Source organism: Triturus cristatus, chromosome 7, assembly GCF_964204655.1.
Source record: "Triturus cristatus chromosome 7, aTriCri1.1, whole genome shotgun sequence".
Lineage (NCBI taxonomy): Eukaryota > Metazoa > Chordata > Amphibia > Caudata > Salamandridae > Triturus > Triturus cristatus.
The window spans coordinates 1,844,051,059-1,844,175,333 of record NC_140590.1 but is presented as its reverse complement, the minus strand read 5'-3'; the positions used below and the strand labels follow the sequence as shown (position 1 = coordinate 1,844,175,333).

General features: G+C 44.4%; 1 protein-coding gene across 1 annotated transcript; it reads left to right on the top strand.

Annotated features, from left to right (window-relative positions):
- The first annotated feature begins 11,892 nt into the window (after positions 1-11,892).
- LOC146813402 (olfactory receptor 10J4-like) lies at positions 11,893-120,837 on the top strand. Its single transcript, XM_085614757.1, has 4 exons — positions 11,893-12,018; positions 63,432-63,527; positions 72,081-72,128; positions 120,254-120,837. The coding sequence occupies exon 4, from the start codon at positions 120,256-120,258 to the stop codon at positions 120,835-120,837; it is 582 nt and encodes a 193-aa protein (XP_085470883.1). The 5' UTR covers positions 11,893-12,018; positions 63,432-63,527; positions 72,081-72,128; positions 120,254-120,255.
- The last annotated feature ends 3,438 nt before the right edge of the window (positions 120,838-124,275 follow it).

The window sequence follows — 124,275 nt, the reverse complement described above, 5'->3', positions numbered from 1 at the left end:
ACAAATGTGTGCAAGTTAAGTTGTTGATAGTGTTTGACCACAGTAAGGATTAGTGGAATGTATCCAGGGCCCCAACATTGTGCCAGAGGGGTGTGAACATATGAGAGATATGTTCCTGGTCTGCTGGTCACACAAGAGAGCTCATGTGCTATGAAGAGTTTTAGAATAACCAGCATTCAGTTTCTGCTTTATCAAATTGCTTCAAGCCTGTAAAACATGGGATCTTCTTGTCCTGTCACTAAACTTAGTCCTTTTAACATTTCTTCAACACTTTGTTTATAGTTTCTTCTGGTTTATCTGGATAACAATATCAAGATCTCAGTGTTATTTAGCAGTCTTGACATGGTCATCTAACTTTCAGGACTGAGTTTCCTGGCCACATCTATTCCATATAATCAGGTAATGAGGTTACCTCTTACAAAGCCTGGCAGTCCAGAATATCATTAATTTAAGACCCAGAAGATCTTTTTGCACAACTGCACCAGGTCTCACATGTCTTTTTCCATACATCAAGCCTAGGTTTTAGCAAGGGTATCTGACATTGTGAAAGAAACATCTAATGATGGGAAGTTCAAGCTGCATTGATGGAAGATATATTGCTTTGAAAATTGGAAAATTGACAACAATCTGGGATTAAGTTATTTTAAACCTTTCCTACCAAGGAACTGAAAACAGAAACATTTCTTCTTTTCCGACTCTCAGCAAATACATGGAGAAAAGAGCAATTGTTTGTTGGTTCAGTGAAGGCCCTGCTGATGCCAATGGTGATGTGGTATGCAATGTTACCAGTCATATCACTGAAAAAGCAATTTCTAATGTTATCAATATTCTCAATAGCAAAGATGGGTTAATTATACTGACTAGCTATGGATAGTCTCATAATACAATATTTATGATTGAAAGACTGAAGTACCATGTTCAACAAATATGCACTCTCAATCGATGTAGCGTTCAAGCTATATGTCGGCTGCTAGCAGACTGGTAAATGTTAAGAGCTGTACTTTGAAGATTCAGTAATTTCATTGATTATATCATTGGTGATGTACTTTCTCCTGTGGTGTTTTAAAAATATATAATCTATTACATCTGCGTCTATATGTGCATGTCTTGGTGCATGTGTGTGCATGCATGTGTAGATTATGTGTGGATAGATAATAAAGACTACAACAGCATGGATTGGCAAGAAATTTAGTCCTAGAGATAAAGGAACTGATTCTAAATTATGCTTCATTTACCCATGCCAGGTATTCAGATTCATGGTATATGTAAATGGATTTACTACCACAACAGGAGCCAGTAGGAGATATCACATGACATTCTCAGCAGTATGCCCGGACAACTGTGCCTGGCTGTGCTTTCCAAACAAGATTCTGGGAATGTTTGTGTATTGATTTTTTTTTTTTAAGTACATTGAAGCTGTAAGGAAGTGGGCTATTAATTGAGGTGAATGTGAGTCAACTACAAGGATAAGATCACATTCTTGTCAGGATGATGCACAGTTCTAATTATTCAAACTTGGGCTCAACCCCCTGGTAACAATGGCACATTGCAGACAGGCTTAATTTGGGAAAATGTGTAGTGTTTAGCAGTAACAAAGGAGTTAAAAACCCAAAACGCAACATTATAAAAATAGAGAAAATGACACCAAAATGTAAAAAATCTGATAAGGAAAAACACAGCTGTGAATTTTCAAAGATTTAAAGCAAAAGTACTAAGAAGAAGTAAAGCACTAATTAGTAGTCTCTGCTCATGGTTCACCGAGAATGAAGCATGATTTCAGACTGACTGCAATATAGGCATACACCAAGCGGGCTGCCCAGTGAAAGATTTTACCTTCTGACTTAGTTTCTGAAATGAAAGTCATTAGCATCTAGTGGGACAAGGTTGCAGGCTGTATCCAAAGAAGTCCTCTTAATGACTGTTGAACGAGGTTTCGATGAAGCTGGTTTCTTTGGGAACAGCTAAAAGTTCGAATTTCTCATCAGGCAGATGTTTTTTGCACATTTACCCGGTCAACATTTCTATCTTTGGAGTTAGTTTTTATTAGTTAGATCAAAATACTCCAGCAAAGCTAGCCTGAAAATGTACCCAACAAAGTCCCTTCAGAATCAGACATCTTTGCCGTGAGGTCCTGCTGACTTTCAGGATGTCTTGAAAGTCCAAAAAGGTCCCAACTTTTCAGAGTTTCAAAAGCAGTTCCACTTGTTTATTTTTAAGGCTTCCAGGACAACAGGGAATGCCCTCAGGAGCCAGAGATCACTTCAGTAGAGGCCACCAGCAAGATACAGTCAATTTCCCATTGCTACCGGGCAGCTGGGAACTTCAGGAAAGAGGTGTCTTAAAGCTTGTTATGTCCTGTAGCCACACAGGAGGTCAACAAACTGAGCCTTGGAGTCTACTTCTCAGTTCTCGGGCCATGTTGGAGCACGTCCAAAGCTTCCAGTCCCCCTACAGGCCTCAAGCAGCAAGTTAGGTATTTTTCTCTTCATTCACAGGTCTGGAGAGCATTCTGATGAGCTGTGGGTGAGGTGCCACTTTTATAAGATTCATTAGCCTTAGAATGGGAGTGGCTCCTGGACGCTCCCTAACTAATGAAGAAAAAAGTTAAAAGGCCATACCTTAACAGTTTTGCAGCACATCTTGTTTGCCTTACTGCAAACTATGCTGCAGTGCACTAGTAAATTCCAAGATTGCACCGCTTTTCTCTTCTTGGAGGTGGCTAGGGTGCCAACCAGGGTTGTGTTAATGGAAATGAGAAGTTTCCTCCTCTCTGTTAAGCCAAACTGGTTCTGTGACCAGCTTCTCCTCCCACTGGGCTGGTGCCTGGTGCTAGAAACAAAAGGTACCCCTCACCCAGGTCCTCCTTTCCACATAGCTATGAATGGGCAGGCCTCACCTTACTCCCATTCAAGTTACTGAAGTTCCTGAACCTTTTCCATTGGCCCATCCCGAACGATATGTGTCACATACCACACACCCAGGTCTACCTTCCAAAAGGCCTAAGTCATTGTTTCCCCTCTGGGAGCAGTTAACAATCCTTGATAAGGGGAAGCACGACAGCTAGCTACTGGCATGGTAATGCTAATTAGCTAACTGGAGGTTTTGGCAAAACAAAATTTTACTTTTTAAAAGTTACTTTTCCTAAATATTTAATACATTTCTGATTTCACCATTGAATTGGATTTTTAATATGCAAACCAAACCAAATAGGGCAGAGTTATGACTTTGTTCTGTACTTTGCTTTTTGTCACAGGACAGCTAGACACTCCAGGTCCATAGCCACAATATATTTTTGCATGTACCACTTTTAAATACTAGGCAGCCTTCCTTGTGGGCTAGTAAGTCTACTTAGGGATAACTTATTTAATATATGAAAATAGGGATATTACTGCTCAAAAATTGATACTTTGACAAGGTAGTCTACAATTTTAAAATCAGGAGGAGTCACGCTACACAGGCAATCCTGGAGACATATTTTCTTTGTTTCTTTGTCAACCTCGTGGATGGCACAACATGTACTGTAGTCCACAGGTGACCTTTAACTTGTCCATGCCATTGCTGCATTTCCAGCACCATCAATCCACAAAAAATGGGGGCGACCATGCAAAAATAAATACTTTCTCGCACAGGTGAAGATGTAAATCTTCACCCCTACTTTAATTTTTTTTGTCAATAGGGCTTTTGTGTAACTGAGATATATGTACAAATAAGGAGGTATTCCCACTGTCAGTACACACAGGATGATACTTGCACTCATTTATCTCTACAACCATGTTAGTACCATTTTGGCCTAGTACCCAGCGAAGGCAGTGAGAAGACAAGTTATGGCTATACATGTAAAGGTGCAGAACGGGGTATTAATAAATGGTGAATGTTAACTGCTAGTTGTGATTGCTTTTCCTGTTGAAATTGTTGGTATTTTCATCATATAAAATTTATAATGTCATACTTTTGTACAATTGCTTACATTTTTGGGGTGAATAGTAAATGTGACAGTCATGTATATGAAGGTCTCTCTTTTGAAACTGTGCTTTATAAGTTGTATTCACAAATCTATAGTTTTAGAAAAAATAAAATGATATGTTCCTGTTCATTTCAATGTGCTGTGCACAAAACACCATTTGCAAGACATGTAGTGTGTTTTACAACATATAAGAAAACATAGCTATGAATGGGCAGGCCTCACCTTACTCCCATTCAAGTTACTGAAGTTCCTGAACCTTTTCCATTGGCCCATCCCGAACGATATGTGTCACATACCACACACCCAGGTCTACCTTCCAAAAGGCCTAAGTCATTGTTTCCCCTCTGGGAGCAGTTAACAATCCTTGATAAGGGGAAGCACGACAGCTAGCTACTGGCATGGTAATGCTAATTAGCTAACTGGAGGTTTTGGCAAAACAAAATTTTACTTTTTAAAAGTTACTTTTCCTAAATATTTAATACATTTCTGATTTCACCATTGAATTGGATTTTTAATATGCAAACCAAACCAAATAGGGCAGAGTTATGACTTTGTTCTGTACTTTGCTTTTTGTCACAGGACAGCTAGACACTCCAGGTCCATATTTTTGCATGTACCACTTTTAAATACTAGGCAGCCTTCCTTGTGGGCTAGTAAGTCTACTTAGGGATAACTTATTTAATATATGAAAATAGGGATATTACTGCTCAAAAATTGATACTTTGACAAGGTAGTCTACAATTTTAAAATCAGGAGGAGTCACGCTACACAGGCAATCCTGGAGACATATTTTCTTTGTTTCTTTGTCAACCTCGTGGATGGCACAACATGTACTGTAGTCCACAGGTGACCTTTAACTTGTCCATGCCATTGCTGCATTTCCAGCACCATCAATCCACAAAAAATGGGGGCGACCATGCAAAAATAAATACTTTCTCGCACAGGTGAAGATGTAAATTTTCACCCCTACTTTAATTTTTTTTGTCAATAGGGCTTTTGTGTAACTGAGATATATGTACAAATAAGGAGGTATTCCCACTGTCAGTACACACAGGATGATACTTGCACTCATTTATCTCTACAACCATGTTAGTACCATTTTGGCCTAGTACCCAGCGAAGGCAGTGAGAAGACAAGTTATGGCTATACATGTAAAGGTGCAGAACGGGGTATTAATAAATGGTGAATGTTAACTGCTAGTTGTGATTGCTTTTCCTGTTGAAATTGTTGGTATTTTCATCATATAAAATTTATAATGTCATACTTTTGTACAATTGCTTACATTTTTGGGGTGAATAGTAAATGTGACAGTCATGTATATGAAGGTCTCTCTTTTGAAACGGTGCTTTATAAGTTGTATTCACAAATCTATAGTTTTAGAAAAAATAAAATGATATGTTCCTGTTCATTTCAATGTGCTGTGCACAAAACACCATTTGCAAGACATGTAGTGTGTTTTACAACATATAAGAAAACATAGCTATGAATGGGCAGGCCTCACCTTACTCCCATTCAAGTTACTGAAGTTCCTGAACCTTTTCCATTGGCCCATCCCGAACGATATGTGTCACATACCACACACCCAGGTCTACCTTCCAAAAGGCCTAAGTCATTGTTTCCCCTCTGGGAGCAGTTAACAATCCTTGATAAGGGGAAGCACGACAGCTAGCTACTGGCATGGTAATGCTAATTAGCTAACTGGAGGTTTTGGCAAAACAAAATTTTACTTTTTAAAAGTTACTTTTCCTAAATATTTAATACATTTCTGATTTCACCATTGAATTGGATTTTTAATATGCAAACCAAACCAAATAGGGCAGAGTTATGACTTTGTTCTGTACTTTGCTTTTTGTCACAGGACAGCTAGACACTCCAGGTCCATAGCCACAATATATTTTTGCATGTACCACTTTTAAATACTAGGCAGCCTTCCTTGTGGGCTAGTAAGTCTACTTAGGGATAACTTATTTAATATATGAAAATAGGGATATTACTGCTCAAAAATTGATACTTTGACAAGGTAGTCTACAATTTTAAAATCAGGAGGAGTCACGCTACACAGGCAATCCTGGAGACATATTTTCTTTGTTTCTTTGTCAACCTCGTGGATGGCACAACATGTACTGTAGTCCACAGGTGACCTTTAACTTGTCCATGCCATTGCTGCATTTCCAGCACCATCAATCCACAAAAAATGGGGGCGACCATGCAAAAATAAATACTTTCTCGCACAGGTGAAGATGTAAATCTTCACCCCTACTTTAATTTTTTTTGTCAATAGGGCTTTTGTGTAACTGAGATATATGTACAAATAAGGAGGTATTCCCACTGTCAGTACTCACAGGATGATACTTGCACTCATTTATCTCTACAACCATGTTAGTACCATTTTGGCCTAGTACCCAGCGAAGGCAGTGAGAAGACAAGTTATAGCTATACATGTAAAGGTGCAGAACGGGGTATTAATAAATGGTGAATGTTAACTGCTAGTTGTGATTGCTTTTCCTGTTGAAATTGTTGGTATTTTCATCATATAAAATTTATAATGTCATACTTTTGTACAATTGCTTACATTTTTGGGGTGAATAGTAAATGTGACAGTCATGTATATGAAGGTCTCTCTTTTGAAACTGTGCTTTATAAGTTGTATTCACAAATCTATAGTTTTAGAAAAAATAAAATGATATGTTCCTGTTCATTTCAATGTGCTGTGCACAAAACACCATTTGCAAGACATGTAGTGTGTTTTACAACATATAAGAAAACTATCATGTACACTATAAATCAAGGTAAAAATGGGTGTGTTTGTTATGAGAAAAAAAGGACGCAATATCGGTTGCATGTTGGAAAAACGAGTTCCTCAACAATGACTACTCTAACAACAAGCTCGCTACCACAACCTCGTCTAAACCACGATTTTTTTTACCATGCATTTCTTTACCACGATTTTTCATGGTAAAGGCATGCATGGTAAAAAAAATGCATACCAACTTCTACCCCGATCCCCCCAATACTCCTACCCCCTAAATACTAACCCCATCCACCCACCCCCTAAAAACAAACACGATCCCCCACACCTCCTAAAAATAAACACAACCCCCTGTCAACTAACCCCACCCCTCCCACCCCTGGAAACTAACCACAAACCCGCACCCTTGAAAACTAATCCCAAACCCCCACCCTCTAACAACTAGCCCCAAACCCTGCATCCCCTAAAAACTAACCCCAACCCCTCCACCCCTGAAAACATAACCCAACCGCTCCCACCCCCTCATAACAAACAGCGAACCCCACTCCCCCTAAAAACTAACCCCAACTCCCCACCCCTGAACACTAACCCCAAACCCCCTAAAAACTAACCATGAACCCCCACCCCCTAAAAACAAACAAGATCCCCCACACCCCCTAAAAACTAACACAACCACCTGTAAACTAACCCCAACCGCTCCCACTTCTGAAAAATAACCCCAAACCCCCACCACCTAAAAACGAACCCCAAACCCCATACCCCCTAAAAACAAACACCAACCCCTCCACCCCCTGAAAACTTAACCCAGCCACTCTCACCCCCAAAAACTAACATCGAACCCCACACCCCCTAAAAACTAACCCCAACCCCCAACCCCACCCCTGAAAACTAACCCCAAACCCAACACCCCCTAAAAACTAAACATGAACCCCTCTCACCTGTTCCTGTGCGATGCTCCTCTGAACTCCACCCTGCCCAAACACTAGACAGACCGAGTCGTTGTTCGGGTAAGTCATTGTTCGGCTTGAGTGACTCCGGAACTCATTTTTCCGGAGTCGTGGCAAAGGTCGTTTCCCCCTATACACATCTCGTATCCCATGGACTCCATTACCCACACAGGCCTTTAGTCACATGTTGACTCTTATGGAAGGAAATTTGAATGTGAGAGCTCTGAAAGTACAAGACTCACTACAAGTCACACTTGTATGTTCAGTAATTTATACTGAAAACATTAACTCATTAATACAGCTACCTTAAACCTTTAATCCTTTAACCTTTAATGTAGCGCCAGGACACCTCTGGGCAACAGTACGCTTTATAAATGTGAAATAAATAAATCCTGTCCTACCGTGTCCAGGCACAGCCTTCAGCTTGCTAACAGAAAACAAGCACAGCACAGTAGAGAAGATGGAAGCAGAGATAAGAGAATAGCATTTGTTGCTTTTAACAAATGTAAAGATCAAAGAGTAAAGCCACTGTAAAGGCACCCACAGAAGACATTCATTTTAAATTAAAGAGACAACTTTTTAAATCAGAGGGACCCTTTACATGTCTTATAGAGGGGCTTGTGGACATTGTGTGTTCATTTAAAACAATGTATTTATAAACAAAAGTCATTACAAAAATTAATCACTTTGGTAAAAGACTGTGGGATTCATTTATTTCACTTTAAATGTACGAAATCTGTTTTATAAATCATAAACGCATAGCAAATATAGAAGTATATATGCTATAAGTTGATGTTTGACCCGGTGATATTCTGATTTAAATAAAATATATTCATTCTCCCATTGATGATTGCATGATAGTTTGCGTATGCTAGTTTATACTACCTCATACAAAGGGTGGCAGACAATAATGTTTACATCCAAGCTTTGTGTTGGGAACAGTTATTTCTGCAAATGAGTTTGGATGCTGAGGACTTTACCGCTCAAAGTCATTTTAAAGTTCAAGTGAATGCACTGATTAAATTACCCCTGCTATACATTATAGGGATATTGCAGGTCACGAGGAGTTCTATGAACATATAGACGATCGAGGCCGAAGACTGTGTTCCTTTATAAGGTCATGGAACTTTGAGTGGAATCCACAAATGGAATGCACGAGTGAATGCACGAGTGGAAGGCACGAGTTAATGCACGAGTGAATGCACGAGTGAATGCACGAGTGAATGCAGGAGTGGAATGCTCTTGTAGCATAATCACTGACCAAGATCAGTGCAGACAGCCAACCTATGGGAGAACTGCAGTCGACTAGGTTATCAGCCAGATAGAAAAGCATGAATGGCTTTTCAGGTCCTTAAAATGGGAACAGGAGCACGCTTGAACCAAACAAAACCTTAGCAACATTTAGGTCCATACTTACTAGGCCTTTGTGTGGCCCTTGCGTCGTGCAGGTGACGCAGGGCATTGCAAAGATGAATGTGTGATTTACAAAGCCTCGCAAGGCTTGATTTCTGTGGCCTTGCATGGGCTTGTAAACAAAAGTAACGCAACACTGCAGCTTGCACTAGCTTGTGTTACATTTCTTAGTGGTAGGCATTCCTCGAGTGTAGCAAGGGCTTTCCAGTACATCCACCCAAGGATCTCACGCTATTCATGATTTACTAAGTTGTATAAAGATGGAATTGTGTAAAATCTGTATACGTACCACAGAGCAGCATAACAAGGAGAAATATGTTTATTTCTCCTCATTACTTCCTCTGTCTGTGTGTAGTCCATTCTACGTCACAATTAGAAAGAGGAAAATGCCTCGTAGGATTGTTTTTATGCAGGAAGGTGTGCCTGTAATGCAATTTAAACAACACAAGAGCAACCCATATGTCCCTCTGAACTGGGTAATTTGCACTAAGCAATAACAACGTTCACAGTGAACTTATTTTAATTAAACAATTAGTCGATAAGGAGTACAAATTTATATACTCATAACTGATTCAATCCAAAAGCAGGGAGAAAAAAACTACCATAGATTTAGACCTATGATAATGGGCTCTCCAAGTGCCATAGACTGTAGCTTTAGTGGAGCTAAAAATCCTCTAGCATCTCAATGAGGCTGTACTAAATTGTGTTAATCTCCTGACAAAATGCCCTACTGAATTGACACGTCTGTCTATATTGTTTATATTAGGCTGAATTGAAGAGATTTAATCCCACCCATACCCTGTTTCGATCAGTGGTTCAACGTAGAATATTGTGGAGATACGAGACTTACATTGGTAAGCGAATCAGTAACCTACGTCCATATAATTAAATGAGACGGATGGTTCTAAATTACTACTGGCACATAAAACATTTAAATTTTTAGTCCCCAGATAACTGTCCTGAAGAGACCCCCTACCCAACGTGGGTTGAAACGTCGTCGACACAAACCAAGAGAGAGCAACAAAGAATTATGTTATTGTTAAATGCCTCTCATTGTTTTTAAGACCTTTTTCCCTATTTCACTTATTCTTCACCTTAAAGGCTATGATCACTTCACTGGGCTCTTTCTTTCACTTCCTATCCGTGTGCCTGTAGCATCAATAATCTGTGATGAAATAATTTTTGTGAGTAAATTGCTAATCATAAAATAAATTATATTTACTTCGGCTGAAGTAAACAATTCTCAAGGTTACTGAAGTAATTTTTCAATTGATTTGAAATGTTTTTTTTTTTTTCTCCCTGCTTTTGGATTGAATCAGTTATGAGTATATAAATTTGTACTCCTTATCGACTAATTGTTTAATTAAAATAAGTTCCCTGTGAACGTTGTTATTGCTTACTGCTTGTAATGCAGGCACCGCTCCAGCACGGAGCAAGGATGCCTTCGTTGGTGCCAGGCAGCTGTAAGTGCACCAGCACTCGGAGATACTTGAAGAGCACAAGTTCTTGGAAATACAGCGCTCTTTAGCTCTCTCCCATTCATGCAACGCAGCGCAGTGCACCAACTGGCCTTGCTGCACTGCGCTTTGTGAATTCTTAATATTTACATATCACCATTGGCATAGCTGGGTGAGTTCTACAGCCATATGGTCTGATTCAGAAAGGCCTTTACAAGCATGTGTAGCAGTATTCCTCTAGTGCATCCCAACCCACTAAGTGCAATTTACATCGTTATTGGTTTAAACTACAGCTACACCTGTCCTAATAATTTGCAGAATTGTCTGCTGAGAGTGTAAACATCTCTGCATACATAATCCAAAGATTTAGGTCTGAAAAGGCCAAAAAATGAGAGATATCTACTACCAAGTGGTGGGAAGAATGGAAAATTAAGGAAGGATACTTGGTAGGGGCTTGCAAATACAAAAATAAACCAAGTGCATGTCAGTTGCAATTCACTCAGGTCACACCCACATCTATTTTATTAGTATTATACCCAGACATGCCCAAATCTACCCCAACAAAGGCTGAGACTAAGTCACACACCACACATGGCCACTCACATGTACTGCAAGGGAAGCAAATAGAAATCAATGGAAGCAGCAGATAACACTACCAGCACAAATTCCCACACGGAAAAATAAAAGGAATAAAAGACATATAATTGTATGCAATGCGCTCATCCAGACAAACCAGTAAAAACAAATCCAAAAATAAAAAACAATATTAATATAAACAATGGTGATTTAACTGTTTAAATTTCAGACACCTATGCATATCACATTATACAAATGTAAAGATATCAGATGTTCACATTAAAAAAATTACACATATTACAAATAGGTGCATTGATAATAAATGTTTAAAACACAGCATTTCACATCAAAGCCTACAGTACACACAGTTGAAAATGCATCATAACACACACACACACACACACACACACACACACGCACGCGCACACACACACCCACACACACACACACACACACACACACACTATCCACTAAAACTTTGTTAGCACAGCGTGGAGGAGCTTACCAGTGCAGCAGCACCCACCCCTGCTAAAAGACTGTATTAAACAAATGAAGCAGCCGTTCTGCTCAATGGAGTCTTACTTTTATTTTTGTCTTGTGGCAAAAATTAATTTTGTGAGTGGTTCCAGGAGAGCGAGGCAGAGAGGACCATAGAGCCCCGCCCAGCCCCTCAAGCACTCCCTTCAGCTGCGGTTGCTCCTCATTGGAGCTTCTGTTCTGACAACTTTGAATGACGCCATCTAGCGGTTGCTAAAGCTGCACGGATGTGCGGTGGTTCCCGGACCTCGGGGGCGGCAGAGGGCTGCGGAGCAGGCTCTGCTCTCCAGTGCAAGCTTTGCCAAGGCTGTCACATGGATTCATGGAACAGCACGCGCTGTGCGAGGGAGCAGTATGAATTGTACCGTCAGCAAGGTAAGACAAACAGCATTTCAGCATCTGGTCTACACACGTTCCTTCCGCAAACATCTTTAAAATTATGACTGCACACCGAGCTCCTTTCTTTTCTACAGCGGATCACTCGGGAGAGAGTAAAAAAATCTATAAAGGGCAAAAATATCAGGCTCTAAATCAAAGTTTAACAGCAGAAACTGAGTGAAAAAGTGTGCAAAGCTGCAAACAACGAGACGTATTTCTCTCCCGCGCCTGCTGCCGAGAGACGGGGTTCAGACTCAGAGACTGCAGCTTCAGGCGAGGGGACCACCAGGGCTGCTAAGAGACACCCCATCTGGCGAGCGTGTTTACTGGTGCGGGTTCAATGTCAAGTTGCAGATGCAGGGCATTTCTCACTGGCAGGTTTGATCAGCTGCTATGGGAAAATATCATATTTTTTTCTCTGTGAGAACACGACCGAAGCTTTCAAGACAGGGAGCGAGAGTGAATCTAAGCGCAGTTGGTATCTGGTTAGCATGGGATTTGGGAATAGAATAACCCTGGATGCCTGAGAACAACCACTAGACAGTGACAAGGGATTCAGAGGTAGGTGTGGCTAAGAAGGGCTTAGCAAGAAGCCACCCTGCATGTTTCTTCTCGTAGGATCTTTGTAACCGGGGAAGAGCACAGCGTGGGGATGGCGAGTGGAACTCCGCGGAATTTCACGAAGTTTTTATTTAACTCCGCGGAGTCCGACCACCCCTGACATCCACTTAATGATCTAAACTTTAGAATTTCAACTCTCTAAACTTCTATACCCTATATTTCTTTTGTTATCAGAGCATAGAAAAGCATCCTTTTACAATACTATTTGATTACAAACCAAGTGCGTCAGTTCTAGTTGTGTTAGTTACTCTTATCAGTTGGTAGCAGTAAACATAATTGGGCTTACATGTCACAGTATTTCATTGATTATTTAATTAAAATATAGAATACTGTTATTGAAACATACCAATATATTTAAATTGTCCTATATGTTCAGAACACCTCATCTCTGTGCAATATATAGAGTTCTTTCTGATAATCTTTTCACATACCGAAAGACACTCCTCATGTCCTAATAAAATGAGAACAGTCAAAGCTACTAAAGAATCTACAGAAATTCAAAAAATCGAAACTCTTATGTGTGAGAAGCCTTTTGTATGCCAGATGTGAAAAATTATAGCACTGGGATAAACATTATTTTGCTCAAAGGATGAATGATTTTGATACACTATACCTGTATCATAGTACACCTCTGAAAGATAATTTTGCATGTGTAGAAAAATGTTATACATCATGGTAGGGTGTGTAGAGACTGCCATGTTTTGTATATTGTGTACAGCAGGCATTTGATCCAACGAAAATAGTAAGAATTAACCCACATAGAGTCTCTCCTTTGTCTTTGTCTACTTCAAACATCCATAGCCCTTTCAAATAAATCATATATCCTGATTTCTGAAAGTGAAAGTGTAGTTTAGACAAGGCTAGTGGGCTGGCAGTAGCCCTTTAAGAGTTGTTACTTCTGATAATATGTGTATGTTCCTGCCTTTGTTAGATAGCTTGCTTGGTTCAGCTCTCAGTCAGGTGATAATTTGACGGAATATGTGAAGGCATGAATTTAGGGGTCTGGAACCTCCGTTTAATTTCAGAAAATTATGTCTTAATCTCTCCACCAAAGACATTTCCTAACCCCTTAATACTGATATTGACTAATGTCCATTGCCCTTCAATGAATGTGTGAACTGCAAAGTTAAGATTTCATCAAAGAGAAGTTGCTCAAAACATTCCTACCTTCCCATGTGTGCCAGTAGTCTGCTGAAAAAAATAAATTTTGTTCAAGATCCTAAAGATGATTTTATATGATCTTTATGTTATTGGCATGCAGAGTTTGAAAGAAAAAATGTACTCCGTCTATTCTGTATCATGCTGAGAAGAGGAGCTATTTTTTTTATATTACACCCACATGAGGATTGAAGTGCAGCAATATTTTGTAAGCAGGAGCAGCCGAGCTACACATGGTACATAAAGTGCTACATGACAATAAATAAACACCCAATAATTTAAAACAGATTTGACCAGTGAGTTTCAACTAGCTATTCCATTGGAGTATTAAAAAAAAACATTGGGTTTCATACAGCAATATTGAGAAGCAGTAAAATTATACATAATAGGTAAAGTACTACGTGCCAATAAATAATACAAAGCAACCTGAAACAAATTGAACCAGTGACTTCCATCTGAACACATCATTAAATAAATAATTTAAATAATTCAAACTTCATATACGGTACAGTAAAATGCTATGTGGCCAAAAATAAGGGGCAGATTTATGACGACTGGCGCATCCCTGCATGTAAGCAGGGATGCGCCAGTTATTATGCGCCACAGCTGCGCCACCATGGATGCGCCGCATTTATAATGCGGCGCACCATGGGGCAAAAACGGCACAGATGCGTGACGCATCTGTGCCGAAAAGTGGCGCATTGCTGGAGTTGCGTCGCAAGCGCGACGCAGCTCCAGCAATGATCTGGGGGGCCCTATCTGTACAATGCTGCGTCAATCCTTACGCCTGCTTCAAGCAGGCGCAGGGTTTTGATGCAGCATGGGCCTAAAAGTGACTGAGTGAAATCTTGTAGATTTCACTCAGCCACTTTTAGGAGGCGTTCCTGCGCCGGAACGCCCCCACCTGCCCTGGAACACCTACATTTGGCGCAGGGCTTTACAACGTGACGCATCTGGGAGATGCGTCACGTTTGTAAATGCCCCGCACCATGGCGCAGGATTTGCGCCGCTGCTGCGTCACAAAAGTGACGCAACGGCGGCGCAAAAGTGCCGCAAGTGCAACATAAATCTGCCCCTTAATATTTATTCACCTTTAACATGTTGAACCAATGGAAGACATATCATCTCCTATAAACAGCTGAGTTAGATTTTTTTTAGATCTAGGTAGACTGACATATAGCCTTAGTCCACCCACAGCTGATGCTACAGATTCTAGCTCAGCTCAGAGCACTACAACCCAGTTTGTGACTGGGTACCATATCTTTTCACCCAAGCTTTTAAATTTGTATACGCTGACCTCCATATTGTAAATAGACATGAACCTTTTCTTCTACAATACAAACATTGGGGGCTCAGGTTTCAGCCAATATAAGGAGATACATAATTGTGCTACTGCCGTGGCCATGAATTTCAGGTACCTTTCTTTCTGACCTATGATATTAAATCCTGAGCTGTCTACCAATTGTAAAAGCATTGTTACCCAAGTGAAGCTAAATAAATTTGCGATAACATGGTTTAAAAAAAACCTCAATTCCTTTAATAAAAGGAAGTCGCGTAGGACATGAGTAGAACATGTGCACAATCTCTGCTTCATCAGCTCCGCATTGTTTGAATTTTCATCAAATAAATGGTCCCCATTTAGACATTTTAGTGGGAGTAAAGCACAAATTAGAAGCGGTCTTAAGAAAACAGGCTTTTTAAATTTTCTGTTGATAAACTTTTTTCTCAGATTTCTAAAGACTCCTGACAACATATTGTTGGTCTATCTAGCCTTGTGCTCCACTTAGAATCTTGAGCATGTAGATCATCTCCTGGTATCTCAACCAATAGATCATATATGACCCCTACCTTATAGCTATGTCTAGCTGCCTCAATGATAGGGATCTTCTCTATTACATTTCATACATTTTTCTTTCAAAAAGAATATCCCTAATCTGAAGAAATTTAAAAAAATCCCTCTTTGGCAAGTCAAACTTCTCCTGCAGTTCTGCAAATGAGCATAGCTGGGTGTCGTTATAAAAATCTCCTATTGCATCAATACCTTTCGATTTCCACCTTTCCGTCACTAAGAGGGATATGTCCAAGGAAGTTGAGGAGAGAGGCATTAGCCTTCCTGGATTAACGCCTCTCTCCTCCTCTTCTGAAACGCAAGGCTGAACCATATTTACAAGAATGTGGTGCAGACTTGCATTTCCCCCTGTGATGGCGCTAAGTATAGCAACTTAGCGCCAACACAAGGGTGTCTGCGTGCGGGGGAGATTTGTTTGTGTAGGAAGGTGTCCCTTAATGCACATTAACAATCCTAGAAATGCCATTCTGTCACTTTCAAGCTTGCTGCTTCATGCAGCACACATGAAAGTGAGAAAATTGCATTTTTTTTTAAAAAGTTTGTTTATGTACAGGAAGGAACACCTCCTGTACATAAACAAACAATGGCATTTTGCTTTTTCCATGTGTGCTGCACAATAAGGCACACACGGAAAAAGCAAAAACGAGGAGAAATAATGTATTTCACCTCGTTTTGCCATCTTAAGACCAGTTTTTGCCTGGTCTTAAGTAAAGGCGCCGCTTCCTATTTACGCCACCATTGTACACCCACCGCAACTCCCAATGCCCACCCCTTTCACGCTATCTAAAGCGTGAAAGGGGGCCTTATGTGCAAAGCAGCTTTAAGTGTACATAATGGGCAGCCCCTTTCGCCACCACAACGTTACTATTGGTGACGTTGTGGTGGCAATAGGGGCTTGTAAATATGCCCCTAAGTCTTGAAAAATAGTAGGTAGTAGGGCTGTTTAGGAATCGCCATTCGCCGCTTTAGCTGAGACCATATTTTGTGGGCGGCTCTTAATACCATGAATCTAGTCTTCTTGTAATAGCTTGGCTCTAATGTTCTCACTTCAATCCCAAGCTCTATTTCATATATAGTTGGATATTCTATGGCGCCACTCCCCCTTGTTTCTCCAGTCAATAAAATCCCCATTTATCGAATCAAACATTGAAACAAAACTCTGAGCACATGCGCATATATAGTCCAAAATAAAGTACTTCGGCAATCTTCAGATTCATCCAATCTTGTCTTTCCTCAGGGCTGTAAAACAAAATCTTCATTCTTAACACAGTTTGTGTCTATGTCCTACACAATATGTTGTCACTATTAAAACCATAATGAACTTCTCCCTATCAGTGGCAACGTCTGTGCGGTTTCAGTTACAGTAAAGTCTGACTTATGCCTCCCGATTGCGGTCCTGCGTCTCCAGGTTAATATTGTGTTGAAATCATATTTATAGAAGTCCACAGGTTTCGAAAATAAGCAGTGTCCTTAAAATTAAATAAATGTCATTAACCTCTCAGATAAAGGAATTCAGTTTTACATGTTAAATTTTACTTTCTTATAAAACCCAATTCAAATGTAGGTTCCAGAGATTTAGCCTCCTTAGTCCCTCACGCAGAAACTCAGTCCCTTGATGACCATTGTGCTGGATATCTCTTTCTGAAAAATCAATGTATGACATATAATATAGGATATGTTTGTATAGGGTTTTCTTAGTAACATTTCTACACCAACTCAGTAAGTGTATCATTGTGATCTGGAGCCGCACCATGAAACTATGTAAATTATTTTAGTAGAAATTGCCACTATTTTAATGTTCAAAAGTGCTTTTCTTAACCCACAAATCCCCTACAGAATATAAAATGCTTCTAATACCATTCCATTTCAGAATCTGCAAATCTGCTGTGATTTTTGTATTTCACAGTTCATGGCAAACACCTTGTCTCAGAAGGCCCTCGAGGTACCTTGGACTTCATCAGTGCAAAGCTACTAAATCACCTCTCATACATTGTCTTCCGTGTGCCCCATCACATTAATTGGGCAGTTACCTAAATGAGCTTAGGGAAAATGTCAGAAACATCTTCAATGTTTCTAAATCAATCACAGTTCTTAAAAAAAAGTATAAACCTTAATATGTATATTACTGTGCATGTGGATTTATATACCTTTCTTTTTAATAAATGTTTTAAGATGTATATGTTTTACGGGTTTTTGTAGTTTGAAATAAACAGATTGATGAGAGAGAATTTTCTATTTCACAGTCACCTCTTTGGATTCGTGCATATATGTAAATTCATGTTTCTGTGCATCTAACTCTATACACTGCAAGTGTGCTATGAAGTAATTAGAAACTTTTCAGAGAAGAGTAAAAGTGTTAGTTTCCAAAGGGAGGAACCCGAAGTAGGGAATCATTGTATAAAATTGAGAGTGGCTAGGGAGTAATCAAGGAGTGCTTCGAGGAGGTCAATTCAAGTCTCCAGGGACACCCCACTGAGAGGAAGTCAGCAAGGAGGTACATTGATTCCCAAAGAAATATGTATGCACACAAATGAAGTACTCCTCAAATCCCAGGCTGCACAAAGTTACTTCTATCCAGTATTGAGCTTACAAACCACACACAGGCCACACCATGCAAGTGCAGACACAACACCCAAAGCTAAAAGGGTTTCCCTTCCACAGCAGTAAAACAAATGGCAATTTAGCGGAGAGATGAAGTGTAAGAACTGTTGTCATAACTAATGTTTAGACACCTATCTTCACTTCAGTCCATCATAGTGACTTATTGTATGGCATATTACATGGCAGATAGCCACTCAGGTTTAGGGGCAAAGTCAGTACCATAGACCAGGTGTTCCACTTCAGCTCGATTTGCTGGAAGTAGTTGTCCTGACCTGGGAACACCTTTATGTTGCCTTCATATACCTATGAGGGTGGCCTTTGACCTGGTTACAAGGGAGATCCTTTGGAGGGTGCTGGAGACATATGGCATCCCAGGCAATCTTTTAAGGACCCTAAAGATCTTGCATTCAGAAACATATGCCAAGGTGACATGGAATGCAGGAGAGGACCTCACACCCAGGATTCTAATAAATTCGGGTGTCAGGCAGGGTTGTGTGCTAGCCCCCACGCTCTTAAACCTTTACAATAATAGAGTGGTAGATAGACTATCACACTGCAAGCATGATGCCCCCAAATTCTCATGTTTGCTGATAACATGCTTCTTATGTCCTGAACCCCGCATGGCCTGAAGGCACAATGGCACATTTTTTTCCTGAAAGCGATCTGGAAATAAACCAGACAGAGCCAACATTTATGACTCTAAACCCACACCGCTCTTTCAGAGGCAGGCTAAACATAGAGGAGGTACCCTTGGATCAAGAAAAACCTTTGACTATCTCGGCGTAAGGCTGGCTGACAACATGTCCTGGGCCCCACAAATGGGAAAGGTACAACCACTGTGACTCAGAGAGCATCAGGCATAGGAAGAAAACATAAAGCTACTTCCAGTGGAGCAGTATCATTAGCCCTCGAGGTTGATAGGGCTACAGCAGCATCTGAGGCTATATGGTGCTGCACTTTGGGGTTGCCCTGATACGTCTATGCTCACTTATATGGAAAACCAGTTCATCAGGTAATTCTTTCTCCTACCCGCAAGCACCCCCATTTTACAGATTTTGCACTGTAGAGAATCAACGAGGTCATCCTTTTAAAACAAACACAAGGAGATGATGGACGGAGTGCTGAAACTTTTCAGACACTTACCCCAGTCACAGATCTGGGTTGAATCCATCATAGTTCTTTATCTCACTTCGCCACCCCAGTTTATACCCAGCCATATGCAAATCATAATTGACCCTGCCACTCATCGGAACAGTCCAGCCCAAATTGCCCAGCTAGGTCTTCCCTTGACTGGACACAAGCATCCTGGGACCAGTTTAGTGGTAGCACCCCTCATCAGCCAGGCTAGCTTGAATCCAGTGGCAAAGTGAGCAAGGGAGCCACGTCTGGGCATACCCTGCCAACTCAGGGTGAACAAAGCAAACACAAGGAGATGATGTATGGAGGCCTTACACTTTTCAGACATTCACCCCAAGTCACAGATCTGGGTTGAATCCATCATAGTTCTTTAGCTCACTTTGCCACCCCAGTTTAGTCCCAGCCATATGTAAATAAGTCTTGACCCTGGTCCTCATGGGAACAGTCCAGCCCTATCTGCCAAGCCAGGTCTTCCCTGGACCTTAAACAATCATCCTGGGACCGGTTTTGGGGTAACACCCCTCATTAGCCAGGCTAGCTTGAATCCAGAGGAAAAGTGAGCAAGGGACTCACGTTTGGGCATACCCTACCAACTTAGGGCAAACAAAGCAAACACAAGAAGATAATGGATGGAGTTCTGAAACTTTTCAGACACCCACCCCCAGTCACACATCTGGGTTGAATCCATCATTTTTTAAGCTCCCTTCACCAACCCAGGACAGACCCAGACATATGCAAATCTGTCTTGACCCTGTTCCTCATGGGAACAGTCCAGCCCGAACTGCCAAGCCAGGTCTTCCCTGGACTGGAAACAAGCATCCTGGAACCGTTTTTGGGGTAACACCCCTCATCAGCCAGGCTAGCTTGAATCCAGTGGCAAAGTGAGCAAGGGACCCATGTCTGGGCATACCATGCCAACTTAGGGCAAACTAAGCACACACAAGGAGATGATAGTAGGAGTGCTGAAACTTTTCTGGCACTCATCCCCAGTCACACATCTGGGTTGAATGCAAATCAATATTGACCCTGTTCCTTATGGGAACAGTCCAGCATGAACTGCCAAGCCAGACCCCTCATCAGTCAGGCTAGCCTGAATCCAGTGGCAAAGTGAGAAAGGAACCCACACCTGGGCATACCTTGCCAACTTAGGGCGAACAAAACCAACACAAGGAGATAATGGATGAGGAGCTAAAACGTTTCAGACACTCACCCCCAGTCACAGATCTGGGTTGAATCCATCATCATTCTTTAGCTCACTTCACCATCTCAAGGCAGACACAGACATGTGCAAATCAGTCTTGACCCTGTTCTTCATGGGAACAGTTCAGACCGAACTTCCAAGCCAGGTCTTCCCTGGACCAGAAACAAGCATCTTGGGACCAGTTTTTGGGTAATACCCCTCATCAGCCAGGCTTGCTGAATCCAGTGGCAAAGTAAGCAAGATACCCACATCTGGGCATACCCTGCCAACTTAGGGCGAACTAAGCAAACACAAGGAGATGATGGACGGAGTGCTGAATATTTTCAGACACTCCCTCCTAGTCACAGATCTGGGTTGAATCCATCATTTCTCTTTAGCTCACTTTGCCACCCCAGTTCAGAGCCAGCCATATGCAAAACTCCTGAATTATTGGGTGTGCCTCTGGACGACACTCGATTTGGAGCCTTGTAGGAAGACACTGGCAGCAATAGTCAACATTGATAAAGGACCCTGAATACCATGGTTGAAGAAAATAAAAACACTGTGCGAGTTGGGTAAGTTGGAACAGGTCTGGCACTCCCCTACCCAAATGCAAAAAGGCATTTATGAAACTGAAGCAAGCCTAATGGGACTCGAAGCTGGAAGAAATGTGGAAAGAGCAAAACCTGGGGAGTATCTCTGAGAAATTCCTCCCCCACAAAGGATTTTTTGGCTTTGAACTTTACTTGGATAGGATTAAGTCACTCCAAGCGAAAGGCCTGTCGTTAAAATTTAGGACTGGTGTTCTGCAGCTTAAGTCATTTACATGTAGATGGGTCAAAAGTGGTGCAGAACCTCTTTACTGTCATTTCTGTCTACAGTTGGTGGAGCCAGCAGACCACTTCCTTTTCTTTTGCCCAACCTATGTCTTGCCCCAGTGAAAATGAACCAGCCCGATCTGCAAGTTTATGGGTATGGCACATTGCTGGGAGGATACTTAGGAATGAAACACAGGAGCAAATCCTGTTTGCAGTCTCTCGGTTTCTATTGTGGGCTTGGAGAATTAGATCACTCAAGTTCCTTGTGACAAATTAAAAAGTTTACACCATGGCTGCACAGAGAGTGATCACATTGAAAGAGAATATATTTTGCCCCCCAAAGGCTTGACCTATGGAAAGTAGTGTTTTATTTATGTCCTCCTTCATCTTGCTATTAGTTATTCCTGTCTAAAATTGGTCACTTTATGGGAAATGTCACAGCCTCAGAGGATCAACGCACTTTATTATAAAAATGTAGGATTTTAAAAATAAATTATAATCTATTAAATAAGTGTTCTGTGCTGTTCAGCCTGTGGTTCCGTGAATTCTGAATCTGCATTATAAATATCATGGTTCCGTTACGACTTTGGTAACAGCGAACCGTAACTAGTGAGTTCGGCTAGTACGCGTGTTTTCGTCACATTACACCAATGGATTCACTGCGTATTTAGGGTTTTTTGTTCCGAACCCTGGGTTCCATTTTGCGCATGGTAGCCATTTTGTGGTTGCCCTCACATATGCCGATGACTGTGGTCAAACGAGTCTTTTTGGACAGGCGCACCTTAGCTCGAGTTTGTGCTGACTCCTACATGATTTGAGTGAACTGACCTCGTTGCCTGAGGCCGACCCTGCCAAACCAATTCCTGCCCGCTAGCTGATCTTGATTAAAGGGTCAGAGCACGGGACCTCGTAAAGTTTTATTGCACACAAACATGCCTCATCCTACTTCTATCTGTTTTCTGTTTCTTCTTTTATGGTCCGTTTACGATATGGGTTGTGGTCTCTTTATTATGGGTTTGTCCGGCTTGTCTAAAGAAGAATGCTGTGATTGTTCAATGATTGATCATTGGCCGGACAACTGAGAAGAGGGTTTTACCGTCATGCGATACCTTTGATATGGTTACATGTGATTGGACAAATTGTAAAAGAATGGGTGTTTGTCTGAAATGTGATGTATTTGGTATAAAAAGGGATGACTTGCTTTGTAAATTTGAGCAGTCTCCTGAGAACTCATACCGTGATGACTTCTAGGACTTCTGTTACTGGCTGCAGCCAATAAATTCGATCTCTGACGCCACCAAGAAGTATCCTGTGTCTCTGTATTCTAAGACAGGTGAACCCGAAGACTTTGGGCGTGCCCCTGGCACCGCTGGGTTCTAAAAACCCGGTTCTTCAATTGGCGCCCAACGCAGTGCGACATCAAGCGGTACCGGTCCAAGCCCAAGGATCGTGAGGAACTTCGTGAGGAAACTCTGGAGGAGGGCCCCCACTTCAGCGACCCCTGCATGTCGAAAACGTGGACCGAAGGTCTTTTCCACGAGGTTTCCCCCTTCTGACAGCTACGTAAGGACCGCTGCCCTGACTGTCGCCCTGTCTTGGACCACCCCTTTTTGTGAAACTTTGTAAGGCGAGACAATCGACGGGTCTTCTGGGTGGCGTAGCAGACAACTTGGTTAAGTATAAGTGGGTCGCTCCCACTAATTTGTTTGGTTCTTAGTTTTACTTGGTCCTTAGTTTGATCGGTTCTTGGTTTTGCTTGGTTCTTAGTTTGGTTTTTAGTTTGTTTGGTCCTTAGTTTTGATTTGAAAATTGCAATTTCCAAAGCCGAGGGTCTCGTATATTTACGAGTGTATCGGTAGAGATAGCCCCTTGAAGTTTGAAGCTCGATTAGTGAGCGAAGATGCCTAATCGTAGCAAATTTGGTACTTGGTTTTGTTGTGGTTATAACAGGAAGTTCCGATTGGAGGACTCGTGTCCGATACCTCCAGTTGGAACTCCGACTTATGAGCTCTATTCTAAACACGGCATGGGCCCCATTACGTTCAATGAAGTATGGGTCCGCTACACTAGGAAAGATGGTGTCTTACGATGGCCCCAAAATGGTAGTATTGATACAGAGATTTTAGATAATTTGGAAGCGAAATTATTTAGGAAGAAAGCCCGGCCGGCAATGTTCGACTCCTTCCGCCTTTGGCGCAAAGAAGCCAGACAACGAGAGATAAAACAAGCTAAAAGAGATAAGAGAGAAAAGGGTGTATCGATAATGCAAGCTGCTAGGCAGTTTAAAGAAGATGAAGAAGATAAAGCGATTGAGGTGTCAAATAGGCAACATCATATGGCTATTGATAATAGTTATCCAGTTTTGTCACCCCCTCCTGTGAATCCTGTTAAGGATCCCGAAAAGGATCCATTAATGTCTTATTTGTTAAAGTCACCTCCCCCTTATGTGCAAGGTGCTACTGCACCGATGTTACCCCTTGTTGTACAACAGGTTGCTGGTCAGCCTTTAGTTTCTCCGCAACCCCCTGTGCCTGTTCCACAGTTGGTTCAAGTTCCTCCGGCACCCCCTCTTCCTGGGTTGCCTACTTTACCTTTGCCTGCCTTGACTCAGACTGCTTTGCCCCTCGCTCCTGTCCCTTCGACTTCTTCCACTTCTGCTTCTTTTTCTTTGCCATCACAAGGTACCTTTTCCCATGTTCTTATGACTGCTTCCCCTTCTGTTCGTCGGCGAGTAGCTGACACTGTTGCTAATTTCTTAACTCCTCTATTTGGGTCGCTAGTCACGACCCCCGTTTCTGATGACAGACAGAGACGTAGTCAGCTCCCTGGTTCTGTGGAGCGTGGAGTGTTGGATTTGTTGGCTCGTAGGTGGGTTACGAAAGTTTCTAGGTATGATGCGAGAGTGGTTTTGAATACGTTCCTACGGTGGAAAGAGCCGACGCAGCGGTATGTTTTTGATATGATGTGTACTTTGCTTCGGGAACAATGGGAAGATGGTGAATTGGAGTTGGCTCCTGTTGGATTGCTTGATATTCAGAGTGAGTTCGCTAAAGGGACGATAGTGGGAGCTGGTGTCGAAGATGCGGTAGTGACAATTCTTACATATAGGTCTGCACTTTCTCCCCAGCCATTGTTTGAGCCTGATCCCTCAGTTAGGAAGAAGGTACGACAATATCCAATGAGATGGGTTCCTCCAGTTTGGAGAGAGGGAGACGCAAACGCTAATCCACCTATTTTGGCTCATTTCCAACGAGTTTGGATACATGTCCCTTGGAAGAGAGCTGAGGTTTTGGCTCTTAAACAAACCTTACCCGACCCCCGCAAGAATCCCGCGAGGTATTATAAGGAGTTGTCCCAGACAGTCGACGCATGCATTATGAATCTAGCTGATGTGGATATGTTATTGGGTAATGTAGTTCCCCAACCGTTGTGGGCGAAGATTCGCCATGAGGATCATGCGGTAGAATTAGGTGACACATGAGTGAATATTGCAGCTGCAGATGCTAGACAGGTAGGAGGAGCTAAACCTGAGCCTCTAATTGCGGATTTACCCGGTAGAATTATTAATATGATGAAAGCGATGATGCCAGCGTTACGAGTGAATTGGGACAAGTTGACAGCATGTAAGCAGAAGAAGGACGAAAGCGTGTCTGATTTCTTCACTAGGTTTGAAGAGACTTTAATAGATCATAGCAGTTAAGATATGAGTACGGAAGGTGGCCAGAGACTGATTGTAGATAAGTTTGTCTTTAATTTACTTCCCGAACTGTGTAATAAGTTGAAAGATTCCGAGAGTTCTTGGGCTGTCTCTTCGTCGGCCCAGATATTGGCGACTGCACAGTACTACGAGAATAGGGATAAGGATGAGAAAGATAGATTAGAGAAAAAGACAAAAGACTTAAAAACGAAGGTTCTTCTGCAGCAGGCGTATCCGCCTCGCTTGAATCAGCAAGAATCACAGCAACATCTACAGTTTCAGCAACCTCCATCGTTTCAGAGACCGTCACAGAAACCTGAGTATTTTCTTCCAAGACCGCCTTTGGGTCTGAATCAGTGCGCGTATTGTAGAGAGGAAGGTCATTATAAGAATGAGTGCCCTGTTTTACGACAACGTGCGAGCGGTATGTTGGCTCCAAGAGGTCGTGGTAGTTTCCAGCAGGTGTCTAGGGGTAGAGGACGTGGCGTGTTTCCTCAGAACGAACGTTCTTTTCCCCCACAGACGTCTATGAATTATTTTGATCAGCAGAACGTACAGACTGGCAGATCTCCGCAATATTATGTTGACGATTACTATGTTGAGAGTGAGAGTACTGGCTATAATGATTGCTAGGACAGCCAAGGACAAAGAGAGGGAGTAGTGTCAGTTCCAGTATACCAGGATGGACCTTATGTTGCAGTGGTCACATCGGGTGTGGTAGAGCCTTTTCTTTTGGATACTGGTGCAGCGAAGAGTTCTATCATGCACTCTAAACTCCCTGGCGCACCTTTGTCTGGCTTAACGAATGTTTCAGTGGGATTTTCTGGCACCCCAGTTCGTAATCCAGTTTCTAGTTCCTTGTCTCTTTCTATTGGGCCTTGTGAATTGGAAGCACCCCTTATTTTAACGACAGGTTGTGGTGAGAATTTGTTGGGTCTGGATTTGTTAAAGAGACTGCATGCGACATTGTATTGTTCTCCTTCAGGAGTACACCTTACATTGGGTAAGAGAGTGATCGCTCCGATGTATCTGTCTAAAGATCAGCTTCCACTGGAATTGCGTTGTCTCCCTGATACTCTTTGGGCTACTGGTCCTAATGATGTGGGTCTTTTGGGGATTCCACCATATGTTGTGATGCTCAAATCGAATGTTAGATTGCCACGTATTCCCCAATATCGGATTTCGAGTGATGGTGAAAGAGCGCTTTTAGCGATCATCTATGATTTAATTGAGAAAGGTGTGATCGAAGAGACGAGAGGTAACGTGTGTAACAGTCCTGTTCTGCCTGTCTTGAAGCGTACTGATTCTTCTCAGCAGCCTGAGTATCGGTTTGTGATTGACCTTCGAGAGGTTAATAAGATTGTTGTGCCCCAGTTTCCTGTTGTTCGGGACATTACTGCTTTGTTGACTTTGATTCCTGCTTCAGCTGCCTGGTTCTCCGTCATAGACTTGAAGAATGCTTTCTTTAGTATTCCAATAGCCGAAGAAAGTAGAGATATTTTTGGCTTCTCTTTAGGAGGACGAAGCTTCCAGTTTAAGCGGGCTCCTCAAGGCTATTGCGAAAGTCCGTCCATCTATAGTCAGGCTTTGAAAACTCAGCTTGATACTTTTGTGTTGCCTACGGGTGCTGCTCTTATTCAGTATGTTGACGATCTGTTAGTGGCTGCTGATGATAAGGAAACTTCTAAAGAAACTACTCTTTCATTGTTGCAACATTTGTCTGATTTGCATCATAAAGTGTCACCTTCAAAGTTACAGTACTGTCGCCAAGAAGTGACCTACTTAGGTCATCTCTTGTCGAAGGAGGGAAGAAGGTTGACCCCAGAACGAATCCGAGCGATTGCTCAAATGACTGTGCCTAGTACGCAGAGAGAGGTACGCGCTTTCTTGGGTATCACGTCGTACTGTAGACAGTGGATTCCGAATTTTTCCTTGTTGGCAAAACCTTTGTTGGCTTTGACTTGTAAGGATACACCGAATCCTCTTCCCTGGTCTGACGATTGTCATAAAAGTTTTTCTGAATTGCGTGACGCGTTGTGTTCTGCTCCGGTGTTGGGTACTCCTGACTACAGTAAGCCTTTTACACTCTACGTTCATGAGAGAGAGGGTTGTGCATTGTCAGTTTTGATGCAACAGTTTGGTGAGAAGCAGCGTCCATGTGCGTATTTCTCGTCGACTTGGATCCGGTAGCTAGAGCGTTGCCGAGTTGCTTGAGAGCTACAGCAGCAGTACTATCCATCCTGGTGATTGGATCCTGGTGAAGAATTTCCAGAGGACTAAGAACGATCAGCCCCGTTGGACGGGCCCTCACCAGGTGTTGTTGTCTACAAGGACATCTGTAAAGGTCTTCGGAAAAAGAAATTGGATCCACAGCGTACACTGTAAGAGGGTACCTTTACCTCTGCCGTACGACCAGTGGATCCGCGAAGGCATCGCAGACACCAAAATTGAGAGATTGCCGAAATTCACACCGTTTAGCGACGCTGAGTTGGTATGGTCAAGGTCTGAGAAAGGAAATGACGATGTCTTGCAAGCAGCTGTGCCTTCACCTTTAAGATTGCACACCACTGAACCTGAACTGTTGTTTCGAAGTCAGACAGAGCCCGGTAAAAGTCGTTATAACCTGCGGTATAGAGACAATGGACTAATAAAGAACAAATAATTCCTTTCGTTTTGAGAACAGCACTCTCTCAGCCAAGAAACTGTTTTGATCTATTTTTTTTTCCTTTTTCGAACCACCATCCGGGTTCAGCTGTAAGGTCGCGGTGTAAAGACTTGGGATTGCAGCCGTGTAGACACAAGGTCGATGGTTCTGGTTGGTCCTAGGGCGTTCCCTGGACTGACAGACGCACTCCTTAGCAGAAGAAAACCAACTGCCGTGAACATCACGGTGAGAGGATGGAGTTTTTTTGAGATCAAGAGAGCTGTTGAGAAAACGAACTTTAAGATGAAACTATGCAGGATAATGCATCTCAAATGTTTTCCGATTACATGTATTCTGATGTTTCTTAGCATGACGTTAGCTTTGGTGGGTTGGATTGTTTTTTCTACCCAATTGACTTCGGCACCCACTTCCCAACCTACGTCTTTTCCTATTACTACTTCTTTGCATTCTTTTCATATCTTACCCGAACACGAGCAGATTAGATGGTCAGAATTTGTAAATAACTCATTTGTACAGCTTCTGCATCAACATCAGTTGGTGGTGAACATCACTAATTGTTGGGTGTGTGGTCTTATGCCACATACTACGGATCGAGGTATTCCCTATCTGGTTCTGCCGTTTAGTCAGAATGGGTCTCTATGGGCTTTCCAGACAATGTTCATTTATGCTATCGAAGTCTATCCCCTGCGTTCCATAAGAGATAACTCGAGTAATAAAGCCTTGGTGAAGGGAATTGCGAATATGAGTAGGGATATCAATACGTATAGGACTATTCCCAAGGACGAGTTACTAGCTTATGTTGGCTGGAACGCGACTGGATACAGTGTTAGCCTGAGTGAAAAGCAGAGACGAAAGAGGTCACCTCCGATTTGGATCGTACCCCACCGAGGTCATTTTTGTCTGCAAGGTATTGGCAGGAATCCGAAAGCTCAGTTAGGGAAGAGTGTTTGTACTCAGACGTATGTTTTTACGTCTCAGTCTTCCCCGCCGTATTTGGCAGCCAAGGGTACGTATTTTGTTTGTTACAACAGAGCATATACATGGTTGCCCCCTGATTTTTCGGGAACGTGTTATGTTGGATATTTGTTGCCTCCTACGTATACTGTTGCCGCAGATTACCACAAGCCGAGAGTTGTTAGGGGTGTCTTCGATCAGGAAGATACAGCTGGACAAGAAGTAGGAGACTTCTTTAAGGGTTTCCTACCGTTTTGGGGACCTATGGCTAACAGTAGGAGCTTGCGGCAACTGACGAGAGTGGTTGAATCCACCATAAACGATACTGCCGGTGCCCTTAGTGTTTGACAGCTGAGCTTCAAGCGGATCGCCTTATGATGTTGCAGAATCGAGTTGCTGCGTTTTCATTCCAGATAATGCTCCAACAGTATACGAGGCCATCTCCAGGCTACATAAGATCTCCTAGTCAATACATACGGACGGAGGAGATTGGTCATTAACTGGATGGTTTTGGGGACTGTTATCGGCTTGGGGATGAAAGATTTTGACGATCATTGGTGTGGCTTTAGCGATTCTTTTCTTGTGTTGTCTCTGTGTACAGTGTGGTCCTGCCATATGTGGCCTTTGTGCTACTACATGTGTTAGGAGACTGCCTGTCTTGAGAAAGGTACAGAGAGATAAGATGATGCTTCAACAGCACCTTGATGATTTGATGAATATCGACATCGATTCAGATGCAGACTGAGATTGCCTATGTAAGGGCAAAAGGAGGGTCTGAGGTTCCGAGAATTCTGAATCTGCGTTATAAATATCATGGTTCCGTTACGACTTTGGTAACAGCGAACCGTAACTAGTGAGTTCGGCTAGTACGCGTGTTTTCGTCACATTACACCAATAGATTCACTGCGTATTTAGGGTTTTTCGTTCCGAACCCTGGGTTCCATTTTGCGCATGATAGCCATTTTGTGGTTGCCCTCACATAGGCCGATGACTGTGGTCAAACGAGTCTTTTTGGACAGGCGCACCTTAGCTCGAGTTTGTGCTGACTCCTACATGACTTCGTTGCCTGAGGCCGACCCTGCCAAACCAGTTCCTGCCCGCTAGCTGATCTTGATTAAAGGGTCAGAGCACGGGACCTCGTAAAGTTTTATTGTACACAAACATGCCTCATCCTACTTCTATCTGTTTTCTGTTTCTTCTTTTATGGTCCGTTTACGATATGGGTTGTGGTCTCTTTATTATGGGTTTGTCCGGCTTGTCTAAAGAAGAATGCTGTGATTGTTCAATGATTGATTATTGGCCGGACAACTGAGAAGAGGGTTTTACCGTCATGCGATACCTTTGATATGGTTACATGTGATTGGACAAATTGTAAAAGCATGGGTGTTTGTCTGAAATGTGATGTATTTGGTATAAAAAGGGATGACTTGCTTTGTAAATTTGAGCAGTCTCCTGAGAACTCATACCGTGATGACTTCTAGGACTTCTGTTACTGGCTGCAGCCAATAAATTCGATCTCTGACGCCACCAAGAAGTATCCTGTGTCTCTGTATTCTAAGACAGGGGAACCCGAAGACTTTGGGCGTGCCCCTGGAGCCGCTGGGTTCTAAAAACCCGGTTCTTCAAGCCTATCGTCTTAGCCTTCTTAAAACGAGACTAAGAACCTAGCACCGTTCTAAGAGGGCTTGGCAATTCTCTTGTAATTTACAAGGCATTCCTGTCCTAGAGCACATTATTGTGCAATTAGAACTTGTTAATTAGATGCATACTGTTTTGTTTGCAATATTTACGACCATCAATTTTTGATATTAGGCCTAATTCATGTGGCTGTATCCATAAAGATTGCCTATCTCAGTTGACTAGTATCGAGATATTTGATGTGGTTGAACAACACTGGGGCATATCATCAACAAACGGCAATAGTTATCGCTAAGCGCACTTAGTGCTAGGATAATTATTGCCGGCTATCGCTTGTTTTTATCGCAAAGATAGCGCGCTATCAGCGACGCTTATCTCCAGAGCGATTAAAATAACCAAATTAGGAATGTCAACTGAGCAGGCTATGCATCTGAGGAATAACTATTAACACATAAAAATTAATGGCGCAAATATGAACCTGGCTCATTTGAAATAGCTCAGTATATGAGAACTTACAAACAATAGTCTAAATAAATGTACACACAGGCTTTACAAGCAGAAAGAAATCACAGTGAAAGTCTTTCACCAGGATGTTAATCCTAAAACCTGTTTGATATCTTCACTAACAGAGAGCCTAATGTATTTCATTAATTTAGTGGACAAAACCCCATCATTTATATTTAGAAAGTCTTCATTCAGTAAACCACTCTCTGGATCAGAGTGATTATGCGACTGATGGAGTTATCAGTCCTATTGAAAAATGAACATTTGAATCAGTTTTAATGTCGCAGGAGGCATTTTGTAATACCCTGGGATTGGAGGGATTGAGACTTTTGAGGAAAAAGATACCTCCAACCCAGCATTGACATTATTTATGAGTGAACATTATGTAAAACAGAAATTTCCCTAAAAAGCACAGGGCTGCTTTTTCATGTTGACTATGAAGGAGAAAATTGAATGGAAGCCCACAAAGCCTCTCACCAAGATTTCCAAAGGGGAATCTGTCCCAAAATTAGTTATCCGTCGGTGTTGGTAACTGATCAGTGATTTTGGACTGCTATTTCCGTCTTAATCCATTAATGCATTGCACTATGAATAGGCCTGGGCGGACAACCACGCTACGCTCGCGTAGTTTGCGCTACTTTGCGCTTCGCGAATTGCACGTAGCACAGTGCAAAAGCACGTAGCGGAGTTGGCATTTTTTGCTTGCTCGTGGTCCTCAACGTCAAGTTAGCGACCGCGAGCGAGCAAAATGACATCCCGGTGAGACCTTTTCCTCGTTCGCAATCAGCAACATCAATTTGCCGATCGAGAGCGTGGAAAATAAACCTCCCGGCGAGATTCTCAATGCGGGGAGGTCAGGTTTCTCATTGTGAGTGGTTGCGTATGCTCGCAACCACTCGCGATGAGAAACTACCAGTCCACGTTGAGAAAGCTGCAGAAAACGACCGCTTGCACTGTGCGAGATGCCGTTTGCAATGATTGCACAATGCGGACAAGCATCCGGCACTGTGCAATCATTGCGAACAGTGCACTTCGCGTAGCTACGCGTAGCGCTACTACTCGAACTACGCCCGGGTTTACTATGAATCAACAAAAAGAAGGGGATGCTCTTTCACGCTGCCTCCTATCTATATTTTGGAATGAGCTGTAAACTATATAGTCAATTACAATATGTTTCTATCCATGTAATCATAGGTTGTAAAATGTTGAAGGACAGTTTAATGTTGGGGGCTTTTTGATGTCTATAATATTGAAATTAATATGTTCAAGGGGTATAATGAACTGGTTGGACTTTCAGATCATGATGCTTGATTGCTGCCTCTTTATGCACAGATATCTGAAGTAACTGCCAGCGGACCTCTACCATGTTGCCATTTTTAGAAGTTCTGATTACATTTGTATCTGTTTAGCCTGATTTATTGAATACCTACAACCTAACAATTGCCCACCATCTGTGTAATGTCCAGCTCACGTCTCAAAGGGGTATCCTAGCGGTTAGTTGAAGATGCTCTCTTACTAATATCATCGTAGATTGTGGAAACACTGAAGTTACAAGGGCATGCACAGAACTCCTGAGACACACCGTCTCAACAGCTGGTGCTTCTGTTACTTGTGACCAACCCTTCACTGGTGGAGGCCACAGCATCTATTGCATAGTGCTTGCTGCACATCCTGCCAACTGAAACCTTGCAGAGGACCATAATATTACAAAACGCATCTTAGAATCCAGCCAACCTAAATCTTAACTAGAGATTCTGCACTGCCTGCAATATACTGAACAATTAAACACACCCATAAGTATTACAAATTCACACAATAACAATCTGTGTGATTTGCCCATTTGAAACATACAAACTTATTCATCATCTCATCTTCACCTCTGTGTGTCCTGAGGTCCTACCAAGCACATACACAAAAATGATGCCTCATTGATGGGACATTTGATCATGCTTCTGATAACTGGATCCCACTGAGGTGTGATCTAGCACTCCTCGGAGTTGGCGTGCAAGAATCATGTGACTTGATGTTTGTTGAACAAGATCACATTGTGGCATGTTATACCTCAAACCTGGGCTCCACCTACACCCAGGTCTATAGGCCATGGCAATACACATGGACTTTGGTGCCTACTTGAGGAACTGTCTGGTTGACTCTTTTCATCCAGAGTCCCCACTTTATGAGGTTAACCAAGAGCATTTAGCATTTTTGCATTAGAGTATGCCTTTTATGGTCCACCACTTTGAAAAGAAACATAGCAAGTTGTAGTGCAACAGCCAGAGGCACTGCCCTTATTCTGGAATGACAATGATACAATTCACATATTTTGGTCCATGTGAAGTCTATCAGTAACAATGTCCTTTAAATATGAGATGTAGGTGTAAGAAGAGAGCAGGATGGGCTATCCTTTCAAGTGTCAATAACATCCACCTGGATCCTACTTCTAGCCATCCACCTGTCTGTACACAGTGGCTGGGAAGCACGGTGAAAGGGTTGTAAACTTTGTGGTTGAAGACACAGAGATTGTTGGGTGGTCTTCTGTACGTATGCACACAGGGGATGGCAGCTGGACAGCAAGGATCTCCTGAAAGTGTACTGTAGAGGGGAGTACAACCAGGAAGGGCAGGGAGCAAAGAATGTGCAGCCAGGACATATGTTGATCATTGGCACTATAGGCGAGGGACCTGCTGAGGAGTCCCACGCAGCTCAGGAGCAAAGGCTGGTCCTGCCACACCGCAATGCAGAGGACAGTCTCAGTAGTGACCTGCACTGATCTATATGCTTACCTAGTGTCATGTGATCAGCATCACTGGAGTGAGTAAAAAAAGTTTATTGTTTGGTTAATTGGAACCTTTACAATTTCCATATAAAAAAGCGGCATAGCAGTAGAGTTCATATTCTAAAACAGATTTTAAAAAAACACATCATAAAACTTTCATAGATTGTGTTTAACATAAGTGGAGCAGTTATCAGTAATTGTTGGGACGGACCCGTGAGTTAAAACACGAAGCTCGGTTCTCGGTGAGAGGGAGTCTGTTCAGTGATCGATTGATTTGTAAACAGCGACGATGATAAGTTACTGTTGACTATCCTGCTTGAGCGTGTATCAACCGGCTGAGGGGCGACCTGAAAATATGATTTTCAGTGTAATGTGACACTTTAAGAGGCATTTGGATACAGAGATAAAGCATTCTGGTTACTTGACAACAGAGCTTTTGCCCCTGCCGCTTCCATGAATTGAACAAAGCGACATGCTAGCTGAACGTCTCCACCTCTGAGGCATGCCTTCTAAGCTTGTCTACAGGTTCTTATCCCCTTACTTACAAAGAGTGGCTTCAGTAACTGTCGCCGTTCCGCCTGTAGATCCCTGCAGATACACAATAGGTGTAATAGACTTTTGTTGGCATCCTCACATAAGCGGCATATTGTCTGACCCGGGGTCGTTTCCAAATGGGAAGATGCGGTAATGATGGTAAAATGCCCAATTGGGAATGAAAGTATTTTTCTTTCTTCCTCCTATTAAAACTCATGCCTAGGTATGGTTGTGGAGAGGACTTATCGTAGCTGTCAACAACAAACCATCCGTGGGCTCTTTCTGTGAGTGTTGCCTTATCTTCTACTAGAGATAGTCTTTTCACTGTTGTTTACAATTTGTTTAAAACAATGGAGTCCCTGAGGCTGCCCAGAGTTCCTCAAGTCTCAGATGATCTATTGAGGCTGTCAAATAGCTCCATGCTGTGCGCTCCCTCTATAGGTGTATTTCGTTCAATAAATGGGAGTTCAGTGCACCTGCTTCAGCTTTTTTTATCCTGTACCAGCTCTTCGCGTAGGCTCCTTTGCGGGCTATTTGTTGGCTTTGCAGGCCGAATTCTAGCCTTATTTGGGCTGGCGAAACGTACTTTGGTAAGTTAAATATCATCCTGGATGCTCTTGAGAAAGTGCTGTCTAAAGTAACTGCACTTTGCCCTCAGGCACTCTCTCCCGTAAGTGACTGTCCGGATGAGTTTTGCTTGCCAGACTTGTAGCAGTGAGATAAGGCTAAGGCCGGGAGTTTTATGTTTGATCGATTTTATAGCTACCGCAAAGGAGATACCTCTTCTTTTGATTGCCTCTTTTTATAAGTTGACAGTCCCTTGATTATTCATCATCACTCCTAAGTACTTGTATGGGTCAACTTCTTCAATTGATGAGTCTGCAATGTGCCAGCAATAGTTAGAGGTTTCCTTCTTTGGATGTATCCTCATAACCTTTGTTTTATCTTGGTTGATGGTTAAGCCATTGAATGCTGAATATTGACAAGTTGCGTCTAGTAAGAGTTGAAGGATGATAGGGGTCCGACTGACCAGTACGAGGTTGTCTGCATACAGGATGTTGGAGAGTAGTAGCCCTTCCACCTTAAGAGCCTGAGAATTGCAAATGTCCAAATCTGACAAAAGGTCAGACATAAACAAGTTGAAGAGTGTCGGCACCAGGACGCACCCCTGTTTAAGCCCCATGCTTGTTGGGATTTTCCTGGACAGGAACTTTCCATGTCCTAGCTTGACTTGGACCAATCTGTTTGTATGAAGCAATATTAACTGGTTTAGGAGAGCGGATGGTTTTTTCTGTTCCTTGAGTTTGTGCTTCTGTCGATTTTATCGAAAGCTGACGAGTAGTCGAAACACTTGAATAAAGGATGTTTTGCTAATTTGGCCCCGTCTACCAGTAGGGAGAGTCCAAGTATATTCGTGGTTGTCCCCATGCCCTTGCAGAAGCTCTTTGGTTGATCGGTTTAATTGATTGTTCTTCAGCCCAGGCAATAAATTCTTCCAGAAGGAGGCCATCATAATATTTTGCCTCAATATCAATTAAAGCCACAAGCCTATACCTTTTTGCTGAGTTCTTGTCCCCTTTCTTGTATATTGGGGATATGATACTTAATTACTTACACTGGAGTGTGCAGAATTGTCTTCATTCTTTTGTGGGTAGTGCATGAGGAAACTGATTTGCCTCCAGTTTGCAATTTTTGCTTCATATGGAAATCAAAAATCAGGTAGATAAAATGCCATCTTTACCAAACTTTCAAGCAGCATAGCGCAGTTGGACACCTTTCTGTGCTGCAAGAAAGAGGAAGGGAAGGAATGCACCATATCTATGCACATTCCTGTCCTCTGCTTGCACTGGGAAAGCGGTGGACACCGATGGGTTGAACATATGTAATTTTATGCACACACATCAGTCTGCACCAACCTGTCAAGGGCAATTTATTACCACAAACGCAACGGTTTTAATGCCCAATACTCATGCATATACAAAGAATATTACCTGAAACATGTGCACCGTAGATGTTGTGCTGTAAATACATAATGCAAGGAACACTCGAAAATGTTGCACAATCCAGACCCCTGATAATGCAAACATTTGGAAAATGTTATAATGTTAATAAACACTGTTTGTTCTTTCACATTTGCAAATCAAGGTAGATTGAAGGTACTACATAGTGACAGTAATCACTAAACACTAACTGGCAAAAAGTGTAGCATGTATATCTCCATCACGAATGAGATCTGTGACCATTATTCCCAGATTTGCCTCTGGTCTTTCAGGCAACCACGGTTGCTTCAGCTTGATAATCTGCCATGATTTTGAATCATGGATTGTAATGAGCATCATCACATATGAATGATGCATGACAAAGGCTACATATGTCACAGTCATCTTTGTTCCCACTGGCACTTTTTGAATTTTAGACTAGAGCAATCTAGGAATGGTTCCACACAATGAATTGTTTTGATGTCTAACCTCAATGTGACTCTAGGGAGTCTGGTTGGAGGGAGAGACAGTTGCTCAACAACCACCACAGCTCAGGCGGAAACATCCTTCAGGAGGACCCAAAGTCGAATCATAAATACACAATATAGGTGTAGGTGTAAGAGCACAACCAGCTACCTCTTGTGCCACTGAAACCCTCTTTCTTTCAGAAATCCAAACACTTTCTGAGCACTAAGCTCTCCTGGCTGGGGTCGACAATCAGATAATGCTTTTCAGGTTCTGTCAATTTTGGATTGTGCAATTAGTGCATGGTACTCATACACAGACAACCACAAAAATTGAGGATGGACCTCATTCATTACCTTCAATATGGTCAACATAACTACATGCAATGGCCAAAGGCTCACTATCCCTCCGAAGCGACTCAGCATCCCGAGGGAGCTGGAACAAATCCTGTCAGACATTTGTTTGCTACAGGAGACCCATCTCTTACGGTCTAACCAGAACTGAATGAAATCCAGACACTGCCAGGAACACGGTTATTTCTCAGTTTTAAGGAAAGTTGTGGGTTGGGTGTCTTACTTTCTCCTGACCCTGGTTGCACAGTAATTACAAGAATCAGAAACAAAATGGTGCCTGCCGAGTTGCACTCTCCAGGGGGTGTTCTCTTCATTATATCGATTTATGTTCCTAATTCAGGTCAAAAAATATCTTAAGAGAAATATGGATGCACTTATGGACAGATCCATATGCCCCCTTAAAGCAGAAGGAGATCTAAATTTAGTTATGTATTGTGGTTGTGGGTAAAATGCAGAGTAGATATTGAGGCTCAGCCCTGTGAGGGCAAGAAATGACAAGAGGATTTAGGACTAGTAGACTGTTGAGATTTCTGACAGTACTTACAGCACATTTTTCTCACTAATGAGGGGCAATTTTTGAAAAGCTGGATTGCCTGCTGGTGATTTTCCATATGGGGTAGGAGAATAGTCAGTGTCCACTAACTTTATCGGATCATGGCACACCTATTTGTGGTTTGAGGGTCTCCAGATCCTAGTGGATCAATGAATACTGAATAAAACTACTCAAGGACCTGGTATATGCAATAATACTTCCTCCAATATTAATGACTGTCTTGTGAATAAAACAAGGTAATGCCCTGCATCACGTCAAATTGCTGAAAATTGATTTACTGCCTGGCTTTCTTCACCTGCTTCAGAGGGAGGCGGGGCAGGCAGCCTGTAACAGACAGTTAAGACTTAAATACATCATTTTGTTTAGAGATACGATTGTATATATAAATAAAACAATATATTTAATATTTTTGTGATTAATGTGTATGAATTTCAGAAGGGCACAGCTCTGGAGCCATAATGGAGAAACTGCCCCTATCTACTGCCCTACTTGAAATCAGTCTGGGGCAGTCTACATCATTACAGCTCCTTTGTATTAACCCCGCCTTCCCACTTAACACTCCTACATGATATGACGGACAACCCTGATATCAACTGACTAATCCGCCATTGGCTGGTGACAGCGTTGGCGGTAGTAAAGTTATACACACTACGACATTAGTTACCTGGACATCAAATAAGTGCTAGAACTGCATAAGTTGGCATTCCATGAGAGAACTACCCATGCCCTGAATGATAAGTTGGAGATCTATGAAAGGGTCTGGGGAGCATTGATTTATTCCATTACCTAGGTGGTTTACCCATAACATGACATCACTTTGTTTCCTCCCACTGATTTGTTTCTCCTTGGTCTGCCTGACCGGTCATGGCCACAGACCAGACGTGGCAGTTTGGCTCTTCTCATCTCTTCCGGTGCCATGTGGGGATCACTCCTGCTGATCCTGTTGAGAGGCTTCTCCTGTTACTTGGTATAGATCTTTCACTTTATACTCCAACTATGATCTTGGAAGGACATTGCTCTGCTATGATATGCGGATGACTTCTCCAGTGCTGGGGTGTCTACCATTTCCTTGCCCAGGCACCCACACACTTGAGCTGTCCCTGCTTATGTTTTGTTTTGGGTTGCTTGATCAGTCTTGAGTACTCATCCCATGCTGGGCACTTTACCTAAGCCAGTGCAGAAACCAATAAACTTAGGAATCAGCTTTAACACCAAATTATGTTTCTCTGCCAAAATTAATGCGGTGACCTCAGCAGGTTTTTATGCTGAGGGTTCTCAAGAAAATGTTCCCGTTCATTCGGTTGAGTTACGGAAAACGGTAATGATGGCTCTCATCTTCTCGAAGATGGACTATTGCAATGCCCTCTATTTACGTACCTCCAAACACTTGATAAAAACAAGTATTGGAATAGCCAATAGGTCTCACTTTTGGGACCTTCTAAGTATTTAGTTATGCAGCACAATATCCTTGGTGCAACCACATCAACTGTTGCGTGGCTAAACACTTATTAGGTCCCAAAGGCAAGACCTATTGGCTATGCCAATGCTGGTGTGATTGTGTGTGTGGTTGTGTGTGGTTGTGTGTGTGGTTGTGTGTGGTTGTGTGTGTGTGATTGTGTGTGTGTGTGTGTGTGTGGTTGTGTGTGTGTGTGTGGTTGTTTGTGTGTGTCAGTGTGGTTGTGGGTGTGGGTGCAGTTGTGGGTGCGGGTGCAGTTGTGGGTGTGGCTGTGTGGTTGTGTGTGGTTGTGTGTGTGGTTGTGTGTGTGGTTGTGGGTGTGGTTGTGTGTGTGTGGTTGTGGGTGTGGTTGTGTGTGTGTGTGGTTGTGTGTGTGTGTTTGTGTGTGTGTGGTGTGTGTGGTTGTGTATGTGGTTGTGTGTGTGGTTGTGTGTGTGTGGTGTGTGTGGTTGTGTGTGTGGTTGTGTATGTGTGTGTGTGTGTGTGGTTGTATGTGTGTGGTTGTGTGTGTGGTTGTGTGTGTGTGGTTGTGTGTGTGTGGTTGTATGTGTGGTTGTGTGTGTGTGTGGTTACATGTGTGTGGTTGTGGTTGTGTGTGGGTGTGTGGTTGTGTGGTTGTATGTGTGGTTGTGTGTGTGGTTGTGGTTGTTTGTGTGGTTATGGTTGTGTGTGGTTGTGGTTGTGTGTGTGACAGTAATACTAAAAGCATATCAAAATAAAGAAACACAAACATCGAGTTTGTGGAAAGAGAAAGCACATTGTAAGTCAAACGGGCACAGCAAAGCATTAACACAACAACATGTTCTTTGATGTTCTTTGAACAAGAACATCAAAGGGGCGCCGCGAAAGTGATCGCGGGCGCTTAATGAGCATGATGAGGTTTGCCATATGGTGCCTCTGCTCCTAAGCGCGCGCCCGTGGACATTCACTGTAGCTCTAGGCTGGCCATGGTAGCATTTTTTGAGCCCTCACTAAAATTCTCGCCAGACCAACGCATGCGCTGGGTCAGGCGAGACCTAAAAAACTACAGTCCCTACATAAAGTGGTAGCAAGCATGCTACTGAAGGTTCCCAAGTTTAAAACCATCTCTCATTTAATGTATGGTCTTCACTGGTTGCTAGTAGAGAAGAGGATCTCCTTTATGGCTCTGTGTAATCCACAAGGCCTTATACAGAGCCGTGCTGTCTTTTTTCCAGGATCACTTCTCCTGGTACATTCCCAGCAGGAACCTCAGATCGAGCGCCACACGAATGGTTATGATCTCAAGAATTACCAGAGCAAAATAGGGTGGAAAAATGCTTATGTTCTGTGGTGGGAAGCTATGAAATTACCTGCCTCTTGCTTTTCACTCACAACCCATCTTGCAGCAATTCAGGAAACAGTTGAAGACCTGGTTATTTCTACAATAAGTCACTGAGCGATACAAATGTTATCCATTTAGGCTGCTAGCCATCTTTATTTTTGATCTGTCTAGTGCTAAGACACCTTGAGGTATTGCGTGCTTTAAAAAAATATTTCATTCATTCATTCATGCTGGGTTATGCTTTGGTATATTTAGTTGTGTCTCTATGCTATAATCGCTCACCAAGGGGTAGGATACCTGATTACGTATGATTGTATTCTATGTTGGTCTTACTGCTCTTGGGTTGCATTTCTTATTTGTTATTTGGGGGAAGTGCCTGCTTAAGGACTAGTGGGCTCATAATTCCTTTTCTCTCCATTTAATTTCCCTATTCCATTGTCAACTATATAAGCCTTCCTGCATTTACCCCATCATTCTATTCAACCCTGTCCCCACCGCCGGACTGGGAACCGAAACCGGCCAGGGGAGTGCTAGATGAAAACACCACTCCAGTCTCACTGCTGAAGCTTTTTTTGTTACAGTGAGCCAATATTGCATCTATGCTGCAAAACCAGCCTCTGGAAACAAAAACAGCCTCACAGAGGACCAAAACCGTCCCCCACTCTGGCGGCCCACAGAGGAAACGCCCAGTGTCCGCTACGGCCAGTCCAACCTTCTCCCTCTCCATCCTTCTCTTCCTCTCTGATGTCTTAGCTTTTTTTTCCTAATAATGGTGGGGGATATGACTGAACTGCTTTCTTTCTTTCTTGATGTAAAATGCATTCTTTTTGCTCCCCCCACCTGCCTAGCATTATTCTCTAATGTTGCCTCTTGTTCAACTAAAATTAATAAATAAATGATGCAAAAAAACTACTGCTAAACGATGCCTACACGCTGCCGCAGAAGTGCTGGAACAATTGTCAGAATGCATGTGCTTCCATCTATGTTATATTACAGAAGTCATAGGAACTGTGAAAAACTCAAGACTGAGAAGCAGCAGTGGTGCCTTTTGGAGCACACTATCACACATATATTACTACAGCGTGGCGTATCATTTACAGACAGCACATTTTCCATTGAAATGGCAGCAACATTTGCACTGATATGCAGCTTTACTGCTAATGCTACACAGCACACAAATAATAATGTGGGGAAATCAGGTTTCAGAAAATATTTATCATTTGCACATCACCAAGTAAAGTGTCTAGATATGTTATGATCCTATTAACATCTTTGTTTTCATCACACTTCAGAATTACAAAAAATGTGATTTAAAATCTTTTTTTTGTACAGTTCATTTACAGTAATATAAAAGTAGTTGTGTGTGTGCCTCCCCGCATTTGTGCCTCGTTGCCCGGCTGCCGCCGCGTGGCCACACCCCCTCCTTCGAGCGGCGTGGTCCGCTTCTCTCCCTGTGCCCCTGCTGTCTGATTGCTTAGAATTGTTTGTATAGTTGTATTTTTGCCTTCTGTATCTCGTGGTTTTTCTGCCTGCGACTAGCCTTCGCCTTCCCTCCCGGCACCCCGCTTCCCGCCACCGCCGCTAACCCCGCCCCTTTTTCCCTTCTGTACCCTCCCCGCTCCCGCCTCCCAGCTGCTCCGCCCCCCCGCGCACTTGGCCATATATGGCGACCGTGCGACGCAGGTGAGTGTGACCTAGTTCTAGGACACCCCCGCGCCGCACGGCCACCAGCTGCTGCGTGTGCCTCCCCGCATTTGTGCCTCGTTGCCCGGCTGCCGCCGCGTGGCCACGCCCCCTCCTTCGAGCGGCGTGGTCCGCTTCTCTCCCTGTGCCCCTGCTGTCTGATTGCTTAGAATTGTTTGTATAGTTGTATTTTTGCCTTCTGTATCTCGTGTTTTTTCTGCCTGCGACTAGCCTTCGCCTTCCCTCCCCGCTCCCCGCTTCCCGCCACCGCTTCTAACCCCGCCCCTTTTTCCCTTCTGTACCCTCCCCGCTCCCGCCTCCCAGCTGCTCCGCCCCCCCGCGCACTTGGCCATATATGGCGACCATGCGACACAGGTGAGTGTGACCTAGTTCTAGGACACCCCCACGCCGCACGGCCACCAGCTGCTGCGTGTGCCTCCCCGCATTCGTGCCTCGTTGCCCGGCTGCCGCCGCGTGGCCACGCCCCCTCCTTCGAGCGGCGTGGTCCGCTTCTCTCCCTGTGCCCCTGCTGTCTGATTGCTTAGAATTGTTTGTATAGTTGTATTTTTGCCTTCTGTATCTCGTGTTTTTTCTGCCTGCGACTAGCCTTCGCCTTCCCTCCCCGCTCCCCGCTTCCCGCCACCGCCGCTAACCCCGCCCCTTTTTCCCTTCTGTACCCTCCCCGCTCCCGCCTCCCAGCTGCTCCGTCCCCCGCGCACTTCGCCATATATGGCGACCGTGCGAACGCGCAGCAGTCACGCGCAGCGGGCGCGCCGAAGGCGCGCCAAAGGTAAGCCCGTCTGCGCCCGTCCGCGCCTGGACCGCGCCCAGTGCCAGGACCCCTGGCCCACGAGGACCCCGGCCGACCCGCCTGACGTACACCGCCGCCACCCTCATCGCACTCAACACCGGCCGATTCCCAGGATGCTACCGAGCCACACCACGACGCACCCACGGACCCTTCAGCTGCCACGCCTGCAAGTTCACCTGCATCCGGACCTGCCTCGCACCAGCACCCGCCAAGTCGAACACCAGCAGCACCCACCTCAAGTGCATCCTGCTCAACACCCGCTCCGTCCACAGACACGCCATCGAACTCTGGAACCTCCTCGACACCACAGCTCCAGACGTTGCCTTCCTCACGGAGACCTGGATGAACGCCTCTTCAGCTCCCGACATCGCCATCCCAGAGGGCTACAAGATCACCCGGAGGGATCGCACCGCCAACCAGATGGGAGGAGGCATCGCCATCATCCACAGGAACACCATCCGTCTCACGACCAGCACCGACAACACCCTGACCACCGCCGAACACCTGCATTTCCAGATCCACACCGACCCGAAGACCACCCTCAGAGGCACCCTGATCTACCGACCTCCGGGACCACGCACCCAATTCAGCGAGGACATCGCCGACTTCGTCAGCCCGCATGCCCTCCCCTCCGCTGACTACATCCTCCTGGGGGACCTCAACTTCCACCTGGAGAACAACAACGACCGCAACACCAGCACCCTGCTCGACAACCTCGCCAATCTTGAACTCAAGCAGCTGGTGTCCACCCCCACCTACCTCGCCGGACACACACTCGACGCAGTCTTCTCATCCAGCACAGACATCGACTTCAGCCACGCCACAGAGCTTCAATGGACGGACCACAGCTGCGTCCACTTCACCTTCAAAAGAACGACGACCCACCACCACCAGCAACAGGCTGCCCGCAGAAGCTGGAACAAGATCACAGCCGACCAGCTCGCCACCTCCCTGAGCCAGCACCCTCCTGCCAGCTCAGCGAACCCCAGCCAGGCCGCCGACAACCTCACGAAGTGGATCAGCAACTGCGCGGACGAGCTCGCCCCGCTGAGGACCCCGCCCAGCAGACCCGGCAGCAAGAAAGCCCCATGGTTCACCGACGAACTCAAGAGCTCCAAGAAGAACTGCCGAGCCCTCGAGAAAGTCTGGAGAAGGGAACCAACACCGGACAACAGGACCACCTTCAAGCTTGCCACCCGGAAGCACCACCAGCTGATCCGCGCCGCCAAGAAAACTGCATTCAAGGACCGGCTGGACAACAACGCACACAACTGCAAGGAACTCTTCAACATCGTGAAAGAGCTATCCAACCCCAGCGCAGGAAACAACGACATCACCCCATCGCAAGACCTCTGCAACTCCCTCGCCTCATAATTCCACAACAAGATCGCGGACATACACAACAGCTTCAACAACCAACCAACGCACACCACGACCGAACAACCACCCCCCACCACCACCCTCCACGCCTGGACTCCGATCAGCACCGAAGACACCATCCGCACGATGAACACCATCCACTCCGGATCGCCGACCGACCCCTGCCCTCACCACGTCTTCAACAAGGCCGACGCTGTCATCGCACCCCACCTGCGAGACATCATCAACACATCCTTCGACACCGCCACCTTCCCTGAGAGCTGGAAGCACGCAGAACTCAGCGCTCTACTCAAGAAACCCACAGCGGACCCCACCGAACTCAAGAATTACCGCCCCATCTCGCTCCTCCCGTTTCCAGCCAAAGTCATCGAGAAGACCGTCAACAAGCAGCTGGCCGCCTTCCTTGAGACGAATGGATCCCTCGACCCCTCACAGTCTGGCTTCCGAGCCAACCACAGCACCGAGACCGCCCTCATCGCCGCCACCGATGACATCCGAGCCCTGATGGACAATGGAGAAACAGCGGCCCTCATCCTCCTAGACCTCTCCGCGGCATTCGACACTGTCTGCCACCGCACCCTAGTACAGCGCCTCAGCAACGTCAGAATCCAGGAGAAGGCTCTGGAATGGATCATCTCCTTCCTCGACGGAAGAACACAGAGAGTCCGCCTACCACCGTACAAGTCAGAGGCCACCGAAGTCATCTGCGGCGTCCCTCAAGGATCCTCGCTGAGCCCCACCCTCTTCAACGTCTACATGAGCCCCCTCGCGGCCATCGCACGCCAACACAACTTCAGCATAATCTCCTATGCCGACGACACCCAGCTGATCCTCTCCCTGACCAACGACCCCGCCGCCGCCAGAGCCAACCTGCACGAAGGGATGAAAGAGGTAGCCGAGTGGATGACGACCAGCCGCCTGAAACTGAACTCAGACAAGACGGAGGTCCTCATCCTGGGCTCTTCACCCTCCGCCTGGGACGACTCCTGGTGGCCTCCCGCCCTGGGCACCGCACCCAAACCGACAGACCACGCATGCAACCTGGGCTTCATCCTGGACTCCTCCCTCTCCATGACCAGGCAAGTCAACAACATCTCCTCGGCGTGCTTCAACATCCTACGCATGCTACGGAAGATCTTCTGGTGGATCCCCACCGAGACCAGGAAGACCGTCACCCAGGCCCTCGTCACTAGTCGACTGGACTACGGCAACGCCCTCTACGCCGGTACCACCGCCAAGCTCCAGAAGAGACTCCAGCGGATCCAGAACGCCTCAGCCAGACTCATCCTCGACATCCCACGAACCAGCCACATCTCCGGACATCTGAGAGACCTACATTGGCTCCCCGTCAACAAAAGAATCACCTTCCGCCTCCTCACCCACGCACACAAAGCCCTACACGACCAAGGCCCGAGCTACCTCAACAACCGAATCAACTTCTACGCTCCCAAACGCCACCACCGATCAGCCAACCACGCCCTCGCCGCCGTCCCCCGCATCCGAAGAGCGACTACAGGAGGAAGGTCCTTCTCCTACCTGGCCGCCAAGACCTGGAACTCCCTCCCGACCGACCTGCGCCTGACCCAAGACCACCTCTCCTTCAGGAAGAAGCTGAAGACCTGGCTGTTCGAGCAGTAGCGGCACCCCCCTCCCCCCAGCGCCTTGAGACCCTACGGGTAAGTAGTGCGCTCTATAAATGTCTTTGATTGATTGATTGATTGATTGATTGATTGTGTTAGAAACACTGACACCTTAAAGGCCTTTCTTTCGCACTGCCTGTACCCCAACATGATTGTCATATTGTTCACTTTACAAAATTCTTTAACTTTGTACTCAGAAAAAGAAACATAAACATCAATGAACATGTTAAGAATAAGCAGCAAATTGTTTGGAGGCAGCCACACATTTGAACTGTCTTTGAACTCATAGCAAATGTGACAGGATAAAAAACAGAAAAGGCATCTTTCCGATCTTTATTTTGGGGGGTGCTTGCAGCACCTCCTGCATCCCTACTCCAGCGCCTATGAGCTGCCAGCACAAACCTAGTGTATAGTATAAACTATGCACAAGTGGATGCAGGCTTGACGCATCATGGCATGGCTTTATTTAATGCCCGCTTCCAGCATTGATATCCAACGAGGTGCATTATCTTGAGCTCACCCAGAGAACACAGAGTGGAGGTCAGCGCAGTACTTAGCGGGGAGGGCAGGTGACAAAGGTGTTCCAAGCTAAACCTTGATGGTGCCAAACAGAGAGGGAAGCAAAAATAATTGTTAATTTGTAAACATGAGTTCAAATGAATAAAACATTGGGTCTGAATGCTCTTTGATTCATGAAAGTGCATATGGTTGAACTGTCAAATGTATGAACATGCTGAACATAATGACCAGCTCCTGTATGACAAACCCTGTTCTGCAAATACAGTTGTTCAGACATGTTTTACATTGGGGTTCTATTTTATCATGTAAAAATGCCTTGAATCATTCTTTCTTTGTGAAGTTAATTAGGGTGATATTAATAGTTTAGTATATTGCATATGTTATGTTGAATAATAGATTAATATCAAAGAAAAGGGAGATGATGAGATTAACGGTCTAGTATACACTCTCCTCAAACAAAGAAAATGTAATATCAGTATACTGTTCCAAGGTCTAGTAGCATCAGAGAAATTATCCCTAGCTGTATGCATGTCCCAAGAGAAGAATGTGCTTGAAAGAGCAGTTGCCCTCACTCACCCAAAGGTGACATGCTTCATAATTGGGCGATGCTCCCTGCCATGCCGGCGCTGCAATGCCTGACGGACCCCACGAGAGGGCTCTTTGTAGGAGATCTTTTAATCAATATGCCAATAGAGACCTTAGGGCAAAGAATGGTGTGTCCTATAAAAATAAGAAGATTGGTAAATGGTGTGAGAATACAATCAAGTAACAACCAGATGCCGCCAGAAATAGCTAGTCGCTTAAAGGCCAGCGAGAGTTCTCGGACCACGTCTTCCCCAGTTTCCCTTTTGACTATGGCCCAATATTATGAGCGACAAGAACAGGAAGCAAAAGGCAGGGAAGATAAGAAGGTTAAAGATTTAAAGACAAAAGTTATGTTGGCTCAAGTATATGGTCAACCATTTAGGGGAGGTGGAAGAGGAGGACGTGCAATGTATACACCTGACTGACCCCTCTCCCTCGAGCAAATTTGTCTCCTGATCAGTGTGCTGATTGTAAAGAGACTGGGCATTGGCGTTCTGAGTGCCCTCTTTTGTGAGGTCAGCAGTATCAGCGGGGGAAGGGAAGTATGAGGGGACGCCCAGAGAATTGAGGAAACCGGGGAGGTACAGGAGCTCGTCCCAGGTTTGAGGCAGTTGAACAAGGACCAAATTACTCTAATACTTTTGATAGACGAAATCAATATCAAATGTCTGATTATTCTGCTGATGCCCTTGCAGATTCTGATTATGCATAGGGATGCCTAGGATGGGGTAAGGAACCGGTTGAGGTGCCAGTAGATCAAATGGGTCCTTAGTTTGACGCAAATGTATTGGGATCTACTGATCAGTTTCTGATTGATACAGGAGCTACCTGTAGTGCTCTGTCTAAAAAATTGGTTCCTAGGGCTCCCCTGTCCGGCACGATGATAACATCGATAGGATTCGATAGAACACCTACACCTAGCCCACTTTCGCAGCCACTTGAATTCAGACTTGACAAATTTACTGCAGCATGTCAATTTTTGTTTTCCCCTAACAGGCCAGACAACATTGTGGGTATCGACATGCTTAAATATTTTCGTGCTACAATTCGTTGTTCTCAGGAAGGTGTGCGTGTTATTTTGAATGACAATTATCCAATGGTTGAGAGATCTTGTCTTATCAATGAGGATGTCGCTCTGGCATCCTTACCTAGTACTTTGTGGGCTAGATCAGATACTGATGTGGGTCAAATGGTTATTTCACCTGTACATATTCAAGTAAAGGAGGGTGTTTCATTGCCTCGACTGCCCCAATACAAAATATCCCGAGAAGGTGAAGAAGCATTAGCACACATTGTTCAGGATTTGAAGTGGGGGTAGTGGAAGAAGTCCTGTATAATACTTGCAATAGCCCTATCCTTCCTATTTTGAAAAACAACACTGACACTAAAATTTACAGATTCATTATTGATTTTCAAGAGGTTAATAAAATTGTAGTGCCCCAATATCCAGTGGTTTCTGATATCACTACACTTCTCACTATGGTCCCTCCTACTGCCACTACATTTTCGGTGATGGATTTGAAGAATGCCTTCTTCTTGATACCCATTCACCCTGACAAGACGTTATCTGTTTGGGTTCACCCTGAAAAAGAGATCCTTCTGGTTCTGCAGAGCTCCACAGGGCTATACAATGAGTCCTAGCATTTATTGTCAGGCATTAAAAAGGCAGCTTGATTCCTTTCCTGTACCGAAAGTGGTGGCCCTTATCCAATACGACGACGACATCTTGTTAGCTGCAGAGACTCCTGAGCAGTGTGAAGAAGGAACACTGTTATTGTTATAATTTCTTGCCTCCCATAATCACAAAGTCTCACGAAAGAAATTGCAATATTGTAGACAGCAGGTTACCTTTTTAGGTTACCTCCTGTCTAAGGAGGGACGTGCACTCACACCAGACCGCATTCAGACCATTTTAGACACTCCTGTGCCCCGTACTCAGAAGGATGTCCGTGCACTGATTGGCCTCACTCCTTTTTGTAGGCAAGGGATCCCCAGTTTTTCACACATTATTAAACCTTTGTTGGCCATTTTGAGTAAAGACACTCCGATGCCCCTCCCATGGACTACTGAATGTCAGAGTGCCTTCCAACAGTTACACCAAGCTCTTTGCTCTGCACCAGTATTAGGTACTCCAGACTACACTATGACTTTCACACTCTACGTATACCAAAGGGAAGGTTGTACCCTCTCGGTTTTAACACAGACGCACAGTGATAAACAAAGTCCTTGTGCATATTTCTCAGCTGTCCTTGACCCAGTCGCCCGTGCGCTGCCTGGATGTTTCCGAGCGGTGGCAGCAACGGCTCTATCTATAGGTCAGAGTGAAGGAATAGTTTTGTCACATAAACTGCTTGTGTTAGTACCCCTCTCAGTTGATGCTTTGCTAAATCAAATGAAAACACAGCATTTGACTAGTGCTCGCTTGACAGGATATGAATGAACACTTTTGGCCCCTCATACCACATTGAAAAGATGTTTGACCTTAAACCCTGCTACACTATTGCCATTTCCAGTTACTCAGTCTCAGTCGCAAGAGTTACATGATTGTATATTCCTCACTGAAGAGCAAACAATGTGCCGCATGGACCTACAAGATACACCTCTCTCTAGTGTTGACGGGGAGTTATGGCTTGATGGCTCGTGTTTGAAGTTGACTGATGGCACTACAACTGTTGCTTATGCGATTACAACACTTCAGACAGTAGTTGAAACAGCTCGCATCCCACAGAAGTCGGCCCAAGCGGCCAAACTGATTGCTCTGACAAGAGCTTGTGAGCTTAGTACAGACTTACTTGTTAACATTTTTACCGATAGCCAGTATGCTTTTGGGGTGGCACACAATTTTGGTCGCTCTTGGAAAGAAAGGGGCTTCCTCACCTCACATGGGACACAGATAGTGCATGGAGAATGAATGCATAATCTTCTTACTGCCCTAACCTATCCTAAGAAAGTGGCAATTGTTAAGTGTAGTGCACACAAGAAAGTGACTGATAAAATAGGAGCAGGTAATGCCTTGCGGATCACACAGCCCGTGAGACAGCAATGCAGTGAAGTACCACATTCATGTATGTGGTGAAGTCACAAGCTGAACGTTGGCATGATGCCAGGCAAGAGGTGCTGGGCATGCAACAATCTTCCTCTGCTGATGAACTAGACCAATGGTTTAAGGAGGGAGCACTGGATGATGGGGGCTGCTGGAGGAATAAAGATATGACCAAATGAAAGTAACCCACAGCCTACTTATACCCCATGATTCACATGGCACATGGGCCGGCACATGCTGTTGCATCCTTAATGGCAAAACAACTTATGCAAGTTTGGGATCATCCTGATATTGCCGGCAGTGCTAAAAAGATAGTCCATCTTGTCTGGTCTGTCTTCAGTATAATCCTGGAAAGGGAACACAAACTCCAACTTCACCTTTTGTGGTCCTGCAAATGGTCTACATTCAGTTTGAATGCTGTAATTACTTAAAATATGTCCTAGTGGTGGTTTGTGCCCTCAGTAAATCGGTGGAGGCATATGCTATGAAGGATAATACAGCCCTCACGACAGCGAAAGTTCTCCCAAAGGAGTTCTTCCCTCGATTTGGCATTTGTCGAGTCTTATGGAGTGACAACGGACCTCATTTCATTGGGCAACTTGTCAAATATGTCATGAAAGGGTTGGGGATTAAGCAGAAATCTCATGCCACTTTTCATCCACAATCATCAGGCTTGGTGGAGCATTACAACTCCACCCTGAAATTGAAATTGGCTAAAATACAGGCTTCCACGTCTTTGAAATGGCCTGATGCACTGCCCCTAGCTTTGCTTTCTATTAGATTGATACCACATCCTTGATCTGGCCTTACACCGCATGAAATAGTCTTTTGGAGACCCATGAATATCTGGGGGATCCCTAAGCCTCGTCCTATACATGATGTACCCCATGTGTTGATGAGTGACTATTTGTCCCACTTAACTGACAGCTTGAATTCTATTAATCAGCAGATACGGGAAGCTCTTCCAGACAGGCCGCAGGGTGAGGGCCATGATCTGCGGCCTGGCAACTTTGTGCTCACGAAATCGTTTTAACAGACCAATTCCCCGGCACCTTGGTGGTACAGACCAGAACAGGTCCTCCTGGCTATCAGAACTGCAGTGCGAGTGACCAACCCGAATAACTGAGTGCATGCCACCAATTGTCAAAAGGTTCTGTATGCCCTCGTGAGCCCAGCTGCGTTGACAGAACACCACGACATCCTGGTCACCGAGAAAGGACGAGCTGCGTCACCTGAAGGACCTGTGGAAGTCTTCCTGGACCATATGATCCCTGGTGCATCTAGATATCTACCTTGATCCAGGAAGAAAGACACTTCATTGCTGAAAGAGACTGTTTGAGCCACTGTACTTGGTGGTTAAAGACTGACTACAAAGGGGGGTAGCCTTTTAGTGATTACTCGTCTCAACGTTAGTGAAGAAACCAACGCCTGCCCAGGACCCTAGGGCACCATCTGTTCTGCTGTTTGCCGATGCGATGAACATGCCTGAGGAGAAGAAATCGAATACTGCAAAAACGTGTAGTAAATGTACACTGTACGTTATTGGACTAACTTTGACTGCTGTCATCATTGGTGTGATAATGTGGGTTGTGGAGGAAGTAGCTCCGGCTAGAAACTTATTGACTGCTACCACTCCTGTCCCCACTTCACTCTTCCCTATCATGAAAAGAAGCATTGAATGTTGTATCTCAATAACATTTTCATACAAATGTTACATCATACTTGTAGGAAGGTGGAATCTGACTACATGGTTGCCCCCATTTTTTCCTGGTGTTTTGATGGTTTTTGACTTAGTTTGGCTGGGAACCTGCTATTCAGGCCCCCAGCCTAACTGCTACCTCTCTAAATTGATTGCATGTATTTTAGGTACACCACAGATTGGATCCTGAGGTACCCTTGTGAGTCCCTAGTATATGGTATACTATGCACCCAGGGCATAGTTACCCCAGAGGCCTACCAGGGGCTGAAGCATGTATTATGCCACCCCTGGGAAGCCCTCCAAAATTACACCATAGGTCTGCTACTGCAGCCTGGGTAAGGTGGTGCATGCACCCCTTACTGAGGTATAGGTTCACTACACCTCCCCTATCACTGCACATACAAACCTATCAGTCACCCCCATGGCAGGCCTTAACTATCCTGAAGGCAGGGTGCTTGGTTATATGTGAGAGGGTACCCAGACATGAGCTGAGCCCCTCTGCATCCTTCGGAATCTCTTCTCCGGGTTTGTCAGTGGTGCAGCCTGACCATATACTCTAAATTGCATTATATCTTAAACGGTTAATGCTAACTTTGGACTGGCTGCACGGAAACATGTCGTGTTTGGTGTCAAACACCTTGGAATCATACCCCCACATCAGTTCTTGATGTGAGGATATGATCCTACCCTTCTAGAGGGAGAGACATGGCAGTACTGGAATACACAATACAAACCTAAAAGAGCCCTGGCATCACAAAATGGATGCTGCAGCCACAGACACAAGTCTGGACTCCTGCTGCTGACCGAAACTCTGGCAGGGGAGGCCTGGACAATAGGTTTCCTGTCATAGGGATGTGTAACCACCTCCCAGACAGGATGATGTGCATTGGGGCTGGGTGGGAGCACTCTCAGAGTGCTTTGAATTCCTGCACTGGGGGCACATTTGGTGTCCCTGTGCATAGTCCAGCTCAAACCGGTTCAGGGGCTTCCAGACCCTGCTCTTGCACCAAACTGGACAAATGAAATGGGTGTAGCCACCCCTCTTTCCAAAGCTTCCCATAGGTGGGTCCCCAGAGCTAGTCCAACCCCTTCCTTATGTATAAGTAAGGAACCTTTGTAACCAGAACTTTAGATATCCCTGGACGAAACTCTGAAGCTGAATCCTAGAACTTTGACGCTCTACTAAAGACTAGAGGACTGAAGAAATCTCCCTTGGGGTCATGGAGTGACTCCACTGCTTAGCAGGCACCAACAAAGCATTTTGCTGGTCTGCATTTCCGAAGCTCCCGCCGCACTCCGAAGTATTTGCAGCCCAGGAAGAGGATTTCCGGACATCTCAGAGGCCGACCCAATTCCCGAGCAAAGCTTAGACCCACAGCCCTCGTGAGTAGCGTGGAACCAGAACTCCTGGTCACCAGGCACTTTTGCAAGTGCATTGACTCGACGTATCTTGAAGTCGTGCTTGGGGTTACTTGTAGCCCCCACCTCGACCAGAGAATCCACTGAAGATTGTCGGCCTAGTCACCCCGAGTGATCCGTGGGCCGCCATTTTGTGTTTCCTCTCGAGGTCCCTTCGCGATCCCTGGTCCATCGACTGGTGGGTCCCTGTGAAGGTAACTTTGATTTTCTTTGGGCTTCTCTGGTTGCTCCAGATGTGCCCTGACTCACAACCAAGTGGTAAGTCCCTCAGACCCGAAGCATCTTTCTCCTTTCTGCGTGGGTTGCTGTTGCCAAGCCTTGTTGTGTCCAATCCGGGCACCGACACTGCAGCACTCGACATCCTTTGTGGGACAGCTTGACTCCAGCTCCTGGTCATCCTCGACACCTTCTGGTCCTCGTGGCTGAAGAGTCAAGCTTCACCTTCTTCACCTGAAACACCCGACATCGGTGGGTATTCGCCAATTGTCTTCCTGGTCACTGGCAAGTGACCCAGACTCTGTCCCTTCTGCTTTCAGGTTCTTCCCATCTTCGATCCAGGCTTGGATCTCTTCGGACACTTCGCATCTTCCCGGCAGCAGCACTTCTTTGCCAGCTCCCATTGAAATCGACGATGCAACCCAACACCATTTGACACCTATGTACCCAGCTTCCCTGGGTGAGGTAGCACAAGTACTCCGGTGCTCCCGTGGGTGTTGACCCTAGAACTTCCTAAGTCCCAAAGGGTTTGGTCCTGACTCATTTCTAAGTGTCCCTAATCTTTAAAAATCTAACCACGACTTTCCCTATAGAAGCTAACGGGAGCTCGCGGCTGTGTTCTCACACTGCACATGGCCCCGTGGGTCCCCTGTGTCACAGCTTGGGTGGTTCCTTGGGGTCCCAGCCATTCTACAGGCTCTAGGCAATGTGTCTAGTTAAGTTGTGGTTCTTATCCCACTATTTTAGCATATGGTTTGGCTCGCCCCTAGGGCCTGACGTGTATTTGTGCTATTTTACTGTCATATTTGAAGTGTAACTTATGTGTTTTGAACTCTAGCCTCATACAGAGACTAGGAGGGTGTGTTCAGAAATAAATACATATATTTTATATATATACCTGGTGTGGTTGTCTTTCATTTAGCCATTCAAGAGATTATAGACTGGTAAAACAAGCTGCTTTACATTCCTTCAAGACTTAGCCTGAAGGCTGCTCTCCATAGCTACCACTAGGATAGCTTTCAATAAAGATTGTCTTTAACCTATCATCAATCAGGGGTTGTTTGGACTGATACAGGGTGCCCACTATAATTAGTGGACAGCACATACCAGGCCAACTTCTCACAATACTCACAATGCTACGAACACTACCAACTACTGGGTATGTGGGATGATGCCAGCCCATCAGAAGAAGGGAGGAACGCCTTTCATTCCCTTGCCATTCTCGCATAATGGCTCCTGAAGAGCCTAGTTTGCACTGTTGTGGGCCTCTAAAATCGCTAATATTACTCTAGCTGATGTAGGAGGACTTAATGTGAAACTCAATAAGGTTTGGTACCCCAATGAGGAAGGGGACCCACAAGACAAAGGAACTGTATGGGAAATGGAGGAGTATCGCAAAGGAAATTCCTCCACACGCTATGTTTTCCTCAACACTCAAACGGCCAAGGCTAACGGGCCTCCTGTTATCGTTGTTATTTGAGCACGAGCACATCTTTGTGTGAGCAGTATTGGCAGTATCCCAGTGGGAAAAAGTGACTGTACTACAGTATTGAATATTACTGGAACGAACAATAGCAGTTTTCTATCCTCACACAACACTTATTTCATTTTCGGAAGTAAAGGCTACTATCATCTACAAAGTGGATGGTCTGTAATATGCTATGTGTCCTTCTTGCTTCCTCCTGTGTTCTTAGCACCTGCATTTTATCATAAAGATCAAAAACTGTTTAATGATATTTCCTTGAACCGATTCAAAAGAACTATAAATAATGATGAAGTGGATCTAACTGACACTGCATTACAGCAATATGTTGACTTGAATTTGGGACTCTTTTTCTTTGTTGGTGCGGCTTTAAATAGCAGGAGAATTATATGCTTGACCCGTGTAGTGGAAGCTGTGACTAATCAGAAGATCTCCAAATTACAAGAATAGTGACTTTGCAAAATAGAAGGGTGCTAGATGTTATTTTAGCTGATCATGGTGGAGCATGTCGCATTATCGGTAGTAGCTGCTGTGTATTTATACCTGATCAAGCCCCTTCTGTTTATGATGCCATTTCCAAAATGCATAAAATAGCCACTGAGATATATCATATTCAGGAACATGGACTTGGACTGGATGGTTCTGGAACATATTTTCTGTATGGGGTCAGAAAATATTATCGGCCTTATTCATAATTATTGCAATTCTCTTCTCTTGTTGCTTATGTATTCATTGTGGGCCAATGCATTGTTCCCTCTGTATTTCCACTTGTACTACTTGTACCATCTAAAACAAATGTCCAAAATGCAAATGCCCGTTTAGCAATAGAACAAGACGTCTGTGATATGATGTTAATTGACGTACATGATATTTATCGTACCCCTTTAAAAGCATAAGAAAATTCCTTAGCTTATGCTAAAAGGGCCGTCTGTGGAAATGTGTAATATTTTACGTTAGCATAAGCAACAGCCATTTTGGCTGTGGCGTCCATTTTGTTAGCTTCGTAATTCTTTCATCCTCTGCTGTGTGGCCTTTTCACTCTGCTTGTGTCATCAACTCTAGTTGACCTCTCCTGACATGGATAAAGCAATGTACGAGCTGTGGAGCGGTTTGTAGCTGCCAGTGCACCTGGTCTTAGATGTTAACTGCTGACCATTTATTGCTGTCGTAAAAGTTTCTGCTCCCCCGCCCAACTTGCTGACCGAGCGGTCATCCTTCTGTCCTTGTTTGCCAATAGCTATTTCTGTGTTTAAACTCTTTGTTTCCATTTCTGTTCACATGCTTACATTGCAACAAAACTGTATAAAATGTTGGTGGTTTGTGAATTCAGTGTGCCTCCTCCTGCAACACTCAAGAGTGTTGTATAGACGTGGTCCCGCTCATGAGTGATTAATAAACTTGTTATTTATTCCGACTCCAGTGCCGATCTCTATTTTGTTGGTCTTCGGACCGTGGGCGAGAGGGTGACCCTGCACCAGTGTGCTCACTTTTAGGCACATTTCCACAGTTTTGCAGGGCTGTATAATGGCCCCTCTTCTGTTTTTATTCCATATTAGGTCCTTAGATCAAGCCCTGGGATTATGTAGCCACGATACCCCCAGAATTGCCTCCCGTCCATTCTCAGTTCTCTTATATGCAGACAACGTGGTTCTAATTTCACAAACAGCAATCTGCCTCCAGACACTTTTACATTGTTTGACCAATTTTATGATCAACCTAAGTCTAAAAGTAGACCACCAGAAATCATTTATTTTAACCTGTGGTCCAAAAAACACCAGATCAAAATTATTTTTAATTGTTGAAACCCCAATGACTAAGGGTTCACATTTTATTCATTTAGGCATCCTGTTGGAAGCTATTTTGTCATGGAGTGGCATGACTAATCAGAGAATACAGAAAATGGGAGTAGTGTGTGGATCTGTTTTTAGGTTCACAAACAAATTAAGGCACAAGCCAATTAAAGAGATGGTCCAGTTATATAAATCCGAGGGGTATATTCTCAAGAATGTGTGATAACCATCGCAAAAGTTACTTACGCAACCTCCAACATCGGAGTCTATTGCGGGAAAATTACACCGTGTTAACGGAGCATTCTCAAAATGGTGGCACCATGCGAAATTCCCCAGATAACGCATCAACTGACCCCATAAAAATCAACGCCACGCCCAAAAAATGCGAAACACAAATGCAAAAAAAGCTGCGATAAGACCAATCGCAGTACAAAAAGCACCTAAAACCGCGACCAGCCTGCAAATCCCACGCGTCTGGAGGGATAATGCAACATCAAAGCAGAGTAAACAAATGGTGAGATGACAACGTGCGAGCACAACCTCACAGGTGTGACACAGAACAAATGACCTCTGTCCAAATCTGATACGCATTTCCCCACATACAGCCTCAATGCACATTGACATGCATCCAGTATGTAACCTGCACCAATGTGGAAACATACATGGCACACACTGTGAAACCTCATCTCCTCTTCACATTGCAGAGGGACAAACAACACCCCCTGCACACCGAAGTGCCATATCCATGAACAAACAAGAATGAGAGCACGGACTAATGTATAGGCAGTGACTCCCCCTTACGTGCATGTCGTTCATGTCATGGGACCTGAGTCACAGGGTGCATCCCTGCATCATTGCGGTACACATCAGAGCACAAAAGAATCCCTGTTGCCACCTGTAGGTCACAAATGACAGCCAAAATGGAATGACCATGGACACATGTGAAACGCCGAAGAGTGGGACACCTTAACTGTGACACACAGAACGGGCACATCGAATAGGTGACACCATAAACAGCCTCAATGCACAGAAGTGACACACCCACGAACCATCACCAATTCCCACAATTGACAGCACAACATGTTGCAACCACACTTGTCTGAGTGAAGTGCCTGTACAGATGGGTGACATGCACGCAGAGAATGTGTATCGCAATGCTTTTATCAGCACATGCAGTGCCTGTGGTAGTCAGCGTACTGTGCCATTACTGCGAAGGACACGCACAATGTGACATCATTCAGAAAAGAAATTGCCAATGATGTAGTCCCAAGGGCTATTCCTGCTGCGGCTGCAGTGGGGTGTGGTCCACCTGCCTTCATCATTATCATCTGGTGCATCTGGCACTGGTATTCATGGAGCTTTGCTGTGTACACATATGTTTTGCAACACACAACATGCAACGATCATCTTGCACACGAGGTCTGGGCTGTACATGAGCTTACCACCTGTGATGTCCAGGCACTTGAAACGTGACTTCAACATGCCAAACGTGTGCTCCACGATGACGCTGGTGCATTTGTGGGCCAAATTGTACTGCCTCTGGGCCTGTGTGTTCGGGGCTCGGAGGGGTGTCAGCGCAGAGTGCATATCCTTGATCACCTGTGACAGTGCAGAGAGACATGAGTCAAGACTACGTACTGCATGATGTGTTGGCAGGCACACTGGTTCATTGGTGTGTGATATGTGTGACTTAGTGATTCCTGTGTGACGTACTGCATGTTGCAACTGAGCTGCATCACAGTGTACTATGTTGCCTTACTGCAGCACCTCCCCCAAGCACATTCACTAGTGTGCTCAGCCAGATTACATCACATGCACCTCTACGGCGCACCATTGACATGCCTATCTGCACATGTCTACAAGCCTGAGTACGACACAGTGATGAAGATGCACTGAATGTGGCCGGCCACGTGTATGTAGGCCCATTGCAGGGACAGTGCTGACACAGATGTGGAGCATCTGCCTGGCTGAAATCGACATGCAGTTGAGGGTACATATTTGGCTCATGCTGCGCTAATGGCGACACACACAACAGTTGGCATGTGTGATGCCTGCCCCCGAGCGGCCATGCCGACCCCCATGTGCCCCTTCAGCCAACCACGCACACTGGTGACATGCCACAGAGCAACTTGGTTGATTGCGTGATGTGTGGCGCAGACACTACAACAGAGACACACGCATCAGCCACATCCTTGGCAAGGCTCACTGAACCACACCCAGAGCCACGTGTGGAGAAGCCAAGCCCCTACGCAGTACTGTCATACGCCTGTCCACTCCCCTCATGCCTACAGGGGGGACATAACTAGCTACATTTCCACGATCTTCCCCACTGGCTGGGGTGACATGGTTGCGTCCACTGTCCACTACACTACCGATACCTGCAGTGTATGTTGACATGGACATGTCTGTGGTCTGTATACTGCAGTCTGTCCAGCACATCCATGCCACAATTGTCATTGTGTACATGCTCATTGATGGGTCACTTGCCTCCTTCGCACATGCCTGATTACCACCTCTCCCCACAATCTTCTATTGTGTGTCAGAGGTGCCATGCCGTTAAAGGCTTGTGTACATGGCTAGCCCAGGTTACCACAGTAAGTTGTGCTGTTGTGTCTGGTAGGTGGGCATGGAGTTTGGCATGTTGTATGTGATTTTGTGACTTGTGCATTGCCAGAGTTGTGAGTTGCATGAATGTGAAGTTGAGGTGTGTCTTGTGTTCAGTTGGTACTTACCAACGAGCTGAGCATTCCCGTAGGTGCTGTCCTGGAAGGGCCGGTTGATGATGGACTGTCGGAAGATTTATGAGTCGTGCACACTGCCTGGGTAGTTGGCGACAATATTGGTGAAGAATCCCCAGTGGTCCACTATTGCCTGCACATTGATGTAATGCATGTGCTTTCTGTTGCGGTAATTGTGTGCGGTTTCGGCAGGGAGCACAAGTAGGACATGTGTGCAGTCAATTGCCCCCAAGACATGCGGGAATGCAGCAATTGGTGTAGAAGCCTTGCTTGGTCTCCAGCTGCCCCTGCGCAGTGTGGGGGAAGTATAGGTACTGGGGTACCAAGCTGATGATGGCATCCAGGACAGGTTTGAGGAACTTTGATAGGACTGGCTGTGAGACCCCTCTGACTCTGGCAATTGTTGGTTGGAATGTCCCAGAGGTCAACAGGTGCAGGTGGGCAATGATGTTCAGGATTCGGAGGATGGTTGCCCTTTTGACCCTGTAGTGGGCAATGACATATTCTGGTGTCATGTCTGTGAGGCTGGTGTGTTTTCTGAAGATCCGCGGTTTGTGTCTGCCCTGCCTCTGTGGGGATCCGGGGGAGTGGTGCGGGGGGTCCGGGGAGTAGTGGTGGGCCTGGGGGTGGTGGCGGACCTGGGGGTGGTGGCGGTGGGTGTTGTGGCCCTGTTGGGGCTCCGAGCTGCATGATGAGTAGCTCCATGGCATCTGTTGTTCTTCAGGTGTGGGTGTGGGCTGGGCTCCCTTTTGTGGTGACGGATGCTGTCCGACTTTGTATCAGGTCAGAGCAGATGTTAATTTCCTGCTGCTAACGCGCCTTATCGCAGGTTTTGTGTTCGTACCGCCAATGTGACTGGTCGTTGAGAATGTTGTGGAGTAGTGTTGTCGCGGCATTTTGCTCGGGAATGCCTACTCGGCATTTTATTAGCGACATTTGCCAGGGTCATCTGTGGTGATGTTTTTTGCGGATGCTATCGCAGGCAAACTGGTGCTATGGGCTGTTTGCACCAGCTTGCGATTGGGGCGATGTATTTATCGTGAGTTTGGCTGCGATGAAGTGCCGTTAACTTGGCGATAGCTCTTTGAGACTATGCCCCCAAATGTCTGGCTGTAGGGACATATGGAGCAGGTGTGTTGGGCCATTGAGGTAATTCAGTTTCCGATTTCATACGTATTCAGCCGCCATTTTGTGCCCCGTCGGCATTTTTTTTGTTGCCCTCACTCAGGCAGCACGGCGAACGAAGTGTTTTTGCCTTTCCCACTGCGACGTGTCAAATAACCTCCTGCCTCTGTTTATGTAACTGGTGTCAGGGTCTGGCCGAGTCCACTAATCCTCGTCTGGTTGACTGATCCCTGTTTCGACTATCTGTTGGTTCGCACCATTCTTTCCTGACTTTATCTTATCTTCGGGCCTTCGCTATTCTCTACTGGTATTCTCTCATTGCACAACTGTCCTTTGAGGCATACAAATGTGTCCTGCCACCTGCAAGTCGAATTGTAGACACTACCACTAATTAACTTGTGGGGAAGGGTGACAAACAGAGTTGAAAGAGAGGCTTATTTGGGTTACTTAATATCTTTTTTTCAAACTTTTCTCATTGGTTAAGCATGTATACATTGGGAGCGTTATTTGTGAGTCTGTGTGCTATAAAAGATTGTGCGCCACAAAGTAAAGTGGCAGTCTCCTAAGAACATACTGAGCGTACTTCTGGGACAACTGTGCTTAGCTGCAGCTAATAAACTTGATCTTCTACGCCTAACGGAGTGTCCCATGTCTCTGTTCCACAAAGCAGGTGAACTCGGAGATTAAGGCGTGCCCTGCGCCGCCAGGCCCATAAGGCCCTGGTTCTTCAACATGAAGCACCAACTATAATGCAGGTCTTTAAAAACAAGTTCCTCTGCTGGATATTGGCCACTCCTAAATCGACACAAAGTTTTATTTCCCACAGCGAATTGGGCATTGGCTATTCGGCAGATCAAGTTTAAATGCCCCCCTTTAAATCTGGGTTAAAAATGTGTGTACCCCAGAAGCAGGTTTTTCGAGAAACATTCTGAGTGATTGCTTGAATTTGGACAACAGATACTCTACCCATTGCCTGGCCTATGTCAGGGAAACCTTTCATGGCATGGGCGTGGTTAACTTTTTTGAATTTCCAGATCGTTTTGGACCCCAAACTGAGGCTATAGTTAAGGAAAAATTCCTAATGCTGAACGAGGAGGTTAGAATAGCATGATCAAGTCATTTAACCTCAGTTCTTAACTAATTGTCAATTTTCACAATGCCTGGGATGGAGAAGTATCTAATGTGGTTGGAAAGGGAAATGGCCATAACCACACAGACTGAACCAAGCATGTCGTAACAATGCAAGTGTTACAAAGCTCACCTTTACCATTCATATGCCTTTACCACACATATTCCTTTATCATGTATGCCTTTACATCGATTTCTGTTGTAAAGGCAATAAAGGGATATGCATGGTAAAGGCTGTCAGTGCTCCAGGCTCGGAGGAATGGGCGGGGGGAGGTGTTGGAAAGGGACTTCTTGCCCGGATGAGTTTGGGAGGAATGGGAAGAATTGAGTTGTGTCTTGGTGAGTAGTTTTCTGTTTTGGGGTTTTAGGGCTCAGCATGGGGGGCTGGGTAGTTTTTAGGGCTGGGGGCTGGTTTTAGAGCTCAGGGCGTGGGCTGTGATGCTTTTAGGACAGGGATTGGGGTAATTTTTTACAGCTGGGGACCAGTTTTAGGTCTCAGGGTGGGGGGTTGGGGTGTTTTAGTGGTTGGGGTTGGGGTCATTTTCAGGGCTGAGTTTTAGGGCTCAGGGAGGGGAGCTGGGGTGTAACCTTTACCACGTATATGTTTCTACCAATCATGCCTTTACAATGAAGTTCGGGTAAAGGCATGCGTGGTAAAAGCATATGTTGTAAAGATGCAGTTGTAGTAAAGACCACATTGTTAAGGCATGCACAGTTATTGCATGGGTTGTTCCATCATGCAACCAGGTGGAAAAACCAGAACGTAGGTTTTACCTCACAAGACTCAGGTTACATTCAGTTCACTATTTGGTTGCTTTCCCCAGTTCTGGCTTTTGGTTTGAATCTTTTCAAGACTGCCCATGTAATGATACCTTACCTCAAACAACAGTGTACTTTATGATTCTTGCACTTTATAGAGCAACTTGAGAGCATGCTTCTTATGACTAATTTCGAAGCACAAGCACTTTACATCTCACCAACAAGGGCTGATCTGTTTAAAATGTTTAAATCCACCTACACTTTGTATCTCTGTTCTTAAATATATTTTGTCTGCAATAAAATTGAGAAGGAGGTACGCTTTATAAGAATATTTTTTTTAGCTTCTGATGAGATTGTTAACTGAATTTAAACAAATGTTAGCCCTTTTGGGCGCCTATAAAGCAATGTTTATGTCATTTGCTAAATGGATAAATGTTTCTTTTTTACTTTAACTTTGATCTGGTTACTAAATTCTAACTCTCAAAATCAAAACTAATCAATTACAACATTTGCTATTTGTGCCTGCATAGTCTCAGTGTTATGCCATAAAGCCTTACTGTTATAATTTATATTTGCACTTTAAATTTAAACTTGTGCGAATTGATGTGTGATTTTGTTTCTAATTTTGAACCTGAAAAACTATGTGATGTAAAAAACAATTATGGTCATTGTTATGACGGAATAAAGACTATCAAATTAGAATTGATTATACACTGTCCAGATCACACAAGCTTTGTTTTACAAATAATTCTCAAGCCCTAAGTAACCCTAAGTGCTGTACCGAACTTTACAATACCCTAGTGTGGGGTGGATTACAAGTGGAAGGTATACATGCATCTTCAGGACCAGGAATGCGTGCCTGGAGGCAATTTGAGAATCCACATACAAAAGTGAAGAACATATTAAACCACCGGTGTGCTGTTCAATGGAGGAGAGCTGGTATATGATGGAACAGAGTTGCAAACAATCAACTATAGAGAGTTGCATATTGACTGATTGCCACAAGATATATTACATGTTATATTAGGAATGGTGAACTGGAAGGCAACAGGTTGATTCCAGTTGTAGAAACTGGCAGAGTGAACATGTCCAATATCCAATGTCTTTGTTTCTCTCTCTGTCTTTCTCTTTTCCCATTCCCCTTTTCCTAGGTTTACTACTGGCAAGCATAAATATCGTCTACATGGTTGTCAGTGGGTTCATGGAGAAGCGGATATTGGCATTGTTACTTTGATCGGCATTACCAGGTTAGTACAGCCCTGCAAATGAGACTCCAGCAGATACCACTGTGCTGCATCAGAGACTAACTTTCTCATCTTGCTAATCAGACATCTTAATCTGATTTACTATAGAACATCTCACTTTGACTTCCAAGGAAGAAGTTTATTTCACTCATCTAAGTAGGAGACACAATATAGTACACCCACACATGCTGAGGTACATTTGAACAGGCATGTTTCTGGACATCAGCATTTGACATTTCAGAGAAATGGATGCATTAGACTTTCAAGGACTGCTTCAAGAATATGCTGTAGATGATCATACTAGCTAAAAACTCCAAAGTCAAATCTCAATTTCTAAGATTCATTTAGTTTAGTTGTAGTTATCGTCCTTGCCTAGTATACAAGACCAATATGTTGTTTTGAATTATTGGAAAATATTCCAAAATCCTTCATAAGACCTTTTATGTTTTCAGGTGGTAAAAAGCAAACCTACTCAACAAAACAGTGATGATAAGTATGTTTGAATAAGCAAACAATGACCTCTTGTGTTGTTATTATGTATGTTTTTATTACTTTCCATCTAACAGAGAGACATTTTGAACAGCTCCTTGAGAGACTTCTCTCCACAACCACTTAAGAAGGTTTTTTGCCTTCCTCTTAGGGCAGGTAGATATTACAAGTTTAGAAACTAAAGCAACTAGAGATATTGAAAACTTTGAGTGTGTGTTGATCCAAGATTTAGGGTTTGATCTTCCACGAACATCTTGCCCATCAGCGATTCAGTGCTAAATTTGCTACCACAGCATGCCATGGAAAGAACTGATTACCACCACGGAGCACTCCAGAGACTCCCATGGCTGAAAGAGGATTTCTCTCTCTTTATTCATATTTCATCCAAGCCTGCTAGGCTCTTTGCTGTTATTTCAACAGCAGCTGATCTGAGTTGGAATGTGTCATTGTATACCAAGTTGCCTCTCCAGAACTACAGCTCAGGACACGCCACCAGGTTAGTGTGTGTGCTGTGCATTGCCCTGCCAGTTACGTACTCTAGACAAGACCATCCATAGGTAAAGCAGTCTTTGTCTTGCCAGGGCAAGTCCCCCCAGATGGGAACACAAATAGCTCCAGGTTAGTTTCAGCCTTTTGGACCTCACAAGGGAGATGCAGCTTACGCCCAATATCCCAGTGAGAACGGGACCCATGTCTGGGTAACCCTGCATTTAAGACTTCTTACTTGGAAAAAAAAAGTGATTTAAAAAAAGCATTTCACTTGTAGAAGCTGAAATAAGAAATAATAAATGATTCCACACATACGACTCTCTATCAGCACATGAGATAGCAAAGTTTATTGGAGACCGACAAACAGTAGATTAACGTGCAGCACGGAGACATCAGCAAAGTCACTGAATGTCCGAAGAGGTGATGTGTCTGACAGCTTTTATAGGCCCAAACCGCAGAGGATGTAGCATCATAACATATGTAGCACAAATCAAGCATAGTTCATTTGACCAATTAGTAAGGGCCTAAATAGTTATATACCATTTAAGGTCCGAAACATACGGTTGCCGACCACGTGACCCAAGTGGGCAGCTTCTGGGATTTTCCACTGTAATGTAAGATATAAGTGTGGTGCTTTTCCAGTTAATAATTGCAACATAATAGTAACAACCAAAAACATATTGAGAAATGGGATATGCTGAAATGTACGTGCCTAAGCGAGCATCTTCCCTTGCCATGTATCTCGTTTTCGAGCAAGCCTTGCATTACTAAAGCTGTCTCTCTGAAGCTAAGAAAAGTGCAAGCACCTCGTGCACTGTTTATTATGTCAGGGCCTAGAAGCTTACTGCATTTGGTATCATACAGAAAATGGCTTCTACATTGCCCCATCTGATACCAAATCACTATCTCCTAACCCCTCACCTCCATCTCCTCTCCTTAATCATCATCATTGGTATGGTGTCCATGAGGTCCATGCCATTTGTTATGGGGCATACAACGTGCACAGCAGGACACAAAGGCTGTGCAGCATGCTGGGCAAACCTGGATCATCACGCAGAGTGTAATTAATACCGTGATTATTACAAAAATCACTTCCAATATCCATGATCCCCAGCTTGCTAACCATACCATTAAGTCTTCCCACATGCTCCCTGTATGTATGCCGTGTGCTTCGTCCCTAATATCTGTAATCTTGTGTGTTGCATCATCTTTATTGCGGCTGTTTTCAGGTATATACGAACAGCATACCTGCTTGATAACGTGGCAAACTCCTCCCTCTTTGGCCAGAATGATGTCTGACGCAACTCTGTTTTGCATCACTACGGCCCACATGGCTTCGAGTTCTTCCGTAACATTTTCCATCCCTGCTGCTGTTGAGTCAGCTAAGTCCTCAATCATCCTTGCTAACTGATGTATTCTCTGTGTGGTGTAGGTAACTCCTGCACCAGGGACCATCATCCCAAGACCTGTCATCACGTTGTCTGCCCATCCTGGCGTCCTCCTAACTCTCCTTGGCTGTTGGCCTTGGTGCGTAATCTGTACTATGTCGGAAAAATGTGTCATTTGTGGTATGATGCAGGCAAGATAACAGCTGCCGCACCATCCTGGTGGCAGGTAGAAGTATGCCCACTGGCCGCATACAAAGAATAGTCCCTTGTATCCTACTAGTCCAGGTGAGGATCTTTGATTATTGTTCCTGAACCGGGATAGCCTTGTTATGTGTGTGCAGTTACCAATGAAAATTTGTTCCACATTCGTTTCCTCCTTAATTTCCTTTATTTTGTTTATCCTGTCTTCACAATCTAATAGTCCCTTGTTCCCTTGCACCAATTTTTCTATAGTGCACCCAAATGAAATGCAATCTTTCCATGCATCTTTCTGCAGTAACTGTTGTATTGAGAAGCTTTTTCCCTCCTGCTGCAATTTAGGTATTCTTTTGGGCAGTACCACCTTGTTATTCTGAATACAGGAAGGTGCAGAAGGATGTTGTTCTACTTTAAATCTGGGTATCTTCAACTCTCCTTCTTTCTTCATCCCCAAGTTGTTCCACTCTGCCCTTCCTTTCCATCCTTCATTTCTAGAAGTCTTATCAAATGTGTCTAACATTTCCTTATCCCTTCTTGCTTGTTGCATATTCATGCATGGCGTTCTCTTTCTCTCAGGTGCTTCCCCACCCTGGTTGGTTGCATTTCTGCTACTCGCTGGTTGTGCAACTGACACCGACATGTTATGTTGGTTGAGGAGCAATTCTCACATTAATATGCATCCCACATATTTGGAAACCGCCAGCACATTGTAGCTCATGCTGTTCTCTGTGCCTGTTGGAAAGTGTGTGCAAACATAACATCCAGATATGTTCATTATGCGCACATATATTTTTAGCATTCCAACATATTGGTTTCAATTATATTCGTCCCACAGTTTCCTTTCCCCTCCTTCTTTGATGTCAACCCTCCCCAAAGTGTCTTCATTTTCAAACTTTATTTGTCTTTCATCATTAGTTACATTTTGGTCTACCTCATCCCCCTGCCGACCATTGAGGAACGGTATTTCAAAGTCTTTTGCTAATATTATTAACAGTGCAGTCACTATTATCCCTAGGACTGGTGTCAATATCGCTCCTATCACTGATGGCCATTTTCTGTCCGGTCTTTTCGTTCCTGGCATTGTTCCTTACTTTTCACTTGTTCAGTTACTGTCTCTGATAAGACCAGATCCTATGTCTTCTATTGCATAAATCACACAATGTCAAGGCGTATGTCTGCAATATCTTGTGCCGTTGTTTGCAGTCCAAAAGTGGGGAAGGAAATGTCTTGCAAGATCAGGTCCCTCAACCCACTCAATAGCGGAGGATTTGGCACAGTCAGTTCCAGCACACTATATAGTCTATTCCAGGACACAACAGCCTTAAATGAATTATTAGTTGTGACTCTTCTACTCTCACTTGTATAGACCTAAGCCTTCCAGATCTGGCATTTGTCGTAAATGTGGCCTATTTAGGTGTTGGCATACCCTTAACCAAGCGTTCAATTTATTTCTTTGATTTGAAAACATGAAAGACTGGATGAATTTTGGTAGTGTTAGGAAGAGATAGTTGATAAGTGACTAGATTTATGACTTTCTCAATTGGATAAGGACCCATAAAACAAGGCTGAAATTTATGGGGACCTTTAAGTCTGAGATTTTCTGTACTCAACCAGACTAAGTCTCCTACATGAAGCTCAGGTTCTTTTTTACGTTTTCGGTCCGCGAAGTGTTTGTAACGATCCTTCGCAATCAACAGATTCTGGGTTACTGAGTGATGGATCTTAGTTAACTGTCGGGCGATATCTTGAACAGCAGGGACATTAACTTCATCAAAATTAGCATGAGAATTGGGATATCTGCCTGAGTTTATAAAGAAAGGGGAGTGGCCAGTGGATACATTTATAGCATTATTGTGAGCACACTCCGCAGTCCATAAATGGGCAGGCCAGTCACCCACCTCGTCTAACAAATAAAATCTGAGGTGTTGTTCTAAGTCTTGGTTAATGAGTTCAGTTTGACCATCAGTTTCCAGGTAAAAACTGGTGGAATACCGATGGTCAATATTAAGGCCCTTGATGTAAGCCTTCCAAAATCGTGATAGAAACTGGGAGCCCCTGTCTGAAATGAGAACCCTAGGGATTCCATGAAGGCGGATAACATGTTCATTGAAAAGTTGCGACAATTGTTTAGCAGTGGGTGTACCTTTGAAGGGTATATAATGTTCCATCTTATTAAAGGTGTCGACAACCACAAGCATGGTATCATACCCATGGGAAGAAGGTAGATCAACAATCAAATCTAAGGAGACAGTGTGCCAAGGGGGAGTAGGCATGGGTTGTAGGAGACCTTTAGGAGCTTGCCTGTTCGATTTTCCCCGTGCACAAATCTCACAGCCTAACACATATTGACGGACGTCTCTGCACTTATATGGCCACCAGAAACAGCGTTTGAGTAATTCTTCAGTTTTCACAATACCTTTGTGCCCGGCCAGAGGGTTGTCGTGACATTCCTGCATCGCCTTCTGCTGTAGCTCCTTGGTGGGTAAATATAAGGTGGTGCCGAAATAGGGGAGGCCATTGCGAATTAAATGTTGTGGATCTTTCGTGGCCCAGATCTCCATTTCAAGGTTGGACATCAAATTCCGAACGTGATGTTCAAAAGGTTCTAAGGAAATAGTTCCAATGAATTTTCCATCAGGTATGATTTGCTGATTTTCAATAGCTGAAGTTTGATTTTCTGCATCGAGTCTTGAGAGGACGTCAGCCTTTCCGTTTTTTGATCCAGGACGAAAGGTGATGACAAAGTCAAAGTCTGCAAAGTAAAGAGACCAATGCAGCTGACGTGGTGTGAGAGTTCGAGCAGATTGCAAACATTTGAGGTTGCGGTGATCCGTAAACACTGTTACCGTGTGTTTTGCCTCCATTAAATAATGTCTCCAATCTTTGAAGGCATCCTTGATTGCCAGGAGTTCTTTTTCTGTAATAGTGTAGTTGCATTCCGCAGGATTAAGTTTGCGGGACCGATATGCCACTGGGTGTAACTGTCCTGTGTCCTTGTGCCTCTGAGAAAGTATCCCTCCGATGGCTAGTCTGTCTCCAGATAAAAAGGCTCAGAGGGATCTGCATGTAGCAACTCTGGTGCTGTGGTGAAACTGTCCTTCATCAACTGGAAAGCCTCTTCTGCTTCTCTGGACCAGTGGAATGGAACTCCCTTCTTCAGAAGAAGAGTCAGCGGAAGTATCTTATTGGAGAATCCATTAATGAATCGTCTGTAAAAATTAGAGAATCCGATAAAGCTTTGAACCTCCTTGATACAGGTAGGAGATTTCCAATCTGTTATCGCCTTCACTTTTTGTTCTTCCATTCGAACTCCTGCAGGCGATAACATAAAACCTAAGAATTCTACGGTATCTGTGTTGAAAAGGCATTTTTCCAATTTAACGTACAGAGAGTTCTCTCATAGACGTTGCAAAACAGCTCTAACCTGGTCGTGGTGTTCTTCAACCGTGTTGGAATAAATCAGGATGTCAACTATGTAGACTATAGCACATCAGTCAATGAATTCACTTAAGACATCATTGATAAAGTACTGGAAGGCCGCTGGTGCGTTACAGAGACCATATGGCATCACAAGATACTCATAAAGGCCAAATTTGGTCCTGAACGCAGTCTTCCACTCGTCGCCTTCCCGAAGTCTAATCAAGTGGTACGCTCCTCGTTGGTCTAGACGTGTGCATATCTTTGCTTCCTTCACTTGATCAATTAGTACTGTTAATTGCTCTAAAGTCAATACAAGTTCTGAGATCTCCGTCTTTTTTCGGCATGAAAAAAAGTGGGGAAGAGACAGGGGACTGCGACGGTCGAATAAATCTGTTCTCCAGATTCTTAGTTAGGTATTCCTTCAAATGAATGTTTTCCTTCTCCGTTAAGGCGTAAACCCTGCTGCATGGTAGATTAGCCCCTGGTTCTAAATCGATTTTGCAGTCATAGGGCCTGTGGGGGGGTAACGTCTCGGCTTTAATCTCATCAAAGACATCAGCAAGGTCTTGGTATTCTTCTGGTATCGTAGTAGTTTGGATCACATATACCGAACTTCCACCTTCACACAGCTGGGTGGCTGCGCAGGTCACAAAAAAATGTGTTTGATCATTGAAACAATTTTTGGTGCAGTAGTTTGAATTTAATTGAATAATTCGGGCTCCCCAATCAATTAACGGGTTGTGCTCAATTAGCCATGGTAAACCTAGAATCATTTGAATTTGGGGGGCGTCTATTAAATTAAATTGCAATTTCTCTTGGTGTCCCTCGACAGTAGTCATGTGTACCAATTCTGTATGGCTGGTTATGGGCCCTGAAGTTAATTCTGTACCATCCACCGCTCTGACCTTCTCACTTTTCTCCTTCTTGACAGCTTGTAAACCAATCAGGTTAGCAAATTTGTGGTCGCAGGAATTACCAGTTGCCCCTGAATCCACCATGACGGTTATTCCTGTCATAACCATACCTCTAAACCTTAATGTCACAGTCATAACCAAATGGGGAGAGGAGGCTTGTAGTGTATTTGCCAATTGGTGATTTGTTGGAGTCGTTTTTCCATTTGCATCCACAGGTCCAACTCCGCTTACCTGTGGTGCCTCTAGTTTTCCTTCTCCTTTGCGGGCAGCTTTGGTCTCCTTAAACAGTTCTTGACAAAATGTTCACTACCTCCACAATATAGGCACAGTTTGTTCAGCCTTCTCTTTTCTTTTTCTTCTTTAGAGAGTGGACCTCTGACTACACCAATTTGCATGGGTTCAATTCCCGAAGAACTCTCTACTGTCCATGTGGATTCTGTTTTGACACGTTCAACACGAGGAACACTTGGTCTAAACTCCTTCCGCCGTTCTCCTTTCCGCTCACTTTGCCAATAATCAATCTCTAAGGTTAAATCCACTAAGGCAGAGATATCGGTGGGGCGATTAGGAATTTAAGATAGAGCGTCCTTCAGTTCCTCTCGCAATCCTCTGTAGAATACTGCTGCTCTTTTATCCTCGGGCCAGTTGGTCTCGACCGCTAGTTTATGAAATTGGGCTAGGTAAGACACGAGTTCTAGGTTTCCTTGCTTTAACTCCAACAGTTCGTTGTCTGAAGCTTGAGATGCTGTTCTCCTATCAAAAATTCAGAGAAATTCCTTCTTGAAGTCATCTAAACTGTACAAAATTGGGTCATCCTTGGTTACTAATGGCGTGGACCATGAGGCGGCATCCCCACTAAGGTAGGACAAGATAAACGCCACTCAGGATTGAGCATCGGGGAAGATCGTTAGGCGGCACATAAAATGCAGAGAGCATTGGGTCAAAAAAAATTGCGCTTTCCGGGGGCCTCCATTAAATCGCTCTGGAGGGGCAAGAGGAATTACTGGGGAGAATGAGTGGATTACTTGTGTGGGGGCAAAGGATAAAGTGCTGATGATAGGACTCTGGGTTTCAAAGGATGTGGTGCTTGGCCTAGATCCCAAAACTGGTGTTCCCGTTTTAAAGGTAATTATCTCCTGTCTTAGTATTTTATTTTCCTCTCTAACTGCCCCAAGTCCCTTTGTGTATTACTCAAAATCTTGCCCAAATTTTTTAAATCAAGTCCTTCTGCCATTCTGCTCGGGTTCTTGTACCAACGTGGGCACTTCACTCTGTCAGGATCTAAATACTTATTGCTATCTGAACCACACAGGAGCAGAATGACGCTAGATCCCAATACCCTTCTCAGAACCAACCCTGCTAGGTCTTTTAGTATTCCATTGCAGGTAAGTTCTAAGGGGGGAAAAGGGGTTGGGACAGAGAAGAGACTGCTCCAATATTCTGCCTGTTCAGCTACGTCTTCTTCTTACCGGACTGCAACATTAACATGTAAAAACCTTTATTTAGTGTGCCTTTTAACTTACTGATTTTTCTATGGTGTATATACAACTTATTTTACCAGAAAGTTTACTGAAGCTTACTTCTCTTCTGCTTCTCATGTATTGTTTGCTTGGTATATGAGAAGTCTTCACTCAAATCTCTTTTCTTTTCGTTCTCAGGTACAATCTGCACTTGATCCTGCTATTCCTTAATGTAAGAAAGATAAGGTAAGTATTTATTCCTGTATTCCTAATTTACGTATTATTTGGGTTTCTCTTTCTTTCTATTAATTCACCGTTAAGAGACTGGAGTGGGCCTTGAAGTGGGGTTTCTGAAGTAGGATGACTGGTTTTCTGTCTTTAATTAGTTTTTAAACAATGCTTCAGAACTTAGGTTAAATGTTAAAAGGAAGCTTTCCTTTTATTCAGGCCTTCAGTTTTAATGTTTGCTGGAAGCACAATTTACTCTGCCCTGGGTTTTAATGTTTGCTGAAGAGTTAATTTATTCTGGACATAGAACATTACTGGAGTTCTTAACTGGGCCTTCACTTATTTATCTTCAAACCTAACACTGGCATGAGAGAGAAATATGTCAGGCTTTTGACCCTGACTTTCACCTTTTAATTAATTCTGTTAAGAGTGAACAGCCTGCTTTTGACCCTGACTTTCACCTTTTAATTAATTCTCTGTAGAGTGAGCAAGTTTCAGTCAAAGAAGACACAGTGTGTGAAAGGTCATGTCTGGGTCTGACAGATTCTGGAACAGCTGAATAGAAAGCAATTACTGGAAGGTAGTTCCAGTTTTTCCAACAAAGGAAAATATATTCTGACTTTATTTCCTTTTTAAATAGAAATTTACCTCTGACACAATAACCTTTTCTCACAGAATGTTTTAATTTAGCCAAATAGTTTAACACTAACCTGATTAGTGAGGGAATGTAGTGTGACGAAGCTAACCCCGATTTTATCGCAACTACCCTAACTGACTTCCACGACGCTGCGGAAAACAGGTGCTCTTCCAATTATTTCTTCAATGAAGTACACAGTGGAATGTTGAAGCACACTTCACCAGGTGTTCTGAAGCCTAAAAGACTAGACTGCTAACAGCAGTGTGCTGTTGCAGTATGTGCATGTTGGCAGTCATCTTGGAGTTCCATCGGTGCAAACAAGCACTCCAGCTTGAGGGATGAACTGACATTTGATAATTTAGTAAGGGGGAGATGGTAGCCAGCGTTGCGTTAAAAGGAGGAACCCTCCCGTGAATCCTGACAGTGTAGCGCTGTCAGAGGGTCTGTGTACTGTAACTATGTGCAGTGTTATTACACTAATCCCAGAAGAGTAACAGTGGAAATAGGGACAATATTATTGTTATGTCAATGAACCTCAGGAACAGGACGCAAAGGGGAGGGATTATGCAATACTAGGCGAATCTTAAGAAGTCAGCCAGTCTGTTCATAATAAATGGACGATGATAGAAAGGACATTTGATATGGTGGCAGTAAATATTGGAAGGGAGCTTATTATATTGTCGGATAGTTAGCAGTGTCAAATGTCAGTCATGTAGCGTTGCAATACCCAAAGAAGAAATTATGTCTTACAGATACTAACAATACTCTACAACCCTAAATATACTTTGCCACAATATATGAGAGGCATATAACAATACAACAATAGAAAAATGCAAGGAACCCAACAATAACAGACAACAGGACAACTGATACTCCCTCCTCTCTGTGCCTAGGAAACTCCCTAGGCACAGCTGGAGACCACCTCTGGCGTCCAGTAGGAAGCAGCACCCCACTGGGTCCCCGGGTCCAGCGGCGCTGAGGTGAGTCAGCTGGACTCAGACCTGAGCTCATGGACCCTAAGAACTGGCGCCCTGAGAAACCGTTGCAACCACAGAGGAGCGGCCCAACTGGCCACAGCCTCCACGACATCGTTCCAGCACAAGTAGGATGTGCAATGACAGGGGTGCAATCACCGCCACCACCTGAACCTGGGGAGCAAAACTGCCACAGCTCTAAAACGAGGGGCTACCTGCTGCAACCCAACCTGGAGTATACAACACCCCCAAACAAGACTTACCGGCATCTGTTGAGTCTGGCAAAGCGTACCAATCTCTGCTCCAGTCAATGGGGAGTAGCAGCGAAGGTCCTCCACCCCCATCGGCCGGGGACTCTCTGCTAGCAAGACAAGGGGTGCAGTAGGTCGCCCTCCTCGGTACGCCGTCAGCTAGGTGCTGCCTGGCACCAGGGAGTCACTGCATGCAGGGAACTCGCAGAAGGACGCCGTGGTGTTGAGGGTATCCGGACCAGGAACTAAATGGTAGAGCAAAATTGCACATGTAAAGAATTCTGGCAGAGATCAGCAGCAATGTTAGAGGTCAAGAGCCACGCACGGAACCAGAGGAGAAAGCCTGTTTGCACCCGTTAACGAGTGCAGACGTTAGGCAGGAGCACAGTCTTCATCCGAATGATGACAGACCGAGAAATAAATTATGAGAGCCACGAAAAGGGCACAGAAGACAGTGATAAGTGCAGCTGCAATTATAGCCATTGGTATGTCCCACAAGCCGTGGAAACATACCATATATACATCGCCAGGGCACAAGAAAAATACTCCTGGCATGAGAGAAGGAAAAATACTGACAGGGTGAGAGCCTGTATGTAACTGTGCACTGTTCACAAAGTGTCTAGTCTGACACTATATCATTTTTGAAATCATATTGTACTTTTAATTTGCAAAAAAACAACCATCACATTATCTGAAACATTTCGCGTTTAGATGCAAGACAACAAAAATGTGTATACGATTTGTTTCAAAAAACAATTCATTCAGTATTTACATGAAGAACGCAGTCTCATACAGAGATAATGTATAACATACTGACAATCACATGTTACAAACGTATAATAATGTATCAAAAATTCATAACAACAGAAGTGTTAATGCCCAATGCATTTCGGAACCAGCCGGTTCCTTCGTCAGGGGACAATCTGAAAAATATAAGATAAACCATTTTCTAATGAGTAAAATGTATTTCGGCTCAATCTCTACTGATCTAATGATGTGCAAACGTCACTCTGTAAGTTACCTGTTTGTATGTTCAGTTTGATATGCTCTGAAAAAAACAACAATGTGCTGATGTAAGCAACAGCTAAGACAGAGGAATGTACGTGAATAATGGCGGTGAGTGGCTGAGAGACTCACGCTTACCTGAGATAATGGGAACTCGTGTCTCTGAAAAGATAGAATACCGGGCTGTGTTGAGCAAGTGTAAAAACGTAAACTTAGAAATATGAGGCTTACGTGAACTCATGTGAAGTAAGGTTCAACAGAATAGAAATCTTACCTCAAAAAGGAGGTACGTGAAATGCTGGGGAGAAAAGTAAGCAGAACGAGGTGTCAGAGTAAGTTACGGCCGAAATGAACATAAGAATATGCCTGCTACGAAAACACGTGTAGGGACCCTTACCTGAAAAATGACCGAGGGAGAGAGAAACCGACAAGCTCCACACAGGATAAGCAAGTAAAAGAAAACGAACCGTGGGGACTATTTCTAGTGTGAAAACCGGAAGAAAACCGGCAGTGCTAAACAGAAACAAGGGACTCAAAGGTAGCCGAATACAACAGGCGAACTGACAATAAGCGCCATCTTGGAACGGTGACACGTAAACGTGCAGCTGGGTCTGTAAATACGTAAAGTTCAAAGAATAAAGTCAGAAACATAATGGGAAGCCAACCAATCGAGGAGAAAAACGGTATGAACGTAATGTGGAGCAAATAAAAGAGAGAGAACGCTGTGTTGTAACATGTGATTGTCAGTATGTTATACATTATCTCTGTATGAGACTGCGTTCTTCATGTAAATACTGAATGAATTGTTTTTTGAAACAAATCGTATACACATTTTTGTTGTCTTGCATCTAAACGCGAAATGTTTCAGATAATGTGATGGTTGTTTTTTTGCAAATTAAAAGTACAATATGATTTCAAAAATGATATAGTGTCAGACTAGACACTTTGTGAACAGTGCACAGTTACATACAGGCTCTCACCCTGTCAGTATTTGTACTTTTGCGCAGTAGGAGAGGACAAACTTCTACATAACTGTAGCACCGCTGTTCTAAATCCTCTCAGAACTTTGTAAAAGAATTTTGGTACTACATTTACCGGAGTGCTCTCCTTTCATAACCATGAGAGAAGGAAAGGCAGATGGAGAGGGAGAGCGCAGAGCGACGGAGGGTCATTAACAGGGGACCCTACAGATGTGCTGAGAGAGAGGGAGGAAAGGAAGCAGGAACCAGAGGCAAGATGAAGTCAACTTACGGGCAGACAGTCCCCCAGCATCCAAGGGAGGCAGAGGAGAGAGAAAGACAAATGTCAAAGTTATCGAACCTCAGGTCTCAGAACCCTGGTGGAAGCTGGAGTCCAGCAGACAGTCTGTGAAATTGTCAGTGGTCTGGAAGCTGCACTCTGCACCAAATGTAGAAGTTGAAATAAGAAATAAGAAATGATTCCACACATACGACTCTCTGTCAGCACATAAGATAGCAAAGTTTATTGGAGACCGACAAACAGTAGATTAACGTGCAGCATGGAGACATCAGCAAAGTCACTGAATGTCCGAAGAGGTGACATGTCTGACAGCTTTGATAGGCCCAAACCGCAGAGGACGTAGCATCATAACATACGTAGCACAAATCAAGCATAGTTCATTTGACCAATTAGCAAGGGCCTAAATAGTTACATACCGTTTAAGGTCCGAAACATACTGTTGCCGACCAAGTGACACAAGTGGGCAGCTTCTGGGACTTTCCACTGTAATGTAAGATATAAGTCTGGTGCTTTTCCAGTTAATAATTGCAACATAATAGTAATGACCAAAAACATATTTAGAAATGGGATATGCAAAAATGTACGTGCCTAAGCGAGCATCTTCCCTTGCCACGTATCTCGTTTTCGAGCAAGCCTTGCGTTACTAAAGCTGTCTCTCTGAAGCTAAGAAAAGTGCAAGCACCTCGTGCAGTGTCTATTATGTCAGGGCCTAGAAGCTTACTGCATTTGGTATCAAACAGAAAATGGCTTCTACATCCATAGGTAAAGCAGTCTTTGTCTTGCCAGGCCAAGTCCCCCCAGATGGGAAGACAAATAGCTCCAGGTTAGTTTCAGCATTTTTGGACCTCACAAGGGAGATGCAGCTTACACCCAACATCCCAGTGAGAACGGGACCCACGTCTGGGTAACCCTGCGTTTAAGACTTCTTACTTGGAAAAAGAAAAAAGTGATTTAAAAAAAGCATTTCACTCATTACTTTTTTTCTTTTTCAAACTCAGATGCTCAGACAACGGTAACTCAGTCTGCCTATGCCCTCCTCCTACTTTGTTATACCTATAGCTTCAAACGCAGAACAGAACACTTAAACATCGCACAATCACCACTGTTGGTCTGTTCCCAGCCCTCTTTCAATGAAAACTGGACAAGGAAGCGTTCTGGAAATAGCTTAAAGCTGGGTCTTATTTTCACAGCTCTGCTCTTCTCCCCATAAGTCTAAAGAGATAAGAGCAGAGCAGGATTGAGACTTTTACTTTGTCTGCCCTTGCACCTCTTTATATTGATGCTACTCTTCCATGCTATTTGCGTCTACGGTGTGCTTCTGCACTGCCACAGAACATCCAAGAAGCTAGTTGAGAAAAACGCTGCATTACCACAGCCGGCTTCCAGAAGTGCTATTTTAATTACATTTGGATCACTGGGCAAGACATATTTTGGTGTCCCCTGTTCGGAAGAACTTTGAATTAATTAAACATTTTCAGCTAATTCATGCCCTTGTGATGCCAAACAATATTGGGAAACATGATGGACTTTCAGAAATCGCGACATGTTAAAACAAAAAGAAGCTCAGGCCGCCTGGCATTCCACAATCCTGTAAGTACCAAACAAAATCCTTATATATCTCACTTGCTTTTGTGTTTGGATCTAGATTTTATTTTCCTTTGCAAAAAATAGTGGGGATTTGGTAGGTGTTTGCTTCCACTGTGAAAATAAAAGCACAACTCTGAACATTTTCACCATTTCATTGGGTGAAATGTAGTACATTTTCCCTTCTTTCACTTCCCCCTCTTTTGCCTCCTCAACTCTTTCTATGTGTACACTTCTCTGGCTAGACAGTGACTTTCAGCTCTGTTGAGTGAGAGAAATCAGAGGAATAGGAGAAGAAAAGAGTGGTAAAGAGAACAGTGTAGTAGAGAGGCAAAGTAAAGTGAGATAGTGATAGAGATGGTAGAGAGGAATGTAAGGTATAGTATTGCAAAAACTGAGTCTTTCACTCAGCTCTACAAAGTTTGCTTTCACACACCCACGGATGACACGAGTGAACTTAGTTCAATACACCAACGCTTAAATGTAAAAGACAGATTTTGTAGCCCCACAGAACCTCACCCAATACATAGTAGAAGTTGTGTCAACGCTTTTGGATTACTAAAAGTCCCTAACCAGGGATCCAGTATCATTGTAATGATCAGAAACAAACCTTTTCCGTTCTCCTCAATAACACACACATAAGATGTGCTAAGAAAAAAACACCTTAACTGAAAAGTGTGTTTATTTCAACAGGTGCACCCTATAACATAACACATCTAAAATAACCACACAGAATATGATTAAAACAGTGCAAAATAAAATGAACATTTCTGCCATGGTTAAAATATTATCTGAAAACCTAACACCCTAAAACCGACTTCTATGTGCTATGCTAGGAGAGAATGGAGAGCAGAATGACTTGCATCTATATTTTTATTTTAGAGAGGATGAGCCAATTACATACCATATTTACATCAAAATGCTGCAATTATCAGGAGTCAAGGCAGCTGTGTTTCTTGCAAAAGGCAAACACGTTCAACAGCAACTTCTCTCGGGCTCAGTATTAGCTTTTAATCAAAAGTGCGATAAGGTGGCAGTATCTCTGGCAAGCAGGAATGTCTTCTGGTCTGGCAGGTTCTTGCTCGCTATAATCTGAGGCGAAGGACCTCTCCTGACAAGTGGTCAAATAGCATCCCTTTTATACTATATCTTATCAAAGATTGAATTTCCAACATCATCTCAGGAATGTTGGGTATAACCAATGAGCATCAGGATGCTAGTCTAAGAAAGACTGCTTTAAACATATAAGGTAAAAGTACACCAATTCAGGCTATACTGTTTTGGCTATTGTTCTTTGTTTGACCTTGAAATTGAGACAACAAGGCACTTGTTCCAGACTGATGTTACATCAGGTCTTTGGTTCATGTGTATATCGATATGACGTGACAATTTCACGGGGGGCGTTGCTTAGCACGCGATGAGAGCAGACGCGCCCAGGTAGAGCTCCCGCTTGAGCCTCCCTGCCCCGGGCCGTTTCTCCGGAAAAAACTCCTTTATACGGCCCGATACTGCCGGCGGACCTGTTCCGTGTGCTGCTGCCTGCCCTGACTGACTTTGGGGCAAATCGGAGGTGGGGCCCCGTACCGACCCGGCCGACGAGACTAAGGCCGTCTTCCTGGACGCGCACCTGGAGGCAGCGGCTACGAGAGTCCGCGGTCTTCGACGTTTCCCTAGGCCTTGAGCAGAGGCCTGCGGGGGAGATATCGCGGCATTGAAAGGAGGCCCGCGACCGTTGCGGAGGTGCACCCGCAGGACTGGCACTGTGCCTGGAGGCACCTGGGGACCCCCCTCTCCCCCACGAAGAGCTATACAGCGGCGGTGGCGAGTTGGGGACGGCCACGAGTAGACAAGTCGACGCAGCCTGCAGCGCCTGGCCTCTGAGTGAGTTATTTGGCTGGGGCCCCGGGAGTGGTGGGGTGGAGCTGGAGAGCAGCCGCTACCTAGATACTGCCACATGTAAACAGATGCCCTCGAGCTACTGCCGGACTGGGATGGCCTTTGGGCGGAGCGGGACTCCACGACAGCAAGGGGGATCCCAGGACCCACGAAGGGACGCAGAGGCTCCACCTCCCCCCCCCACTCTGGCCTGGCTGCTGTTGAACTGAGGCGGTCTCTTCCCCCCCCTGGTCTCCTGCAAGCCTTTGGACGCTGGGGGCGGACTTGCCCCGGACGGGGGTTGCACCGCTACGGAACACAGCAATCCGTGTCGCCGCTGCCCGAGGGCGCTGAGGGCACTACCGGAGTACCTGGCTGGACCCCTTAGACCCGCGAAGCTCCAATTCTGCGCCTCTGGTCACTGCGGGGGACGAGCGCGACTGCGGAGGAGAAAGGGGTCGCAAGCGCGACCCAGCCCTTTGGAGGGAGCCATCAGACATCTGTCTAGCTGCCGTTGGACCCTTCGCTGCTCGGAACCTCTGGACCCGCGGCGACTGCGACACATTGCACGCGGCCCGGCGGCTTGGAATAGAAGAACCCGGCGCTGCGCTGGAATGGACGTGTGAGCCGCCCCTCTCCCTGGCGGTGGTACAAGGCCCGAACCGACAGCCTCGACGTCGCGGCGGTGATCCGCCACGCGCGACGGGCCTCCACCCCGCTGCGGCGGGAGAGACTGCCTTGCACGTGCCACCAGCTCCATGCCTAGAGGGGCGCGAACGCGCACCGGACCGGGAACTGCAACGGCGAGGGGAAAACACGTGCCAGCGGCGCCCCAGATGGATGCCGAGCAAGTAGCGGCGAAGCTGGATAGCGTCCTGGCTGCCATGGAACGGATGGAAGAATCCCTGCAGCAGACACACACCTCCCTGGAGACCAGAATTGATGGCGTGGCGACAGACTTAACCCACCTCCGAGCCGATCATAAAAAGCTGCAAGATCGCACAAAAATGCTGGAGGGCGCAATGGCAGTTGTCGAGCCAATGGCGGCGCAGACAGACAAAAAGGTCCACGACCTCCTGAACAGAATGGAACTCCTGGAGGGCCGAGCCGAAGACGCGGAGGGTCGGGCACGAAGAAACAACATCCGCCTAGTGGGCATTCCGGAGAAATGGGAAGGAGCAGATCCCGCCCGCAGGGTTGAGGACTGGCTACGGGATCTGATGCTGGACAACGTGCTTTCCCCCTACTTTGTGGTGGAGAGAGCCCACCGTGTGCCCACGCGACCGCTCCCCCCGGGCTCTAACCCTCGATGGAGGAATGCCTGACGCACCGCGAAGGGCGCCGGGTACTGCCACAACAGAGAGGGCCAGAGGATCAAGACGGCGGCGCCGTCGCAGGTCGCCCACGCCGCCGCTGGTCAGAGGAGCGATGAGTCACTCCCCACCGGTGGACCTCGTTCAACAGGAACAGCAAGATGCTTTGCGCAGGGTGGCGGCAATCAGCAACTCCCCGGCGCCGTCGCTCCGCCCGGGCGCTAGCCCGGCAGTGTCCTCAACAGACGATGAAGCGATCTACGGCATCCCGGATACACAGAGCTCTGGGGGACCCCCGGAGGTCATGCCGCAAACAGCGGATCTCTTTGGTTAACGGGACCCGGTGGCGGACTGCCATCTGCCGCGTGATGCGGGCCTCCCTGAGTTCCTGCTTGGCAGCCCCGCAGGCCACTGGAACTGCCTCGGTCCTTCCGGCGCCCACACCGTCGATGCTCTGGGGGGACTCGGACACGGAGCTGGACACTGTAAGTACATTTTCTAATCATAGACACGTGCATCATTCACCCACTTCGCAGATGCGCACATGCGCCCCACAGTGCTCTGCCGCTGACCCGTTGCCACAAGACCCACTTAGAGAGGGGCATGCCCCCCCTGGCACCCTTGCCTGCAATTGACTGGTAACTGGGCGTAAGGCTGCCACGGCATTGAGCGACAGGCACGAGACGTCCACCGGTCAGCAGTGGCTTGCACACCTCACCCGGGAGAGGTGCAGGGCGTATCCAGGACTGTACTGTTTTGATTACTGATAAGATATAATCCACAAGATCCCCCTAAGACTGTATAGTTTATGGGCTCACTTGAGTGTTTGGACGGCGAACCGTTGTGCAGCCGACCTTTTGGTATTTTGGACTTTGTTGCCATGTTAAGGCTTTATGTATTCCCTTTCTATCATATCCCCCTACCCTGCTGGAGATCAAGACACTGCGCGCACGGCGCTCAACATAACTGTATAGAGGGAGCGGACGGCTGGACTTGGGGGGCCCTTGGGCTGGCGGCCACGCCTTGGGGGGGCAGGGGTGACGCGCACACACGCGACTGCTATGGCTAATGTACAAATATGCACTTGGAACGTCAGGGGAATGCACACGCCGGCTAGACGTTATCATATATACTCATACCTAAAGCGGCATCAAATCAACGTAGCGCTGCTCCAAGAAACCCATTTGAATGGAGCCGAGGTGCGGGCACTGCGCCGTAGATGGCGAGGGCAACTGTATGCTACGGAATACTCCTCATACGCTCGCGGAACACTGATATGGGTCCGCCCTGGGACTCCTTGGGAAACCATAGAAACTGTAGTAGACCGGGAGGTCAGATATACAGCTGCGCAGGGCAGACCAGACGGCCAGCTTATTACACTGGTGTCCCTCTATTCCCCCAATGTCGATCAGGGCGGCTTCCTGGCGTGGCTCTCAGCGGCCATGGCACCTTGGCATGCAACCCCGTGGATAATAGGGGGAGACTATAACTGCACTCTAGATATAACGCTGGATCGCTCCTTCCCACCCCCGGCTAATGCCTCTACAAGAGGAGCCACGAAAGCACTATTGGAGTGGGCCGCACAATGGGACCTGCATGATGTATGGCGGCTACGCAATCCAGGGACGCGGACGTATTTCTACTACTCTGGTGCTCACGACTTGCACGTCCGCCTAGATCGGTTCATGGCATCTACTGACATACTACCCCACGTGACAGACACGCAATACATGGGCCGCACACACTCAGATCACAACCCACACCTCATGTCCATTGCCTGGGCCCGCCCGCACCCTCCCGTACCCACATGGCGCCTACAACCTGCGCTGTTACTGGACGCAGCTTTCCGTGATGCCTTGCTTGCGCGCGCCGCGCAATATTTTGAGGACAATGCCGGTACGGCATCCACTCCACAGGTGGAGTGGGACGCCTTTAAGGTGGTGCTCTGGGGCCACTGCCTGCATGCCCAAGGGCACGTGAGGCACCAACTGGAGAGGGACTTAACTAGGCTGGAATCGGGCTTACTTGCACGGGAGGAGGAGGCTATAGATGGAGACGGGGACCTGCTACACGGGGCCCACGCAGAACATGCGCGCCTCTTGGAGCGACTCCGCAATGTCAACTATGCCGCGCACTCGGCGAGAACACATCATCTTGGCGACAGACCAGGCCAACTTTTGGCGTGGCTGATCTCTCAAGATGCCCGCTCGACCCCGGTGGCGGCCATACAGACGGAGGGGGGGGAACTAGTATACACGCAACTTGGCATACATGACGCCTTCACTGCTCACTATGACGCATTGTATCGCTCCCGCTTATCAATTCCCCATCCTGACGTAGCCGGCTATCTCTCCCCCCTGCAAATGCCGCAACTGACTTTTGCGCAGCAGGATGAGCTGGGAGCCCCGCTGGAGTCAGACGAACTCCGAGAAGCCATCTTTAACCTGTCAAATGGCAAAACCCTGGGCCCGGACGGGCTGCCGGCTGAGCTTTACAAGGCCGGTTCGGACATCCTCGTCCCGGAACTCCTGCGAATGTACCACACCGGCAGCGGAAGATGCCGCTTTACCCCCAACGTTACATGAAGCTACGTTGGTCTCTATTCTTAAACCTGGCAAGGATGGCACACGGGTGGGCTCTTACCGCCCATTGGCGCTGCTGAACACGGATTATAAAATCCTGGCCTCTACATTAGCCAGGAGGCTGGCCCCTCACGTGCCCGCTCTGGTGCACCGAGACCAAAATGGATTTGTCCCCACTCGCCACACCTCCTACAACATCCGCCGCCTCTTTCGGGTACAGGAATACGCCACGCAGCAGTGGCCGAGAGCGGGATGCCTGATACTAGACCTGGAGAAGGCCTTCGACTCAGTCGAGTGGCCGTACCTGAGGGTGGTCGCAGAGAAGTATCAGCTGGGAGGGGGATACAGTGCTATGATTGACCTGCTCTACGACAGGCCGACAGTCCGAGTCCGAATGGGCCGCCTCCTCTCAGCTGCCATCCGGGTCCGCAGAGGCACTCGCCAGGGCTGCCCACTGTCGCCATTGCTGTTTTCACTGGCCATGGAACCCCTGGCCGCGACTCTCAGGACGCACGGGCTGGAATGGGGAATTCCATTGGCGGACGGTCTGCATGCGGTGTCACTGTATGCAGATGACTTGCTGCTGTACGTCAGGGACATGACTGCCATTCCTGCCTCCCTCACTGACATCTTCCGCACCTTCTTGGAGGTATCGGGCCTGAGAGTCAATTGGGCCAAGTCGGGAGCCTATCCCTTTAGCCCAGAAACGCCTGAATGCGACATCCGGCTGGGAGGGGACAGGTTACAATGGCATCCCACCACCTTCCGCTACTTGGGGATCAGAATCTACAGAACCCCAGTGGACGTCCTGGAGGGGAACCTCCTTCGTGCAATAGCCTCAGTCCGAGCACAAATTGGCTTCTGGAACACCTTACCCCTTAACGTGCCTAGTCGAGTGGCACTGACTAAAATGATAGTGCTACCTCGCCTACTCTATTATTTTGCGAACATGCCTCTGTACGTTCCCACCAAGCTCTTCCGCGACCTAGAGGTGCTGTTACGTAGCCTCATCTGGAACAAGGGGAGGCCGAGAGTAGCACTGGCTAAGCTATACATGCCCACGGATTCGGGGGGCTTGGCGGTCCCCAATATGGAACTGTGCTACCTCGCGGCACAGATGCAATGGGTGGCGGGATGGCTGAGCGGCAAGCAACTTGAGGACACCACCTCACACGCGGCTGCCTGGACGCGAAGCAAATAAATACGCTGTTCCACCCGATAACCCACACGCCCTGCCCCTCACAGCTCTACCTGGCGGTAGCGCGCAAATGTTTCCTGCGGTGCCTCCGTCTCACGCGCGCAACTACGCCATATGCCCCGAGTCTGCCACTCTTGGGCATGCCTGGCCCGACGGGGCCGCTCACGGAGGTCCACTTGGCTGGCTGGGAACAAGCGGGAGTGGACACGCTGAGCGATCTGTATGTGGATGGCGACTTACTCACATTCGTCAACCTAGCTGAAGACACGGCTCTCCCGGCGGGGCAGTTCCTCCTGCATGCCTCCCTCCTACACACACTCACGACTTCCTGGGGCGACATGGCGGTGGAACCTCCGACGCATACCTTCATACAATACCTACACGTTATGGGTAATGGTGCGCACATCGTACACTGGCTAGCGCAGGCACTGCAGGCGCACTCGCAACCATCCACACTAACACTAAGGGAGCACTGGGCGACAGACAGGGGAAGTGACTGGACAGACAAAGAATGGGCACTGGTACTAGCCGGCCCAACCAATATCCCCCGCAACCCCCGCTTTAAAATCATACAGTACTACATATTACAGCGCGCATACCTCACGCCCGAAAAGATCAACAGATACTTCTCGCGGACAGATACAGCTTGCCAGCGGTGCTCGCTACCGGGAGCAGACCTCTTACACATGCTATGGCACTGCCCTGATATACAGGCATACTGGGGCGACGTACTGGCACTGCTCGCGCGCGGCGCTGACGGACGACTACCGTCCACATGGGAAGCATGCATACTGGGGCTGTATAAACGCACAAAAGATAACAAAGCGCAGGCACGCTTTTGGGACATGGGTCTTATAACGGCCAAGCGCTTACTCACTAAGCATTGGAAGGCAGCAGCCCCCCCACACATCAGACATTGGAAAGTCTCCTTCGTTAATTGGGCACGGGCGGAGAGTGCGGTCCTTCTTCGTGAGGAAACTGCGGGGCTCCGGAAGTTCCCCATCGCCCAGCTTTGGGATAACCTCCTCACAGCGTTCCAGGTGGCCTGCCAAGACCGAGGGATAACCTGAGTCCCTGGAGTTTGCCGCTCCCTTGCTGGGCAGCGACAGGCCTAAGACCGCGACGGAGTAACCTCCCGCCCCCCCTTCTGCATACCCCTGGTGCCCCCTACTTCCACCCTACATGAGACTGCTGCCGGGCAGCACTCGCTGTGCAACTATGGCGGGCACACAGGGACTGCTGCCGCCACGGTCTGAAGCAACGCGTACGGTGGCCGGCTGCAGGCCCGGATGGGAAGGCATGGCCACTCCACTCTACCCAGCCGCTTCCTCTCTGACACAGAGGGGCGCCTTACACATAGAGGCAATGGGTGCGAGCACCGGCGCTATGGGATCCCAGCTATCCTGACAGCCCCCTTCCCCCCCCCCTCTGGCCTGCTGCTTCCCGCGTATATCGCATGGTCCCGCTGTGCCCCTCTCGACAGTTGATGCCCTCTCCCGCTCCAACGCAGAATGATCTCCTCCTCCCTCCCCCCCCTCCCCCTTGATCCCGCCTGAGTTTACGACCCTAACCTCGATTCCCCCTATCGCCACACATGCATAAGGAACAGTTTGTTTACTGGTTAAAGTTCCCTGACCGGATCCCTACCTAACCGCAGATGACAGGCGAAGGCTGTGCCGTCCGGCGCCTCCGAGGCGCTGCCCTACCTAGCGCGCCCCGCTTACTGATGAGAAGGCAGCGATGGCACACACTCCCTGCGAGGGACAGATACGCCTGGAAAGTGTAGATAGCTCTTGCCCAGAGCGCACCGTGTTGCATACCAGGTGTGCCCAGACACTTAGCGGCTTGAGGGGCACAGCGCTGGAGGGACGGATGCGCGCCACGTAGCACACACATAGACTTGAACTGCGAGGCTGCAAGCTGGACTTGCCGGATATATGTGTTGCCATATATATGCCACAGTGAGCTATACCGAACAGTCCTTGTCGCGCTCCAGTCTACACTACGAACACGACGCTGGCGCCAAGCTGCCCGGAGGCCTTTACACTTGGGGTAACCGCGGTGTCCTGTACGACTTACGCCAAGGGCCTGGGTGGCAACCGAAATGGCCCCGGTGTGGGCTGGAACAAAGCGCCACCCTCTATTGCTGACAATGCGCATAAGGAACACCACAACAAAACACCGAAAAACACCGCAGACCTACCTGTTAACAATGTACGCACCTTATTCCTGTAAAACAAAAAGTCACCCTGCACAACGCCGCCGGACCTCCGGGTTGCCGGCTGAATGGCTGTGTCCTACCATCTGGAAACGTGTGCTTATTGTCTAACTGATTCGACACCTTGGCTGGCGAATGTACATTGTAAGATGATGCAACTGCGGATAATAAAGGTTTTTCAAAAAAAAAAAAAAAAAATGACGTGACAATTTCACAGTTCTTGGAAAGGACAGACAACATCTGTGCCAAAGGCAGACATGTTGATGATTTTGCAAAAATACATTAAATGGAGTTGCTGTCTACTTAAAATGGAGTTGGGCCTTATGTCTTTACATCAAAATAAAGTTAGAAAGGGAAAGAAGTAGAGAGATAGCTAAGGTTTCACAGTGGGGGGGAGCAGTGAGAGGCAAATTGGGAAGAGTTATAGAAAGACAGGTCAGGTAAAGAGAATAGTGAAATGGAGAAAAGTAGAGTCTTGAAGGCAGAAAGAAAGATGTGATGTCAACATAAAAGTTAGAATAAAGAGTCAGAGAGATCAGATTGATATAGGGGTAAAGAATAGAGGGGAAGGAGATACAGTTGTCAGGTACAGAGAGAGGAACAGATAGCGAGGCAAGGTAGAGATGGTGAGTTGACAAGAATGACAAATAAAGAAACTATGCTGAAATAGAGACAAAGAGGTTGGGCGAGTAAGGTAGTGAGAGAGGTGAGGAAAAAATATGAGAGGTAGAATTAGATTGACAGGAGATAGAGAGGTGATTTGAGGTAAAGAACGGTTGGTGAGATGAACTGAGAGTAGAAAGACACAAATTGAGTACAGAGAGGTATTGGGAGAGATTTACAGTAAAAAAGAAATGAGGCAGGGAGGGTTGAGGTATAGAGCAATAAAGGGAGTGATGAGAGTGAAGAGCAGCACTGGCAGGTGATGGAAAAAGAGCAGAGAGGTGCATAAAGGTTGTTTATTTATTTGACGTTTTATATAGTGATGAGTGTAAGAGTGGATTACATAAGCAATGCATAATGATGGACAGAGGACACAAGAACGTTTGAATTGATAAATTTCAATTTGCTGAGAACAGGTCACAGGTTGTGGGGTACAATCAGGCATTTAATTCACTAATTATGGCAGTTCATAGTTCAGAGACTCTGGGTTGAGAGATAGTCCTTAACAGTAGTTCAAAACCTTGCTCTCTCACTCCTTGCAATATAGCAGGTCCAGCACCTGGCGGAGCCAGGCATGGAATTGCTCCTAGCACCTCAGATAATGAAGCTGACGATAAGGGCCCTAACCTGCTGCCACCAGGAAGTGACTACCAGTGGTGGCAGCAGACTGACTTTTATCTGCACCTTTGGGGGGAGGGCCAGTGTGTGATGGAGACCTTTTTACTGTGGTCTCCTTATGGTAAGGTTAAAATAAACATCTGACACATGGGGCAGGCATTGTCATTGTTCTTTTACCATTACCATGGAGAGACTACAATGCATTTTTCTGTCTAACACTAAGTACTTTAAGATATACATAGAGCCCCCTCACCTTTTTTGATACCCAAGAAACTCAGGGGAATATGCACTAGCCCCCTTGCACCGAACATTTACGAAGGTTTTTTAGGCATAACACCGTCAGTTGAAAACACAACATTCCACAAGCCTCCTACAGACATCCCATATTTAGAAGCTCACCAGGTATAGACATTAGAATCCAGAGTCTTTAAAGATGCGAACCTGCATCAATAGCAACAAGGGGGCATATTTATGAGGGTTGTGCATCATGCTTGTACCACTCAATGTGGTATATGCACAACGCAAAACTCTCAGTTATATTTATGAAGCCATGTGAAACCCCTTTGCTTTGAATGGCTTCAAAAATATGGAGCAATTCAAAGCAGCGTAAATCGCTGCATTGCCTCACTCTGCACAAGGGAGGCATTCAATGGGCATTGCAGTGGGTGCTCTCAAACGAATCCCAGGGTGTTTGATGCATATCCAGATTTACAAGTACTTTTAAACCTAGGAATGCATTACAATATTATGCCTCCCCTGGTGTGGCGTTAAAGGGAGAGATATGTTTATCTCTATGGATTTTTTTTGTGCAGGAAGTGACACCTGTAATGCAGGTACCCTTGCACCATGGTGCAAGGGTTCCTGCATTGGTGCTAGGCTGCTGAAATGGCACCAGCACAGGGGAAAGCACAGGAGTGCACCATATTGGATAAATACAGTGCACTCCTGCCCTTTCCCCGTATCTTGCTGCGCTGCCCTGTGCCATTATTCCAGTAACAATGCCCCTAGGTTCATAATCCAGGCCCCAATATCAACCAGAATCGAGGCATCTGCTGCCTATCATACTTGTGCTGTATCATTGAAAGGGGAAAGGTTGTATGATACGCCTATCACTCAAGAATCTTCTCATTCCTCCTTGGCTTTGGTGTAGAACGGGTAAAGCGCGAAATTCGAAAAACCTACCAGACTGTCCTGCTTCTTGACGGGGGTGCCGTCCTTGCCCTCCCTCTCTCGCCGCTGACTCTGTTGGTCCTCTGTTGGTGCTCCCTCGCTGGGTGTAGGCTGCCACTTCATCGCGCTGCCCGGAGCGGGGAAAACTACAACTCCCAGGTGCCCCGGCGCTCCCTGACGACATCTAAGCGCCCGGAGGCGCATAAAAGATCGCTGCTTCCCCCGCGTCGCGGGACGCGCGCGCGCGGGCGCCGGGCTAAGCCCGGGCAAAGGGCGGGCCATCTTAGGCCGTCAGAGGACGAAGGAGGTCGGGTTGAGACTATCCCCTTACATCTTGTCAGAACCATCATTGTCATCCGCTCTGGGGTGAGTTCTACAAAGCACTCTCTTTACGATATTATCCATCACCTGTGTGAGTCATGACAAGGGGGCATTCTAAATCAAGCACGAGGGCTGCAGGCATGGGGACATTGGACAATTATTTAAAACAGGCTGAAACTGCCGTAGTGAATGAAATCGCACTGGTTGAACGCCGACTATCTCTTGAGCCCACTGGACATTTAAGTATCCCGCTACCCTCAGATGACATTTCCTCCCCTAATGCCATACCGGCTGTATTGTATCCCCGTGTGATTCCTAGTGAGTCGAATGTGGAAGACTGTAATCCTACCGCTATTACACTTTTAAGTACAGACAATATAGCCTCCTCACCTGTGGCTATTCATACTAGACAGTCCAGGATCAAAAACGATATTATGTTCAATGGGGGGAAAATTGTCACGGGTAAAAGAAAAGCTAACAAAAACCCTGTGGGAAATCGTAAGCAGGCAAAGCAACCAAGGACCATTACCACTGTCTCTGGGTCGGAGCGAGTTAATTCTAGCTCTCTTCACTTAGATAGGGCAGATCCTAGTGAGAGCAGGCGTGTTAGTCCCAATTTAGGTGTGGACCAGAGCAGGGAGACACTTATGTCTAATATTGTTACAACTATGGAAGCACATCTCACGTCACTTATTCAGCCCCTAATAGTTACTCTGAAGCGTATTGAGGACCGTATTAGTATTATGGAATCTCACCTTAGTAGTAAAGTGCTTAAAACAGGCTCAAATACTGTAGTAGGGGATACATTAAGCACAATTACGGCTTCTGTAGATAACTTGTTGAGTTCCATGATTACTTCTTCACAACAACCAGTCCCTCCTCTAGTGCCCAACTGCTCAGGATCTAATACTTTCCAATCAACCAAAGACAACTTAGGTAAGACCTTAGGAAAGGAAGGGCAAATGCAGACTAAGGAGGGGGGCCCATATTTTCCTGCACCTCAGCAAGGAGGGGATTTTTCCTTACATTTACCGGCTGAGGCATGCCCCTACACTATAATCCTAGCCAATGTGCCCAAACTGGAGTGTGACAAAAAGGAACATTGGACCTCTCTGAAAAACAAGGCTCTTCACCACTTGTCTAATAAAACGGTTCTGGGTCATCATCTCAATAAGCATTTCATGATGATCAGAAGGGTACCATGGGTAGGAAAGACTGCTAAACATCTAGAGGGAGACTGTATTGTTATAAGCTTTAGATCCCCAGGGTTGGTAAATGATATTCTAAGACAGGCAGGGTCTGTGAGAATCCATAAAGACTATGTGAATATTCTCCCATTGGGTTTCTTTTATCCTCCATCTCACATTAGATCAACGTTTTCTATCCAACCTAATAGACTCGGTCCTATTAATAACTTTGCTGTCCCAGTCTCTAATAGATTTGATGTCTTTTCCAATCTGGAAGAAATTGAGTGACTAAGGACTTGTGATCAAATTATTACCCCTGACACACAAGTTCCTGTCCCTCTAGCTGTGAAACCTCCAAATCATGTTTCCACTTCAGTAGGACCATATCAGGAATCACCGGGTCTTTCATCTGAATTGATCTCCTGGAATATAGCAGGTCTAAAAAGTAAATTAGATGATCCTGCTTGGAGAGATCTAATCAGCTCGGGTGATATTATTAGTTTGCAAGAGACATGGGACACAGAGGATACGTTGTACATTGACGGGTATGAGAGTTTTTTCGTATCTGCCACGCCGACTAGTTCTGGGAGGGCGAAGGGTGGGCTGGTTACTTTAATCTCAGCAACTATACCCGGTTCATTCTCTCAACTAGAAACGGGCTCGTCAAATTGCTTGGCCATTTTTATCTTGATGAATGAGGGATCTGATTTTTTGGTAGTTAATTTTTGCAATTCATATGCTAGAGTTGCCACGACCGATCACCTGGCCGCGTTAAACAGTTTTTTAGCTGATCACAAGGAGACTAATAAACTTAACAGTAAGAACTGCCTCACCATAGTGATGCGTGATTTTAACATCCATGGCTGTCCACTTCAATGCTTCTCCTCGGATCCTTTGGGACCGATTGAATCAGGGGTTGCACATTTTGAACATACAGTGGCGGGAGATCTTCTCGATTCTATTTTGGCAGACCATGGTTTGTTTCTCCCGTCTACGGCGGGCGAAATTATCCCCACTTTTAAAGGAACTGGGAAAGACTCAGTCATTGATTACATTTTTGTTAGTTCTGCTTTTGGGGCTAATATTAAAAGTTATATGACGACCTGGACCCATTTTAGTGACCATAATCCTGTGACCCTTAGTCTTTGGCACCTTCTTAAAAAACCTGTTAAACCTCCAGTAACTGTGGATAAATCCGATATTCGCCCATCAGATCAGGATCGTAGAATTAGATGGAGCAAAGTAATTCCAGGCGACTTTTACAACAACTTAAAAAGTAAGGTAGGATCTGAGTTAAATACGTGCCTGGACCTCGAAGCAGGGGATGATGAGGTTCTAGTGGCATATTCAGCTATTTGTAGTCAGATCTTAGCAGATTTGAGCTGTCCTGGAAAACATAAGGATAAGGCTGAGCTAGGTCGGTTTGATAAAAGCTGTTCAACCGCAAACAGAAAGCTGAAGGCCGCCTTGAAATCTAAGCCAGTAAACAGGATCTTGGTCTCGGGGTTGAGAAAAGAATACAAGAAAACTTTGGATGCCAAGAAAAAGACGATCAGGGAGGAAGCATGGGAAGAACTTTCCTGTGTGGATCTGATAAGAAATAGTGCAAAGTTTTGGTCAGTGGTTAATAAACCCTTCTTTTGTGATACAGGTAATGATCAATTAGATTGCGGCATCGGGAAACTATCGTGGCACTCTCATTTTAAATCAGTCTATGAAATGGGCACTTGTGGTGAATTGAGTATCTCTTCCACCATCGTGAACCCATATACTTTATTAGTCTCTAAGACAGAGGTGGTTGAGGCCATCGGCAAAATGACAAGTAATAAGGCTCCTGGCCCCGATGGCGTCCCAGCGGACCTCTTCAAATCTGATCCTGAGACTTGGTCCATAGTTCTAACCAACGTTTTTAACCGGGTATGTGTCGCTGGGATTCCGGACACCTGGTCCGAATCAGTGATCATACCCATTTTTAAGAAAGGCAACAGGGAGGACCCCGGTTGCTATCGGCCTATCTCCCTTATTGATTCAGCTGTGAAGGTTCTGGGGCGTGTGGTCCTGGGCAGACTAACTGATTGGTTAGAAGACACAGCCACTCTTTTGTGTCTACAATATGGGTTTCGTAAGGGCCGCGGGACCATAGACCAGAGCCTGAACCTTCAACTTTTAATAGGCAAGTATACCATTGCAAAAAAAGGGGCCTTGTATCTGGCCTTTATGGACTTGTCCTCGGCGTTTGACCGAGTAAATCGTTCAAAATTGTGGGGGTTACTACTTAAATGTGGAATAGATGCTAATATTGTCTATTTCCTAGCGGATTTGCATAGAGACCTCACCGCCACGGTCAGATATGACCGTCTTGGCAATTCCACGGATAAGATAGGAATCACTAACGGCGTTAGGCAAGGATGCATTTTAGCCCCCCTGCTTTTTACACTTTATATTAACGATTTGGGTTCTACATTAATTAAGTCATGCAAGGACATTCCTAGGGCAGGCAAATTCGCCATTCCAGCATTATTGTATGCTGATGATGCCGCGCTCTTAGCACGCACGGCTGTAGGTCTCCAAAATCTTTTAGACTCTTTCGCAAAATTCATGATTGCACTTGACCTTGGAGTGAATTTCTCCAAATCCCATGTGATGATTGTGGGTACCAAATCAAAGAGAGTAAAGACTATGTTTTGTGAAGGTCATGTTTTATCACGGGTTACGAGATTCCCTTATTTGGGTGTCATTTTTGATGGCAAGTCTACCTGGGCCCCACAATTAGCTGCCAAACGTAACGCTTTTGCTAGGGCCACACTCGCTGTCTTGGAGTTTGGACGCAAATTGGGGGTGAAGCCCATGCAAGCCATGTTGAATATTTACGTAGCCAAATGCACCTCCATTGCATTGTATGGTGCTGATTTGTGGGGATTTAAAAATATCTCTGATCTGCAGGTTGTAGAAGATAGATTTTTAAAATCTTTATTATCCCTCCCCTGCTCAACATCGGGCTATATTGTCCACCAAGAGTGTGGGATTGACTACTTAACTGATCGCATAGCTATTGCCCCACTCCTGAAATGGATTTCAATTTGGTTAAATCCTGAACTAGAACTGAATCACGCGATTTTAAAAGATTGCCTATCTTTAGAGTATGGCAAAACTATCCCGTGGTTGAATTATATTAAATATCTAGCCAGGTATCTGGGTCGACCTGAGTTATTTGAAAATCCAAGCATTATAGTAAAGTGGGATTTAAAATGGGCTAAAGTCACCCATAAACAGAGGGCAATGCTAATAAGGGAAGAAAAGGAATTACTCAAACCCACCGTAAAGGCACATCAGTTGATTACTACATCTAACAGTTTAGAGCCTTACTTGGGTATTGTTAATATAATGAACCACCGTTTTTTATTAACTAGGTTCAGAATGAATAAATTCCATCTTTTACTTACTGATTCTCCTGGTTGGACTAAGGAGAAGGATCTGGGGATCTGTTCATGCGACAGATTTTCCATTAAAGATACCACGCACTTTATCTTCTTTTGTGGCCACCTGTCTTTTATCCGTAAAAAATATATTATTCCTCTATTAAAAAATAAAGGTTTCAGACAGGTAAAACCAGCACTCATGTATCTTCAGATGTTGGGTTCTCCATGGGAGATATTTAACATAGCCACTTTTTTAGTAATATCAATGAGATTGAGGAAAAAGATCACATGGTTATAGTGTATATCATTTTTGAATTTTGACTAAAAATGTATTTGTTTTTTAATACGTCAGTAATTTTATGTCAAATGTTTTTACAATGGTTGTATTGTTTTATGTTTGTCGTACTTTTATGGTTTTTGCTATGAACCGAATAAAGTAACTTTGACTGACTGGGTCCCAGTTCTTCAGGACCAACTGTTGAATCTGTTGGTTACAGTGAGTGCCCCAGTATTGTGGGTTCCCAAGAGAACAGAACATACTGACCACCCCATACCAAATTGAAGAGTTAAGCTCTTGAATATCAGTGATTGTGATAGCCCCCTCTTTTGAATTGAGGTGCATTGATGCTGTAACATGCCTCCCCTGAGTTGTTACCCAGTGAGAACAGCAAATACTTGACAATTGCACAGTCCGTTTAAGTGGGCTCCAAAACATTATTTTTTTTTCTTTTTAGAGAATTATGTAGCGCAAACTTGACCCGAGACATCGGGTTTTAGATCGCTTTACATGAGCACCAGTTTCGTTATAGATGGACATGGTTTTTTTCATGTTAGGCTAGTGGAGATGATGTGATTTTCCCAGAATTACAGGATGTTGAGCGTTGTTGCCGAGACTCGAACCATGTTCCTCAGCTTCGAGGCCGACCGCTCTAGCCGTGAGGCTACATCCTCTCCCCTTAACTTTAAAACGATGGTTCTGGCTGAAAGGTGTGCAGAGCATTTATTTACTTGTGTCACACAGACTACTGTTCAACCTCCTGGAGTGAACCATGCCTGAGTGACTGACTACCCATGATGAGTCAAGTACACGCAGTAAGTAACTTGGTTACCCATATTGAATTCAATGTTATCTCAGGTTCAGGACACCAGCAATAAGCAGAAGTATTGCTAAGAGACACTTCTTAGTAGACAATGACTGCCCCAGGATACTGAGAAAAGGCTGGACTGATCCAAAAAGCATAAAACTACTGGCGTTGTCAGTGCTTGTTTCTCAGGGCCACTTGATGTCAGCTCTATAAGTAAAGATGTGAGAGGATGGAAGCTGTGTTATAAGGCGACTTAAATTATTGTTCTAATACATTGTTAGTTTTTTTTTATTGCATGGTTGCACAATGAGGATGGTACAATCTCTTGAATAGGCTACACAGTATCAGAAATTAGACACAATAAAATCAAACACAGTTGCATATAAAATGAAAGAGTTTGTTAGTTCACATCAGGGCACCAGTCCCATTGGGATCTGAAGCTGGAGTCTTCACGACAACTCCCATTTGTGCACTGGGGCTCATTTGGTAGCGCCTAGAGACAGGCACTAACAGGAATCATTATGCCCAAGGGTTTTACAAAGTACTTATATGTGATTTTCCAATCCCATTCTGTGTGCAAGTCTGAAAGCACCTGGTGAATTAACAAGGTATGTACGTTATTGTATCTTCTTGTGACATGCACAGGGTAGAAAAGTAGATTTAATATTTGTTTTGACCGTTTTCTGAGTTGAGAGAGAGTCAGGTGTGAAAACTAAATTAAACAAGAGACCACTTCTCAATAGATTTCCAAAGGCTGTGAAAGAAATGCTCAAATGCACAGGCAAGATATAAGCCAGAAGCACCAGTGATATCTGTTTCTGTAAATGTCACACTGAACTCATTGTTACTCAGCCACTATCTATATAATCTGAGAGCCTCCTTCACCCACATAACAAGAACAAGGCATTTCCACATAATGGGATCCATCCAAATGCATGCAATATCAGTGCTCAATCTGACCATCAAAGCAATTGTGAGACATTACCACAGCCTCCTTAAATTGTTACCTGGCTTAGAAAACCCTTCCCCCAATGAATCCTGGCTTGTGCGACAAGAAAGGTACTGCGAAGAACCTTATTCCACGTAAGAAGGATCTAGAAATTGAAAGGATAGAATCAAACTACTAACAAGTTTTAATATTCTGTAATAAAACAAACAAAAAGGAACAGTTCTTCAATAAAGACTACTGTGGAATCCTCTAAGAACAAGACTGTTCAACGAAGGGTACATGAGTACTCACGGCACACCATAGGTTATTGAAGCCACTGGTACTTGTACTAGGGCAAATGTGATATCCTCACACTTGTTTTGGAGGAGCTGCCCATAGGGTTCTAGATCAGGCCCTTGGTTTGTAGTGGGTGTGATATAAAATTCATAACACAATCAATAAATGATTCACATTAAGAATGTACATTTGTCTCACAATTATATCTTGATAATGTGACATGGATGTGTGAGGCCACGGGTTGGTTGAAACCTTGACCTATGTGTGTTTGCACGGGTCAGGAGATAGATTGGCAGATAGTGCAGATAAAAGGTGTATGCATTGTCTCTCTGCAAGGCAATGTTCTTCAGCACACCACAGTAAAGAATGATCCTGCACATCACTTCAGGGTTGTACTGTAGAACATCTCACTTCCCCCGTGGAGTCAAGACATCTAAAACTCTACTTTAGGAGATCAGATGTGTGCTCTATGATAGCTTAAGTCTCTTGGTGTGCGCTATTCAACATCCATAGTGCAGTTGAACCTGTCTATCTCATTTGTGTTTATATTGTTAACCAAGCAACCACATGTCTTCAGCATTTGTTGCAGTGGTAACTGATAGAAACTAAAAACTGATGGGTGGACTGCTTGAATCAATCTCAGCCATAGATAGGAACTTTGGGATGCATTCAAGTCCAATATTTTTGCCCACTGTACCACTCTAAGTAGGCAGCAACAAAAAGGGAAATGAGCAAATCAGTAGGAATAGTCCAGTTGAAACTAACCCAGTGAATTTCCCTGGGAAGAGAACACAAGCAACGCCATGCTGGCTGCAGTCTTGCTGGACCTCCTCAGAGAGGTGCAGCTTGAAACCGCTGGTGGAGCAAGCTGCAGGATCAAAGTCTGTCACACCTAGCGCACTTCATTTACAAAAAATAAAAGATAGGATAAATAATTTATATCAGCAAAAGCTATTTACTCTGGGCTTTAATCTAGTCCATTGCATTTTTTTCTTCTGTGCAAATTCAGAGAGGAAGCAATCCAAATCAAACTTGACCCTGCTCCAATAGGAACAATCCAGCCTGAACTGCCAGATCACATCCCCGCTGAATGGGAACATAAGCAACCCGAAACCGGCTTCAGCCTTGTTCAGCGGCAGCAGTAAAGTGCAACTTAAATCATGTCACATAGTGAACTAAAGAACCATGAAAACAAGCATACATATTTGTGAAGTGAGAAAGTGGTTCTTATTGCAGTAAAGGTGTGCAGTGTTCTTGGGGGCTAAAGTGGTACTTATGTGTTCACTGCAACTGTCAAAGGCTCCACAAGCCCAGGAAACATAAGCTAAGGAGCAGAACTGCAGTGCCAAAGAACAAAGTGCTCTGATGGAAAGTCTTCAGATACATGGAATGTTCCCAAAACTAACTGAAATTAACTTATTGAGATTGAAGACTAAGATTATGAAATTCATGCGACACACAAATGCACTCATTTCAGTCACACAAAACTCATGAAGACATTACTCAAAATGTAAATAAATTAACCAAAATATAAAGACACATGAAATGTCTGTATGAGTTTATGGCATACATGATTAGAAACTTCCTTAACTCTTGTTTGTTAAATAGTTTGCTCTGGATCTCAGGTTAAAATTTACAATATTGCTGATGCTTTGTTTCGACTGGGCATAGCTTTTTAGCACCATCATTGAGTGTGGGGAGGGTAAATACCAAACGACTCTCTGTGCATCTGAATCAATGGTTTATGCAATTATATTTTTTCATGTGTATTTGTTTATTTTTTAACAAGTATTTAACCAAAACAGAGATACACGAGATTACATTTCTTTATGTAACGTTGAAGAGACCATTTGGAAAGTGACTTGATCATACATTTAGTAAAACAATAAACAATGCTTTTCTTCTGTAAGATTTATTCTTCTGTGGTAATGAACTGGGATTTAAACTTTGACCTGTATTAATTAATGTGCCAATGTGTGTTTATTAGTACAGTTGCTCTAAATTAAATAGGGTATTATTAGTTGTTGTTTATTTTTAAATCACATGAATATATGTAGAGATCACTTTCATGTAATATATACTTTCACTGTCATTTGTATATTTATAAATAAATAAATAAATAAATATATATATATATATGCGCCAACTTGAAACCAGATATATTCTAAATCTTGACACTAAGCATCCAGGGGGTCTGAATCAAACCGAAGATCTTTATACATATCTATAGCATTACACATGATAAAATACAGAACATAGATGAAGCATTGACACCTCTAATATAATGGTAAGTTTGTCTTAAGACTATACTTAAATAGACTTGGTCTAGAAATGATGACAATAACTAATCCTGTTTTATGTGAATCATCAGACTAATGTGCTGCATTCCCCCCACAAAATCCCAAGTTTTAGTATTTTACACGGTGTTTTTATATAAGGCTTTTTAGAGTATTTTAGGAATATTTTGGTTTTTAACACTAGCTCATTGCACTTTGCATTTACCTACAAAACGCACTTGAGGCAACCAGAAGTTAACGAATACCAGATGGATGCATGCTAAAAAGCCCAACTGACCTTATGCAAGTGGGTCAATCAGAAGATACGTCCAGGTATTTAAACCTGGACCTTTGAAACTTTGAAATTTTTGAAAATTGAAATTTTAAGAACTATTGAATTTTTTCTGCGTGCTTACACTTTCCATCATTTGCATATTTTCACAAATAATGGCAGCTATTCAGCAATCCAATGTATTATATTTTAGAAACAAAGGGTAACTACTTTAATGTTTTATTGAAACATTTTATTGGTTTTAATCTCTAAGTTTCTTATTTATACGTTGTGATGGATATGGTATGTTTTCTATGTTCATGGTTGTAAATACGAGGTGTTTTATGCGTTTGTCACTTTAAAAAACACAAAAAAACAACAAAAAAATGTAACAACCTATTTAAGCCTATCAAGCACTGTATAGCGTGTCATGTGATCAAGATCCCTAGAGGATCGAAACGCGTCAGGCGAGTGCGAGGGTGCAAGGGGAAGGAACAATAAATTGATATTGCACGTACCTGTGGTCCGTCCTCCAGTGGTGTCTAACGCCGGAAGCTTTGCAGCGATTGGAGTTCAGCGTATATATATATGTATATAGGTCCACAAGCGGATACTCAAGCACATACGTACCATTAATGGTAACGATCTTACATACCCTGTCGCACGCCACTTTAAGGAGTGTCATGATAACAAAAGTGAACTCCTCAGGTTCTTTGCCATTGATTCAGTGCCCCCATTGAGACGGGGAGGTAACCGTGAGGCCTTATTACGTGCACTGGAGACCAGGTATATCCTCGAACTGGACACCAAGACCCCCTTGGGCCTTAATGCTAGTGAAGATTTTTACACCTGCCTTTAAATTTTGTATATATCATCAATTCTTAAGATGTTTTCTACTGTTCTTTGATGATTAGCCTCCATATCTTTTTATGATTCAGCAAAAAAATCTTTTATCACTATTTTTTAATAATTCATACACTGAAAATAAGGGGAAAAAAAGTAAAATTGTTGCACTATTCTTGCACTTTGCACTTTACATACCACTAGATTGGCATATTAATATAGTCATGGGAGTATCCATTTAGGATGTTCTTTTGTCTCTACATGCTCACTGACTACCAAGAATATGTGGACTTTACCCACTTGGGTATTTTTTGCACTATTTGCTTATTTTGCACAATTCAGTCCAAAATTTGCACAAACAGGTGTTCGTTCATTGAACTGTTTCCGCCTGATGGTTTTACCTTAAATATTAGACTACACTCAATATTTGTGTTTTCTTTGGTATTAAGGGTTATTCCAACCATAAGTCCGTATGAGTTTGCTAGTCTGATGTAGATTGTTGTTTTTATACATTTGACGTATTTTACTGTCTGCAAATGTATCTATGTATATAACTCTTCCATGTCTACAGCGCAATTTTTGCGCTAGCCAATCACTGCACTTTCCTCATTTGCACTTGCACTTTAAATTTTACCTGCACAGCCTCGGCGTCATGTGATCAAGGCCTCCCGTGGGCTGAAACGCGTCATGCAGGCATCGCTGTAAAACTAAAATAAAAATTACTCACTTGCAATCCTGGGCCGGTGTTCGTCTGTTCCTGATCTCCGTGTGACTGTTGGTGTGCAGGAGCATCCTTGGCGAAATCCCCTCATATATATATATATATATATATATATATATATATATATATATATATATATATATATATATCATGTGATCAAGCCCGGTTGTATCCGGGCGAAAAGCGTCATGCTGATGTAAGGAAAGAATAAACCTGCACTTAAAAGCTACTTACCTGCGTGGTGGTCCGTTCCTGGTTGTTTCATTACAACTTTTCACTTAAGGATTGTGGCTGCAAATATATATATATATATATATATATTATCTACTGGCGGTCGCCAGTAGATAGTTATAGTTAGGATCGTGTTTCCATAGGAAATCCGCAACATTCTATTTGGAATAACTTTGGCCCCAATTGACGAATCCTCGCGAAATTTTCAAAATAGGTGGGGCGCTCCACTCCGCTCGTACCCTGAAAGTCTCGGGGGGATTCGTCAAGTGGGGGCTGAGAAAAAAGGGGGGTCCCAAAACCTGTTTTTCCCATGCAATTTTCCATAGGGACCTTTAGTCCAAGCTACAGCCCAAACGGCTGAACAGAATTACTTTAAATTTGGCAAAGAGGTAGTCCTCAGGTCAGGGATGTGCCTTTTGCATATATGGTGTCAATCTGTTCAGTAGTTCCTAAGAAAATCAAAAGTAAAATCATATATATATCTGGGCGGAGCCTAACCACGCATCTCATCGTGAGATCTGATTGGCTGTCAACACTTCATCCAAGAAGTGTTGGCAGCCATCTTGGGACCAATATACATGATAGCACCTCATTAAAAAGCATTGCAGTTAATAGAAGGTTTTAAGACTTTAGTTACATTATAAATCATTTGTTGATGATACCATACCCATTTTAGGAATTGTGGTGTGTTGTAAGGTGATTTTACCATGTGAAAAAGCCTTCTGCTGTGATATCATGAATCATGTTTGAGAGAAAACTATTTTCTCATGCTTTTCCCACAGAGGGTTGGAAGGTGATCTATAAGCTAAACTGAGAGCATATTTTCTGTAAATTCACATTATCTTTCTCAGTCATGTGAGAATGAAGTCTGACATTCTCAGTAAAACATGTACATCCAACAAGGGCAGAGACTGTCAGTTGATTCTTTTGTGTTCTACTGCAGCTTCCCAGAGTGTTCTAAAGAACAACTAGAGCGTTAACAGTCCTACTTATGACAAACGTATGGCACACCTGAAGCCATCTTGGTTGGAATAAAGTGGTAACTCTTAAAACATTTAATTTAAAAAGGAACAACATGAGGGGGTTCATTTTGCCATACAAATTATAATTAGTTCTGCAGAAAGAAAAATTAGGGCACATTTTGACTTCTCAAATCCTCTTCTATTTCATAAAAAAATTCTGACATGCAGACTGAAACATGCACTTTGAATACCAGCAGCACACTTCCCTGGTGAGCAGTAGCTTTACTACAGTGATCTAATGAGCAACTAGAGTGCTAACATTCAGAATTTATGGCAAATGTGTGACACATCTGAATGCCTTCTTGATGGAAGCAAAGTAAAAAACTGAAAGTATTTCCTACTGAGGAGACTGCAGTAAATGAGGAAACTTCCTAACAAATAAATCTCCCAAGATGGCCACCAGAGACAAAAGAGCCCAAATGTAGCACAAATATCACCCAGATGTAGCCCAAGTATAGCCCAATGACAGAATGTCCCAGAGTGTTCTAATGAACAACTAGAGCGCTAACAGTCTTACTTTTGACAAAAGTATGGCACACCTGAAGCCATCTTGATTGGAATAAAGTAGTAACACTTAAAACATTTAATTTACAAAGGAACAAAATGAGGGGGTTCATTTTTCCATAGAAATTATGATTAGTTCTGCAGAAAGAAAAATTAGGGCACATTTGACTTCTCAAATCCTCTTCTATTTCATAAAAAAATTCTGAAATGCAGACTGAAACATGCACTTTGAATACCAGCAGCAGACTTCCCTGGTGAGCAGTAGTTTTACTACAGTGATCTAATTAGCAACTAGAGTCCTAACATTCAGAATTTATGTATGGCAAATGTGTGACACATCTGAATGCCTTCTTGATGAAACCAAAATAAAAAACTGAAAGTATTCCCACTGAGGAGACTGCAGTAAATGAGGAAATTAGGAAACTTCATAACAAAAAATCTCCCAAGATGGCCACCAGAGACAAAAGAGCCCAAATGTAGCCCAAATATCACCCAGATGTAGCCCAAGTATAGCCCAATGACAGAAGTGTGCAAAACACTTATTTTTTGTGTATTTGCAGTTTTATATAGTGCAGACTTGTCAGGTATTGGAGTGCTTTACATGAGCATTGGTTACATCACACAAGATCAAATTCATTTTGGTTGTAGACATGGGGAGATTAAGTGATTTGACCAGAATCACAGAATGTTGAGCTGAAGCAGAAACTCCAACCTCGTTCCCCAGTTGCAAAGTCTGCAGCTCTGGAAGTGGTCAACTGGATAAAAAAACATAAAGATTACAAATAATTTAAAAGTTCTTTGTCGCTATTTGAAAACTCAGAAAACATGTCCTCATTTTAGTTTTTTAGAGCACTAACCATAATTTTGATGCAAATAAGACCCTCTCATATATGTAATTTCTAAAGGAAATACTCTAGGTATTACAGTTTTGATTACATCAAGATGACGTCAGCCATTCCACACTTTTGTAATAAATATAGAATGTTAGCAATCTAGTTGTTCATTGGGATACTGTTGAGAGGCAGAGGCCAGGGGCACGGACTCTGAAAATTGAAGGCAGGTAGGAGAGTGCAGATGCAACAATTTGACCACACTGGGCAGGCAGGAAGGGCAGTGGCAGGCAAGAGAGGCTGTGGCAATATAATAGACCATTGTGGGCAGAAGGAAGAGGCAGTGGTAGTACAACCATACATGCCAATAGACCAGTTTCAGCCAGGAAACGTCCAATGTTTTTAAGCTCAAATGGGCTTTATTTGATCTGTTTCCTATCTACAATCTTCTCTTTTTCAATGTAACTCAAAAGGGAAAATCAATACCCCAGTTTTTTTCAAAATCTCCGTCTTACCAAGTTCAAAATGTTCGCAAGTGTGGTACATTGGATCATGGTAGGCAGGAGGAATTGTGGTAGGGACATGGACTCGGATAACAGAGGACAGGAGGGACATGGAGAGGTGCACCAAACTGACCCCACAGGGTAGGCATCAGGGTTTGCAGCAGCACAATACACCACACAGCGCATGCAGGACGGGAGTGCAGCACAACAATCCATAGAAAGCAATAGGGAGGGGACAGCACCATACACATGGATAACAGAGACAATGGTAGCTAGCTGACCATAATGGACAGACAGGAGAGAAAGCTGCAACATAATAGACCATAAAGGGCAGGAGGGATGGATCAGGGGCATTACAATGGAACAGACAAGCCAGGAGGGAGGAAATAGGGGTCTGCACATGGAAACAGAGGGCTGCGGGCAAGGGGGCAGGGCAGTAGCAGCAAGATGACCATGGAGGTCAGGCAGGGTGGGCACTAGAAACAAGACACACCATTGAGAGCAACAATGAGACTATGATGGCATACACACAGACCATGGAGGGAAGGTGGGAGGGGGTCAGGGGCAGCTAGCTGACCACACAGGGAAGGTGGGAGGGGCCATGGCAGCACAGAAGACCATGCATGGCAAGCAGGAGGGTTAGTGCCAGCACAATGGCTATGATGGGCAAGAAGGAGGGTGCAGGGGCATGCACAAAGGACCATGGAGGATAGAAGGGAGGGTCAGGACCTGGGCACAGACAAGAGAGTTCAGGGGAAGGGGCCTCACAACAGACCGCGCGGGGCAGGCAGGAGGAGCAGTTGCCGCACAACAGACCAGGGAGGGCAGAAGGGTGTGGCAGTAAAATGGACCATGGAGGACAGGAGGAAGGGGATAGGGGCATGGCATGTGGACAGGCAGTGTGGAGGTGGCAGGGACAGGTTACAGTCATCTGACAATGCTAGGCAGGTGGGAGGGGAGTGGCAGCTCAACAGAACACTCAGAGTAGATAGGAGTGGCAGGTCCATGGAACATGGTGGGCAAAAAGGATGGAGCAGGGGCATGCACAAAGACATCGGGGAGCAGGGGGAAGGAGAATAGGGGCAGCAAACTAAGCACAGAGGCTAAGCAGGAGGTCAATGAAGGGCCATAGAATTGGGCAATGGAGGGCAGGAGAAGTGAACTGGTACATCATGCTAAATGGAGGCCAGTGGCAGCACATCAGACAATGAATGGCAGGAGGGAGGAGGCTAGTCCATGGATTCAGACATCAGAGGATAGGGAAGAGGTGGATGGGGCAGCAGGCTAACTGTTCAGAGAAGGTGGGTATTAGGAACTTTATTGTTGTTAAAATGTGTGTCTGTGCGAACTACTTAAAATATGAACAAGTATGCAGCATAATCTCACTTTTATTCAGGAAGAAGAGGACGTTTGTGACTGTGACTCCGGGCTCACTTGACAGAAACACCCCCTGACCCTCCACCCCCATCGCAAAATGTAATGCCCGTGAAAAGGGTAGGTGGACGCAGTGTTATATAGAACATAGTCCTGAGAGCACGATTGAAAATGAAAACTAGATTTAGTATAAGGTATAAACTATGCACCAAAAAGTGTGATATAAGATGAACCAGGGCGTGAAATATAATATGCAATACATTGTGCGCAATGACAGATTCATTGGAGAGCGCGAGATAGCACAGGCACTAGCGCGTGCTATGCGATATGCGCCTTGGAGTGTAATATGCACAGGGCAGTGTTGTGTAACCTAACTAGTCTCTAAAGTTGTAATATAAAATATGTGCTGGGGAGTGTAACGTTGCATATGCACTGTGACAAAGATATGGATCCCAGATTGTAATATGTATGGCATAGCGCTGTGCGTTATAACAGAGGCATTGAGGAAGGCACGGTAGATGGGGCAATATAACCTGTGCGAAGGCAAGTGTGGCATGACATATTCACGGGGTGGTGTTACAGTGCACATGGGCTAGAGAGTGTCATAGCATATGCACTAGCTGGTGGAATAAAACACAGAGGTGTGAGGCACTCGGCGGGCACTGGTGGGTGTAACACAGCATTGGGCTCAGCCAGGAGCACGCTGTGACTCTCAAGTGAGGTTCGTCTCCTTTCCAGAGAGTAAAATAAAAAGTATTACACATCCGCCTTTGGATGTGTGTTTTATTAACCGTGAGGGGGGTTTCTTGCATAGTTTGGCCGAATTTTTGTCGAATCCCCTTTGAATGGCTTGGTGTGCGTGTATATTAAATGTGCCCATCAATAGCTACCCATGTTTGTATAAATAAACGACAAGGGTGTCTACTTGGAGAGTACCCACCGGTGGGGGCGCCGGGATTAGGCACGGTAGGGCGTCAGACACGTCAGAGCGTTACTAGCGGTGTAAATACATTCCATGTGGATTCATTCTATGCATAGTCGCCTTTTAATGAATATCACGCAAATCGTCATGGTGATAGGTACATACGGGTTGTCCAGCATGTCCTAGGTTTTTCTATAAATATATATTTTTTTTAAATAATAAAAAACAAAGGCTGGCCCCGGGGGATGGGGTCCCCGGGGCCATAAGTGGCCTGAGGAGGGGGGCAACGCAGCCCCCTCCTAAAGAATTAAAAAAAAAACAAAGGCCATCACCCTGCGGTTGGGGTCCCCGGGGCCGATTAAGGCCTTGGGAGGGCCAAATGTATTTTTTTCAAAAAAAAAAATTAAGGTGCAGGCCCTGGGGGATGGGGTCCCCAGGGCCAGTAAATTAGAAAAAGAAGGGGGGCCATACAGCCCTCCTTCTTAAAAAAATAAAATAAATAAAAGACCGGCATCGCGCTGGAGGTCACGCCCCCTCCTTGCAGCACTCTGCAAACGCGCCCCCAGGCCAGTTGTAAGTTGGGGAATTAATTCCCCTTCAATACTGAGGGTCACTGAGGGCCAACTAGCCCAACAGGTATCTCCAGTATGCGCCAGGGAGCTGCGTTGCAGACAGGTGTTCTGAGGCCACGCCCCTTTTTACACCTCTATGCAACGCAGCTCTGTGGCGCTTACTGGAGGTACCTAGTGGGCTAGTTTGACCCTAGGGACCCTTAAGATTCAAGGGGACTTAATCTCTCAACTTAGAACGGCCACAGGGCACGTTTACACAGTGGTGAAGGGAGGTGACGGGGCATGAGGTGATGAGTACAAACACGCCCTGTGGTGCGTTTTAAGTTGGGGAAATAATTCCCTTTCAATCCTGAGGGACCCTGGGGGCCAACTAGCCCACCAGGTGCTTCCAGTAAGCGCCACTGCTCTGCGCTGCAGAAAGGTGGTGCAGGCCGTGCCCCTTTTTACACCTCTCTGCAATGGCGCTTACTGGACGTACCTAGTGGGCTATTTTGCCCCTAGGGATCCTGAGGATTCAAGGGGACTTAATCTCCCAACTTAAAAAACAGCCACAGGGCGTGTTTATACAGTGGGGAAGGGAGGGGACGGGGCCTGAGGTGACGTGTGCAAACTCGCCCTATGTTGCGTTTTAAGTTGGGGAAGTAATTCCCCTTCAATCCTGTGGGCCCCTGGGGGCTAACTAGCCCATCAGCTGCTTCCAGTAAGCACCACTGAGCTGCGTTGCAGAGAGGTGGTCCAGGCCGTGCCACTTTGTACACCTCTCTGCAACGCAGCTCTGTGGCACTTACTGGAGGTACCTAGTGGGCTAGTTGGACCCTAGGGACCCTCAGGATTCAAATGAACTTAATCTCCCAACTAAAAACGGCCACAGGGCGTGTTTACACAGTGGTGAAGGGAGGGGACGGGGCCTGAGTTAACGTGTGCAAACAAGCCCTGTGGCGCGTTTTAAGTTGGGGAAATAATTCCCCTTCAATCCTGAGGGACTCTGGGGGCCAACTAGCCCACCAGGTGCTTCCAGTAAGCGCCACTGCGCTGCGTTGCAGAGAGGTGGTCTAGGCCATGCCCCTTTTTACATCTCTCTGCAACGCAGCTCTGTGCCGCTTACTGGAGGTACCTAGTGGTCTAGTTGGACCCTAGGGACCCTCAGGATTCAAGGGGACTTAATCTCCCAACTTAAAACGGCCACAGGGCGTGTTTACACAGTGGGGAAGTGAGGGGACGGGGCCTGAGGTGACGTGTGCAAACACGCCCTGTGGTGCGTTTTAAGAGGTAGTTTTAATCCCCTGCCCCATTATATACTAGGGGCTTACAGAGGAGGTCATGCTGATCACAGGGGGACCACAATGCATAGTGTTCCCTAGTGTATGTAGGCGTCTTCACTGTATTCTGAGTGTCTTTTACTATAGCACTGGCTCTAGGACTGGTTAGTCAGACTCAGTTACCACCAGTATCCGTCTGAAAAAGTTGAGGGTACAGGATGATTTTGCAACAAGGCTTCTTTCTGCTCTTCTGTTTGTTCTTTCTGCACGTTATCCTTCATCCTGCACTTTTCTTCGTCTTTGAGGACTTCTGTTTCTTCTTTCTGCATTTCTTTTTTTTCTTTCACTGCGTTTTTTCTTCTTTCTTCACACGTCCTATCTCTGTAGGCCTAGTTAGAAATGAGCATTTAAAAAACCTTTGAAATTCACTGAAAAAACCATAGGTTTCAGGCACTTTATAGTTAGGAATTAGCATTTAAAAAACCTTAGAAATTCACTGAAAAAACCATAGGTTTCAGAGGTGTTATAGTTAGCTGGACTTTTCACTCGTACAAAACCATTGAAATTCCCCCGTTATAGTTAGTTCAGCTAACTATAACTCGTGCGCCCGCAATACACTGCTGATGATGTCACATATTACATCACTCATGACATGGTCAGTGACATCACTCATGACATCATTGATGACATCTCAAATGACATCACTGATGACATCATCCAGTGAATGTGTGTTTTTCTGAAAATTATATATGTTTTATATATGTATATCTCAAGGTCGATGGAAGAATAAATGGGTATATAAATGTCTAAATGGATGATTTGTTTTTGAAAAATTGATTGTATTACTGACTGATTAAGTGTATCTTAGTGAGTAATGTTTAAATATGTAAATATCTGTATCAGTCTTTCACTTTGTGTATAAGTGGCTGCATGGGTTGGTGAGTAGCTACATGAGTGTCTAGATAGGTTATTAGTAGGGGTGGGCGGAATTTGCGGAATTAACCTTCGCAAATTATCGCGAGAATGTTTAAAATTATCGCAAACAAGCAGAAATATCGCGAAGATGCGGAAGTTTTTTTCCGGCATGTTCGCGAGATTTTCTGCATGGTTGCGGGTCGCCAACTTACCCATGTGGTTGCTTGCGGGCGCGGCCATCTTGTTTTGAGTTGTTCTCGCGGTGCATGATCGCGAGAAGAAAGACGTGATCGCGCGACGCATGACGTCACTGCGGGCGCGAACTGTCGCGAGACAGCGCAAATGGCTAAAAACAATACAACATCTCATGGAGAACGCGACCGGATCAAGAAAACTTGTCGGCGAACGCAGGGATTCAGGTAAGGCGATCGCGCGCGCGCGAGAATGTATTATTTTACAGCGCGAGCAAGAAACAAATTATCGCCAAGCTGCGGAAACCGGAATTTTTGACATTTTCGCGCTCTCCGCGGAACGCAAAAATGTCACATTATCGCAATTTCCGCGAACGGAACGAAATTTTTGCCCAGGCCTAGTTATTAGTTGATTTTTTGAGTATCAGTATGAGTGTCTGATGTCTGTATGGTTCGGTGGGGGGTATTACGTAGTGCATAGGTGCATGAATGAGTGACTCGCGGTTTGTATGTGTTGAAGACAGCATGTGTGCAGGACTGTATGGGTGGATGAGTGTGTGCATGGGTGTGTTAGTGAGTGAATGACTGTCTCAATAGTGTCTCTATGAGTAACTACATATGTTTTAAACTAGTATATGTGACTATTGGTGTATATAAGTGAGTATATGTGAGAGTGAGAGATTGAAAGAGTTCCTGTATGAATAGGTATGTGTTTCTATAAGTGATTGTTTAAAAGACTAAGTATGTGTAAGTTTCTGTAGAAGTAATTGTGGTGGTGTGTGTATAACTGAATATGCAGGTAAACGGATGTTTGATTCTGTATTAGCATGAGTGACTACGTGTGTGAGTAACTTTATGGATGAGTGGCGTTGTGTAACACAATGTATAGGTGTATGAATACATATGATGAGTGAATGCATGTATGAGTGACTATATAGGACTGTTGGTGAATGAGTGGATGTGTATGTGGATCTTACAATTACTGAATAGGTTGTTGTAACTGGTATTGGTATGTCCATTGTTTTGAAAATTTTAATTTCTATTTTTGAATGTGTGTATGAAAGGTTATATTAGGGGGAGAGAAGGTCTGCCACTCTATCACAAGGATGATGTCATCAGTGATGTCATGAATGATGTCACTGACCATGTCATGAGTGATGTAATATGTGACGTCATCAGCAGTGCATTGCGGGTGCGCGAGTTATAGTTAGCTGAACTAACTATAACGGGGACATTTCTATGGTTTTGTACGAGTGAAAAGTCCAGCTAACTATATCGCCCCTGAAACCTATGGTTTTTTCAGTGAATTTCTAAGGTTTTTTAAATGCTAATTCCTAGCTATAACGTGCCTGAAACCTATGGTTTTTTCAGTGAATATATATATTATATAGATATATCTTATCTACTGGCGGTTGCCAGTAGATAGTTATAGTTAGGGCCTATTTTCCATAGGAAATCCACAACATTCTATTGGGAATATCTTTGGCGCCGGTTGACGAATCTTCGCGAAATTCTCCAAACTTTTGGCCAGCTCCGCTCCTACCCTGAAAGTTTCATGGTGATTCGTCAAGCGGGGGCCGAGAAAAAAGGGGGGTCCCAAAACGTGGTTTTTCCCCATGCAATTTCCCATAGGATCTGTTGTCGCAGCTACAGCCCGAACCGCTGAACGGAATGACACCAAATTTGGCAAAGAGGTAGTCCTCAGTTCAGACTCGTGCCTTTTGCATAAATGGTGTGAATCTGTTTAGTAGTTCCTGAGAAAATTAGAGTTAAAAGTACATATATATCTATGGCCGGGGAGGATCCGCGCGCCCTACCCGCACCGTAAGTGCACCCTCCCTGAACCGAGCGCGCACCCTCCCGAATGCTAATTGGCTGTCGAGCGTCTCTCTACATTCGAAATCAGGAACTGTTGGCGGCCATTTTCTGCCTCGGTAGAAGCGAGGCTGAAGAAGCAAGGGGAATAAGTGTGTAAAACATATAAAGGGGGCAGAGTGGAAATACTCTGACCCTCAAGAGGTGCTTAGGGGGTCCCAGAAGGACCCCCTGGGGCCCCCTTTTAAAAAAAAAAAACGTCGAAATGCGTGCACGGTGCGCGCATCCTAACGCATTGGATGCACGGATTCTCTCGCATTGGGTGCGCGGATTCACGGAATTATTTTGGGAAAAAAGACAAAAAATCATTGGTTGTATGACTACTTTCTACACTGAAAGGTAGGGTGTATATTTCTGTTTTTTAAAGGTATGATTCTTATAGGTTGACAAATATAGATTGTAAGGAACATTATATATGATAAGCTGATATTTTGAAAAGTCAAGCACACTTCCTGTCTTGTTTAGCAACATTGTGTGCTGAACTTGTGACCTGTGTGCTCAGTGCAGTGTTCCATGACCTGTTTCTATGATAATAGATAGAAGGCAGATTGGGGGAAGGGTTGAAATATATTTCAGTTGGAAAGGGTTGAAATGTTAAACCAATTGAAATGTGTGTTTGCTTTTGAGTTTATGTGTGATGGATTGTGATTTGATGTTTACATGTATATGTGTGGAAAATGAAAGGGAAACTTTTCCATTCATTGTTTTTGCTGAGAGGTGCACAGTGCAGAGATTCTGTAAAAGAAAATATGGTGAAAATATATATATATACACTGTGAGTCTGTGTGCATTTGGGAACCACTGTGAGAGAAGCATTTGGTAACATCGTGTATTTGGTGGCAGATAACTGTTTAAAAACCTGTCATGTTGTCAAGTTTTAGTAGCATTAGAAGCCAGTCTTTGCTTATGCTTTGATTAAAGGAGTCAGTTTTTGACACAAAAGTGCAGTCCTGAAATATGTAGATTGTGTGCAGTTCCCTTACCACTTCCACAGTAGTGAATGATTTTTGGTAAACTTCAAGGGATAGTGGTTGTTGTCTAGAATTACACAGTGAGTCTGTGTGCATTTGGGAACCACTGTGAGAGAAGCATTTGGTAACATCGTGTATTTAGTGGCAGATAACTGTTTTACCTGTCATGTGGTCAAGTTTTAGTAGCATTAGAAGCCAGTGTTTGCTTATGCGTTGAATAAATGAGTCATGCTTTGACACTAATGTGCTGTACTTAAATATGTAGATTGTGTGCAGTACCATTACCTCTTTTAGACTAGTGAATGAGTTTTGGTAAACTGCTAGGGATAGTGTTGCTTGTCTAAAATCACACTGTGAGTCTGTGTACATTTGGGTAAGGATTTGGTAACATAGTGTATTTGATGACAGATAACTGTTTTAAAATCGGTCATGTTGTCAAGTTTTAGTAGCTTTAGAAGCTATTCTTTGCATATGCATTGATAAAATGAGTCAGGGTTTGACACTAAAGTGCAGTACCATGTACTATTCTCTTCACTGTGCCAGAACTGAAAATTTAAAAGTTTTACCCAGGCACTAACCTAACAGTAGTCTGATGATTTAGTCAGTTTCCAATTACTCATGTTGTGAACCATACATTACCACTTAGATTGTTTCAAATGTCTATGCAGTATGCATGCAGTCTTCTAACATACTATACACTTGTCTTTCACATTTTCAATTCGCTAGTCAGTATCCATACACTTCCAGGAAAACACCCTGCAACTCCCTTTGCAGTCCTCTAGTGACCCATTCAGCATCATGTACTAATTCATTCACTGTGCCAAAACTCAAACACTTATAAATTCACCAAGATACTATCTTTGGAGTACTCTAATCATTCAGTCAATGCCTAAGTATTTATGCACTGAGCCAGGCCTTAGCACACGGACTGCTTCAAACCCCTATCCACTATGTATGCAGCCTTCTAACCACCTAGACACTTGTCTTTCACACTTTCAATTCCCTAGTCAGTATCCATACAATCCAGCAAACATCCTGTCACTCCCTTTGGACTCCTCTAGTGACCCATTCAGTACCAAGCACTAATCCATTCCCTGTGCAAAAAGCCTACCACTTATAAATTCACCTAGGCACTCTCCTTGTTGTGCTCTAATCATTCAGTCAGTACCCAAGTAGTCATGCAGTGAGCCAGGCCTTAGCACATGGACTGTTTTAAATGCCTATGCAGTATGGATGCAGTCCTCTAATCACCTACAGAGTTGTGTTTCACACCTTCAATTCCCTAGTTAGTATTCATACACTTCTAGCAAACACCCTGTCACTCACCCAGTGTGTCTCCTTATAGTACTGTAATTATTCAGTCAGTTAGCATGTAGTCTTTTAGTGAGGTCGGCTTTAGGGCATGAACTGCTTTAAAGTAGTATACACTATGCATGTAGTGTTTTAACCATCGTCACACTTGTGGTTCAGGGCTATAGTTTCTGAGTCAGTTTTTATATAACATGTGTTTGTACAGTAATGAAATATTATAAATTTGAAAGTTATTAATATACATTTATTTGTGATTCTTTTTTACAGATACAGAACAGGAGTGTTTCTCATCTGTTTGCACTCTTCTCGTGGAAGATTGTTTGGATGAAGGGTCCTTAGGTGTTTCATCATACTTGCTGTGCCGCACGAGTATTTTTTGTTAGGATCCCCTCGTAACAGAACTCTTTTGCAAATCTTGTGCGTGACGAAGGTGGCATTGGTCTTTGTTTGCCCCTTGAGAAAAGTTGAAATTTTCCACACCACTGAAGGAAAACGTTGTGGGCGTGGTGCATCGTCCAAAAATTCATTCTTAGATTAGGTGAATATTTTAAAGCAACAACATTTACAGTTTTTGTAAGTTAAACTTATAAAATTGTGTTAGCTGTATGCATTTTATATATCTGTGATTTGTATCTTGTTTTTTTTTGAGAATAGCATGTTGGTTTTTTTTAACAATCTTTAAGATTGGTTTTTTTTTGCTGTTAAGTGATGAGTACGATTGAAATCACTATTTTTAGTGAAATGTAATATATTCTGAGAACAGCAAAAAAGGCAAATTTTAAAATAAGCAATTTTTGTGAATTTAGATTGGAATGAAAATGTGAAAAAAATGTGAACCATTTTTTATTCCTATTACTGTGAAGGTAAGTTTAACTAAGTCTCAATATGCAGATTGAGGAGGTCTGCAAGAAGCTACAAAGTTGAAACATGTTTCTAAAAACACTCTGTTTATACCTATGTAGTTTTGAAATCTGACCATAATCAGATATCATGTGACCTGCAAAAAAATGGATTTGAGGGGTTCATAATATTTCCTATTTTAGCTATTGAAGGACCGCAATTATTTCAATCATTCTTCTTTGAACACCTTTGCAGACAAAACTCTGTGATTACCTTTTATCATTCGCAAGGAATTTTAAAAAGGGAAATATGTCACTTTTTGTAACATAGTTATTGTGTAAGATACTCTTTCATATTTTCAAAGAGAGGAAAAGGCGCTCTGTGCACTTTTTATACTCCATGTAAATACAACCTCATCATGCAGGCCACTTTGTGTTGAAAGGGTGTTCTATAAGTGTTGTTGTGCATGATTGCACTTAATACTCATAGAACAAGACACATGTCTAGATTGATCAGAAATCATAAATCTCGATATGTGTGTGAATGGTGCAACATTCTAAAAATGGTGTAGGAAAGCACAACAAGGAGAATTGGTTTAATTTCTCCTTATTTTTATATCTTCAATGCATGCTGAAATGTTCAGCATACATTGAAGGTGAAAAATGCGTTTTCTCATTGTTTTTGTGCAGGAAGGTGTGTCTTCCTGTAGAAAAACTAACAGCACATGACACAGATATCCTTGCACTATGGTGCAAGGGTGCCTGTGTCACCACATGGCTGCAGTTTAAGCAGCCGTGCAGAGAGAAGCATAGATTTGCAACATATTTATGTACATATGTTGCATCCCTGTGCTTTGGAAGTACTACGGCACACTGCAGTTGAAGAGGTTACTGTGTGATGCTGCAGCACTTCCTCATAGTTCTGCACTTATACATTCACCATACGCTACTAATGCATTCATTCAGTCAATTACGTAGTACACATACATTCATCTAAACTTTCACACACTAACAAAGGAATTTAGCTCTTTTTTAAACCAGAAAAGTTAGTTCTTACAAGAACTTTTTTTTTCTTTCTTCCTTTATATTTTTTTTTTGGTTTTTCTAACAATTTTGTGATTTTTTTGGTTTTTCTGAAAAAAGCAAAACAAAAAACATAGGAGAAACCAAACAATGAACTTCAGGGAACAATAAAAAAATAAAAAAAAATAGCAAATGTGACTTTCTTGCCGGCGGCAGATCAGATCGATCGACTGCTCACCATAGCACAAAGTCTTATTGCACTTTTAAAAATTGAAATTGAGGACGGATGTCCAAGGTTTGGGCTGATGGATGCACTCTTGATGTGCTCGGCTGCGATGAGGTGGAAGGCGCAGGAGCAGGAGTGTTTCTCATCTGTTTGCACTCTTGTCGTGCAAGATTGTTTGGATGAAGGCTCCTCAGGTGCTTCATCAAACTTGCCGTGGCGCACAAGTATTTCTTGTTAGGATCCCCTCTTGACAGCACTCTTTTGCAAATCTTGCACGTAACCAAGGTGCCATTGATCTTATTCTGCCCCTCAGGAAAAGTAAAACATTTCCACACCACTGAAGAAAAACGTTCTTTGGGTGGTGCCTCCTCCAAAAATTCATCCTCAGGAGTATGAGGCGATGCAGGTGATGCCTGCTGCCCTGAAGCCATGTTTGGTTGAAAAAAGTTAGAGCTAAGTGTAAACTTAGTCTAAAAAATCTTCTTCTCTCCAAAGAGATGGTGCTCTAAAGAAGGTCAAAGAAGAATGATTGAAATGGGTGGGGTCTTTCAATAGTTAGAAGACGAAGTGTAATGAACCAATCAAATCTTTTTTTTGCAGGTCACATGGGATCTGCGAACCGTGCGCTTACGCAGCACGCACCCAGCGCGCATCCGCGAAATTGAATTATAAAAAATAAGAGGATTAGATGTAAAAATATATTAGTTTTAAGACTAGTGATGTCACTGACCATGTCATGAGTGATGTAATATGTGACGTCATCAGCAGTGCATTGCGGGGGCGCGAGTTATAGTTAGCTGAACTAACTATAACGAGGGAATTTCTAGAGTTTTGTATGAGGGAAATGTCCAGCTGACTATAACGCCCCTGAAACCTATGGTTTTTTCAGTGAATTTCTAAGGTGTTTTAAATGCCAATTCCTAACTATAACGCCCCTGAAACCTTTGGTTTTTTCAGTGAATATATATATATATATATATTCACTGAAAAACCATAGGTTTCGGGCCTGATATAGTTAGGAATTTGCATTTAAAAAACCTTTGAAATTCACTGAAAAAACCATAGGTTTCAGGCCTGATTTAGTTAGGAATTAGCATTTAAAAAACCTTTGAAATTCACTGAAAAAAACATAGGTTTCAGGCCTGATATAGTTAGGAATTAGCATTTAAAAGACCTTAGAAATTCACTGAAAAAACAATAGGTTTTAGGGGTGTTATAGTTAGCTGGGCATTTCACTCAAACAAAACCATTGAAATTCCTCCGATATAGTTAGCTGTACTAACTACATCTCGCGTGCCCGCAATCCACTGCTGATGATGCCACATATTACATCAATCATGACATGGTCAGTGACATCACAGGCCACCTCCTCCTCTGGCCACTTTAAGGCCCCGGGGACCCCATCCCCCGGGGCCGGACATTGTTTTTTAAAATTTATTTATTTTTTAATTGGGGAGGGGGGCCGCGAGGCCCCCCTACCAGGCCACTTATGGCCCCGCGGACCCCATCCCCCGTCCCAGCCGGCTCCCCGTGTCCTGCGGGAGCCGGCATTGCTTTTCCACATGGGAAGCAGCTAACATGCTGCTCCCCATGTGGAAAAGCAATCAGCTTTGCTTCATTGAAGCGAGAGCAGGTTTCAATGAAGCAAAGCAGTTTGCAATTATAGGGCGGAAGCCGCGAGGATCCCGCCCTGTCATTGAAAACTACAGTGTCCTTGGGGTGGGCACTGCAGGAGCCGGCCCTTGGGGGTGGTGGTCCCCAGGGCCTATTCAAGGCTCCAGGAGGGGAGCCCCGTGGCCCCCCTCCCACACTGACAAGTTTCCCCAGGGGTTGCCGTCCCCGGGTCTGGGGGGGGCCTGAGAGCCCCCCATTCCAAATAATTTCAAGCCCCGGGGGGCGGTGGCGGTCCCCGGGGCTCTTTTTTAATTCTGCCCCCGGGATTTGGCCCCCCAGGGGCCAATTACCAAAGAAGCGCGGGAACCCCGCGCTTCTTTTTTTTTTCCGGCCGAAATTCACGCTGGGTGCACGAATCTCACCAATTGTTTTTTAAAAAAAGGCTTTTTTTGGCCCTGGGGGTCCTTGTGGGACACCCTGAGCAGGCCTAGGGGGTCAGGGTGTTTCTACCCTGCCCCCTTGTTGCGTTTTTTTGCGTTTGTTTTATAGGTTTCTTGTGCCTCGGTTCTACCGAGGCACAAGATGGCTGCCAACACTTCCTGATCTGGAGTGTTGACAGCCAATTAGAATATAGCTCGTGCAGGGCAGGGTGCACCCTGGGTGCTGGGAGGGTGGGCTGATCCTCCGAGGCCATAGATATATCTATCTTTTTAACTCTAATTTTCTCAGGGACTACTAAACGGATTTACACGATTTAAACAAAAGGCACGTGTCTGAACTGAGGACTACCTCTTTGCCAAATTTGGTGTAATTCCGTTCAGCAGTTCGGGCTGTAGCTGCGCCAACAGGTCCTAGGGGAAAATGCATGGGGAAAACGCGTTTTGGGACCCCCCTTTTATCTCGGCCCCCGCTTGACGAATCACCGTGAAATTTTCAGGATAGGAGTGGACCAGAGCTGGCCAAAAGTTTAGAAATTTTCGCGAAGATTCGTCAATCGGCGCCAACGTTATTCCAAATAGAATGTTGCGGATTTCCTATGGAAAATAGGTCCTAACTATATCTACCTACTGGCGACCGCCAGTAGGTAATATATATATATATACACAGAGAGAGAGAGAGAGACAGACAGATAGAGACGGAGCGAGCGAGAGACAGAGGTGTATATTTATACATATGACACAATGCACAGAACACAGAAGAATAAAAACCCATATTTCTCAGGAAACCCTGATAAAACATATCACAAATTACACGAGCTACTAGTATTTTGCAGAATGTAGGGCCAAATTGTATGGCAAGGTTATCGTATTTATATGGCAAAAAATCCAAATTTGGAGCACATTTTCTGGGAACATTATTTTCACCTAAAGGCTGGGCACTGCTGAGGCTGGGCAACTATGGAGGGTTGGGTTCAGGGAACTGTTGCATATGGTAAATATTTTTTTTAAAATCACAGAAAAAAGTAAAGGAACAAGCATAGCTAGGATTTGCTTTATAATTTCTTAACGCATGCTTACAAACGCGTAATAATAAATCACAGTTGAAGTGTAACTATTGTTAGAAATATTAAAAAAAGCTAACACTGAAACTGGCAAGTGATGGTTAGGACTACCATTCATAACTTGCACAACAGCCATGCAAACCATAAGTTGTATACTAGATGCCATGTTTTTGACCTCACAATATTAATAACAAAAAATAGAAACACATAGAAGCACATTGTAATTAAATAAACACAGTTTCATCCCAATAAATCATACTACATTCATGGTTTGTCTCAATTACAGTGTTAAGGAAAAAGAGATATGTAATGTTACCTGTATGATTATTGACAAACTTTGTAAATACAACTGGTCCATCAAGAGCAAGGTCATGAGCATCACCCATTGGCAATTTCTTACTTTGGTCCCAGGGACGCTTTACATACTGTTGGTGCATTATTCCTAGTTGATATGTGTCTCAGTTAACAACAACACCCCTTAAGTGTGGATCCGATAATAATCTTTGGATTATTATTTGCAGTGTTTTGATGGTACAGCTTTCTAAGCATCCTGAATGAGGTTTTGCCATGGAGGGAGACATACCCTTTGGACAAACCAGGCTAAGGTGTTCAGGCCCTTGCTCAGAAACCCAAACCCCTGTTTAACCGCTTCATTCAAAGCAGAAGTAACACAGTCACTAGAAAGGTTGACCACAAGTTCTCTTGTGAAGTTCTTGGAACTCTTGTCCAATGTGAGAACAGGTCTGTGCCTCTTTGTTTGCTGTTCTGTTGCCACTGTCCTCGATCTGGCCCGCATCTTCTTTCTCTCCTTCTGCACATTGCATCTGTGGACTCGTGTTTATGAACACGCCTTCTTAGAGGGGTTGTTGTCACTCCTGATACCATCTAGTATCGAGTATGTTCTTCTGTCAGTGTCTGAGTAAGGCCTTTCCTATTGAATAATGACTGTCATTAGTCTTCATTTTTCATCCAATGACCTGTGTTTCTTACTCTGTTTAGTAACTTTATTTTTGGAATGTATCTCTTATAAATGCAAATATGTTTTTCTTACATTTTTCAAACATCCTGTAATCAGTTTCTTCTTTAAAAGCCTTGTTTTAATGTCTGTAATTATAGATTTAATTCAAGAATTCATTCCTTTAGACTTGATTACATGTCGGATGCCAGGGTTACAGGTCAATAGCTAAGATAAAATAAAAAGGCACCCTTTACTTTACATTGATAGTTAGGTCTTACGCGTCATACACCACAGCATATCAAGCTGACCCCAAGAAGCTATGGATGTTATTGCAATGAGAATCGTGTGTACGTTTGCCTCTGTCTACACCATATTTCATGATTTAAATTACGTTATTCAATGCATTTAATTAATTATTGTTAGTCTCTTTGTTTAGAAATTGATGGCAATGGATTATATATGGCAAGAAAACCAAACAAAAGTGACAGAATTCATTTTCTTGGGCTTCGCAAGTCTTTCACAATATCATCCATTACTGTTTGTCATGGTGTTACTAGTTTACATAAGTACTCTGCTGACCAACCTGGCCATTGTAACAGTGATATATGTGAATCCACGCCTACAATCACCCATGTATTTCTTCTTGATGAACTTGTCGCTGCTCGACATCTCTTTCTCCTCAGTCACTTCACCAAAACTGCTCTCCATCTTCGTAGGGCATGGGAAACATATCTCCTACAAGGGTTGCATGTGCCAGTTGTATTTTGCCATGTCGCTCACAAGCACTGAATTTTATCTTCTCACAGCCATGGCTTATGACCGCTACGTCGCAATCTGCAATCCACTGAAGTATGCATCGATAATGAGCAGAAATGCCTGTGTCCTGCTGGCAGCTGTTTCTTGGGCACTTGGTTTCATGGACATTCTACCACCATTGGTCGCGGTATGCAGACTCTCATTTTGTCATTCTAATAGAATTGATCATTTCTTTTGTGATCTTAGAGCTCTTGTGAAGCTATTGTGTGGTGACACACTGATAATGGAGATTGTCATCTATGTAGAAACTATGATCATAGGGGTAATCCCTTTTTTTCTGACTCTGACGTCATACACCTATATCATCTCCACCATCGCAAAGATCCGCTCCGCAGACGGGCGATGGAGAACGTTCTCCACCTGCGCGTCCCATCTCATTGTCGTGCTTCTGTTCTACGGGACTGTCAATGCAACCTACTTGCAACCTAACACGTCTCAACAACAGCACCAAGACAGGTTGTTTTCTCTCCTTTATACCACATTTATTCCATTGTCTAACCCTTTGATTTACACCTTGAGAAACAAGGAGGTAAAGAGAGCTCTAAAAAAGTTGATACATCAAAAGTTGTGTTAATCAACAAAGAATACACTTCAGGAAAAGTTTTCTAAAGTGCTTTGCTAAATGATGACACTTTATTTTTTCACAAAAATGCAAATTGGATAAGGGAGACATAAGACCAAGGTTTCAGTTTCCTGGGGTTGCTTCACATGGTGTGATGGAATCGGAGAGTTCTTTTCATCTGTGTACCGATGGCGAGTACTGAAGAAGAGATGCTGCCTCAACCAGTCAGTTGTTTTTGAGTTTACCACAGAAAACAAGTATTTCTGATGAATGCATTTACATCTCTTCTACACCCTTATAACACGTTTTAATCAGAATGTCAAGACACAAATGAGTGTATGTAAAAATAAGCTTTATTAAATACATCATAACATGTAGATATTTTCAGTATGTTCCAAATCTGAGAGAAATATGTGCTATTGAATGTTTATTTCATCTTTCACAAATGTGAACAAAATAATAGTTTGTGTATTCTAATCATTTACTGCATAAGTGGTCAGTGGATGCTTACATTTGTAGACAATTTTCAAGAACACACTATATTCACACATTTTACAAGTACACTGGCTTACTCAAATGAGAAATGTTACTTGCAGATAAGTTTTTCTTGGAACACATTTTCCAGAGACTGCATTGAACGTCATTGTTTTTACTTTACATATGATCGATTGCCCTTAACCTGTTTGGTACTTGCTCTAGAGCTTTCCATTAATCGAAACACAATGGTTTCTTCGAACCATAGGGTTTGACCTATGTCATATATAATCATTTATGAAAAGACAGTGCTGTCACGTTAGTGCCCTTAAAAAGATGTTTCCCTGCATTCAGAAAAAAGCTGGGGTATGAATATATTAGTGGGGAAGGTATGAGGTTACCTGTAGAGAGTTGGGTGACATGGCTGAGGACCAGAGACGTCCTTGAGCTCTGTTGCAGCAATCTTGGCATGATGTGATGGATAGAGAATGTTCAGAGGGAAGAGTTCAAAGCAGTGCTTCACCCCAGAAACTTAGGCCAGAGGCAGACATGGAGAGCAGGAAAACGCATGTGGGAAAGCTGGCGGAGCATTGGGGTGAAATTTCTCAGATGAAACCCTAAGTGCATGCGAGGGAGCACTGTGTGAGGGCCAGGATGTGAACAGTTCACAGAGCAGCAAGCGCAGCTATTGGTGAGGTGAGAAGGATAGCGCTATTGTGTATGCTGTGGTTAAAGCAACACACAGAGATAGAAAAATACCAGAAGCAAGGTGAGTCTGAACACTTAGGGCATCTACAAGCAAATTAATCTATAAATGTAGCATTCAGATGCAATGATTGTAGATGTAAAGCACCGATATAAAGCACCGGTGTAACACCCATATGCAAACGACACTATATAAGAATAATGTTGTATACAGGCAGCACACAGGTATATGTGACACGCATGTTAAAGGTGTAGAACTGTATATTGGTAACACCCATGTTAAAGAAGTAGAACTGCAAACACGTAGCACCCATGTTAAGGGTGTACAACTGTATACAGGCAGCACTAATACAACGACCATGGTAAAGCATTAGAACTGTATACTGGTAGCATCAAGGTAGCACCAATGTTAAAGAAGTAGAACTCTAAACAGGCAGCATCAACGTATCAACCTTGTAAAATTAGTAGAACTGTATACATGCAGCACCAAGGCAGCAACTGTGTTAAAGAAGTAGAACTATATACAGGCAGCACCAAGTACAACCCATGTTATAGAAGTAGAACTGTATATAAGCAGCACCAAGGCAGCGACAGTGTTAAAAAAGTAGAACTGTCCACAGGTTGCACCAAGTAGCACCCATGTTAAAGAAGTAGAACTATATGAGGCAGCACAAAGGTAACACCCATGTTAAAGAAGCAGAACTGTATACAGCCAGCAACAAGGGAGTGACAGAGTTAAAGGAAAAGAACTGTATACAGGTAGCAGCAGTGTTAAAGAGATAGAAATATATACAAGCAGTATGAAGGTGGCACCCATGTGTATAGAAGTAGAACTGAATACAGGCAGCACCAAGGTAGCGACAGTGTTAAAGAAGTAAAACTGAATACAGGTAGCACCAAGTTAGCACCCATGTTAAAGAACTAGAACTGTCCACAGATACTACCTACGTAGCACCCATGTTAAAGAAGTAGAACTATACACAGGCAGCAACAAGGTAGCACCCATGCTAAAGAAGTAGAACTGTATACAGGAGGCACCAAGGTAGCAACTGTGTTAAAGAAGTAGAACTATATACAGGCAGCACCAAGGTAGCACTCATGTTAAAGAAGTAGAACTATATACAGGCAGCACCAAGGTAGCACCCATATTAAAGAAGTAGAAATGGAAACAGGCAACAGCAAAGAAGCACTCATGTGAAAAGTAGAACTGTATACAGGCAGCACCAAGGTAGCACCCATGTTAAAGAAATAGAACTATATACAGGCAGCACCAAGGTAGGGAGTGTGTTAAACAAGTAGAAATGTCTACAGGTAGCGACTATGTTAAAAAAGTAGTACTATATACAGAGAGCGATCGTGTTTAAGAAGTACGACTGTATACAGTTGATAGCATCAAGGTAGAGACAGTGTAAACTAATAGAACTGTATACAGGCAGCACCAAGGTAGCACCCATGTTAAAGAAGAAGAACTATATACAGTCAGCACCAAGGCAGCGACTGTGTTAAAGATATAGACCTCTATACAAGTAGCTCCAAGGTAGTAACCATGTTAAAGAAGTAGAACTGTCCACAGGCAGCACCAAGGTAGCAATTGTGTTAAAGAAGTACAACTGTGTACAGTTGTAGGCACTAAGGTAGAAGTAGAAATAGAAATGTCTACAGGTAGCGACCATGTTAAAGAAGAAGTACTATATACAGAGAGCGATCGTGTTAAAGAAGTACCACTGTATACAGTTGGTAGCATCAAGGTAGAGACAGTGTTAAAGAGTAGAACTGTATACAGGCAGCATCAAGGTAGCACCCCTGTTAAAGAAGTCAAACTGTATACAGGCAGCACCAAGGTACCCCAATGTTAAAGAATTAGAACTGTATACAGGTAGTGACCATGTTAAAGTTGTAAAACTGAAAACGGGCAGCACCAAGGTAGCACCCATGTTAAAGAACTAGAACTGTATACAGGCAGCGACCATGTTAAAGAAGTAGAACAGTAGACAGGTAGCGACAATGTTAAAGAAGTCAAACTATATACAGGCAGCACCAAATTAGCAACCAAGTTGAAGAAGTAGAACTGTTTACAGGTAGCATCAAGGTAGCAACGGTGTTCAAGAAGTAGAACTGTACAGGCAGCGCCATGGTAGCACCCGTGTTAAAGAAGTAAAACTGTATACAGACAGCACCAAGGTAGCACCTATGTTATAGAAGTAGAAATGTATGTCGGTAGCAACAATATTAAAGAAGTAGAACTGTATACAGTAGCACCAAAGTAGCGAC

What these genes read in the sequence shown, in the direction of transcription:
- LOC146813402 (XM_085614757.1), top strand. Translation starts at nt 120,256, where the DNA reads ATGGCTTATGACCGCTACGTCGCAATCTGCAATCCACTGAAGTATGCA.